A 125,000-nucleotide genomic window follows, 5' to 3' on the forward strand; every position below is an offset into this window, starting at 1 on the left:
CCATGCCTTTAAATGCAGTGTATAAATCCTGCAAAGACAATGGTTGCTCAAGCTGAACCTGAGCTTCTGCAGCCACCTTTGGGAGCCCATCAAAGAACTGCCGTGTCACTGTTTTATCCTCTTTGTACTCACACTTGTAGAGCTCAGCATAGAACTCTACTGCCCTCTTTCTAATTTCACTAGGGCTAGTGAGCTCTTGTCCAACAGCTGATTTGAGACAATGAATAATTTTTCTTTGTCCATTCTTTTTCTCTAAACCAAAGAAAAATTTGGATGAGGCATCCATTTCAGATATTCCCTGAAACTTACTTCTCACCAGTGCCCCCTGTGCTCTGATAGCCAGCAGGTCTGCCAATGCAGCTTTTCTCCTCTTGAGGGCCTGAGTATAGCCTCGATCTCCTGTGGTCTCAACCAACGTCATGAGTTTCAATCTCTAGGGCTTTCATTGATCTGGTGATATCCTTGGTGACATTCCTCGTGTATTGATTACAAAATTGTTGAATCTGGATTTCCCTATATCCCACCACTGTTGAAGGGATACAAAACTGGCCTTTTGAGACCTCCACCACTCCCAGAAAAAACTGAAACAGTTCCTGAAGTGAGCATCACTCAATAAAGTTATATTAAAATGCCAGTATGCGCTTTTGGGTTTTACATTGTTAATGAACACCACCTCTGTTATTAAACAATGTTCAGAAAATCCCACTGGGGTTATCACACTTGATTTACAGACCTGAGATTGATGCTCAAAAACATAAAACCTATCTAACCTGGCCATAGAGATGATATTCTCTCTCACATGCGCCCAGGTGTACTGCCTTGTTCCTCCATGTTGACTCTGCCAAATATCACACAGTTCATGTGTTACAATGAGGCGTTTAAAAAAAGTCCTTGAGGCTATATGAGGTTCTTGGTGATTTCTATCTAAATCGCTAACTGTGCAGTTAAAATCCCCAGCAATAAATAAATAATCTTCTTTGTTACACATAGAGCAAGGTATGAAAACATCACTATGTGTCTGATAAATGTATATGCCTCAGTGGTGACAGTTGAGAGGTTATGTTTTTTAGAGACATTATCAAATACCATTGAGTATTTGATAATATAACTCTCGCTCCAACACTTCATCTCTAACAAATGGTGGCACGTTAGAAAGCATAACTTTCTTCGCCGGATTCATAAGCGGAAATACCAGCGTCTATGTCTCCCGCAACACAACACCCCTCTCAACTATCTTATTCACCTTTTCAATTGAATCTAAGAATATCACTACAGCGCTATTCATCCTTGAGACTGATTTGATGCTATCATACCCAATGATAGCACCCACAGCCAAGCTACATTCTTCCAGTGAACACCCTGTCGCAGCAGGAATCTTTACTCCTTGCCTCCGACTAAGTTTTTCAAACTCTACACTTCTACGAGTGGCCATTATCAACCAGCCCCACCCGCAGGTTGTGCCCTCGCGAAAAACCAACCTCAAAAGATCCCACCATCCCTATACGTGCTTAGTGATAGTTAAACAAGATACCCTTAAAACAACTAAACTAATCAATATATATATATATATATACATACCAAAACCCGATAGAGTGAAAAGAAATTCCATTCACTCTCACAATCACTCCTGTTTGACGACTCACTCCCAGCATGCACTCCGACGAGAGCGAGAGAGAGAGAGAGAGAGAGAGAGAGAGAGAGAGAGAGAGAGAGAGAGAGAGAGAGAGAGAGAAAGAGAGAGAGAGAGAAAGAGAAAGAGAAAGAGAGCGCATGAGCGAGAGAGAGAAGAGAGAGAGCGAGCGAGAGAGAAGAGAGAGAGAGCGAGCGAGCGAGAGAGAGAGAGAGAGCGAGAGAGCGAGAGAGAGAGAGAGAGAGAGAGAGAGAGAGAGAGAGAGAGAGAGAGAGAGAGAGAGAGAGAGAGAGAGAGAGAGAGAGAGAGAGAGAGAGAGAGAGAGAGAGAGAGAGAGAGAGAGAGAGAGAGAGAGAGAGAGAGAGAGAGAGAGAGAGAGAGAGAGAGAGAGAGAGAGAGAGAGAGCGCAGGAGCGAGAGAAAGAGAGAGAGAGAGCGCATGAGAGCGAGTGAGAGAGAATGAGAGAGAGCGCATGAGCAAGAGAGAGAGAGAGAGCGCATGAGCGAGAGAGAGAGAGAGAGAGAGAGAGTGTGAGCAAGAGAGAGATAGAGAGAGTGATCAAGAGAGAGAGAGAGAGCGTGAGCGTGAGCATGAGCGTGAGCGTGAGCGTGAGCGTGAGAGAGAGAGAGAGAGAGAGAGAGAGAGAGAGAGAGAGAGCAACTCTTGGTAAACAAGAAAAAAAACAAATATTCTCTGATTACAGGAAAAAAGCAAATATTCTCTGATTCAGCCAATACACAAGTAAGAACAGATGAAACGACTGAAACGAGGACACACTTTTGCTTTAACATCATGGAGATGGATGAGACTTGCAGATGTGACCTGATGGCACAGTTCACCCTGCTATCATCAAGAAGGGAGCATTTCGCTACAAGCATTTCGCTACACTCGCATTAACATCTGCTAACCATGTGTATGTGACAAATCAAATTTGATTTACAGGTGCATCAAAGCTGGGAAGGAAGGACTGAACAACAGCTTCTTTCAAGGCCATCAGACTGTTAAATAGCCATCACTAGCCGGCTACCACCCAGTTACTCAACCCTGCACCTCAGAGGCTGCTGCCCAATAGACATACACGTGGAATCACTGGCCTCTTTTTCTTAGGGACAGGGGCAGTATTTTCACATCCGGATGAAAAGCGTGCCCAAAGTAAACTACCTGCCACTCAGGCTCGGAAGCTAGGATATGCATATTAATAGTACATTTGAATAGAAAACACTCTGAAGTTTCTTAAACTGTTTGAATAATATCTGTGAGTATAACATAACTGATTTGGCAGGCGAAACCCCGAGCACAATCCATCCTAGGATTTTTTTTTATAGGTCTTCCTGTTTCCATTAGGTTTCTATGGTAAGCCCTTTCTAATAGGAATATGCTTGCAGTTCCTATGACTTCCACTAGATGTCAACAGTCTTTAGAAATTGGCTGATGTTATTCTTTTGAGAAATGAAGAAGTAGCCCTGTTCTTTCCATGTGTCACTCCAGGTGGACTCAAGTCTTTTGGTGCGCGCGACCTGGAACTCGCTTCACTTTGTTTTCGTCTTGTATTGAACACAGTTTATCCAGTCTTAAATTTGATCGATTATTTACATTTTAGGATACCTAAGTTTGGAATAGGAAAGTTGTTTGTAATGTTTGGACCAAGTTTACAGGTAACTTATTAGATACTTTGTAGTCATGTTGGGCGAGTTGGAAAAAGGTATATTTTCTGAATCAAATGTGCCAAATAAATGGACATTTTGGGGATATAAAGGAGGAATTTATCGAACAAAAGGACAATTTGTGATGTTTCTGGAACATTTTGGAGTGCCAACAGAAGAAGATCTTCAAAAGTAAGGCATGAATTATATCGTTATTTCTGACTTTTGTGTGGCGCCTGGCTGGTTGAAATATGATTTTCATGTGTTTGTATGCGGGGTGCTGTCCTCAGATAATCGCATAGTCTGCTTTCTCCGTAAGGCCTTTTTGAAAGCTGTCACAGCGGCTGGATTAACAAGAAGTTAAGTTTTATGTTGATGTATTACACATGTATGTTTTGTTTATTTTTATTATGAGTATTTCTGTTTTTGAATTTGGCGCTGCAATTTCACTGGATGTTGTCATATCAATCCCGTTACCGGGATTCGAGCGGGAAGGAATCACTAAGTTAACAGTGGAACACTAGTCACTTTAATAATCTTTACATACTGCTTTACTCATCTCAAATGTACAGTTGAAGTCTGAAGTTTACATACACTTAGGTTGGAGTAATTAAAACTCATTTTTGAACCACTCCCCAAATTTCTTGTTAACATACTATAGTTTTGGTAAGTCGAATAGGACATCTACTTTGTGCATGACACAAGTAATTTTTCCAACAATTATTAACAGACAGATTATTTCAATTATAACTCACTGTATCACAATTCCAGTGGGTCAGAAGTTTACATACACACAAGTTGACTGTGCCTTTAAACAGCTTGGAAAATTACAGAAAATGATTTAGAAGCTTCTGATACACCAATTGACATCATTTGAGTCAATTTGAGGTGTACCTGTGGATGTATTTCAAGGCCTACCTTCAAACTCATTGCCTCTTTGCTGGAAAATCAAAAGAAATCGGCCAACATCTCAGAAAAGAAATGTAGAACACCACAAGTCTGGTTCATCCTTGGGAGCAATTTACAAACACTTGAAGGTACCACGTTCATGTGAACAAACAATAGTACGCAAGTATAAACACCATGGGACCACGCAGCTGTCATACCGCTCAGGAAGGAGACGCGTTCTGTCTCCTAGAGATGAACGTACTTTAATGCGAAAAGTCCAAATCAAACCCAGAACAACAGCAAAAGACCTTGTGAAAATGCTGGAGGAAAAAGGTACAAAGGTATCTATCTATATCCACAGTAAAACGAGTCCTATATCGACATAACCTGAAAGGCCACTCAGCAAGGAAGAAGCCACTGCTCTAAAACCACAATTAAAAAGCCAGACACGGTTTGCAACTGCACATGGGGACAAAGATCGTACTTTTTGGAGAAATGTCCTCTGGTACACAGAACTGTTTGACCACAATGACCATCGTTATGTTTGGAGGGAAAAAAGGGGAAGCTTGCAAGCCGACAAACACCATCCCAACCGTGAAGCCCGCAGGTGGCAGCATCATGTTGTGGGGGTGCTTTGCTGCAGGAGTGACAGGTGTACTTCACAAAATAGATGGCATCATGAGGCAGGAGAATTATGTGGATATATTGAAGCAACATCTCAAGACATCAGTCAGGAACTTAAAGCTTGATCACAAATGGGTCTTGTCTTCCAAATGGACAATGACCCCACGCATACTTCCAAAGTTGTGGCAAAATGGCTTAAGGACAACAAAGTCAGAGTATTGGAGTGGCCATCACAAAGCCCTGACCTAAATCCTATAGAAAATTTGTGGGCAGAACTCAAAAAGAGTGTGCGAGCAAGGAGGCCTACAAACCTGACTCAGTTACACCAGCTCTGTCAGGAGGAATGGGCCAAAATTCACCCAACTCATTGTGGGAAGCTTGTGGAAGGCTACCCAAAACGTTTGACCCAAGTTAAACAATTTAAAGGCAATGCTATCAAATACTAATTGAGTGTATGTAAACTTCTGACCCACTGGGAATGTGATGAAAGGAATGAAAGCTGAAATAAATAATTTTCTCTACTATTATTCTGACATTTCACATTCTTAAAATAAAGTGGTGATCCTAACTGACCTAAAACAGGGAATTTTAACTAGGATTAAATGTCAGGAATTGTGAGAGTTAAATGTATTTGGCTGAGGTGTATGTAAACCTCCGATTTCAACGGTATAAACTGTATTCTATTCTACTGTATTTAGTCAATGCCACGCCGACATTGCTCATCCTAATATTTGTATTTAATCTATTCTGATCCATTCTCTCTTCCCTCGCCAATCTAAATGGAGAAGGAAATGTTCACCACTGACTCTCATTGAGTTGTCTGTCTGACAATGATGACCTCACTGCACGTTTAAACTGATGAGGTAAGATGCTGATTGGCCAGGCTACCGGAGTTAATGTGCCAGATCATCAATGAACTACTTTATATGGTGTGGCCTTTCTTTAACCTCTTGTTTATTAATAACTTTTCATGTTCAAAACTGTGCACTCTCTTCAAACAATAGCATTGTATTCTTTCACTGTAATAGCTACTGTAAATTGGACAGTGCAGTTAGATTAACAAGAATGTTAGCTTTCTGCCAATATCAGATATGTCTAAGTCCTGAGAAATGTTATTGTTACTTACAACCTCTTGCTAACCGCATTAGCCGACGTTAGCTCAACCGTCCCTCAGGGGACCCACCAAACCTGAAGAAGCCTTAAGGAAGTCAATGAGACGCACACACAGACATCACACACACACACACACAGACACACACACACAGACATCAAAAACACACACAGACTAAGAGGACTGATAGGGTCTAGCTGTCAAGTGGCTGACATTGTCACGGTCAATGATGTGTGATTGAGCATTGGGTGCAATCATTGTCCTTTGTGATGGTGTCAATAGCCTCTCAGACAGATACAATCACCCTGTGGCTTCCATCAGGCAGCACACAGACACACACACACACACACACACAGAGACACACACACACACACACACACACACACACACACACACACACACACACACACACACACACACACACACACACACACACACACACACACACACACACACACACACACACACACAGTGGTTAAGATAAGAGCCTGAGGTCTATAGTAAACATGACGCAAGCAACTGACAATGTCAGTAGTTCACTTGAATCCTAACGGTCACTCTGTAAATACTGTAAATATATCTTAATTGTAACTTAACAATTACAGTAATTATATCCTGTCTCCATAAATCCTAACTCTACGAATACTGTAATTCTACATAAAATACCTGTATACAATGTGGCATTACAATTCAGGCTCCCGAATGGCAAGAGACATCACTACAGTCCCTGGTTTGAATCCAGGCTGTATCACAACCGGCTGTGATTGGGAGTCCCATAAGGCGGCGTACAATTGGCCCAGCATCCTCCGGGTTTGACTGGTGTAGTCCGTCATTGTAAATAAGAATTTGTTCGAAACTGACTTGCCTCGTTAAATAAAGGTGAAATAAAAAATAAATAAACAGCTTGAAGATATGTGTTGTCAGTTCAATCATAAAAGCAACTCAAATGTATAACTTTGTAGTTAGGAAATAAGTACTGCAGCAACACCTGGTCCCAGTCACAAGCTTTATTAACAGAGCAAAATAAAGGACAGAAAGTCCAATGTCCAAAATAGAATTTAGACAAATATACATCTCAACCAAAAAAGCTACAAAAATAATAACAGCTATAATAACTATCAAATAAATATTCACATCAACAACAACATATTTTGTCTTTCGTCGTTTGAATCAAACATTTCCCTGCGACATCCTTTAATGTCTTTAAACATATTATAAAATAAGATTTGTACAATCAAACTATAACAGCACATGCTAGGAGTAGGACTGCACCAATGTACCACACACTCGCTGCACTACACACTTGTTTCTATATCCAAGACCTGAGCCCCTGTATGAGTTTGGAACTTGCAATTATAAGGAAACTCGAGAAAAAATATTCTGAATCCAAATTCCGATCAACCCTTTTGAGGTAGAAGCAGAATCTGCACTTCCATTGACTGTGGAAATGTCTCCTTGTACGTTACGCCCTCCTTTACTCCCTATCTGTGCAACGAACCAACCATTCTGAGTCTGGATTGGTTTCCTGTGTTGAACTGTTGCTAGGCAATGCTGAGGATTTCCAGTGTGTGACCAAGGAACTAGAGCCTTTGTGCAAATCAAATCACAGACTGACTGACCACCATGGGGGTCGTCCACAGCTCACCACATAGGTTAACAAACACTGTCTCAGTCACACACATACACAAAAGGATTCAATTCAAGCTTTAATACCAAAATAAAGAGACACAAACCCCAAAATGAATCATGGAAAAACACCTTCTTTCTTTGGCCGGCCTGCATGTTTTTATTTTGTTACTAGTTCCTCTACCTCCCTAAATATTTCCAGATATTATATTTCCAGATATTATATTTCCATATATCCTAGCCCCTTTTCACACATTGATTGTTAAAAGTGTTCAAAGTTAGGAGGCTTCCACATAACGTGCCCCAATGGGAAAAGCTTGTATCGTGCCAACAGTGACTAGAGCCGAATGTTTAAAACCAGATTCTCTCAGTCTCATTTCTTTAATTCACTCGTCTCCCAACGATACTTCACAACTGATAGCATAGAATAAACTGACATCTTCAAATAGCATTATTCCTCTTCATACTCAAATTCCAAACTCTTTAGTGGCACAGCGAGAGATGTCATTGGTTACCTTACATACCAGTGGCTACTGACGAGACAGAAGAAGGGAAAGTGGAACCAGATCGGACGCCATCTTGATTCTATAATAATAAATATAATATAATATATGCCATTTAGCAGACGCTTTTATCCAGAAAGGATGGTTCAGTTTGTTTTGCCATACTGTATGTATATCCATGGAGTAGTGTGGTTGCAAATATAACACATAGACAAAATGCATAAGATATATGGAATAGTTGATCTTAGACAACCATGTGAAGAGAAGGTGACCAGGGCAGCTGGACACTGAAGCTGGAGGAGATGAAAGACACATGCAGAGGGACACATGGAGTTAATTACAGGGTCTAAAACACAGGCCACAGGAAGAGGAATGTATAGTATTTTTAGTATAGCTGGACACGCTAGAAACTGAGGAGACACATAGTCTGCTGATCTTAGATAATACACAAACAAAAGAATGCATTTAGTTAAGTGCAGGAACAAAGCAAGGGTCTTATCATTATCTGGCCGAAAGCAGATGTGGGCGTTACTGGGCTGAACAAGCAGGACGCACAGATTGGGATGTAACTGTATTTGCATTGGGGGATGAACTGATGATGTATGCATGGATATAAAGGGAAGAGCGAGAGCTCTGGAGGGGGTGGGTCCTGCGGGGCTCTCCGGCTTGTGATACTGCTGTATTAAAAGTCTATATTGATTTTCACAAAGTTCTTCATTGTGTCATATTTGAACCGATTGGCCACTACAGTAGCAGCAGGATATATTGGCCACTCGATCAGCTGACTTTGCATCACAATCACTTAAATCATTATTGCTTGATAGTTAACGCCGAGATAGATCAATGCTGTACTGCACACACACAATTATAACCAAGAAGCAAACTATTAAAGCTGAAAAAGGCTCCTAGTTTAGTGACACATTGGACTGGACTGCCCTCCATGATGCTGGGACTTGAGGTGTGACAGAACAACGAGAGAAAGGGACGGAAGAGTAGAAACATTTAGGAAGAGAGGAGACTAAAGGAAGTGGAGTGCTACATTGTTGAACATTAAATAAATCAACAGCCATATTTCCAGAAATCAGGATGAAACTTAGAGGTTATTATTGGAATGGTATAATGGAAACCGTATACTGTTTGATCATCGTTGATTATCAAAATACCAATACTGTGATGCTACACGCTCTTCTGTAGTAGGATTTATGTGAACTGGACATCACATTTCCCCAGTGGATTCAGACAAGTTTTTAAACAGCATCTTCTAGTTTCAAACAGACAGTCCTGTAAATAATCACCTCAAGGAATTGCAACACTGACCTGCCAACCATTACCAGATGTAACTTCACAGATCTCTTGACAGAGCTGCATTAAACTGTGTTGTGCCTATGGCCCCGATTAAAACAATATACCCCACTCCCTGGAAGTGTTTTTTTCTTCATCAAAGCACTCCTCATCAGACAATTCTCAGCTACAATCACATTGTTTTCTATCTCTGGAAGCTCCAGTACATTCACATTGTTTTCTATCTCTGGAAGCACCAGTACATTCACATTGTTTTCTATCTCTGGAAGCTCCAGTACATTCACATTGTTTTCTATCTCTGGAAGCACCAGTACATTCACATTGTTTTCTATCTCTGGAAGCTCCAGTACATTCACATTGTTTTCTATCTCTGGAAGCACCAGTACATTCACATTGTTTTCTATCTCTGGAAGCACCAGTACATTCACATTGTTTTCTATCTCTGGAAGCTCCAGTACATTCACATTGTTTTCTATCTCTGGAAGCACCAGTACATTCACATTGTTTTCTATCTCTGGAAGCACCAGTACATTCACATTGTTTTCTATCTCTGGAAGCACCAGTATATTCACATTGTTTTGTCACTTCCCTCTTTTCTTCTCCCAAAGCTCCAATATCCATCTGTTCTGTACTTTTCCTCTGTAACCTGGTACTCCACTGACTGAGAGCAGATGGCTCACACTGGTGTCTGTCTGTCTGTGTGTATATCTGTATGTCTGTCTGTCTGTCTGTCTGTCTGTGTATATCTGTCTGTCTGTCTGTCTGTCTGTCTGTCTGTCTGTCTGTCTGTCTGTCTGTCTGTCTGTCTGTCTGTCTGTCTGTCTGTCTGTCTGTCTGTCTGTCTGTCTGTCTGTCTGTCTGTCTGTCTGTCTGTCTGTCTGTCTGTCTGTCTGTCTGTCTGTCTGTCTGTCTGTCTGTCTGTCTGTCTGTCTGTCTGTCTGTCTGCCTGCATGTTCGTCTGCCTGCTTGCCTGCCTGTCTGCTTGTCCGTTCGTCCGCCTGCCTGCTTGTCTGTCTGTCTGACACCTTCCTGTTCACGCAATCAGCCCTTATCCTTCAAGGCCTCCTCTCCTCACGGCCGAGACAATGAGAAATGTAATGGCCCTCTGTTCACGCAATCAGCCCTTATCCGTCAAGTCCTCCTCTCCTCACGACCGAGACAATGAGAAATGTAATGGCCCTCTGTTCATGCTATGATCCCATCAAACACTCCTCTCTCCACGTCTCTCTCAAACAGTCAGCCCCCGTTGGGCCTTAATCAAGAAGATCACAAACACTGTTTGAGCACTGATTTGCTCATGTTGCTACACCTTATAGTTGACACTCTGTAATACAGAGGGGATACAATTTTCAGTAATGTCTGAGATATTATCATGCTCAATTTAGTTTTTTAAAATAGGTATTTAATTGTCTTGAGAGGCATTTTTACATCCCAATGTTAAAGCCTTGTCACACGTTGCACATTTCTCCAATTTGGACAAATCAACATGTTCCTAAATAGTAGTGATGTCACACCATCATGGTTGCATACCGTTACTGTAACAGGTGAGAAAAATGGTTCGCTGATGATCAAAAAGCCAAGTTACAGTAGTGAAAAAGATTAGATATGCACTGAAGAGTAGTTCAGGACAAGGTGTCCACCTGTTCTGAGTTTATTTGACTTTGGGGGCGGGGGCGGGGGGGGTCAGCATGGAGGAAGAGCCTTCTCATGTTAAAGCTATCGTGATGAAACCAACCACACCTTCCCCGAACCAAACAGTCAAGGGGTTCTGGGGAATCGGAGCAGCGTGTTGGAAGGGAGCGAAAGCCCCCTCTCCCCAGGTCTCCACTCACATGATGGCGCAGCTCTTGGTCTTCTCCTTCTTGAAGGTGGTGGAGAGCAGCTCGGAGCGGCTGGGGAGATGGAGGAGCCTCTTGGATAAGCGTTGAGTGGGGCTGGTCTTGGGGAGGAGCTGGAGCTTGTTGATGCAAGCCAGAGAGGCCGTACGGAACACACTGTGGATACTCTTCTCTGAGGTGAACGCTGAACACTCCAGGTAGGCCTCAGTACCAAGCTGCTTGGCCATGGAGGAACCCTGGGGAGGAAGGGGCAGAGGAGAGAGGCTGAGAGCTTATTCTGTTCCACACAATAGATTTCACCATACATCTCTATCTGAACAGGTGTGTGTGTGTGTGTGTGTGTGTGTGTGTGTGTGTGTGTGTGTGTGTGTGTGTGTGTGTGTGTGTGTGTGTGTGTGTGTGTGTGTGTGTGTGTGTGTGTGTGTGTGTGTGTGTGTGTGTGTGTGTGTGTGTGTGTGTGTCTGTCTGTCTGTCTGTCTGTCTGTCTGTCTGTCTGTCTGTCTGTCTGTCTGTCTGTCTGTCTGTCTGTCTGTCTGTCTGTCTGTCTGTCTGTCTGTCTGTCTGTCTGTCTGTCTGTCTGTCTGTCTGTCTGTCAAGGTCCCCATCAGGAAAATGTGGCACCGGACATTTGACCACCAACATTTTAATTTACCAGACATAAGAAATGTACCGGACCCATGTGCATTGGGTGTGTAATCTGATTAGTGCGTCCACCCACGCTGCTCATTGGGTGTGTAATCTGATTAGTGCGTCCACCCACGCTGCTCATTGGGTGTGTAATCTGATTAGTGCGTCCACCCACGCTGCTCATTGGGTGTGTAATCTGATTAGTGCGTCCACCCACGCTGCTCATTGGGTGTGTAATCTGATTAGTGCGTCCACCCACGCTGCTCAGCATGACAGAAATCACATTTAGAATACGGTAATTCATTCTTACAAATTCTGATGTTTTGAAGATGTTAGAATACCTGTCCACATTTAGTTTTCCTCAGACAACAAGACAAAATAACCAACAGCTAAATCACTAGCCTATGTCAATCTACTATAGTGGAAAGGTTTAGGCCACCTATTCCAAACAGACTCTGGGATAGTTGTGGGATGATAGACCCCAAAACCAGGCTACACACAAAATAAATGTCTGATGCAACAGATCAGAAGGTTAAGCTTAAAATGTTGAGAAACTACTATTTGTTCACATTATAAAGCAGTAGGCTACGCTCAAATGTGCGTTCCGTAATACTATTAGCAGGAAAACACCGTTGTGCCTCATAATAGCTATTAAAACATTCAGTATATGTTTTAAAAATGCATTTTCCCTCAAGCAATACTGCAAAGTGGTGTGTGATGCGCGAATGAAGCCTGCCTTCTGTTGCTGTTTAATGCCGCATTCAAGACAACTGGGAACTTAGAAATCTAAGTTTTCTGTCTTCAGTGCGTTCAAGACAACTGGGAAAGTAACTAGGTCTGACTGGGAAAAATCCAACTCTGAATTAAAACTCGGGACTTTCCGACCTGACGATCACTGACGCCATGATTTGACCTCGTATTTTTCAGAGTTCCCAGTTGTCTTGAAAGCACCACAAGATTCAGCAGCAGCAGCAGCTCTCGCGCTGTCTGACAGATTTTCCACTCAAAGGCTCTGTATCTGCATACTGTACACGTGTGCCAATTTAATTCCACAAAACTATGCACATGAACCTATAGACCCCAGTTAAATGTACAGTGGGGAGAACAAGTATTTGATACACTGCCGATTTTGCAGGTTTTCCTACTTACAAAGCATGTAGAGGTCTGTCATTTTTATCATAGGTACACTTCAACTGTGAGAGACCGAATCTAAAACAAAAATCCAGAAAATCACATTTTATGATTTTTAAGTAATTCATTTGCATTTTATTGCATGACATAAGTATTTGACCACCTACCAACCAGTAAGAATTTCGGCTCTCACAGACCTGTTTTAAGAAGCCCTCCTGTTCTCCACTCATTACCTGTATTAACTGCACCTGTTTGAACTTGTTACCTGTATAAAAGACACCTGTCCACACACTCAACCAAACAGACTCCAACCTCTCCACAATGGCCAAGACCAGAGAGCTGTGTAAGGACATCAGGGATAAAATTGTAGACCTGCACAAGGCTGGGATGGGCTACAGGACAATAGGCAAGCAGCTTGGTGAGAAATCAAATCACATTTTATTTGTCACATACACATGGTTAGCAGATGTTAATGCGAGTGTAGCGAAATGCTTGTAAAGAAGGCAACAACTGTTGGTGCAATTATTAGAAAATGGAAGAAGTTCAAGATGACGGTCAATCACCCTCGGTCTGGGGTTCCATGCAAGATCTCACCTTGTGGGGCATCAATGATCATGAGGAAGGTGAGGGATCAGCCCAGAACTACACGGCAGGACCTGGTCAATGACCTGAAGAGAGCTGGGACCACAGTCTCAAAGAAAACCATTAGTAACACAATATGCCGCCATGGATTAAAATCCTGCAGTGCACGCAAGGTCCCCCTGCTCAAGCCAGCGCATGTCCAGGCCCGTCTGAAGTTTGCCAATTGAACATCTGGATGATCCAGAGGAGGAATGGGAGATGGTCATGTGGTCTGATGAGACAAAAATAGAGCTTTTTGGTCGAAACTCCACTCGACGTGTTTGGAGGAAGAAGAAGGATGAGTACAACCCCAAGAACACCATCCCAACCGTGAAGCATGGAGGTGGAAACATCATTCTTTGGGGATGCTTTTCTGCAAAGGGGACAGGACGACTGCACCGTATTGAGGGGAGGATGGATGGGGCTATGTATCGCGAGATCCTGGCCAACAACCTCCTTCCCTCAGTAAGGGGGCCTAAAACAAGGACCCAAAACACACATCCAGGGCAACTAAGTAGTGGCTCCGTAAGAAGCATCTCAAGGTCCTGGAAAGCCCTAGTCAGTCTCCAGACCTGAACCCAATAGAACATCTTTGGAGGGAGCTAAAAGTCCGTATTGCCCAGCGACAGCCCCGAAACCTGAAGGATCTGGAGAAGGTCTGTGTGGAGGAGTGGGCCTCCCTGCTGCAGTGTGTGCAAACCTGGTCAAGAACTACAGGAAACACATATGATCTCTGTAATTTCAAACAAAGGTTTCTGTACCAAATATTAAGTTCTGTTTTTCTGATGTATCAAATACTTATGTCATGCAATAAAATGCAAATTAATTACTTTAAAATCATACAATGTGATTTTCTGGATTTTTGTTTTAGATTCCGTCTCTCACAGTTGAAGTGTACCTATGATAAAAATTACAGACCTCTACATGATTTGTAAGTAGGAAAACCTGCAAAATCAGCAGTGTATCAAATACTTGTTCTCCCCACTGTATTTCCATTGACTGGTTTATCCATCAATGAGCTTTAAAAGCAATGTTTTTTTTCTTCTTCTCCCAGACAATTGTTTTAATCTGCTTTTTTTTTAAGTGAACAAAAAGCCAGCTATTACCGGCTAACAAAAACCCTGGCCTATGTGTGTCCTCTCAGTCACACCTGCTCATGGGTGATGGGGACCTGTTTCTGATTGGACAGCTCCATCAGGGTGCAGACGTCTGTGCGCAGGTCGGTCTTACAGCCAATGAGAAGGATGCGTGTGCTGGGGCAGAAATCTAAGATCTCTGTCTTCCACTGGAGAGACAACAGAGCAGATATTTACCAACATGATAATGAACAAGTCATGATTTGGGGTAGTTAGCCAAATTACAAATGTCATTTCCCTCATGATTACCAAGATAAATAGTCTACAGACCTGGTGAATCACATAGCTATAAACTAAAACGCAGCAATACGTTGCCTGGTCTCTGTTTTGAATAGCAAGTTTTGAAAAGTCCAATAAAAGCCAGATGATTTGAGCCTGGTAGCTGGCTTGAAAACATCGCTGGGGACTTGCAGACAGTTAGGAATACTGTTTAGAGAGAACAGAAGAGAGAGAAAAGAGAGAGACAGAAAGATAACGTGAGAGATGGGAGCCATTACCTTCTTGAGCCCACAGTCGAAGGTGTCTGGGCGGCAGACGTCAAAACAGAGGAGAGGACAGAGGCCCTGTAACAGAGAGGCCTCACATTGTCATAGTAGGGAGAACCTAGAGGAGAGGACAGAGGCACTGTAACAGAGAGGCCTCACATTGTCATAGTAGGGAGAACCTAGAGGAGAGGACAGAGGCACTGTAACAGAGAGGCCTCACATTGTCATAGTAGGGAGAACCTAGAGGAGAGGACAGAGGCACTGTAACAGAGAGGCCTCACATTGTCATAGTAGGGAGAACCTAGAGGAGAGGACAGAGGCACTGTAACAGAGAGGCCTCACATTGTCATAGTAGGGAGAACCTAGAGGAGAGGACAGAGGCACTGTAACAGAGAGGCCTCACATTGTCATAGTAGGGAGAACCTAGAGGAGAGGACAGAGGCTTGTTACAGACGCCCAGAACAACATTCAGATGTAGTAAAGGGAAGAACATGTAGAAAAACAAAAATAGTTTGGTCTAACACCCGTACCAAATACTGTCCAAGGTCAATGATAGTAGACTCTTTTCTTTTAACAAGATAATGCAGAAAGGAGACATCATATCCAAGAAGAAACAACATTTAGTTGAGCGCAGTAGAGTCAGAGAGAGAGTGAGAGAATGGAACATAAAAATTTGACATACCAATTCGGATCTGGCTAAAAATACTTGAATCACTTATAGAACCCATTGCCCTTTATGGTTGTGAGGTCTGGGGTCCGCTCACCAACCAAGAATTCACAAAATGGGACAAATGCCAAATTGAGACTCTACATGCAGAATTCTGCAAAAATATCCTCCGTGTACAACGTAGAACACCAAATAATGAATGCAGAGTAGAATTAGGCCGATACCCAGTAATGATCAAAATCCAGAAACAAGACATTAAATTCTACAAACCACCTAAAAGGAAGTGTTTCCCAAACCTTCCATAACAAAGCCATCACCTACAGAGATGAACCTGGAGAAGAGTCCCCTAAGCAAGCTGGTCCTAGGGCTCTGTTCACAAATACAAACACACCCCACAGAGCCCCAGGACAGCAACACAATTAGACCCAACCAAATCATGAGAAAACAAAGACATAATTACTTGACACATTTGAAAGAATTAACAAAAAAACAGAGCAAACTACAATGCTACTTGGCCCTAAACAGAGAGTACACAGCAGCAGATTACCTGACCACTGTGACTGAACCAAACTTAAAGAAATCCTTGACTATGTAAAGACTCAGTGAGCATAGCCTTGCTGTTGAGAAAGGCCGCCATTGGCAGACATGGCTCTCAAGAGAAGACAGGCTATGTGCTCACTGTCCACAAAATGAGGTAGAAACTGCGCTGTTCTTCCTAACCTCCTGCCAAATGTATGACCATATTAGAGGCACATATTTCCCTGAGATTACACAGATCCACAAAGAATTTGAAAACAAATCAAATTTTGATAAAGTCCCATATCTATTGGGTGTCATACCAGTGTGACATCACAGCAGCAAGATTTGTGACCTCTTGCCACAAGAAAAGGGCAACCAGTGAAGAACAAACACCATTGTAAATACAACCCATTTTTATGTTTATTTATTTTCCCTTTTGTACTGTAACCATTTGTACATCATTACAACAGCATATATATAGATAATATGACATTTGTAATGTCTTTATTCTTTTGGAACTTCTGTGAGTGTAATGTTTAATGTTCATTTGTATTGTTTATTACACTTTAGTATATTATCTACTTCACATGCTTTGGCAATGTTAGCATATATTTCCCATGCCAATAAAGTCCCTTGAATTGAATTGAATTGAGTGAGATAGAGAGGGAGACAGAGACAAGGAGACATATAGCGAGAGACAGAAAGAGAGGACAGAGACCAGGGGTAATCTCTGAGGGGTATCACTTCTCATGCTGAGCTGTACTTTGCTGTCCCTTCCCCTCTCTCATTTCCCTCCTCTCCTATCCTCCTCATCTCCTATCCTCCTCCTCTCCTCCCCATCTCCTATCCTCCTCCTCTCCTCCTATCCTCCTCATCTCCTATCCTCCTCCTCTCCTCCCTCTCCTCCTCTATCCTCCTCATTTTCCTCCTCTCCTATCCTCCTCCTCATCTCCTATCCTCCTCCTCATCTCCTCCCTATTCTCCTCATCTCCTAGCTATCCTCCTCTCCTCTCCTCCTCCTCTCCTCCCCTCCTTCTCTTCTCTCCTCCCTTATCATCTCTCCTCCCTTAACCTCCTCTCCTCCCATCTCCTCTCCTCTCCTCCCTTATCCACCTCGCCGCTCCTCCCCATCCTCCTCTCCTCATTTATACTCCTCTCCTCCCATCTCCTCTCCTCTCCTCCCTTATCCACCTCGCCGCTCCTACCCATCCTCCTCTCCTCTCCTCTCCTCTTTATGCTCCTCTCCTCCCATCTCCTCTCCTCATTTATCCTCCTCTCATCTCCTCTCCTCCCATCTCCTCTCATCTCCTCTCCTCTCCTCTTTATGCTCCTCTCCTCCCATCTCCTCTCATCTCCTTTCCTCTCCTCGTTTATGCTCCTCTCATCTCCTCTCCTCCTTTATCCTCCTCTCCTCTCCCCTATTGGTGTTTCAGAGTGGGAGAAGATGACAATCAAGACACTAAATCCACATTGATATTTTTATCACTGGATTAAACAAGTGGAACAGAAGAGCGAGGCTGGCTGGCTGGCTGGCTGGCTGGCTGGCTGGCTGGCCTAGGAACAGTGGGTTAACTGCCTGTTCAGGGGCAGAACGACAGATTTGTACCTTGTCAGCTCGGGGGTTTGAACTTGCAACTAGTCCAACTCTCTAACCACTAGGCTACCCTGCCGCCCCATGGCACTTATCGTAAGAGTAGAGGTGTTAACCCCGGTGTCCTGGCTAAATTCCTAATCTGACCCTCAAAACCATCACGGTCACCTAATAATCCCCAGTTTACAATTGTCTCATTCATCCCCCTCCTCTCCCCTGTAATTATTCCCCAAGTCGTTGCTGCAAAATGAGAATGTGTTCTCAGTCAACTTACCTGGTAAAATAACAGATAATTATTTATTTTTTTAAGTTGTCTGGATGTCCTTTGGGTGATGGACCATTATTGATACACACGGGAAACTGTTGAGCATGAAAAACCCAACAGCATTGCAGTTCTTGACACAAACCGGTGCTCCTGACACCAACTACAATACCCCGTTCAAAGGCACATAAATATTTTGTCTTGCCAATTTACCCTCTGAATAACACACATACACAATCCATGTCTCAATTGTCTCAAGGCTTAAAAAACCTTCTTTAACTTGTCTCCCCACCTTCATCTACACCAGGTATTCCAAAACTGGTGTGCGCTATGCCGTCAGGGGTACGCTAAATAAATAAATAAATCACATTTTTAAACAGTCCATTTATATTTTCGAACGGGACTACATAAACTCAGCAAAAAAAGAAGTCCTCTCACTGTCAACTGCGTTTATTTTCTGCAAACTTAACGTGTAAATATTTGTATGAACATAAGATTCAACAACTGAGACATAAACTGTACAGGTTCCACAGACATATGACTAACATAAATGGGAAAATGTATCCCTGAACAAAGGGGGTCACAATCTAAAGTAACAGTCAGTATCTGGTGTGGCCACCAGCTGCATTAAGTACTGCAGTGCATCTCCTCCTCATGGACTGCACCAGATTTGCCAGTTCTTGCTGTGACATGTTACCCCACTCTTCCACCAAGACACCTGCAAATTCCTGGACATTTCTGGGGGGAATGGCCCTAGCCCTCACCCTCTCATCCAACAGGTCCCAGACGTGCTCAATGGGATTGAGATCCGGGCTCTTCCCTGGCCACGGCAGAACACTGACATTCCTGTCTTGCTGGAAATCACACACAGAACGAGCAGTACGGCTGGTGGCATTGTCACGCTGGAGGGTCATGTCAGGATGAGCCTACAGGAAGGGTACCACATGAGGGAGGAGGATGCCTTCCCTGTAACGCACAGCGTTGAGATTGCCTGCAATGACAACAAGCTCAGTCCGATGATGCTGTGACACACTGCCCCAGACTATGACGGACCCTCCACCTCCAAATCATCCCTCTCCAGAGTACAGGCCTCGGTGTAATGGTCATTCCTACGATGATAAATGCGAATATCGACCATCACCCCTGATGAGACAAAACCGCGACTCGTCAATGAAGAGCACTTTTTGCCAGTCCTGTCTATTCTAACGACGGTGGGTTTGTGCCCATAGGCGACGTTGTTGCTGGTGATGTCTGGTGAGGACCTGCCTTACAACAGGCCTACAAACCCTCAGTCCAGTCTCTCTCAGCCTATTGCGGACAGTCTGAGCACTGATGGAGGGATTGTGCGTTCCTGGTGTAACTCAGGCAGTTGTTGTTGCCATCCTGTACCTGTCCAGCAGGTGTGATGTTCGGATGTACAGATCCTGTGCAGGTGTTGTCACATGGGATCTGCCACTGCGAGGATGATCAGCTGTCTGTCCTGTCTCCCTGTAGCGCTTTCTTAGGCATCTCACAGTATGGACATTTATTTCCCTGGCCACATCTGCAGTCCTTATGCCTCCTTTCAGCATGCCTAAGGCACGTTTACGCAGATGACCAGGGACCCTGGGCATCTTTCTTTTGGTGTTTTTCAGAGTCAGTAGAAAGGCCTCTTTCATAACTGTGACCTTAATTGTCTACCGTCTGTAAGCTGTTAGTGTCTTAACGACCGTTCCACAGGTGCATGTTCATTAATTGTTTGTGGTTTATTGAACAAGCATGGGAAACGGTGTTTAAACCCTTTACAATGAAGATCTGTGAAGTTATTTGGATTTTTACGAATGATCTTTGAAACACAGGGTCCTGAAAATAGTTTATTTGGGTGAGTGTTTTCTCTCGCCTTGTTTCACTGCCAAAAATAAAATTAAACCATCTAGTGTTCAGCGAAATAACAACACAATGTCAAATACAGGTTGACTAGTCAAATAATTAACATCCAATCACATTAATCGTTACTCTCTCGCAGGAAATCCACTAACAGTCTGTATGTAGCCAAACGTACCTGCTGCTCATTCCGTTTGCTCGAAGATGGATAAATGGTTTTAAAAAAGTAAGGCCTGCTTCCATAGAGACACATACCTGCTCTACTGGTAATACTGCTACTACCAGCAGTACTACACCTGCACCTGTCGACAACACAAGTTTTTCTGCTTCCATAGAGACACATGCCTGCTCTACTGGTAATACTGCTACTACCAGCAGTACTACACCTGCACCTGTCGACAACACAAGTTGTTCTGCTTCCATAGAGACACATACCTGCTCTGCTGGTAATACTGTTACTACCAGCAGTACTACACCTGCATCTGTCCACGACACAATTTGTTCTGCGTCCATAGAGACACATACCTGCTCTACTGGTAATACTGTTACTACCAGCAGTACTACACCTGCACCTGTCGACAACACAAGTTGTTCTGCTTCCACGAACACATCCAATGCTAGCATCAGTAAATCTACATGTTGTTGTTAGCCCAGCTAGCATGGACACTGACATTTGTGAATCTGATGAAGCGGAAGAGCTACTGCCCCCTCACCCGGGAAAGCACCAAGCTACTGCCTCCTCACCCGGGAAAGCACCAAGCTACTGCCTCCTTACCCGGGAAAGCACCAAGCTACTGCCTCCTTACCCGGGAAAGCACCAAGCTACTGCCTCCTTACCTGGGAAAGCACCAAGCTACTGCCTCCTTACCTGGGAAAGCACCAAGCTACTGCCTCCTTACCCGGGAAAGCACCAAGCTACTGCCTCCTTACCCGGGAAAGCACCAAGCTACTGCCTCCTTACCCGGGAAAGCACCAAGCTACTGCCTCCTTACCCGGGAAAGCACCAAGCTACTGCCTCCTTACCCGGGAAAGCACCAAGCTACTGCCTCCTTACCCGGGAAAGCACCAAGCTACTGCCTCCTTACCCGGGAAAGCACCAAGCTACTGCCTCCTTACCCGGAAAGCACCAAGCTACTGCCTCCTTACCCGGGAAAGCACCAAGCTACTGCCTCCTTACCCGGGAAAGCACCAAGCTACTGCCTCCTTACCCGGGAAAGCACCAAGCTACTGCCTCCTTACCCGGGAAAGCACCAAACTACTGCCTCCTTACCCGGGAAAGCACCAAGCTACTGCCTCCTTACCCGGGAAAGCACCAAGCTACTGCCTCCTTACCCGGGAAAGCACCAAGCTACTGCCTCCTTACCCGGGAAAGCACCAAGCTACTGCCTCCTCACCCAGGAAAGCACCAAGCTACTGCCTCCTCACCCGGGAAAGCACCAAGCTACTGCCTCCTCACCCGGGAAAGCACCAAGCTACTGCCTCCTTACCCGGGAAAGCACCAAGCTACTGCCTCCTTACCCGGGAAAGCACCAAGCTACTGCCTCCTTACCCGGGAAAGCACCAAGCTACTGCCTCCTTACCCGGGAAAGCACCAAGCTACTGCCTCCTTCATCAAACAACATTGTTTCACAACGCATCAGTGACATGGCAGGAGATGTTTTGAAACAATTACTGCTTTGCATACAAGCCAGTGAATTCTATGCGTTACAGTTGGATGAGTCAACATACGTGGAGGGCCTGGCACAGCTCCTGGTATATGTGTGTTACAGCTGGATGAGTCAACAGACGTGGCGGGCCTGACACAGCTCCTGGTATATGTCTGTTACAGCTGGATGAGTCAACAGGCCTGACACAGCTCCTGGTATATGTCTGTTACAGCTGGATGAGTCAACAGACGTGGTGGGCCTGGCACAGCTCCTGGTATATATCTGTTACAGCTGGATGAGTCAACATACGTGGTGGGCCTGGCACAGCTCCTGGTATATGTCTGTTACAGCTGGATGAGTCAACAGACATGGTGGGCCTGAAACAGCTCCTGGTATATGTCTGTTACAGCTGGATGAGTCAACAGACGTGGTGGGCCTGGCACAGCTCCTGGTATATGTCTGTTACAGCTGGATGAGTCAACATACGTGGCGGGCCTGGCACAGCTCCTGGTATATGTCTGTTACAGCTGGATGAGTCAACATACGTGGCAGGCCTGGCACAGCTCCTGGTATATGTCTGTTACAGCTGGATGAGTCAACAGACGTGGCGGGCCTGGCACAGCTCCTGGTATATGTCTGTTACAGCTGGATGAGTCAACAGGCCTGGCACAGCTCCTGGTATATGTCTGTTACAGCTGGATGAGTCAACAGACATGGTGGGCCTGAAACAGCTCCTGGTATATGTCTGTTACAGCTGGATGAGCCAACAGACGTGGCGGGCCTGGCACAGCTCCTGGTATATGTCTGTTATAGCTGGATGAGTCAACAGACGTGGCACAGCTCCTGGTATATGTCTGTTACAGCTGGATGAGTCAACAGGCCTGGCACAGCTCCTGGTATATGTCTGTTACAGCTGGATGAGTCAACAGATGTTGCGGGCCTGACACAGCTCCTGGTATATGTCTGTTACAGCTGGATGAGTCAACAGACGTAGCGGGCCTGACACAGCTCCTGGTATATGTGTGTTACAGCTGGATGAGTCAACAGACATGGCGGGCCTGGCACAGCTCCTGGTATATGTCTGTTACAGCTGGATGAGTCAACAGGCCTGGCACAGCTCCTGGTATATGTCTGTTACAGCTGGATGAGTCAACAGGCCTGGCACAGCTCCTGGTATATGTCCGTTACATTTATGGGGGGGGGGTCAATTAAGGAAGACATCCTCTTCTGCAAACCATTGGAAACCAGGACAACAGGAGAGGATATTTTTAAAGTACTGGACAGCTTTGTGACATCAAATGGACTTTGGTGGTCAAGAGGGTAGTAAGTTTTAAGTTCCTCTGCGTACACATCACAGACAAACTGAATTGGTCCACCCACACAGACAGGAGGCTGAAGAAATTTGGCTTGTCACCAAAAGCACTCACAAACTTCTACAGATGCACAACCGAGAGCATCCTGTCGGGCTGTATCACCGCCCACAACCGTAAGGCTCTACATAGGGTAGTGAGCTCTTCACAACGCATCACCGGGGGCAAACTACCTGCCCTCCAGGACACCTACACCACCCGATGTCACAGGAAGGCCATAAAGATCATCAAGGACAACAACCACCCAAGCCACTGCCTGTTCACCCCGTTATCATCCAGAAGGTGAGGTCAGTACAGGTGCATCAAAGCAGGGACCGAGAGACTGAAAAACAGCTTCTATCTCAAGGCCATCAGACTGTTAAACAGCCACCGCTAACATTGAGTGGCTGCTGCCAACGTACTGACTCAACTCCAGCCACTTTAATAATGGGAATTGATGGAAATTGATGTAAAATATATCACTAGCCACTTTAAACAATGCTACTTAATATAATGTTTACATACCCTACATTACTCATCTCATATGTATATACGGTACTCTATATCATCTACTGCATCTTTATGTAATACATGTATCACTAGCCACTTCAAACTATGCCACTTTGTTTACATACCCTACATTACTCATCTCATGTATATACTGTACTCGATACCATCTACTGCATCTTGCCTATGCCGTTCTGTACCATCACTCATTCATATATCTTTATGTACATATTCTTTATCCCTTTACACTTGTGTTTATAAGGTAGTAGTTTTGGAATTGTTAGATTAGATTACTCGTTGGTTATTACTGCATTGTGGAAACTAGAATCACAAGCATTTCTCTACACTCGCATTAACATCTGCTAACCATGTGTATGTGACAAATACAATTTGATTTGATTTGAAGATGTTTTGATATTTGTACTGAGGGCGCAAAAGCAATGACAGGGAGACATAGTGGAGTGGTAATGCGCGTGCAAGCAGTTGCTCCCTACGCCACTTGGGTACACTGCAGCATCCACCGAGAGGCTCTTGCTGCCAAGGGAATGCCTGACAGATTGAAAGATGTTTTGGACACTACACTGAAAATGGTTACCTTTGTTAAAGCAAGGCCCCTGAATTCTCATGTATTTTCTGCACTAAGAAATGATATGGGCAGTGACCATGTAACACGTTTACAACATACAGAAGTGACCTGGTTATTAAGGGGCAAAGTATTGACTTTGTTTATTTATTGAGAGACGAGCAAAGTTTTCATTACTGACCATTTTCACTTGTCTGACTGCTTGCATGATGACGAGTTTCTCACAAGACTGGCCAATCTGGGTGATATTTTTTCTCGTCTGAATGATCTAAATCTAGGATTACAGGGACTCTCCGCAACTATATTCAATGTGCGGGACAAAATTGAGGCTATGATTAAGATATTGGAGCTCTTCTCTGTCTGCATTAACAAGGACAACACATAGGTCTTTCCATCATTGTATGAGTTTTTGTGTGCAAATGAACTCAAGCTTACAGACAATGTCAAATGTGATACAGAGAAGAACCTAAGTGAGTTTGGTGCGCAATTACACAGGTACTTTCCCGAAACGGATGACACAAACAACTGGATTCTTTCATGCCCTGCCTCCAGTCCACTTACCGATATCTGAACAAGAGAGCCTCATCAAAATTGCAACAAGCGGTTCTGTAAAAATGTAATTTAATCAGAAGCCACTGCCGGATTTCTGGATTGGGCTGCTTTCAGAGTATCCTGCCTTGGCCAATTGCACTGATGCAACCACATACCTACGTGAGAGGACATTCTCAGCCCTCACTAGCTTGAAAACTAAATACAGGCACAGACTGTGCGTGGAAAATGATTTAAGACTGAGACTCTCTCCAATACAACCCAACATTGCAGAGTTACAGTATGTGCATCCTTTCAAGCCCACCCTTCTCATTAACCTGTGGTGAGTTATTCACAATTTTAGATGAACAAATAAGGTTTTATATGTAAGATGGTTAAATAAAGAGCAACATTATTGATTACTATTATATTATTATTTGTCACTTCCCACAAACCGGGTTGTAACAAAAACTCACACTAATTCTTGTGTTTATTAAATGTATCATATAGTGTGTGTGTGTGTGTGGCAGGCTTACAAGGATGGCAAAAAACAATATTTGGAGAGTGAGCTGACCCTGGTGCTAGAGGGGGTACACAGCTGGAGGTTGAATGTTTGAAGCAGTACAGGACTATAAAAAGTTTGGGAACCACTGATCTACACTGACTGAAGTGGATTTAACAAGTGGCATCATTAAGGGATCATAGCTTTCATCTGGATTCACCTGTTCAGTCTATGTCATGGAAAGAGCAGATGTACTTAATGTTTTGTACACTCAGTGTATACCACACTAGCTGACAATGTCACCAGACATAACCAAGCTAATTTATTTACAATGTAATGTACAGAACAACACAGGAAAAAGTAGCCACCCTTTGCCTTGATGACAGCTTTGCACACTCTTGGCATTCTCTCAACCAGCTTCATGAGGTAGTCACCTGGAACGCATTTCAATTAACAGGTGTGCCTTGTTAAAAGTTTAATTGTGGAAATGTGTTCCTTAATGTGTTTGAGCCATTCAGTTGTGTTGTGACAAGGTGGGGGTGGTATACAGAAGATTGCCCTATTTGGTAAAAGACCAAGTCCATATTATGGCAAGAACAGCTAAAATAAGCAGAGAGAAAGGACAGTCCATCAATACTTTAACACATGAAAGTAGTGCTGGTGACAATGTCTGTGATTTATTTAGTTTTCAAGGCACACTTAACCTGCATGGCTAACAAGGCATTCTGCAGCATTACGCCATCCCATCTGGTTTGGGCTTAGTGAGACTATCGTTTGTTTTTCAACAGGACAATGACCCAACACATCTCCAGGCTGTGTAAGGGCTATTTGACCAAGAAGGAGAGTGATGGAGTGCTGCATCAGATGACCTGGCCTCCACAATCCCCAGACCTCGACCCAGTTGAGATGGTTTGGGACGAGTTTGGGATGAGTTTGGGACGAGTCGGACCGCAGAGTGACGGAAAAGCAGCCAACAAGTTTGTTGTTACAGCCTGAATTCAAAATGGAATTTCATGAAAGTGAAAATGTTTTTAGAAATTTTAGCAAATATATATTGAAAATTAAATGCATAAATATCTAATTGACTTTACTTAAGCATATGTGGGAACTCCTTCAAGACTGTTGGAAAAGCATTCCAGGTGAAGCTGGTTGAGAGAATGCAAAGAGTGTGTAAACCTGCCATCAAGGCAAACTGGCTGTTTGGAGAATCTCAAATATGAATCATGTTTTGATTTGTTTAACACTTTTTTGGTTACTACATGATTCCAAGTGTTCTTTCATAGTTTTGATGTCTTAACTATTATTCTACAAAGTAGAAAATATTTTTACAAAATAAAGAAAAACCCTTGAATGAGTAGGTGTTCTAAAACTTTTGACCAGTACTGTATATTCTGTTCTCAAAAGGAGGGCCCCTCAACAAGGTCTTACTCGGGGCTGTAAAAAGCTTGGTAAAATGTAGGCCACCGTAGCCAGTTCATATAGATCAGTGAATCTCAAAATGTTTCATGTACCACCAAATTCGTTTTACTCTGCCTGGAGTACCCCTGCACTAGTGATAGCGGATATAGGTTGATGATATAGGAGGAGAGGATGTAGTTACCTGACGTGTCCCACAGACTGAGCTCCACACGCTGCTCCTCAAGTTCCAGACACGCTGTGTAGTTCTCAAACACTGTGGGAACATACGTCTGAGGAGAGGAATGACATAGCAGTCTGTTAATATCATCCCTGCTACAAGTGATGGACTTCATTTTCACAATTCAGATCTACATTAAAGTGAAATACAGTCTTCTAATACGACAATCGTAAACATTTGAGTGTAAACGAATTAGCAGGCTAGCCCAATAAAAATGAATGGGGAAAAAATGATGCGTGATCATATGTCTTTTTCAATGTGGTGATGAAACCCATTTCAACGTGGTGATGATCAGAAGCCTACAGTAGAACATGTGATATAATCCGATGTGAAAACGGTGAATTATTGGACATGCCGTAGATACAGGCATCCTGGCCTGAAGCGGATGATGATGCTCTATCAGAAATGGATCCATCGTCAATGTATTCCCAACTTTTAAAAGAGCCGTTTATGAGGCTGATCAAATCCTCAGAAACATGTGCTCAATCAATATGGAATCTTTGCAGAACATATGTAATGTGTATCTTAAAATGATAGTATTGCAACAGGAGATCAAATATTCGCGTACCTCTGGATAACAATCCTTCGCGAGGACTTGCAACATCGCAGTTTTTCCGCATTGAACATCCCCAACAAGAACCAGTTTACATCTCACCACCAACGGCTGTGGATTTCTCCTTTCCTTCATTTTTGTAATAGTCAAGAACACAAGTCTTTATTAAAGAAAAATAGTAAAAACGCGAAAACCAAGAGAAAAACGTCCTTGTTAGCGGTAGAGTACCGTAGCCTATTCTGAAGTGTAGTCTAGTCCTAGAAGGACGCTTGCATTTGGTGTAATGAGAGTCGATACTGCGTCTCTTTATAGTGCGCTCCAACAGCCAATGTGCGCTCCAACAGCCAATGGGCGCGCGGTTTTCCTGACTCTCTTGTATTTCTTTCACAGCCGCAGAGTTCTATTGTCCCTGACCGCTGAAATTAAATGGGTTATATTGCCTTATGCCAGGTAGTTATAGAAATACAATTTTAAACCTAAATAATCCACATAAAAGTATTATGACTTTGTTTATGAGACAGTTTTTCTCTAGGGCTGCAAGTCAAGATGGTGGAAATCTGAAAGAAAAAAAACAAACTTTGTAACCATAAACCTCACTATTTCCAATGGCAGTTATTTTAGCCTACCTGTTCATTTGCATTTCATTACACTCAAATAATATATGCAGGCTACTGTATTAGTATGTTGGTCAGTCATTAAATCAAGTTGGCATATTATTCCTCAGGACATTGAGTATGGTCTGGTAGGTTGCTCTAGATCTAGGCTTTAAGGTCACCAATTCAATCATTATATTGACTTAACTCTGCAAGATCCATAGATCAAAGAACTCTTAGAAAAAAAAGTGCTATCAAGAACCTTAAAAGGGTTCTTTGGCATTCCCCATAGTAGAACCCTTTGAATAACCCTTTTTGGTTCCAGGTAGAACTATTTTGGGTTCCACGAAGAACCCTTTCCACAGAGGGTTCTAGTTGAAACCCAGAAGGGTTCTCCTATGAGGACAGAACCCATTTGGAACCCTTTTTTCTAGGCATCAGGGCTGAGGACAATATCCATCAGACGATTTCCACTGTTAGATAGTTAGTCTGCTGTCATCAGAACCACAGGCTCAAATCACTGGGCAGAGTTGTGGGATGGACTACATCTAGTTAGTCTGCTGTCATCAGAACCACAGGCTCAAATCACTGGGCAGAGTTGTGGGATGGACTACATCTAGTTAGTCTGCTGTCATCAGAACCACAGGCTCAAATCACTGGGCAGAGTTGTGGGATGGACTACATCCTAGTTAGTCTGCTGTCATCAGAACCACAGGCTCAAATCACTGGGCAGAGTTGTGGGATGGACTACATCTAGTTAGTCTGCTGTCATCAGAACCACAGGCTCAAATCACTGGGCAGAGTTGTGGGATGGACTACATCTAGTTAGTCTGCTGTCATCAGAACCACAGGCTCAAATCACTGGGCAGAGTTGTGGGATGGACTACATCTAGTTAGTCTGCTGTCATCAGAACCACAGGCTCAAATCACTGGGCAGAGTTGTGGGATGGACTACATCCTAGTTAGTCTGCTGTCATCAGAACCACAGGCTCAAATCACTGGGCAGAGTTGTGGGATGGACTACATCTAGTTAGTCTGCTGTCATCAGAACCACAGGCTCAAATCACTGGGCAGAGTTGTGGGATGGACTACATCTAGTTAGTCTGCTGTCATCAGAACCACAGGCTCAAATCACTGGGCAGAGTTGTGGGATGGACTACATCTAGTTAGTCTGCTGTCATCAGAACCACAGGCTCAAATCACTGGGCAGAGTTGTGGGATGGACTACATCTAGTTAGTCTGCTGTCATCAGAACCACAGGCTCAAATCACTGGGCAGACTTGTGGGATGGACTACATCTAGTTAGTCTGCTGTCATCAGAACCACAGGCTCAAATCACTGGGCAGAGTTGTGGGATGGACTACATCTAATTAGTCTGCTGTCATCAGAACCACAGGCTCAAATCACTGGGCAGAGTTGTGGGATGGACTACATCTAGTTAGTCTGCTGTCATCAGAACCACAGGCTCAAATCACTGGGCAGAGTTGTGGGATGGACTACATCTAGTTAGTCTGCTGTCATCAGAACCACAGGCTCAAATCACTGGGCAGAGTTGTGGGATGGACTACATCTAGTTAGTCTGCTGTCATCAGAACCACAGGCTCAAATCACTGGGCAGAGTTGTGGGATGGACTACATCTAGTTAGTCTGCTGTCATCAGAACCACAGGCTCAAATCACTGGGCAGAGTTGTGGGATGGACTACATCTAGTTAGTCTGCTGTCATCAGAACCACAGGCTCAAATCACTGGGCAGACTTGTGGGATGGACTACATCTAGTTAGTCTGCTGTCATCAGAACCACAGGCTCAAATCACTGGGCAGAGTTGTGGGATGGACTACATCTAATTAGTCTGCTGTCATCAGAACCACAGGCTCAAATCACTGGGCAGAGTTGTGGGATGGACTACATCTAGTTAGTCTGCTGTCATCAGAACCACAGGCTCAAATCACTGGGCAGAGTTGTGGGATGGACTACATCTAGTTAGTCTGCTGTCATCAGAACCACAGGCTCAAATCACTGGGCAGAGTTGTGGGATGGACTACATCTAGTTAGTCTGCTGTCATCAGAACCACAGGCTCAAATCACTGGGCAGAGTTGTGGGATGGACTACATCTAGTTAGTCTGCTGTCATCAGAACCACAGGCTCAAATCACTGGGCAGAGTTGTGGGATGGACTACATCTAGTTAGTCTGCTGTCATCAGAACCACAGGCTCAAATCACTGGGCAGAGTTGTGGGATGGACTACATCTAGTTAGTCTGCTGTCATCAGAACCACAGGCTCAAATCACTGGGCAGAGTTGTGGGATGGACTACATCTAATTAGTCTGCTGTCATCAGAACCACAGGCTCAAATCACTGGGCAGAGTTGTGGGATGGACTACATCTAATTAGTCTGCTGTCATCAGAACCACAGGCTCAAATCACTGGGCAGACTTGTGGGATGGACTACATCTAGTTAGTCTGCTGTCATCAGAACCACAGGCTCAAATCACTGGGCAGAGTTGTGGGATGGACTACATCTAATTAGTCTGCTGTCATCAGAACCACAGGCTCAAATCACTGGGCAGAGTTGTGGGATGGACTACATCTAGTTAGTCTGCTGTCATCAGAACCACAGGCTCAAATCACTGGGCAGAGTTGTGGGATGGACTACATCTAGTTAGTCTGCTGTCATCAGAACCACAGGCTCAAATCACTGGGCAGAGTTGTGGGATGGACTACATCTAGTTAGTCTGCTGTCATCAGAACCACAGGCTCAAATCACTGGGCAGAGTTGTGGGATGGACTACATCTAGTTAGTCTGCTGTCACCAGAACCACAGGCTCAAATCACTGGGCAGAGTTGTGGGATGGACTACATCTAGTTAGTCTGCTGTCATCAGAACCACAGGCTCAAATCACTGGGCAGAGTTGTGGGATGGACTACATCTAGTTAGTCTGCTGTCATCAGAACCACAGGCTCAAATCACTGGGCAGAGTTGTGGGATGGACTACTGCTGTCATCTAGTTAGTCTGCTGTCATCAGAACCACAGGCTCAAATCACTGGGCAGAGTTGTGGGATGGACTACATCTAGTTAGTCTGCTGTCATCAGAACCACAGGCTCAAATCACTGGGCAGAGTTGTGGGATGGACTACATCTAGTTAGTCTGCTGTCATCAGAACCACAGGCTCAAATCACTGGGCAGAGTTGTGGGATGGACTACATCTAATTAGTCTGCTGTCATCAGAACCACAGGCTCAAATCACTGGGCAGAGTTGTGGGATGGACTACATCTAATTAGTCTGCTGTCATCAGAACCACAGGCTCAAATCACTGGGCAGACTTGTGGGATGGACTACATCTAGTTAGTCTGCTGTCATCAGAACCACAGGCTCAAATCACTGGGCAGAGTTGTGGGATGGACTACATCTAATTATTCTGCTGTCATCAGAACCACAGGCTCAAATCACTGGGCAGAGTTGTGGGATGGACTACATCTAGTTAGTCTGCTGTCATCAGAACCACAGGCTCAAATCACTGGGCAGAGTTGTGGGATGGACTACATCTAGTTAGTCTGCTGTCATCAGAACCACAGGCTCAAATCACTGGGCAGAGTTGTGGGATGGACTACATCTAGTTAGTCTGCTGTCATCAGAACCACAGGCTCAAATCACTGGGCAGAGTTGTGGGATGGACTACATCTAGTTAGTCTGCTGTCATCAGAACCACAGGCTCAAATCACTGGGCAGAGTTGTGGGATGGACTACATCTAGTTAGTCTGCTGTCATCAGAACCACAGGCTCAAATCACTGGGCAGAGTTGTGGGATGGACTACATCTAGTTAGTCTGCTGTCATCAGAACCACAGGCTCAAATCATTGGGCAGAGTTGTGGGATGGACTACATCTAGTTAGTCTGCTGTCATCAGAACCACAGGCTCAAATCACTGGGGAGAGTTGTGGGATGGACTACATCTAGTTAGTCTGTTGTCATCAGAACCACAGGCTCAAATCACTGGGCAGAGTTGTGGGATGGACTACATCTAGTTAGTCTGCTGTCATCAGAACCACAGGCTCAAATCACTGGGCAGAGTTGTGGGATGGACTACATCTAGTTAGTCTGCTGTCATCAGAACCACAGGCTCAAATCACTGGGCAGAGTTGTGGGATGGACTACATCTAGTTAGTCTGCTGTCATCAGAACCACAGGCTCAAATCACTGGGCAGAGTTGTGGGATGGACTACATCTAGTTAGTCTGCTGTCATCAGAACCACAGGCTCAAATCACTGGGCAGAGTTGTGGGATGGACTACATCTAGTTAGTCTGCTGTCATCAGAACCACAGGCTCAAATCACTGGGCAGAGTGGTGGGATGGACTACATCTAGTTAGTCTGCTGTCATCAGAACCACAGGCTCAAATCACTGGGCAGAGTTGTGGGATGGACTACATCTAGTTAGTCTGCTGTCATCAGAACCACAGGCTCAAATCACTGGGCAGAGTTGTGGGATGGACTACATCTAGTTAGTCTGCTGTCATCAGAACCACAGGCTCAAATCACTGGGCAGAGTTGTGGGATGGACTACATCTAGTTAGTCTGCTGTCATCAGAACCACAGGCTCAAATCACTGGGCAGAGTTGTGGGATGGACTACATCTAGTTAGTCTGCTGTCATCAGAACCACAGGCTCAAATCACTGGGCAGAGTTGTGGGATGGACTACATCTAGTTAGTCTGCTGTCATCAGAACCACAGGCTCAAATCACTGGGCAGAGTTGTGGGATGGACTACATCTAGTTAGTCTGCTGTCATCAGAACCACAGGCTCAAATCACTGGGCAGAGTTGTGGGATGGACTACATCTAGTTAGTCTGCTGTCATCAGAACCACAGGCTCAAATCACTGGGCAGAGTTGTGGGATGGACTACATCTAGTTAGTCTGCTGTCATCAGAACCACAGGCTCAAATCACTGGGCAGAGTTGTGGGATGGACTACATCTAGTTAGTCTGCTGTCATCAGAACCACAGGCTCAAATCACTGGGCAGAGTTGTGGGATGGACTACACCTAGTTAGTCTGCTGTCATCAGAACCACAGGCTCAAATCACTGGGCAGAGTTGTGGGATGGACTACATCTAGTTAGTCTGCTGTCATCAGAACCACAGGCTCAAATCACTGGGCAGAGTTGTGGGATGGACTACATCTAGTTAGTCTGCTGTCATCAGAACCACAGGCTCAAATCACTGGGCAGAGTTGTGGGATGGACTACATCTAGTTAGTCTGCTGTCATCAGAACCACAGGCTCAAATCACTGGGCAGAGTTGTGGGATGGACTACATCTAGTTAGTCTGCTGTCATCAGAACCACAGGCTCAAATCACTGGGCAGAGTTGTGGGATGGACTACATCTAGTTAGTCTGCTGTCACCAGAACCACAGGCTCAAATCACTGGGCAGAGTTGTGGGATGGACTACATCTAGTTAGTCTGCTGTCATCAGAACCACATGCTCAAATCACTGGGCAGAGTTGTGGGATGAACTACATCTACTACATCTAGTTAGTCTGCTGTCACCAGAACCACAGGCTCAAATCACTGGGCAGAGTTGTGGGATGGACTACATCTAGTTAGTCTGCTGTCACCAGAACCACAGGCTCAAATCACTGGGCAGAGTTGTGGGATGGACTACATCTAGTTAGTCTGCTGTCATCAGAACCACAGGCTCAAATCATTGGGCAGAGTTGTGGGATGGACTACATCTAGTTAGTCTGCTGTCATCAGAACCACAGGCTCAAATCACTGGGCAGAGTTGTGGGATGGACTACATCTAGTTAGTCTGCTGTCACCAGAACCACAGGCTCAAATCACTGGGCAGAGTTGTGGGATGGACTACATCTAGTTAGTCTGCTGTCATCAGAACCACAGGCTCAAATCACTGGGCAGAGTTGTGGGATGGACTACATCTAGTTAGTCTGCTGTCATCAGAACCACAGGCTCAAATCACTGGGCAGAGTTGTGGGATGGACTACATCTAGTTAGTCTGCTGTCATCAGAACCACAGGCTCAAATCACTGGGCAGAGTTGTGGGATGGACTACATCTAGTTAGTCTGCTGTCACCAGAACCACAAGCTCAAATCACTGGGCAGAGTTGTGGGATGGACTACATCTAGTTAGTCTGCTGTCATCAGAACCACAGGCTCAAATCATTGGGCAGAGTTGTGGGATGGACTACATCTAGTTAGTCTGCTGTCATCAGAACCACAGGCTCAAATCACTGGGCAGAGTTGTGGGATGGACTACATCTAGTTAGTCTGCTGTCACCAGAACCACAGGCTCAAATCACTGGGCAGAGTTGTGGGATGGACTACATCTAGTTAGTCTGCTGTCATCAGAACCACAGGCTCAAATCATTGGGCAGAGTTGTGGGATGGACTACATCTAGTTAGTCTGCTGTCATCAGAACCACAGGCTCAAATCACTGGGCAGAGTTGTGGGATGGACTACATCTAGTTAGTCTGCTGTCACCAGAATCACAGGCTCAAATCACTGGGCAGAGTTGTGGGATGGACTACATCTAGTTAGTCTGCTGTCACCAGAACCACAGGCTCAAATCACTGGGCAGAGTTGTGGGATGGACTACATCTAGTTAGTCTGCTGTCACCAGAACCACAGGCTCAAATCACTGGGCAGAGTTGTGGGATGGACTACATCTAGTTAGTCTGCTGTCATCAGAACCACAGGCTCAAATCATTGGGCAGTGTTGTGGGATGGACTACATCTAGTTAGTCTGCTGTCATCAGAACCACAGGCTCAAATCACTAGGCAGAGTTGTGGGATGGACTACATCTAGTTAGTCTGCTGTCATCAGAACCACAGGCTCAAATCACTGGGCAGAGTTGTGGGATGGACTACATCTAGTTAGTCTGCTGTCATCAGAACCACAGGCTCAAATCACTGGGCAGAGTTGTGGGATGGACTACATCTAGTTAGTCTGTTGTCATCAGAACCACAGGCTCAAATCATTGGGCAGAGTTGTGGGATGGACTACATCTAGTTAGTCTGCTGTCATCAGAACCACAGGCTCAAATCACTGGGCAGAGTTGTGGGATGGACTACATCTAATTAGTCTGCAGAAATAATGACAGTGATTAAGTTTTCAAAGTAATCTAAACCATCACTTCCCAACCCTCTTCTCGGAGACCACCAGACATTTCACATCATTTTGTTGTTGCCCGGAACTGGCACAACTGATTCCATTAGTCAAGGGCTTGGTGATAGTTGCCTAATGGAATCAGGTATGCCAGTTTAGGGCTGGTGTTCCCAGAGAAGACGTTTGGGAATTAGTGAACCATCATCATATTTTTATAGATATTTTTTCAACGAGTAGTTTGAGCTCCAATCCTTGATTTGTCATCCATCTATTTAACTTTAATTGTCAACTTCACTAACCTAACATAAGAGAAACCAATGTTAGGTTAGTCATGAGGTTCTGTTGACTCTTCCCAATAGATTCCATTTGCATTGACTCTTTGTGATACGCATCGAAGCTCTGTGATCCAGGGGTTTGTGTATCATGGGGTTGTGATCTTAGTATTGTTTGTCTATCTGACAGCAAATTAAGTGGAATTTCACAAGTTTGATCTAATTGAGATCAACACCTAAAACCCTCCTGGCTTCATCTCAATAACTCACACCCACTGGGAATAAAGTAGTAGTTGAGATAGTGAGCTCGTGAGAGAAGCTATAGGAGCAATAACTCGCACCCACTGGGAATATAGTAGTAGTTGAGATAGGGAGCTCATGAGAGAAGCTATAGGAGCAATAACTCACACCCACTGGGAATATAGTAGTAGTTGAGATAGGGAGCTCGTGAGAGAAGCTATAGGAGCAATAACTCACACCCACTGGGAATATAGTAGTAGTTGAGATAATGAGCTCGTGAGAGAAGCTATAGGAGCAATAACTCACACCCACTGGGAATATAGTAGTAGTTGAGATAATGAGCTCGTGAGAGAAGCTATAGGAGCAATAACTCACACCCACTGGGAATATAGTAGTAGTTGAGATAGTGAGCTCGTGAGAGAAGCTATAGGAGCAATAACTCACACCCACTGGGAATATAGTAGTAGTTGAGATAGGGAGCTCGTGAGAGAAGCTATAGGAGCAATAACTCACACCCACTGGGAATATAATAGTAGTTGAGATAGTGAGCTATAGGAGCAATAACTCACACCCACTGGGAATATAATAGTAGTTGAGATAGTGAGCTATAGGAGCAATAACTCACACCCACTGGGAATATAGTAGTAGTTGAGATAGGGAGCTCGTGAGAGAAGCTATAGGAGCAATAACTCACACCCACTGGGAATATAGTAGTAGTTGAGATAGGGAGCTCGTGAGAGAAGCTATAGGAGCAATAACTCACACCCACTGGGAATATAGTAGTAGTTGAGATAGGGAGCTATAGGAGCAATAACTCACACGCACTGGGAATATAGTAGTAGTTGAGATAGGGAGCTCGTGAGAGAAGCTATAGGAGCAATAACTCACACCCACTGGGAATATAGTAGTAGAGATAGGGAGCTCGTGAGAGAAGCTATAGGAGCAATAACTCACACCCACTGGGAATATAGTAGTAGTTGAGATAGGGAGCTCGTGAGAGAAGCTATAGGAGCAATAACTCACACCCACTGGGAATATAGTAGTAGTTGAGATAGGGAGCTCGTGAGAGAAGCTATAGGAGCAATAACTCACACCCACTGGGAATATAGTAGTAGTTGAGATAGGGAGCTCGTGAGAGAAGCTATAGGAGCAATAACTCACACCCACTGGGAATATAGTAGTAGTTGAGATAGGGAGCTCGTGAGAGAAGCTATAGGAGCAATAACTCACACCCACTGGGAATATAGTAGTAGTTGAGATAGGGAGCTCGTGAGAGAAGCTATAGGAGCAATAACTCACACCCACTGGGAATATAGTAGTAGTTGAGATAGGGAGCTCGTGAGAGAAGCTATAGGAGCAATAACTCACACCCACTGGGAATATAGTAGTAGTTGAGATAGGGAGCTCGTGAGAGAAGCTATAGGAGCAATAACTCACACCCACTGGGAATATAGTAGTAGTTGAGATAGGGAGCTCATGAGAGAAGCTATAGGAGCAATAACTCGCACCCACTGGGAATATAGTAGTAGTTGAGATAGGGAGCTCGTGAGAGAAGCTATAGGAGCAATAACTCACACCCACTGGGAATATAGTAGTAGTTGAGATAGGGAGCTCGTGAGAGAAGCTATAGGAGCAATAACTCACACCCACTGGGAATATAGTAGTAGTTGAGATAGGGAGCTCGTGAGAGAAGCTATAGGAGCAATAACTCACACCCACTGGGAATATAGTAGTAGTTGAGATAGGGAGCTCGTGAGAGAAGCTATAGGAGCAATAACTCACACCCACTGGGAATATAGTAGTAGTTGAGATAGGGAGCTCGTGAGAGAAGCTATAGGAGCAATAACTCACACCCACTGGGAATATAGTAGTAGTTGAGATAGGGAGCTCGTGAGAGAAGCTATAGGAGCAATAACTCACACCCACTGGGAATATAGTAGTAGTTGAGATAGGGAGCTCGTGAGAGAAGCTATAGGAGCAATAACTCACACCCACTGGGAATATAGTAGTAGTTGAGATAGGGAGCTCGTGAGAGAAGCTATAGGAGCAATAACTCACACCCACTGGGAATATAGTAGTAGTTGAGATAGGGAGCTCGTGAGAGAAGCTATAGGAGCAATAACTCACACCCACTGGGAATATAGTAGTAGTTGAGATAGGGAGCTCGTGAGAGAAGCTATAGGAGCAATAACTCACACCCACTGGGAATATAGTAGTAGTTGAGATAGGGAGCTCGTGAGAGAAGCTATAGGAGCAATAACTCACACCCACTGGGAATATAGTAGTAGTTGAGATAGGGAGCTCGTGAGAGAAGCTATAGGAGCAATAACTCACACCCACTGGGAATATAGTAGTAGTTGAGATAGGGAGCTCGTGAGAGAAGCTATAGGAGCAATAACTCACACCCACTGGGAATATAGTAGTAGTTGAGATAGGGAGCTCATGAGAGAAGCTATAGGAGCAATAACTCACACCCACTGGGAATATAGTAGTAGTTGAGATAGGGAGCTCGTGAGAGAAGCTATAGGAGCAATAACTCGCACCCACTGGGAATATAGTAGTAGTTGAGATAGGGAGCTCGTGAGAGAAGCTATAGGAGCAATAACTCACACCCACTGGGAACGGGCCCTTAGTTTGTCACAGGTGAATCTTCCAAATCCATTGATGAAAAAAATACTTATTTGTTTTTTTTGCACCTAGTAATTGACTATAATCGCTAACAAATGACATTTTGAGCAAATAAAATACAACTCTAGAGATAGTGGGATAAGGAATGGCTTATAGGAGGGGCCAAGACAGAGGTGTATTTTATGCTATTTGTTTGGTTGAGCAGAGAAAGTTCGGGGGAGCCAAGACCCCTTGTAGGGGACCAGATGCTGCCAGGGGTCGAGTCAGAACTCAGAAGTAACACCTGATCATTCCAGAGACAGACGTTACATTTAACATCATAAAGGTTATCCACTTAAGACAACTTGCTGTAAATCAAAATACAAAGGTCAATTAACATGATAACCCTCCTCCCTAGTGACTAGGAAACTGGGTTCAAATCCATCTCCAGCCTGTCTCTGCTACAAGACTGTGTTAGCCCGTGGAGCTAAAACCTAGGTATTACATTAGCTTGGGGAGTTATCACAAGCCATTAGCCAGGTCTCAGGCAATGTTACTCATCGTATGAGTGTGGTTCACCGAACCCCCTCCGTCACAGCTAGCCAATTTACTTATCTGTCAACAATTCATTCCCCTCCTGGTTTTATGGTTCTGTTGGGCCAAGCCAATCTGCCTTTGTTCGTATGAGTCACACAGTATTCATCCTCCTATTGACATCAGACTTTTACAGCCCAACACATCTTGTTTCTATCACACTGCTCTGATTGTAGATGTACAGTTGGCATGTCTGTCTGGGGTGCTGCAACACAGTGATATCTGTCTAGGATGCTGCAACACAGTGATATCTGTCTGGGATGCTGCAACACAGTGATATCTGTTCTGGGATGCTGCAACACAGTGATATCTGTCTGGGATGCTGCAACACAGTGATATCTGTTCTGGGATGCTGCAACACAGTGATATCTGTCTGGGATGCTGCAACACAGTGATATCTGTCTGGGGTGCTGCAAAACACAGTGATATCTGTCTGGGATGCTCTGAGGATGAGGAGGAGACAAAGCAGACAGAGGGAGGAGGGGAGTGAGAGAGGATATCAGGCAGGCTTGCAGACAGTGTGCCAGGGCTGTCCTCTCCCCACAGCCTGGTCTAATTAAAGAGCTCAGTGGTGAGAGCTGGAGAGAACCCTACTGTAACACACCCTTCTGTGCTGTGTCCCCCTACCGGCATCAAACCTGCCAGCTGGGTGGTACTGACGCAGGAACAAGCTCTGAACTGTCACACTGACCCCAGTCATCTCCGACCTGTCTGATGACTGTGTGAATAGCTCAGCTCAGATAGATTATATAATTATTTATTTCATTTTTTATTTTACCTTTATTTAACTAGGTAAGTCAGTTAAGAACAAATTCTTATTTTCAATGATGGCCTAGGAACAGTGGGTTAACAGCCTGTTCGGGTTGCAGAACGGCAGATTTGTACCTTGTCGGGGATTCGAACTTGCAACCTTCCGGTTACGAGTCCAACGCTCTAACCACTAGGCTACCCAGTTATCTTGGTAACTGACACATTTTCACTGAGACTGCCATGGGGCCGATGTTTAGAGGTGTTGCTAAATGACTCAAATCACTTCTATTACAACAACACGGTCTCCCTGGTCTGAAATGAATTATTCCTCACACAGCCACAGTAATCTAATCAGTCTGCCTCTCAACAAACTGCTTGTCTGCTCATTGGAAGCTTGTCCACTGCATGGGACAATCTTTCACAAGGATCAGTCCATTGAGTTCACAGTAGCCTACTGTAGACTACTCTATTCTGGACAATGCACACATAACACACCAACAATATTACTCTACTCTGCAAATACTGTATACATATTTATCTTTCTGGCTTCATTTAAATGATTCTGTCCTCAGAAAGCACAGATGGATGACAACAGGGGATGAAAGTGCCTGGTGTTCTGCAGGAGATAAAGATGGGAGAGAACAGAGGAGAAGCGAGAGAGGAGACAGGACAGAGGGGTGAGGAGAGGACAGAGGAGAGGACAGAGAACAGAGGAGAAGGGAGAAGATAGGACAGAGGAGAGGACAGAGGACAGAGGAGAGGGGATAGAGGACAGAGGGGTGAGGAGAGGAGAGAGGACAGAGGGGTGAGGAGAGGACAGAGGAGAGGGGAGAGGACAGAGGGGTGGGGAGAGGACAGAGGAGAGGACAGAGAACAGAGGAGAAGGGAGAAGATAGGACAGAGGAGAGGGGAGAGGACAGAGGAGAGGGGATAGAGGACAGAGGGGTGAGGAGAGGGGTGAGGAGAGGAGAGAGGACAGAGGGGTGAGGAGAGGACAGAGAACAGAGGCACACCTGCAACCATCGTTACACCTACCTGCCACCATTGTTACGCACACCTGCCACCATCGTTACACCTACCTGCCACCATCGTTACACACACCTGCCACCATCGTTACGCTCACCTGCCACCATCGTTACACCTACCTGCCACCATCGTTACACACACCTGCCACCACCGTTACACACACCTGCCACCACCGTTACACCTACCTGCCACCATCGTTACACCTACCTGCCACCATCGTTACACCTACCTGCCACCATCGTTACACACACCTGCCACCATCGTTACGCTCACCTGCCACCATCGTTACACCTACCTGCCACCATCGTTACACACACCTGCCACCATCGTTACACACACCTGCCACCATCGTTACACACACCTGCCACCATCGTTACACACACCTGCCACCATCGTTACACACACCTGCCACCATCGTTACACACACCTGCCACCATCGTTACACACACCTGCCACCATCGTTACACCTACCTGCCACCATCATTACGCTCACCTGCCACCATCGTTACACCTACCTGCCACCACCGTTACACCTACCTGCCACCATCGTTACGCTCACCTGCCACCATCGTTACACACACCTGCCACCATCGTTACACACACCTGCCACCATCGTTACACACACCTGCCACCATCGTTACGCACACCTGCCACCATCGTTACGCTGACCTGCCACCATCGTTACACACACCTGCCACCATCGTTACACACACCTGCCACCATCGTTACACACACCTGCCACCATCGTTACACCTACCTGCCACCATCGTTACACCTACCTGCCACCATCGTTACACACACCTGCCACCATCGTTACACCTACCTGCCACCATCGTTACACACACCTGCCACCATCGTTACACCTACCTGCCACCATCGTTACACACACCTGCCACCATCGTTACACCTACCTGCCACCATCGTTACACCTACCTGCCACCATCGTTACACCTACCTGCCACCATCGTTACACCTACCTGCCACCATCGTTACACCTACCTGCCACCATCGTTACGCTCACCTGCCACCATCGTTACGCTCACCTGCCACCATCGTTACGCTCACCTGCCACCATCGTTACACCTACCTGCCACCATCGTTACACACACCTGCCACCATCGTTACACACACCTGCCACCATCGTTACACCTACCTGCCACCATCGTTACGCTCACCTGCCACCATCGTTACGCTCACCTGCCACCATCGTTACGCTCACCTGCCACCATCGTTACGCTCACCTGCCACCATCGTTACACACACCTGCCACCATCGTTACACACACCTGCCACCATCGTTACACACACCTGCCACCATCGTTACACCTACCTGCCACCATCGTTACGCTCACCTGCCACCATCGTTACACCTACCTGCCACCATCGTTACGCTCACCTGCCACCATCGTTACGCTCACCTGGACTCCATCACCTTCCTGATTACCTCCCCTATATCTGTCACTCCCCTTGGTTCTTTCCCCAGACGTTATTGATTCTGTTTCTGTGTTTATGTCTGTACGCTACTCGTGGTTCTTGTTTTGTTCCATTTATTATTACATTCACTCCCTGTACTTTCTTCCCGACTCCCAGCGTACACGTTACAAGCTGTCTACCACAGCATATGCATTTCACTAGCTGAAGGCAAAACTCCCCAAGAACAAGCAGGATGTCACACCCTGACCATAGAGAGCCTTTGGTTTTTCTATGGTATAGTAGGTCAGGGCGTAACTGGGGGGTTTTCTAGTTATTATTTTCTATGTGGGGTTCTAGTTTAGTTTTTCTATGTTGGTGTTTGGTATGATTCCCAATTAGAGGCAGCGGGCTATCGTTGTCTCTAATTGGGGATCATATTTAAGTAGCATTTTCCCGCCTGTGTTTTATGGGATATTGTTTTGAGTTAGTGCACGTAGCACCTCTGTCGTCATGGTTCGTTGTTTGTTTCGTTCCTTATTTGTTGTTTTGTGCGTTTTCAAATAAATATTATGTGGAAACCATATCACGCTGCAGTTTGGTCCGATAATTATTCCAGCGAACGTGACACAGGAACTGAAGACAGCTGTAGAAAAGGCAGAGCATCACCAGGGAAGAAACCCAACATCTGGTGATGTCTATGGGTTCCAGACTGCAGGCAGTTGTTGACTGCAAAGGATTGGCAACCAAGTATTAAAACTCACAATTTAATTTATGATTGTTAGTTTGTCCAATTACTTTTGAGCCCCTAAGTTTGGGGGGCCGTGTATAAAAATGGTTGTAATTCCTACACGGTTCAGACAATAACGTAGACACAACCCTTATATTAAAGTAGACACAACCCTTATATTAAAGTCTACACTTAAAGCACATCTTGATTGTATCCTTTCAAATCCATTGTGGCGCCAAAATGATACAAATTGTGTCGCTGTCCAAATACTTACGGACTTCACTGTATATGGGGCAGAGGTTACAGTAACTTTACCAGAAATCCTGGTTGGATTCCCGGTTTTCCTGCTTATTCATTCCTGTTTCTGGGAACCTTCCAACTGGGATTTCTGGAAAACCAGGGAATTCTGGGAAAGTTATTGGAATTGTGTAACCCTGAATGTGTGTGTGTGTGGGGGGGGTCTCTGTGTCAGTCTCATAATACAGATGCTAATGCCAAAGCTGCCCTGAGCCCCATAGAAAAACATGACTCATACAATACTCTCCATGGCAGATGCTGTGCTCTTCTCTGTCACTTTAGACTATGGAGACTGGGGAGTGGGGAGGCAATGTTGTATAGTGTTGTAGAGGGTTTGGTGCTGCTGAAGCTGCTTACCAAGCACGCTGCTGTTATTTTGCAGAGTATCGCCCTCTGGTGGGGAGTTGGAGAATGGCATGGAGGTGTGGATTCTGTCATAAGCAGGACGTTCTGTGCATTGAAACAAGTCAAATAGTCACATACACGTGTTTAGCCAATGTTATTGTAGCGAAATGTAGCAAAATGCTTGTGAAATAATTAACAGATTTGATTGACTGCTCAATAAACAGTCATATAATTGAGATGAATTAGTATCTACAGCACCTACCGAAAGTATTCAGACCTCTTGACTTTTTCCACGTTATTACGTTACAGCCTTAAAATGGATTAAAAATAAATACATCCTCAGCAATCTACCCGAAAACAGCTTTATCGACATTTTTGCAAATGTATTAAAAATACAAAACAGAAATACCTTATTTACATAAGTGTTCAGACCCTTTGCTATGAGACTGTAAATTGAGTCCATCCTGTTTCCATTGATCATCCTTGAGATGTTTCTACAACTTGGAGTCCACCTGTGGTAAATTAAATTGATTGGACATGATTTAGAAAGGCACACACCTGTCTATAAAAGGTCCCACAGTTGACAGTGCATGTCAGAGCAACAACCAAGCCACGAGATCAAAATCAATCAATCAATCAAATGTATTTATAAAGCCCTTCTTACATCAGCTGGTGCCACAAAGTGCTGTACAGAAACCCAGCCTGAAACCCCAAACAACAAGCAATGCAGATGTAGAAGCATGATGGCTACAAAAAAAACACCCTTTGAAAGGCAGGAACCTAGGAGGAAACCTAGAGAGGAACCAGGCTATGATGGGTGGCCAGTCCTCTTCCGGCTGTGCCGGGTGGATATCATAACAGAACATGGCCAAGATGTTCATAGATGACCAGCATGGTCAAATAATAATAATCACAGTGGTTGTAGAGGGTGCAACAAGTCAGCACCTTAGGAGTAAATGTCAGTTGGCTTTTCATAGCCGATCATTCAGTGTATCTCTACCGCACCTGCTGTTTCTAGAGAGTTGAAAACAGCAGGTCTGGGACAAGGTAGCACGTCTGGTGAACAGGTCAGGGTTCCATAGCCGCAGGCAGAACAGTTGAAACTGGAGCAGCAGCATGACCAGGTGGACTGGGGACAGTAAGGAGTCATCAGGCCAGGTAGTCCAGTGGCATGGTCCTAAGCCTCAGGTCCTCCGAGAGAATGAGAGAGACAAAGAGAATTAGAGAGAGATCACACTTAAATTCAAACAGGACACCGGACACCTAGCCCCCCCAACACATAAATTACGGCTTTCTATTCCGCAACAAAGCCTCCTTCACTCACGCCACCAAACTTACCCTAGTAAAACTGACTATCCTACCGATCCTCGACTTCGGCGATGTCATCTACAAAATTGCTTCCAACACTCTACTCAGTAAACTGGATGCAGTTTATCACAGTGCCATCCGTTTTGTCACTAAAGCACCTTATACCACCCATCACTGAGACCTGTATGCTCTAGTCGGCTGGCCCTCGCTACATATTCGTCGCCAGACCTACTGGCTCCAGGTCATCTACAAGTCCATGCTAGGTAAAGCTCCGCCTTATCTCAGTTCACTGGTCACGATGGCAACACCCATCCGTAGCACGCGCTCCAGCAGGTGTATCTCACTGATCATCCCTAAAGCCAACACCTCATTCGGCCGCCTTTCGTTCCAGTACTCTGCTGCCTGTGACAGTTATTTATTTATTTACTTTTCTGCTCTTTTGCACACCAATATCTCTACCTGTACATGACCATCTGATATATATATATATATTTTGATCATTTATCACTCCAGTGTTAATCTGCAAAATTGTAATTATTCGCCTACCTCCTCATGCCTTTTGCACACAATGTATATAGACTCCCCTTTTTTTCTACTGTGTTATTGACTTGTTAATTGTTTATTCCATGTGTAACTCTGTGTTGTCTGTTCACACTGCTATGCTTTATCTTGGCCAGGTCACAGTTGCAAATGAGAACTTGTTCTCAACTAGCCTACCTGGTTAAATAAAGGTGAAATAAAATTTACAAAATTAAAACTGCAGCATAAACACTGGAGGCTGAGGCAGGAGTGGTCTGGAGACACTGTGGCCCCGTCCGACGATACCCTCGGACAGGGCAAACGAGCAGGATATAACCTCACCCACTTGGCCAAAGCACAGCCCCCACACCACTAGAGGGATATCTTCAACCACCTAGTTACTATCCTGAGACAAGGCCGAGTATAGCCCACGAAGATCTCCCCCACAGCACAAATTATCCATAGAGCTCCGGATTGTGCAGAGGCACAGATCTGCAGAGGCACAGATCTGGGGAAGGGTATCTAAAAACGTTGGCAGCAGTAAAAGATCCCCAAGAACAGTGGCCTCCATCATTCCTAAATGGAAGTAGTTAGGAACCACCGACTCTTCCTAGAGCTGGCCCCCTGTTCAATCTGAACAAATGGGGGAGAAGGGCCTTGGTCAGGGAGGTGAACAAGAAACTGATGGTCATTCTGACAGAGCTCCAGACTTCCTCTGTGGAGAAGGGAGAACCTTCCAGAAGGACAACCATCTCTGCAGCACTCCACCAATCAGGCCTTTATGGTAGAGTGGCCAGATGGAAGCCACTCCTCAGTAAAAGGCACATGACAGCCCACTTGGAGTTTGCCAAAAGGCACCTAAAGACTTTCAGATGCTGAGAAACAAGATTCTCTGGTCTGATGAATCCAAGATTGAACTCTTTGGACTGAATGCCAAGTGTCACGTCTGGAGGAAGCCTGGCTCCATAGCTATGGTGAAGCATGGTGGTGGCAGCATCATGCTGTGGGGATGTTTTGCAGCGCCAGGGACTGGGAGACTCCTTAGGATCGAGGGAAAGATGAACAGGGCAAAGTACAGAGATCCTTGATGAAAACCTGCTCCAGAGCGCTTCGGACCTCAAACTGGGGCGAAGGTTCACCTTCCAACAGGACAACGACCCTAAGCACATAGCCAAGACAACACAGGAGTGGATGTCTCAATGTCCTTGAGTGTCCCAGCCAAAGCCCAGACTTGAACCCAATGGAACATCTCTGGAGAGACCTGAAAATAGCTGTGCAGCGACGCTCCCCATCCAACCTGACAGAGCTTGAGAGGATCTGCAGAGAAGAATGGGAGAAACTCCCCACATACTTGGTGTGCCAAGCTTGTAGCATCATACCCAAGACTGTAATCGCTGCCTCAAGTACTGAGCAAAGGGTCTTCTTTTCTTCTTTTCTTGAATATTTTTCTTAAAAAAACAGTTTTTGCTTTGTCATTATGGGGTATTGGGTGTAGATTAATGAGGGGAAAAAACTATTGAATCCATTTTAGAATATGGCTGTAACATAACAAAAATGTGGAAAAAGTCAAGGGGACTGAATACTTTCCAAATGCACTGTCATTCACCAGTTGCTCCTAGGCCGACTGCACTGCTACAACGAAACATAGTATATAACTTCAGCTGTACAACAGGGTGAAAAACATTCATAAATGTAGTATATTTACAGTGTGATTTTATTTATATAGTAATAAATAACACACAATGAATACCAAACAGAACAAAACATTTTTTTTATTCAAGTATTAAAATGTAAACCACATTATTTTTGAATATCAACACTCATAAAATACAAATCAACACAATTAGAAAAGCAAAACTTGAACTTTCATTTTAACAATCAATTTGCAATGTGCAACTCTTTTCAGTCTTTATTCATTCCCCTGTTACCCCAACACCCAGTTCACTGCATAGAAATACTGGAGCTTGATTTAAACTACTATGTCTCCCAAAGATATTTCAGTTGGTCCCTAAACGAAAAATGGTATATACACGTGCCAAATTGAACACTATTTCCTATGTAGTAGACTTGAGCACACTATTCTCTATATAGTCCACTATATTTGACCACCCCTCTAGTTGACCAGAGCCCTGTAGTACAATCTATAGGAAATAGGATGCCATTTGATACAGTTGAAGTCGGAAGTTTACATACACCTTAGCCGAATACATTTCAACTCAGTTTTTTCACAATTCCTGACATTTAATCCTAGTAAAAATTCCCTGTCTTAGGTCAGTTAGGATCACCACTTTATTTTAAGAATGTGAAATGTCAGAATAATAGTAGAGAGAATGATTTATTTCAGCTTTTATTTCTTTCATCACATTCCCAGTGGGTCAGAAATTTACATACACTCAATTTGTATTTGGTAGCATTGCCTTTAAATTGTTTAGCTTGGGTCAAACGTTTCAGGTAGCCTTCCACAAGCTTCCCACAATAAGTTGGGTGAATTTTGGCCCATTCCTCCTGACAGGGCTGGTGTAACTGAGTCAGGTTTGTAGGCCTCCTTGTTCGCACATGCTTTTTCAGTTCTACCCACAAATTGACCATTGGATTGAGGTCAGGGCTTTGTGATGGCCACTCCAATACCTTGACTTTGTTGTCCTTAAGCCATTTTGCCACAACTTTGGAAGTATGCTTGGGGTCATTGTCCAGTTGGAAGACCCATTTGTGACCATGCTTTAAGTTCCTGACTGATGTCTTGAGATGTTGCTTCAATATATCCACATAATTTTCCTCCCTCATGATGCCATCTATCTTGTGAAGTGCACCAGTCTCTCCTGCAGCAAAACACCCCCACAACATGATGCTGCCTCCCCCATGCTTCATGGTTGGCATGGTGTTCTTTGCCTTCCAAGCATCCCCCTCTTTCCTCCAAACATAACGATGGTCATTATGGCCAAAAAGTTCCATTTTTGTTTCATCAGACCAGAATACATTTATCCAAAAAGTAGGATCTTTGTCCCCATGTGTAGTTGCAATCGTAGTCTGGCTTTTTTGTGGCGGTTTTGGAGCAGTGGCTTCTTCCTTGCTGAGCAGCTTTTCAGGTTGTGTCATTATAGGACTCATTTTACTGTGGCTATAGATACTTCCGTGCCGGTTTCCTCCAGCATCTTCACAAGGTCCTTTGCTTTTGTTCTGGGATTGATTTGCACTTTTCGCACCAAGGTACATTCATCTCCAGGAGACAGAACACGTCTACTTCCTGAGCAGTATGATGGCTGCGTAGTCCCATGGTGTTTATACTTGCATACTAATGTTTGTACAGATGAACGTGGTACCTTCAGGCATTTGGAAATTGCTCCCAAGGATGAACCATTTTTTTCTTAGGTCTTGGCTGATTTTGAAGGCTGATTTTCAAGGCTGAGTTTGAAGGTAGGCCTTGAAATACATCCACAGGTACACCGCCAATTGACTCAAATGATGTCAATTAGCCCATCAGAAGCTTCTAAAGCCATGACATTATTTTCTGGAATTTTCCAAGCTGTTTAAAGGCACAGTCAACTTAGTGTAAACTTCTGACCCACTGGAATTGTGATACTGTGAATTATAAGTGAAATAATCTATCTGTAAACAATTTTTTGGAAAAATGACTTGTCATGCAAAGTAGACGTCCGAACCGACTTGCCAAAACTATAGTTCGTTAACACATTTGTGGAGTGGTTGAGAAAAATAAGAGTTTTAACTTCTTCAGTGTAGGGGGCATGATTTTCATTTTTGGCTAAAAAACATGCCCATTTGAAACTGCCTATTTATCAGGCCCAGAAACTAGAATATGCATATAATTGTCAGGTTACGATAGAAAACACTAACGTTTCCAAAACTGTCAAAATATTGTCTTTGAGTATAACAGAACTGATATTGCATGAGGAAAATCAAACCAGGAAGTGCTGTTTTTCCTGAAAGCTCTCTGTTCCATTGGATGCCTCCATTTAAAGGGATATTAACCAGATTCCTTTTCCTATGGCTTCCTCGAGGTGTCAACAGTCTTTAGACATAGTTTCAGGCTTTTATTTTGAAAAATGAATGAGAAAGATCACATCGCGTCATTGGATAGCTCGGTGTTCGCAGAGTTTTGCTTGTGCAACAGAGTGGGGCAGCCATTGTCTCTCCCATTGAAAAAGCGACAGACCCGGTTGATATATTATCGATTATATATTTTAAAAACAACCTGAGGATTGATTGTAAAAAACATTTGCCATGTTTCTGTGGACATTACGGATACTATTTGGAATTTTCCTCTGCGATGTCGTGATCGCTCGAGCCTGTGGATTTCTGAACATAACGCGCCAACCAAATGGAGGTATTTGGGATATAAAAATTATCTTTATGGAACAAAATGAACATTTATTGTGTAACTGGGAGTCTCGTGAATGCAAACATCCGAAGATCATCAACGGTAAGCGATGTAATCTATTGCTTTTCTGACTTTCGTGACCAATCTACTTGGCTGCTGGGTGTTTGTAATATTTTGTCTACTGAGAGAGATGTTCTTACATAAACGCTTGTTATGCTTTCGCCAAAAAGCTGTATTGAAATTTGACATGCCAGGTGGATTAACAACAAGCTAAACTGTGTTTTGCTATATTGCACTTGTGATTTCATGAAAATTAAATATTTTTAGTAATTTAATTTGGCGCACTGAAATTCAGCGGGTGTTGATGAAAATTACCCCGCTAACGGGATGGGTGCGTCAAGAAGTTAATAGACTCCAACCTAGGTTTATGTAAACTTTCAACTTCAACTGTATATAGCAAATGAAAGGGATATTTAATGAATGTATGGGCCTAGTAAACTCAGCAAAAAAGAAATGCCCCTTTTTCAGGACCCTGTCTTTCAACAATAATTCATAAAAATACAAATAATGTCAGATCTTCATTGTAAAGGGTTTAAACACTGTTTCCCATGCTTAACATGCACCTGTGGAATGGTAGTTAAGACACTAAGCTTACAGACAATTAAGGTCACAGTTCTGAAAACTTAGGACACTTAAAACAAAAAAAAAGAGGCCTTTCTACAGACTATGAAAAACGGCAAAAGAAAGATGCCCAGGGTTCCTGCTCAAGTGCGTGAAAGTGCCTTAGGCATACTGCAAGGAGGCTTGAGAACTGCAGATGTGGCCAGGGAAATAAACAGCTGATTGTCCTCGCAGTGGCAGGTCACATGTAACACCTGAACAGGATCGATACATCCGAACATCACAACTGCGGGACAGGTACAGGATGGCAACAACAACTGCCCGAGTTACACCAGAAACACACAATCCCTCCATCAGTGCTCAGACTGTCCGCAATAGGCTGAGAGAGGCTGGACTGAGGGCTTGTAGGCCTGTTGTAAGGCAGGTCTTCACCAGACATCACAGGGAACAACGTCGCCTATGGGCACAAACCCACCATCGCTAGACTAGACAGGACTGGCAAAAAGTGCTCTTCATTGACAAGTCGCGGTTTTGTCTCACCAGGGGTGATGGTTGGATTCGCATTCATCGTCAAAGGAATGGGCGTTACACCGAGGTGGAGGGTCCGTCATGGTCTGGGGAGGTGTGTCACAGCATCATCGGACTGAGCTTGTTGTCATTGCAGGCAATCTCAACGCTGTGCGTTACAGGGAAGGCATCCTCCTCCCTCATGTGGTACCCTTCCTGCAGGCTCATCCTGACATGACTCTCCAGCATGACAATGCCAACAGCCATACTGCTCATTCTGTGTGTGATTTCCAGCAAGACAGGAATGTCAGTGTTCTGCCGTGGCCAGGGAAGAGCCCGGAGGTCAATCCCATTGAGCACGTCTGGGACCTGTTGGATTGGAGGGTGAGGGCTAGGGCCATTCTCCCCAGAAATGTCTGGTAACTTGCAGGTGCCTTGGTGGAAGAGTGGGGATAACATCTCACAGCAACAACTGGCAAATCTGGTGCAGGTCATGAGGAGATTCACTGCAGTACTTAATGCAGCTGGTAGCCACACCAGATACAAACGTGTCCCTGTGTTCAGGGACGTTATTCAACTTCTGTTAGTCACATGTCTGTGGAACTTGTTCAGTTTATGTCTCAGTGGTTGAATCTTATGTTCATAGAAATATTTACATGTTTAGTTTACTGAAAATAAACGCAGTTGACAGTGAGGACGTTTCTTTTTTTGCTGAGTTTATATTCTTTTACATCATCTGACTGCAGACAAATGAATAGGAGAAGAAGGTAACAGACTAGAGTCACTGGACCAGGACTCTCAAACCCTGTTTCTGGAGAGCTACTGTTCTTTAGGTTCACGCCAACCCTAATCTAGCTACCGTTCTGTACGTTCACTCCAACCCTAATCTAGCACACTGGATTTTTTTAAATTGCTAGTTGATGAGCTGAATCAGGTTAGTTTCAACTGGAGTGTGAGTGAAACTCTCCTGTAGGTTCTCTCCAGGAACATGGTTGGAGTGAAAACCTGCAGGAGGGTATCTCTCCGGGAACATGGTTGGAGTGAAAACCTACAGGAGGGTATCTCTCCGGGAACATGGTTGGAGTGAAAACCTACAGGAGGGTATCTCTCCGGGAACATGGTTGGAGTGAAAACCTACAGGAGGGTATCTCTCCAGGAACATGGTTGGAGTGAAAACCTACAGGAGGGTATCTCTCCGGGAACATGGTTGGAGTGAAAACCTACAGGAGGGTATCTCTCCGGGAACATGGTTGGAGTGAAAACCTACAGGAGGGTATCTCTCCGGGAACATGGTTGGAGTGAAAACCTACAGGAGGGCATCTCTCCGGGAACATGGTTGGAGTGAAAACCTACAGGAGGGTATCTCTCCAGGAACATGGTTGGAGTGAAAACCTACAGGAGGGTATCTCTCCGGGAACATGGTTGGAGTGAAAACCTACAGGAGGGTATCTCTCCGGGAACATGGTTGGAGTGAAAACCTACAGGAGGGTATCTCTCCGGGAACATGGTTGGAGTGAAAACCTACAGGAGGGTATCTCTCCGGGAACATGGTTGGAGTGAAAACCTACAGGAGGGTATCTCTCCGGGAACATGGTTGGAGAGCACTGCACCATGTATAGGCATCCTTTTCTCATGCAAAATGACTCACACAGCTTGATCATTTGTGAGTGAGGCTACGTCGTTGGACTGCTTTCATCTGACATATCACAGAAAAACTCATGCAGATACACATCAGTATATATATATATAGATACACATCAGTATATATATATATATATATATATTCTCAAAAACGGTAGAAAGCCAGATAACGCTGCCAAGTCTCACCCTCCAAATAACAATTAAGACAGTCTACTAAAAGAACATGCTTATCATGAATTAATATCCACATGATCCACTGTCTTCAAACTTGACTAGAATATAGGCACGCTAACCGTTTGATAAATGTATCAAAACAAGGGAACTAAATACCTCACTGGCAATACCGCTGTAAGGGACTGCAGGATTTTCCTCAACACTTTCATATTACATGTACCTATGTTGTTAATCCTAGATTATTCCTGTAGAAGACAAATGTGAATTACAGCAGATAGATACCTCATTATTTATGAGACAATCGTCAAACAAACGTCTCCTGGACAGATAGGTCTTGCATCCAAAATGGCACACTATTCCCTACACTACTTTGGACCAGAGTCCTATATTTACATTTACATTTAAGTCATTTAGCAGACGCTCTTATATATATAGTGCCCTACATTTGACCAGAAGCCTATGGGCACTTTTACTCTGTATAGGGAATAGGGTGCCATTTCAGCCAGGGTCAGAGGTATTAAATATACAGCCTATTGTGCATTTGATTTGGTTTAAGTGGTTCGACATCACGCCCTCCTTATTTGACATCATCAAGTAAATCTGGTTATTACAAAATGAGGAGTGCTGACTGATTGGCTGGCTGACTGGAAATCAAACTGAACTCAGAACCTGGTCTCCTATTCATTAAGCTTGTCAGAGTAGGAGTGCTGATCTAGGATCAGGGTCCCTATTCATTCATTATGATTGAAAAGGCCACACTGATCCTACATCAGCCCTACTACTCTGAGACACTTTGTGAATACAGGGCCTGGTCCTGGGAGGGGTAACATCTTAGAGTAGAGAAACAACCGAGGAGAGAGAGAGAGCAAGGGACGGTCAGGAATGACAATGAATCTCACACTTAGTAGTCAGTCTATCTGGACATTCCTGGTTCATCCGCTAGAACAGAACGGTGCAGCAGAGAGACATCAAATAGAAAACATTCTTCCTATTTAAGTAAAAAGGAGAAGAAATCAAAGGAGAGGAAGATCAAAAGGGAAGTGAAGGGCTCCAAGAAAATTGACATCAACTTATAGCTACCAGGCTATTAGCTTCACGGCTGCTAACGACTAACGCCTGCCTGGCTTTGCTCAGAGCATTCTTCCATCTACCAGTTCCCTGAAGTGGAAGCAGAGAACCACAGAATTAGAATGATCATTCTAATTCAAAAGGATAATTCTTATTCTATGCAGAGAACAACTCCCCCTCCAACAGTGACTGAACTACTGACGGACTCCCTCCCTCCTTGACAAAGTGCCTTCGAGTGCAACTCCTTTCAGAGAAATTTAATTATTTCATTAGGAGCTTTCTATTGAAACAGACAGTAGTATTCTGCCTGCCACCAACTATCTCTAGTACTGTCTTAATACAGTGTAAATAACAGGTTATTATTAACATAATTACATAAAAAAATATATAATTATTCTAAGAGTGTACTGGACAGAGCACAAATCATGTGTTTTTAACAGGTAAATAAAGAATGTGCGTGGAAATAAACATAAATATAACAGACAAAATAGGACTCTGAACTTAGGTTTAAAAATAATATTTAAGTAGTATGTACCTTCACATTATGAATCCCTATATGATAAATACTTGGATGAGTGGAGCCAAAAACAGCTCACACAGAGATTGCACTGCACTCATTTGTATGTTTTCTTCAACACAAAGTGCTGCTGGGTTGAGCCGAACTCGGAAGATAGATAACGAGGATAGGAACATAAGGGTGAATCCTAAATTCCACTTTAGATAAATGTTCACTTCCACTTAAGTCAAATGGTCTCCAATTGACATCAATGCATGATTAGTGAAAATTCGACTGAAGTAGAAGGTAGGAGTCACCCCATCAAGTGGTCTTGTAGGGATATGTGGGCCTCCACTGGGCCGTACTCCTGTGGCTGCTGTGGGGCCCAGTCACATCTCGTATTCATCCGCTGCTCTGCTGGGTCTAGGTCCAGGAGACTGCAGCCTAGCAACCACCAGCAGCAGCAGGGCAGCCAGAGGTTCCTAAAATGTTCCTAGAATAATCATTCTAGAATCTGTACGGTCAGTCTGCAGCGATGCCTTTCTCTCGGAGTTCCTCGGTCACTCTCACCAGGTAAGTGGGGTCTGGGTATCCAAAGCTGTCAGGAGAAATGAACAGAAAACCCTCAGCAGGTCAGAGTTGTTGTAATCACAGGAACAGCTAGAGTTCCTTCTAGGAGCAAATGCACGACAATAATCACAATTTAACCCCCAACCACATGCTCAAAACATGGATAGCTTTCTATTGATATAAACTGAAAAATATATTTCTGTTACAGCTCATGAGAACAAACTAAAGCCATGTGATTCTATTTGACTTCCATGCAAGCAGTCATCAATAGCTTTTTTCACAAAAATGTAAACATGACATACATACTTTCTCACAAACATACTTAAATCTCCAATAGCCTTCAGTAAAGACATCTGTGTCCATACCAGTGTGGTCCGCCCCATAAGGAGGTCTTGTGGTGGATGTCGTTCCAGGTGATGACATTATGCATTCCTGTGGTCATGGAGGTCCCTATGGTGAAGATGAGGCGCTGTTCGAAGGCCCGGCGGAGCAGGCCCAGGACCCGGTTCCCCTCTGGGCTGTCTGGGAGGTAAGCCACGCGGTCCGTCCCAGGGTACCTCACCCCCGGGTTAGGGTGCTCTGGCTGCAGGATCCAGGCATAATTCAGAGGAATGTTAGAAAAGAACATGAACAATTATATCCACAGAAATGAAGTAAAGTGGTATAGACATTAAATAACATTACTTCAAGCATAGACTGTATTTTATTTAACTAGGCAAGTCAGTTGAGAACAAATCCTTATTTACAATGACGGCCTACACCGGACAACGCTGGGCCAATTGTGCGCCTATGGGACTCCCAATCACAGCCGGTTGTGATACAGCCTGGATACGAACCATTAAAAGATCCAAGCTGGGATTTGTAAACATTGCTGTGAACATGGCAAATAAAAATACTAAAAAGAAATGGTTAGCAATGTAAATGATGTATCAGATGTAGGAAAACCCCGAAAGGGTAATGGGCTAGACCAACAACCCTGAAAGGTTAATGGGCTAGCTAGACCAAAAAACCCAAAAGGGTAATGGGCTAGACCAAAAACCCCGAAAGGGTAATGGGCTAGACCAAAAACCCCGAAAGGGTAATGGGCTAGACCAAAAACCCCGAAAGGGTAATGGGCTAGACCAAAAACCCCGAAAGGGTAATGGGCTAGACCAAAAACCCCGAAAGGGTAATGGGCTAGACCAAAAACCCCGAAAGGGTAATGGGCTAGACCAAAAACCCCGAAAGGGTAATGGGCTAGACCAAAAACCCCGAAAGGGTAATGGGCTAGACCAAAAACCCCGAAAGGGTAATGGGCTAGACCAAAAACCCCGAAAGGGTAATGGGCTAGACCAAAAACCCCGAAAGGTAATGGGCTAGACCAACACTTCTTACTAGTTCCCATTTCTATACCCTTCCATGCGTCTTTAGTATACACACACACACACACACACTCACCGCCTGTAAACCAGGTGGGAAGCTGTAGATGATGCAGATACACCCATAACCCTCGTGTCCTGGCAACTCCAGATCTGGGTCCCGCTCCACCATCATACACCCGGTAGCCGGCTGGTTCCCTATGAGCTGGCCGTACACCTGACGACACACAGGACACGCTCTCTTCACCTTGAAGGCCTGGTCTAGACACAACCGACAGAATGCGTGGCCGCACCTGGGGGGGGGGGGTCAAAGAGGAAGAGAGAACACTTTTACTGACACATTTCTGGTTTGGAAAAACCTTGAGAATTACTGGATACAAAAGTTTAAAATGTAGCTATACCTCTCCAGCGTGGTCCTCTCCACCATGTCACCCATGCAGATGGAACATGAGGTGCAGTCGTCTGCCTCACTGTGGGATTGGTTATGAGAGGAGGCCATCATACTGCAGCTGACCTCCATGTTGTCCTTCTTCCTCTGTCCGGATTCGTTGTGGGACATGGAGTTGGAGAGGACCACACAGGCCTCTTCCTCCGCTGGCTTCTTATATCTCTGTTGCTGCCTCTGAGAGCGTCTGGGCTGGGGAGGCTGAGGTGGTAGCAGGCTCCCCTCTCCATCCCCCTCCAGGACCCCCACCCCAACGCAGGGCAGCAGGGACCTCTTCCGTTTAGGACCCCCATCCTGTTTGCTCATCTCTTTGCGGGCGCAGCGGCATAAGTCTATGAAGGCCTTGCGGGTCTCGTTGGAGATGGGACCTTCCTCCATCATCCCGGGTCGTCCCCCAGAACGGGATCCCTCTACGGGGCGAAGCCGCACTGCACAGCAGCCTCCCCGCTCACCTCGGCGGATGATGCCGGCGCTCAAGCCCTGCTTGTCCTGAAAGTCTATGAGCCAGGGCTGGCCAGCGGCAGCCAGGTAGTCCCACACCGCCTGGGACACCAGCACCTCGTCACTACCCTGCCCCCCGCGCACACTCATCTCATCCGATGAAACTGCATAGGGAAATACGAGAGAAACCATTAGACACATATTTAAGCCTAACATAAAAGGAAAATGTCATGCTAAACTTACTGCACCGGAGGAAAATGTACAGGAAACACACAATAGAGAGACTAACATTTCAAATAAAGCAGTGAACGTAATTGTTAACATTTGCATGATAAACAATGTTCGAGAATCCCCTGGCGAGTGTGCTGTGGGACTAAGTTCCAGCAAGCAGTGTTGCCATGTTCACTGCAAATTGTCCTACATTGAAAAAAATGCAGAGGGTGAAAATGTATTGTTCGCGGCTTGCGGGTTTTTGGGCTAAATTGCACCTCGGGCACCACGGCATTTCTCTTAAAAATAAATAAATACATTTTATATTTGAGGTTCTTCATACTAACCATCCTTTGCCTTGACAGAGTTTTGCACACTAGGCATTCTCTCAACCAGCTTCACCTGGAATACTTTTCCAACAGTGTTGAAGGACTTCCCACATATGCTGAGCACTTTTTTCGCTGCTTTTCCGTCACTCTGCGGTCCAACTCAACCCAAACCATCTCAATTGGGTTGAGGTCGGGTGACTGAAGGCCAGGTCATCGGACACAGCACTATCACTCTCCTGGAGGTATGTTGAGTAATTGTCCTGATGAAAAACAAATGACAAAATGACAGTCCCACTAAGCCCAAACCAGATGGGATGGCGTGTCGCTGCAGAATGCTGTGATAGTCATGCTGGTTAATTGTACCTTGAATTATCGGTGGGGAACCACACATGCAGAGATCTGTTCACCTACTCTGCGTCTCACAAAGACAACAGTTGGAACCAAAAATCTCACATTTGGACATAGACCAAAGGACAGATTTCCACCTGTCTAATGTTCATTGCACATGTTTCTTGGCCCAAGCAAGTCTCTTCTTATTGCAGTCCCTCCAGGATTCTGCGATACTGCAATCGCATAATTCAATGCAAAAATCAACCAATCAGTGCATATTATGCAAGAGCTCACAATTTTGACCACTCCCCGTACTTTTAGAGCATAAAAGAGTCCAATCAAAAGCGGGTTAGTAATTTTGACCAATTACTGCATGGTTACCGTGGAAAAAGGCCCAATTCAACCTCAAGTTTTTTCCCCCTGGCCTGTCAGCGTGCGAAGAAGATGGCTGATTGTTGATGGCTGACAGGCAGTACAATGACCAGAAATCAATCTCATTTGCCAACAAAAATAACAGTTAAAGACCAATTTCCAAATGTTTTACATGGAAGTGGGGGGAAATTGTTTTCCATTCCGTGCAACGTTGTGCTGGAACACAAGAGAAAGTCGACAATCAACAGTCACTTGGAATCAGCAAAGCGTATGGAAATGTCAGGACAGTTCCCACAGGAGTGGCATATCACCATGACTGACGTGATAGCAGGGAAGACTGCAGCAAGCACTGAAAGAATCAAGGCGAGTGGCATTTTACTCAAACTTTTACTCCTCTGACCTTGGCTTTAGTAGGGTGGTCGGCACTCTGCTCTCCCCAGTCTGTCTACGGAGAGCACGGCTCAAAGCACTGAGTGCAATTTGTCAGCTTTTCCATTTAAAACTCTAAAAATTAATACGGATTACGAAAATACAATCTAACTGTTTTTTATTTTATTTTTAGAAATGGTAATATTGTTTAAAAAGTACCTGGTAGCCATCCCTGGATACCACCACCTACAGGAAAAGTACTTGGGAGAGGTCTACCTGAGGGTGAAGGAAGAACTCAAGCAACATTTTGCAGGGAAGCCAGTGACAGTGATCATTGATGAAACTCCAGATGTTAAACATCGTCATCGCACCACTTGAAAAGGATACCTCAGGATAATTGTTGCCTACCTCGCAGAGACAGTGTTTCTGGAGCAGTGCAAACATTCAACAGTTTCCATGGCGGTGGGGAAATGTCTACAAGATTACAATATCTCCAACGAGGACGTCATTGTCTTTGACACAGACAATGCTGCGTGCATGAAGAAAGCCTACAAAGCTGCACTGCAGTCATTGTTCCCCTCCTCTCTGCACATAACACGCTTGGCTCACAACATTAATCTGATAGGGAGTGCTTTCTGCAAACCTTTTGATCAGCTGAACGCATTCATGCTAAGTTCACATATGTTTTACCAGTTAGGGGCATGTAAAACAAGTTCTCAGCAGTGCAGTTTGGCCTCTACAGTGGGTTCATAGAGATGGAAATACAGGTATGATTTAAATCTACATACCTTGTACATTTGTTTAAATCATTGTCATTTAGATCATTGTAATTATACAGAGAAAGGTGACCTATATTTTTTGTAAGACGTGATGTCATTTCACATTGAGTATAAGTAATATTTCTTATGTTCCTCTTTTTTATTCCTTGTCATTCACAGGTGTGTGGCCGAGGTGCCCCAACAGTCTGTAGAGAAACTCCATGAGATGCTACAAAACCAAGAGCTGGTTCAGTCACTGCAGATTCAACTGAACATCATGACAGACGAGTATAAAGTCATCCTTCAGCTTCTCAACATCTTTCAGAGCAGACATCCCGTGAAAACAAAGATCTTTCACTATTTAGAGGACTTGCAGATGAACATTGTGGCCAACAAATAACTACAGTATGAGGCTTGTTCACACTACTTTGATGCAGTTGACGACTTGCCCTTTGCTGTTGAGGCATACAGGAATGCAGAGGACAAAATGACGAAGTACATGTCAGATGGTCAGCCTGCCATGGAGTTCCCCCAAGAAGTTAGGGTGTTTGATCCACGTCACATTGTGTTTATGGATGATAGTGCCCAGCTACAAGGCTATTCCAGGCTTCAGTAAGGTACCGAGGGATGAACTGGGTGACTACTTGACCAATGTAGGACGAGCAGCACTGAGAGCCACAGTGAGTGGGGTGGTGGATTTGGATATCTTCTGGGATGCACTTCAGGAGAGACTTCCTGTGCTGAGCACCCTGGTCAAACGCTACAAGGATGCAGTCTCAAACTCAGCTGATGCTGAGCGAAGCAACAGTATCTACAAGCTTGAGTTGTCCAGCCGTAGGCAATCAACATCTTAACAACAACCTACGAGCCTTGGGTCTTCATGTACCACAATTAACGACTCCGCAGTGGAGCAATTGATATGGAGGAGGATAGGGAAGATGAAATGAATGATTACGTTGAGATATAGGCCTAGATGAGCTTGGCCCTTGGTCATCCCTCACCTCTCGTTATGTTCAGAAAAAAAACAGCCCAAAAGATCACTTTGTCTCTAATTATTTTCACGGAAGATGAACTTGAGATTTGTCTTCATTTCAGATTGGACCCTAGGTGTTTCTTTTATCCTAGTTTATGATTTTTTTAGTACCTCCAGATTATGGGGGCAATCCCCCATAAGACATTAAATCTCAAGTTCATGTCAAATTCAAGTTTTATGTTGGAACTCTAAGCTAGCTTCCACCCCTTTTTTCCTTCAGAAAAAATAGCTGTTTTTCATTATTTTGGGGCACAGAAATTACAAAACAATGTTGTGAAATCTTGGAGGGACTATTAGTGTCCTTTAGTAGTGGTTTCTTTGCAGTAATTCAATATGTGGGAACTCCTTCAACACTGGAAAAGCACTCCAGGTGAAGCTGGTTGAGAGAATGCCAATAGGGTGCAAAGCTGACATCAAGGGTGGCTACTTTGAAGAATCTAAAATATATTTAGCTTTGTTTCACACTTTATTTTGGTTACTACATGATTCCATGTGTTATTTCATAGTTTTGATGTCTTTACTATTATTCTACAATTTTTTGTTGTTGAAAATAGTAAAAATAAAGGAAAAACCTTGAATGAGTAGGTGTGTCCAAACATTTGACTGGTACTGTATGTATGTGGATATATATTTATTTCACTGTGACCTGCTGCTGACTACAAGGCAGTGAGCAGACTGAGTGAGTGGTGGAGAGCCAAAAGGAAGCGTGGAGAGCGTGCTGCAGCAGGGGCAGCTGAGTCAGAGACAGAGCAGCATGCACACACATAATGACAGCTTTCGGTTATTATGGAGACACTCTTTTTCCATAAAACATACTAACGCGACATAACTGATATAATGGTGACAAAGCATTGGAAAAGGACTTCAGGCGCACTAGAGCTCTATAGATTAAACCACCTCTGAGCGAATTTATGTAAACTGCATTCTAATGTTGACTTTCCTTATGGATAACCGCATCAAGCGAAGGGTTTTACTCATGCTCAGTTCTAGGGTCTCGAGTTTTACTCATGCTCAGTTCTAGGGTCTCGAGTTTTACTCATGCTCAGTTCTAGGGTCTGGAGTTTTACTCTTGCTCAGTTCTAGGGTCTCGAGTTTTACTCTTGCTCAGTTCTAGGGTCTCGAGTTTTACTCATGCTCAGTTCTAGGGTCTGGAGCGCTGCGAGGTGGAAATTTGAAATGGATGTTATGGAACTCCCTCGTGTGCTTGTGTTATGGGGGGGTAAAGGTCCACAATGAAAAATTACATTAACATGTGGAGAATGATGGGCTACATCTGCATCTGTTGGCCATCAATTAGACTATTCATTTCTAAATGTCATTGCAGGTTACTGTTGCCTACCATTTGATACAATAAATATGTTGAAATTACTATCACTGGAGTCATTGCAAATCAATTTGTGCCACTTGTGTAGCTGGCAAACAGATTGAATAAATAGCCTGTAACTCAGTTTGTTGTTGTAGCCTTGTGTTATTATGCATTTATTCATGGATATATTTTGTTAATTGTTCACAGCAAATGTATCATTCTTCACATTGTGGATTTTTCCATGAAATTAGATGTTGGCCTATCAGGGGCGAATAGGCCACCTGCATCTAGCTCAGTAAACCATGGCAAAGTTGAATTGGAATTATTAACCCAGATTTTAGTCAGAAGCCTGTGTCTATTGAAATAAGTCAATCTCACAAACATGCCATTTATAATGGTTTCTGGTCTCAAAATCTGGCACAATTGCCAGATAATAAACTAACATTCGCTTTTTGAAGTGCTTCTTGCACAGAGATTGAGATAATATAATAATAATATGTGCCATTTAGCAGACGCTTTTATCCAAAGCGACTTACAGTCATGTGTGCATACATTCTACGTATGGGTGGTCCCGGGGATCGAACCCACTACCCTGGCGTTACAAGCGCCATGCTCTACCAACTGAGCTACAGAAGGATCCTCTGTCCAAGTTGCATCACTCGAACTCGCTTGCAGGATTTATCTATAGTTATGCACATGCACAAAGAGGATTTATTTACAATTAAAAACTGGGTGGTTTGAGCCCTGAAAGCTGATTGGTTGAAAGCCATGGTATATCAGATGTGTACCAGGGAAAAGACAAAACGGTACTTTTTACTGTTCTAATTATGTTGGATAACAGTTTATAATAGCAATAAGGCACCTCAGGGGTTTGTGATATATGGCCAATATACCACAGCTGAGGGCCATGTTCCTTAGACGTGGTATGGCTCCTGTGGCGTTATGGCTTAATCATAGCAGTCAAAACAAGTTAAATAGACATCCATTGATGGAATGTTTTTATTTAAACTAGGCAAGTCAGTTAAGAACAAATTCTTATTTACAATGATGGCCTACCCTGGCCAAACCTGGACGACTTTGGGCCAATGGGACTCCCAATCACGGCCGGTTGTGATACAGCCTGGAATCGAACCATGGTCTAGCACTGAGATGCAGTGCCTTAGATTGCTGCGCCACTCAGGAGAGTTTAATAAGGGTGATTTATCTTCACACTTGCAACATTTTTAAACTCGCAATAATTATTATTTATGGAAAACCTCATTTTGATTCTTAGCCTACGTCATTAAAAATTATGTCGATATTCCTTCTTAATTCACTCGATAACATTATGGAAAAAAAGGTTTACTGGATAAATGTGGGTTTTCAGAAGTCATCGGGCTAGGAATTTTAGCTAGACCTGCCAGCATGTTGTTTACACTGAGTGTACAAAACATTAGGAACATGCTCTTTCCATGACAGACTGACCAGGTTAAAACGATTGATGTCACCTGTTAAATCCATTTCAATCGGTGTAGATGAAGGGGAGGAGACATGTTCTAGAAAGATTGTTAAGCCTTTAGACAATTGAGACATGGATTGTGTATGTGTGTTATTCTGAGGGTGAATGGGCAGCTCGGCTTTTCACGGTCAACAGTTCGTATCAAAAATGGACCAGCACCTGTGGAACGCTTTCGACACCTTGTAGAGTACTTGCTCGGACAAATTGAGGCTGTTGAGGGCAAAAGTTGTTCCTAGTGGAAGATGCTCATAGCTAACCCTGTACTGCTCAGACAGGACCACTGCACGCTCCTGCAAGGGCAGACATACATAGCTCTGAGCCTGACAGTGCATGGAATGTGTGTACACGAAGTTGTAGTTGTTGTTTAACTTGGCTTTGTTTGGTCTGATGAAACAAAAATACAACTGTTTGGCCATAATGAACATCGTTATGTTTGGAGGAAAAACGGGGAGGCTTGCAAGCTGAAGAACACCATCCCAACCGTGAAGTACAGAGGTGGCAACATCATGTTGTGGGGGTGTTTTGCTGCAGGAGGGACTGGTGCACTTCACAAAATACATGGCATCATGAGGAGGGGAAATTATGTGGATATGTTGTAGCAACATCTCAAGACATTAGTCAGGAAGTTAAAGCTTGGTGGCAAATGGGTCTTCCAAGTGGACAATGGACCCAAGCATACTTCCAAAGTTGTGGCAAAATGGCTTAAGGGCAACAATGTCAAGGTATTGGAGTGGCCATCACAAAGCCCTGACCTCAATCCTATAGAAAATTTGTAGGCAGAACTGAAAAAGCTTGTGCAAGCAAGGAGGCCTTACAATCCTGACTCAGTTACACCGGCTCGGTCAGGAGGAATGGGCCAAAATTCACCCAACTTATTGTGGGAAGCTTGTGGAAGGCTACCCAAAAGTTTGACCCAAGTTAAACAATTTAAAGGCAATGCTACCAAATACTAATTGACTATATTCAAACTTCTAAACCACTGGGAATGTGATAAAATAAAATAAATAAAAGCTGAAATAATTCACTCTACTATTATTCAGACATATCACATTCTTAAAATAAAGTGTTGATCCTAACTGACCTGACAGGGAATTTTTACTAGGATTAAATGTCAGGAATTCCAATTTGTAAGTCGCTCTGGATAAGAGCGTCTGCTAAATGACTTAAATGTGAAATGTGAATTGTGAAAAACTGAGTTTAACTGTATTTGGCTAAGGTGTATGTAAACTTATGACTTCAACTGTATGCATAGTAGATACAGTCCTTGTTATGAAGTATTTCTGTTTAACAGCTTACGGTTTATTGCTGCAGTGTATTATCACATACAGTCTTTCATATTGTGCTGTTGGGAATTCTAGGCCATGACATGATTCAAACTCATTCATGTCTTTTCACTATTCTGCTCCATCCATTGTAACCTGTATGTGAATATTCCTAATTCCTTTCAGAACCATCCCCATGTAAATCTTCTCCTATGTGTGAACACAAATTCCCTGGGTGTCAACTCACGGGCTGCTTTATTCTCCTCTAACTGGGGGCGGTGTCGGTGAGTCACAACCCAGTAAAATACGTAGAGCCGGGTTGCTCTCTTTCAAACAGTCTCATCTTCTCATTTCATCCAATCCCAATGTAATCTGTGACCTGTACTAGTGTGATGGAAAAGTGCACAGGAGACACGCGGAGGACAGAGAGACAGTTTCATACATCCCCCTCATAATCAACAGTGGCTTGTGTTTCATGGAAATACTGAACTTAATAGCCAACATCAGAACCATCATTAAATGGGATCAGTGAGTTTAGCGACTCTCATATTCTAAATGACTCCAACTTCAGTTCATTAAACTTTAAAATGGAAATCATATAAATGACTCCCCCCCCCCTACTCTCTACCCAAATCTCAGCCATAACAGTGCACCAGTGCAATGCAGTGTGAGTTTACTACCCTACCACAACAATCGTGACATGATGACAAAGTAAGGAGATCTGAGAACCCCACTCATAGCCTATATGCAGCTTCCAATCAGTGCTTGTATTTGGACTGTTAGAGCAAGAATTTAACATGCAGCCAGGTCAAAACGTTGAATTGTCCTCAGAACTGTTAAGTGATGTAATCACTTATTTCTGCTGGTACACTGCTGCTATTTCGGCCTATGCTGCGTGGAGAAGGGTAGATTTGCAACACGCAATTCGGGGAGTTCCTGCACGTGGGAATTCCTGCATCTGTAGGAAAACCCTCTTTAAACTTCTATTGGTCCATTTTTAAGCTAGGACAGAAAGGAGGTGGGGCGCTCCATTACAGTAGGTAACATAAAGTTGAATCACGACCGCCGAAAAACCCCACAGAAGAAGGGCCGAGGGCGACAACGGTAGACGGTGTCCTTCACCCCCGCTTGGCGGTCACTAAATAGCAAGCATGTTAGTTCACTGTGTAGCCACACCTCTTGCCTCGTGTGTACCGGTCAGAGTGGCTAGCAGGAGGCGGGGGTCTGTCCGGCACTGTTTTCCCGCACAACTGTTAATGAAGGTGAGTGCAGGTGTTCGGCAGGCGGGTGCGACGGTCACTGTCTACCAGTGTCGCCCCGCCTCCCGTTGGCTAGTAAGAGGTCCGGTACATAACAGCCTGAAGGTGGGTTGTGAAAAACTCAGATAATACCACAGACAGAAGGGGAAATCCAGACACATCACAGGGGGCAATAAAGCTGAAGCATCAGTTTAGAATGTGCTCACTACCAACACAGCGCACTAACTTATAAAGACTTGTTGCTTAAGTTTTTTAAATGGCATTGTTAGGAGTGCAAGGTCGAATTGAGTTTGGGAACATATGCACTTCAAAGGAGGCGTTCCCTAACGGAAATATGCAAATACATGCTACAATGCGCCAATAGGATCTCGAAAACTCCTGCTTAGCCTTGCCCACCTCCTTCCATGATCTGCCCACTATGCTTCATTGCTCCCACTATAAAAACGACACATTAACTATCTTGGATTAGTTATAAATATCTTTGATAATATTTTTATTTTCCTTTTGACACACTATTTGTTTTGCATGAGAAAATGAGAGCCAGCGGCAAATGATTCGCCAAAGCAAGGTTCATGCACTGCTAGACAACAGACCTGTTAAAATACCGCTAATCGCAAACCGTTACAAAGTAACAACTGTGTAGCTAACGTGTTCGTTTCCATATGGAGCGCGTGTGTTTAGTGTCAGTGGTCGCAGCACACCTCAAAGCTACAACAGGCTGGCAGACAGTAGTTATCGCGACACTGCTGAAAGGAACGTATCCGCTCTTCTGAAATGCAGACTGAGTAAACAAAGGAAACTGCGCCTACCTCAATCCGATCCTCTGTCCATCAACACGTTTAGCTGTTAGCAATATTTTACCTCTGACAGTCGTATGAAACAAGTGTAAATAAATATGGTTTATTAGATGGTTACCTTGCGATCCCATATATTCCCTTCAATCGAGAAAATATCCCCCTGTTGAACACAGAGAAAAACTGAAGTAGTAAACATTGACACACGTCAGATTACATTCCCTTACTTTAGAAATCAGCAGCGAGGAACCAAACGATTCTGTTCAAATTCCTAAGTGGCACGTCCATAATAATTTTACTAAAGAGAATGCGGCGTGGGGTAAATTGTCTCACCTTTTGCCGTAGCTGTCAGATGTTTTAGAGATTATGGAACTAGCTACACCATCTTCCATTGAACGAGGCCTGAAAATCGTGTACTGCGGTGGATATGTTGAGAAGTATTTTGTAGTCAAGACATACTTGATATCCACTCTAAGCTATCCGTAACGTTAGCTAACAATTCATCCGAGTCCCCTTCTCGCTCGCTACTGGAGTTTGTCCTGCTATTTCCACGTCCTTGAGACAGACTACTACAACATCAACCCCCACTTACACACTAGGCTACGATTCCACGTTAGCTGTTTCATTCGGCTTGTGACTGCTGCGTACTCAAGACAAATACTTACATAAATTGTTTGCACTTTCAACCATGTCTTAGCCTTTAAAGTCCATGGCCGTGTTTGAGAGCATCACGTCCATGATGCATTGTGGGTAAATGGTGAACGATTGACTGATCTACAAATAATAATGAGTAGTTTTTTTATGAAGCAAGGTTATTTGTAGACCAGTCAGTCGGTAGTCTTCTGCAATGTCGGTCCAGCTCAATGTCTGACAGTTTAATGACGAGACAATCATAAGCAGGAAGTTCGTCATAAGAACTCTCTGTGACGGGTAAAAAACATTTAGGCAAGGATGTGATCGGACTGAATCATTTTCTTGAGCAATTCAGGGAAATCCACAGAGACACTTCTAAGCACACATAATGTATCTGTAGCACATGTATTACCTGAGTGAAACGCCCTATTTAACAATGTAGGATTGGGCAAGTCCATGGAGTGGAATTCTCTCTCTCTCTCTCTCTCAATTCTCTCTCTCTCTCTCTCTCTCTCTCTCTCTCTCTCTCTCAAAGAATACACAACATTCTTAAAGAAAATAATGTGCTTTTTACTCCATACATTTTCCTTGACACCCAAAAGTACTCTTTACATTTTGAAAGCTTAGCAGGAGAGGAAAATGGTCCAATTCACACATGTATCAAGAGAACATCCCTGGTTATCCCCACTGCCACTGATCTGGCAGACTCAATAAACACAAATACTTCATTTGTAAATTATGTCTGAGTGTTGGAGTGTGCCCTTGGCTATCTGTAAATTTAAAAAACAAGTAAATTGTGCCGTTTGGTTTGCCTAATATAAGTAATTTTAAATTATTTATACTTTTAATTTTGATACTTAAGTACATTTTTGCAATTACATTTACTTTTGATACTTAAGTATATTTCAAACCAAATACTTTTAGACTTTTACTCAAGTAGTATTTTACTGGGGGACTTTCAATTTTACTTGAGTCAGGTAGGATAAAGGAGGTAAGGCAATAAATAGGCCAATAGTGGCGAAGTAAATACAATATAGCAATTAAACACTGGAATGGTAGATGTGCAGAAGATGAATCTGCAAGTACAAATACTGGGGTGCAAAGGGGCAAGATAAATAAATAAATACAGTATGGGGATGAGGTAGTTAGATGGGCTATTTACAGATGGGCTATGTACAGGTGCAGTGATCTGTGAGCTGCTCTGACAGCTAGTGAGGGAGATATGAGTCTCCAGCTTCAGTAATTTTTACAGTTTGTTCCAGTCATTGGCAGCAAAGAACAGGAAAGAAAGGCGGCCAAAGGAAGAATTGGCTTTGGGGGTGACTAGTCAAATCAAATCTATTTATATAGCCCTTCTTACATCAGCTGATATCTCAAAGTGCTGTACAGAAACACAGCCTAAAACCCCAAACAGCAAGCAATGCAGGTGTAGAAGCACGGTGGCTAGGAAAACTCCCTAGGAAGGCCAAAACCTAGGAAGAAACCCAGAGAGGAACCAAGCTATGAGGAGTTGCCAGTCCTCTTCTGGCTGTGCAGGGTGGAGATCATAACAGAACATGGCCAAGCTGTTCAAATGTTCATAAATGACCAGCATGGTCAAATAATAATAATCACAGTAGTTGTCGAGGGTGCAGCAATCAGCACCTCAGGAGTAAATGTCAGTTGGCTTTTCATAGCCGATTATTAAGAGTATCTCTACCGCCCCTGCTGTCTCTAGAGAGTTGAAAACAGCAGGTCTGGGCAGGTAGCACATCCGGTGAACAGGTCAGGGTTCCATAGCCGCAGGCAGAACAGTTGAAACTGGAGCAGCAGTACGGCCAGGTGGACTGGGGACAGCAAGGAGTCATCATGCCAGGTAGTCCTGAGGCATTGTCCTAGGGATCAGGTCCTCAGAGAGAAAGAAAGAAAGAGAGAATTAGAGAGAGCATACTTAAATTCACACAGGACACAGGATAAGACAGGAGACAGGAGAAGTACTCTAGATATAACAAACTGACCCTAGCCCCCCGACACATAAACTACTGCAGCATAGTGAGATATACAGTGAGAGGGGAAAGTATTTGGTCCCCTGCTGATTTTGTACGTTTGCCCACTGACAAAGAAATGACCAGTCGATAATTTTAATGGTAGGTTTATTTGAACAGTGAGAGACAGAATAACAACAAAAAAATCCAGAAAAACAAATGTCAAAAATGTTAGAAATTGATTTGCATTTTAATTAGAGAAATAAGTATTTGACCCCTCTGCAAAACATGACTAAGTACTTGGTGGCAAAACCCTTTTTGGCAAACACAGAGGTCAGACGTTTCTTGTAGTTGGCGACCAGGTTGGCACACATCTCAGGAGGGATTTTGTCCCACTACTCTTTGCAGATCCTCTCCAAGTCATTAAGGTTTCGAGGCTGATGTTTGGCAACTCGAACCTTCAGCTCCCTCCACAGATTTTCTATGGGATTAAGGTCTGGCAACTGGCTAGGCCACTCCAGGACCTTAATGCGCTTCTTTGTTTTGGGTCATGCTTGAATACTCATCCATGACCCATTTTCAATGCCCTGGCTGAAGGAAGGAGGTTCTCACCCAAGATTTGACGGTACATGGCCCCGTCCATCGTCCCTTTGATGTGGTGAAGTTGTCCTGGCCCCTTAGCAGAAAAACATCCCCAAAGCATAATGTTTCCAACTCCATGTTTGATGGTGGGGATGGTGTTCTTGGGGTCATAGGCAGCATTCCTACTCCTCCAAACACGGCGAGTTGAGTTGATGCCAAAGAGCTCCATTTTGGTCTCATCTGACCACAAAACTTTCACCCAGTTGTCCTATAAATCATTCAGATGTTCATTGGCAAACTTCAGACGGGCATGTATATGTGCTTTCTTGAGCAGGGGGACCTTGCGGGTGCTGCAGGATTTCAGTCCTTCACGAGGTAGTGTGTTACCAATTGTTTTCTTGGTGACTATGGTCCCAACTGACTTGAGATCATTGACAAGATCCTCCCGTGTAGTTCTGGGCTGATTCCTCACCGTTCTGTGATGACCCTCCCACTCTGTCTCCCGTATTCTCTCTTTATTATTTACTTATTATGATGCTGGTGGGCGGAGTTGGGAGGATCGTCAGCTACATGGGAAACACCTGGGCCCGGTGTCTCCCAGGATAAATACACCACTTCCCCATTCATGGAAGAGACTCTCTCCATGCAGACACCTTTAGAGATTTGGTTGTTTTTCTTGGTGGTTTTTTGGTTGTTTGCTTTAGCATCTTTCAACACCCTGCATTATCACATGCATGCATGCAAAACACTCACTTACACTACTGATTACAGACACCATTGTAATTATACTTAGTTACTTATTTAATAAATATATATTTTGTTACTCCTTATCTCCACGTTCTCTCCCTTTTGTTATGGGCTTTGAGCCGGTCCGTGACAAGTGGGGGCTCATCCGGGATTTGAACCCGGGACCTCTCGCACCCACTTGTCACGAACCGGCTCAAAGCCCGTAACAAAAGGGAGACAACGTGGAGATCTGATTGAGAGGGGGTCAAATACTTATTTCCCTCATAAAAATGCAAATAATGTATAACATTTTTGACATGCGTTTTTCTGGATTTTTGTTGTTGTTATTCTGTCTCTCACTGCTCAAATAAACTTGCCATTAAAATTATCGACTGATAATTTCTTTGTCAGTGGGCAAACGTACAGAATCAGCAGGGGATCAAATACTTTTTTCCCTCACTGTACCTGCTGGAGCGCATGCTACGGGTGGGTGCTGAGATAAGGTGGAGCTTTACCTAGCAGAGACTTGTAGATGACCTGGAGTCAGTGGGTTTGGCGACGAATATGAAGCGAGGGCCAGCCAACGAGAGCATACAGGTCACAGTGGTGGGTAGTATATGGAGCTTTGGTGACAAAACGGATGGCACTGTGATAGACTGCATCCAATTTGTTGAGTAGAGTAGAGAGTCAGAACCGTCCAAAGTAGTGATGCTGGACGGGTGGGCAGGTGCTGGCAGAGATCGGTTGAAGAGCATGCATTTAGTTTTACTTGCATTTAAGAGCAGGTGGAGGCCACGGAATGAGAGTTGTATGGCATCGAAGTTCGTCTGGAGGTTAGTTAACAGTGTCCAAAGAAGGGCCATAGGAATGCAGAATGGTGTCGTCTGAGTAGAGGTGGATCAGAGAATCACCAGCAGCAAGAGCAACATCATTGATGTATACAGAAAAGAGAGTCGGCTCGAGAATTAAACCCTGTGGCACACTCATAGAGACTGTCAGAGGTCCGGACAACAGTCCGTTGGTCAAGATTGTCCAGCCCGGCTGATTTGTAGGGGTCCAGATTTTGCAGCACTTTCGGAACATCAGCTATCTGGATTTGGGTAAAGGAGAAATGGGGGAGGCTTTGGCGGGTTGCTGTGGGGGTTGGGGGGCTGTTGATTGGGGAAGGGGTAGCCAGGTGGAAAGCATGGCCAACTGTAGAAAAATGCTTATTCAAATTCTCAATTATAATGGATGTATCAGTGGTGACAGTGTTTCCTAACCTCAGTGCAGTGGGCAGCTGGGAGGAGGTCCTCTTGTTCTCCATGGACTTTACAGTGTCCCAGAACTTTGAGTTTATGCTACAGGATGCAAATTTCTGCTTGAAAAAGCTAGCCTTAGCTTTCCTAACTGCCTGTGTATATTGGTTCCTAACTTCCCTGAAAAGTTGCATATCACGGGGGTTCTTCGATGCTATATTGGAATGGAAATGGCGCCACACCAAACTGGAAGTCTTCAGACTAGCTTGGAAAGACAGTACCGTGCTGTACTGAAGAGCCCTTACTGCTGCTCGATCATCCTATTGTTCTAACTTAATTGAGGAAAATAAGAACAATCCAAAATTCCTTTTTGATACTGTCGCAAAGCTAACTAAAAAGCAGCATTCCCCAAGAGAGGATGGCTTTCACTTCAGCAGTAATAAATTCATGAACTTCTTTGAGGAAAAGATTATGATTATTAGAAAGCAAATTACGGACTCCCCTTTAAATCTGCGTATTCCTTCAAAGCTCAGTTGTCCTGAGTCTGCAAAACTCTGCCAGGACCTAGGATCAAGAGAGACGCTCAAGTGTTTTAGTACTATATCTCTTGACACAATGATGAAAATAATCATGGCCTCTAAACCTTCAAGCTGCATACTGGACCCTATTCCAACTAAACTACTGAAAGAGCTGCTTCCTGTGCTTGGCCCTCCTATGTTGAACATAATAAACGGCTCTCTATCCACCGGATGTGTACCAAACTCACTAAAAGTGGCAGTAATAGAGCCTCTCTTGAAAAAGCCAAACGTTGACCCAGAAAATATAAAAAAAACTATCGGCCTATATCGAATCTTCCATTCCTCTCAACAATTTTAGAAAAGGCTGTTGCGCAGCAACTCACTGCCTTCCTGAAGACAAAAAATGTATACGAAATGCTTCAGTCTGGTTTTAGACCCCATCATAGCACTGAGACGGCACTTGTGAAGGTGGTAAATGACATTTTAATGGCATCGGACCGAGGCTCTGCATCTGTCCTCGTTTTCCTAGACCTTAGTGCTGCATTTGATACCATCGATCACCACATTCTTTTGGAGAGATTGGAAACCCAAATTGGTCTACACGGACAAGTTCTGGCCTGGTTTAGATCTTATCTGTCGGAAAGATATCAGTTTGTCTCTGTGAATGGTTTGTCCTCTGACAAATCAACTGTAAATTACGGTGTTCCTCAAGGTTCCGTTTTAGGACCACTATTGTTTTCACTATATATTTTACCTCTTGGGGATGTTATTTGAAAACATAATGTTAACTTTCACTGCTATGCGGATGACACACAGCTGTACATTTCAATGAAACATGGTGAAGCCCCAAAATTGCCCTAGCTAGAAGCATGTGTTTCAGACATAAGGAAGTGGATGGCTGCAAACTTTCTACTTTTAAACTCAGACAAAACAGAGATGCTTGTTCTAGGTCCCAAGAAACAAAGAGATCTTCTGTTGAATCTGACAATGAATCTTAATGGTCGTACAGTCGTCTCAAATAAAACTGTGAAGGACCTCGGCGTTACTCTGGACCCTGATCTCTCTTTTGAAGAACATATAAAGACCATTTCAAGGACAGCTTTTTTCCATCTACGTAACATTGCAAAAATCAGAAACTTTCTGTCCAAAAATGATGCAGAAAAATTAATCCATGCTTTTGTCACTTTTAGGTTAGACTACTGCAATGCTCTACTTTCCGGCTACCCGGATAAAGCACTAAATAAACTTCAGTTAGTGCTAAATACGGCTGCTAGAATCCTGACTAGAACCAAAAAATGTGATCATATTACTCCAGTGCTAGCCTCTCTACACTGGCTTCCTGTCAAAGCAAGGGCTGATTTCAAGGTTTTACTGCTAACCTACAAAGCATTACATGGGCTTGCTCCTACCTATCTCTCTGATTTGGTCCTGCCGTACATACCTACACAAGACGCAGGCCTCCTAATTGTCCCTAGAATTTCTAAGCAAACAGCTGGAGGCAGGGCTTTCTCCTATAGAGCTCCATTTTTATGGAACGGTCTGCCTACCCATGTCAGAGACGCAAACTCGGTCTCAACCTTTAAGTCTTTACTGAAGACTCATCTCTTCAGTGGGTCATATGATTGAGTGTAGTCTGGCCCAGGAGTGGGAAGGTGAACGGAAAGGCTCTGGAGCAACGAACCGCCCTTGCTGTCTCTGCCTGGCCAGTTCCCCTCTTTCCACTGGGATTCTCTGCCTCTAACCCTATTACAGGGGCTGAGTCACTGGCTTACTGGGGCTCTCTCATGCCGTCCCTGGAAGGGGTGCGTCACCTGAGTGGGTTGATTCACTGATGTGGTCATCCTGTCTGGGTCGGTGCCCCCCCCCCTTGGGTTGTGCCATGGTGGAGATCTTTGTGGGCTATACTCAGCCTTGTCTCAGGATGGTAAGTTGGTGGTTGAAGATATCCCTCTAGTGGTGTGGGAGCTGTGCTTTGGCAAAGTGGGTGGGGTTATATCCTTCCTGTTTGGCCCTGTCCGGGGGTATCCTCGGGTGGGGCCACAGTGTCTCCTGACCCCTCCTGTCTCAGCCTCCAGTATTTATGCTGCAGTAGTTTATGTGTCGGGGGGCTAGGGTCAGTTTGTTATATCTGGAGTACTTCTCCTGTCCTATTCGGTGTCCTGTGTGAATCTAAGTGTGCGTTCTCTAATTCTCTCCTTCTCTCTTTCTTTCTCTCTCTCGGAGGACCTGAGCCCTAGGACCATGCCCCAGGACTACATGACATGATGACTCCTTGCTGTCCCCAGTCCACCTGGCCGTGCTGCTGCTCCAGTTTCAACTGTTCTGCCTTATTATTATTCGACCATACTGGTCATTTATGAACATTTGAACATCTTGGCCATGTTCTGTTATAATCTCCACCCTCACAGCCAGAAGAGGACTGGCCACCCCACATATGCTCTCTCTAATTCTCTCTTTCTTTCTCTCTCTCGGAGTACCTGAGCCCTAGGACCATGCCCCAGGACTACCTGACATGATGACTCCTTGCTGTCCCCAGTCCACCTGACCATGCTGCTGCTCCAGTTTCAACTGTTCTGCCTTATTATTATTCGACCATGCTGGTCATTTATGAACATTTGAACATCTTGGCCATGTTCTGTTATAATCTCCACCCGGCACAGCCAGAAGAGGACTGGCCACCCCACATAGCCTGGTTCCTCTCTAGGTTTCTTCCTAGGTTTTGGCCTTTCTAGGGAGTTTTTCCTAGCCACCGTGCTTCTACACCTGCATTGCTTGCTGTTTGGGGCTTTAGGCTGGGTTTCTGTACAGCACTTTGAGATATCAGCTGATGTACGAAGGGCTATATAAATACATTTGATTTGATTTAATGTAGAACGCCACTGGATGTTTTTGTGCTGGTCAAGGGCAGTCAGTTCTGGAGAGAACCAAGGGCTATATCTGTTCCTGGTTCTACATTTTTTGAATGGGGCATGCTTATTTAAGATTACATTTACATTTACATTTAAGTCATTTAGCAGACGCTCTTATCCAGAGCGACTTACAAACAACAGATGTGTGGAATGGGTCACAAGGTGAGACTTCGTATGAATTTTTTAAATCATTCAAAGCAGACAGTATCTGCTGTAAAGACTATTCTCATTGTGTGAAAACCATGGTCTGACCCCCAAAACAAGGTTCCTCTCATAGTTATCCATACCTGAGCCAGCTTCACCCTGGTACCTCCGGCACACAAACTCCAACTCATTCTATGGAATGCGGGCTCCGAGAGAGGACAAGACCATCATAAATCAGTTGCTGGAGTTCAATCTCAGAAGCTCCTCAAGATGGTGAGGAAGGCACTTTTAAAGAATAACCAGGAATCCTCTACTGATGGGATGTGGTCAAAATCCTTCCAGGATACCCGGGCAAGGTCGATTACAAAGGCCTGCTCGCTGAAGTGTTTTAGGGAGCATATGACAGTGATGAGGGGTGGTCGTTTGACTGCAGACCCATTAAGGATGCAGGCAATGAGGCAGTGATCGCTGAGATCTTGGTTGAAAACAGCAGAGGTGGATTTGGAGGGAAAGTTGGTTAGGATGATATCTATGAGGGTGGCCGTGTTTATGGATTTGGGGTTGTACCTCGTGGGTTCATTGATAATTTGTGTGAGATTGAGGGCATCAAGCTTAGATTGTAGAATGGCTGGGGTTTTTAGCATGTTCCAGTTTAGGTCACCTAGCAGCACAAGCTCTGAAGATAGATGGGGGGCAATCAATTCACATATGGTGTCCAGGGCACAGCTTGGGGCAGAGGGTGGTCTATAGCAAGCGGCAACGGTGAGAGACTTGTTTCTGTAAAGGTGGATTTTTAAAAGTAGAAGCTCAAATTGTTTGGGTACAGACCTGGATAGTAAGACCGAACTCAGCAGGCTATCTCTGCAGTAGATTGCAATACCGCCCCCTTTGGCAGTTCTATCTTGTCGGAAAATGTTATAGTTAGAGATGGAAATTCGGGGGGTTTTGGTGTTCTTCCTAAGACAGGATTCAGACACGGCTAGGACATCCAGGTTGGCAGAGGTGCTAAAACAGTGAATAAAACAAACTTAGGGAGGAGGCTTCTAATGTTAACATGCATGAAACCAAGGCGTTTACGGTTACAAAAGTCAACAGATGAGAGCACCTGGGGAGTAGGAGTGGAGCTAGGCACGGCAGGGCCTGGATTAACCTCTACATCACCAGTGGAACAGAGGAGGAGTAGGATAAGGGTACGGCTAAAGGCTATCTGAACTGGTCGTCTAGTACGTTCGGAACAGAGAGTAAAAGGAGCAGGTTTCTGGGCGCGATAGAATAGATTCAAGGCATAATGTACAGACAAAGGTATAGTAGGATGTGAGTACATTGGAGGTAAACCTAAGCATTGAGTAATGATGGGAGAGATAGTCTCTAGAGACATTTAAACCAGGTGATGTCACCGCATATGTGGGAGGTGAAACTAAATGGTTGGTTAAGGCATATTGAGGAGGGCTAGAGGCTCTACAGTGAAATAAGACAATAATCACTAACCAGGACAGTAATGGACAAGGCATATTGACATTAGAGAGAGGCATGCATAGCCGAGTGATCATATGGGTCCAGTGAGCTGTTGGGCTGGCTGGAGACTCAGCGATTCAGACAGCTAGCAGGCCGGGGCTAACTAGCTAGCAGAAGGGCCTTAGAGGGACGTCTCGATGGAGGAATGACTGTTTTAGCCTGTTTTTGTCTGTTTTAGCTCATGACCTAAGGCACATGCACAATATGGAAGTATATGCATGCAATACATGCATACTAACCAGTCTTGCAGGCGTTTACATGGTTTTGCCTAATGTCAGGTGATTGAAATTTCAACGGCAGTCCCAGTGCTCTAAAAAAGTAGGGCCAATAATACTTAACTGTCTATTTATTCTCAAATTTCAACTAGCTAAAGGATCAAACGCTCAGACAACTGTTAAGAGTAAGTTAAAATGTAATTTTATTCAATATTTTGGCTTGTCGGGGACTTTCCAAGTTTTTGCAATGCTTTGTTTCAGACATGTATACCAAGAATTGGTATCACAGTCAGATTTAGGCAAGGTGGTAGCCAGCCATGGGGCCCAAAGTTTCCACCACCTGGTGCAGCAAGGGCTCATGCCCTTTTGGTTTTCTTTCAAGGGCCCACCTCGTAATGAATCTTACCAGACAAACGTTATTACAAAAACTTGAATCTAAAGTTAGTTTTAGGTTAATCTCTTATGGAAGAACTACCACACGAGGTTGGTGGCACCTTAATTGGTGAGGATGGGCTCGTGGTAATCGCTGGAGAGGAATCTGTGGAATTATATAAACTACATTAAACATGGTTTCAGCCATTATTATAAGCCGCCTCTCCTGCTGAAACTATGTAAACATAAATGGTACTGACCAATTACACAATACTTTAGTTCTGGGTTAAACTGATATTAGGGTAGTCGTTTGTGGGTGGGTATAATTTGTGTAACATTCTAACAGGAAACTGCTCCAAAAACTTAAAGTACAAGGTTGCCAACAAACAAAGCATACAAAGTAGCATGATCAATTTAACTAGCTGACGAATAGGCATCAACTCACCACGTAGCTTGTTCTTAATGTTTGTCCATGGGCTACCATAGTGAGGACAGACATTTTACAGAATAAAGTGGTAAGTGAAAAACTTAATGAAATAGCCCACTCCCTACCTGGTATCTTATTCTGCCGCTATACAACTTTATATGCGTTATTTGTTGACAACCTTGTTATTTACAACGTTTTTGGAACAGATTCCTATTGGAACGTTCCACAAACTATACCCACCCGTAGTTTGTCGCTGTATTCTAATTCCAAGAGGGTTATTTGCATAAATCCGGAAGTTGAGTCAGTTATTTGTTGCAGCCAGGCGTTCTGGTACTTGTAGTTCTTTTTTACACCCATCTTAGATCTACACTCCTTTCACAGTAAGTATTTCTCGTCACAATCTGTCCACATCTAACTTAGAATTGTGTGCCATTATATGTGTTAGTTATCGTAAATAGCTATTCTGAAGTTTGGTATTACTGAGGAATTCACATTTTATGGTTATCATCTCGTATGATTTCGCTAGCAAGCTAACTAACAGCGCCAGTCTCTTGTCTCGAAACCAACGTGAGCTAGCTGTGTTTCTTTTAGCTAGTTTCCAAATAACATTTGTACATAATACACTAAACATTCCATACGGTGTTAGATGGCCATCTACTTAAATGTGCAACAAGAGTGTGTGAATAAAGTGAGATAGCTAACTAGCAAACAAACAAGTCAACTTGTTAACAAGCCAGCCAGTTGGATAGCTAGCTAAATCAGTAGTTTGCCCCATACCTCGTATTGCATCATGTAATTCTAGGTTATATTCCAGGCAGTTCTAACAGTTTTAATTTGGAAGACCTCAAGTTACTGTACTGCAGTGTCATATCGTGTTCATGTACGACACAGTTACTTGTACTGTAGCTCAAGTTACACCGTTTAGTAGTTCCATATTTCAAAGCTTGTCATGTCTTGGCCCATCCAAACACATCTTAGCCAAACCTGTTATCCATTTCAATCACATTTAGATATTATTACACCCTTTACTCTGACCAGAGGTTTTGCTATTGAATGACATTTACATTACATTTAAGTCATTTAGCAGACGCTCTTATCCAGAGCGACTTACAAATTGGTGCATTCACCTTATGACATCCAGTGGAACAGTCACTTTACAATAGTGCATCTAAATCTTAAAGGGGGGGGATGAGGGGGATTACTTATCCTATCCTAGGTATTCCTTAAAGAGGTGGGGTTTCAGGTGTCTCCGGAAGGTGGTGAATGACTAACGTTACCTGCCTGGCTTTCCACATAGCTGTCTTTGCAAGACTAGCTAATAACCTCTAAATTGCTTATGTTTGTTTAAATTGACCAATAATTTTGTGTGGATGCTAGGTTTTTGTCTTGACTAGAAGGGTTGGTGGTGGTCGACCACACATTTTACAAGTAGGGGAATTGCTACTGTTGCTCATAAGACAGAATTGACTGATAATATTTCTGTTGATTCTTGTTTTTTTGTGAAACTACACAACCAAATTGACTCCAAATGTTGTTGTTGACAGACATGCCAGGTGAAACCACCACAGAGACAGTCCCAGCAATGGAGCTGCAACAGTCCCAGGCAGAGACCGGTTAGTATCTCATTTATATTTCTCAATGTGTCTGTACAGTCCTCGATGCTGTGTCTTGACCTGGCATGATATGTTTTTCCACATATGGGGTCCAGGAACTCAACAGCAAAATTACTAAACAATTGGTTTCTCTCTTCTCAATATGGCATTTCTTTACTCTGATCATACTGGACCAAACCTTGTGTGTGTAATCTCATGTAACCTCTAACATAGAATCCAACAGGGTTTGTTTTGGTTTCCTGGACTCTGAAACATTACTATACTTTGAGGTTTCTTTCTACTGTACTCACCTGCACTGTATGAGTTTTGTCTTGGGACTGGGGTGTAATGGACAAACTAATACGCCATGATACTTTTTCTTGTGGTGTCTTGCATGGAACATAATCTGTCTCCAAAAAACAGACTGCAAAATGTCTGGCGAATACCTATTCAAAAAGGCAATGAGAAAGCATAGTGATGTCCTCACGAATTACAGTTTTCAGAATCTGAGCTGTTAAATTAAATTTACCGGGAAGAAATATTTGCTAAATTACTGGATTCTTTTTTATTTTCAATGGACAATGTGCTATGTGCTTGGATTACCAGTGGTCATTATCCATTCACAATAGTGTAGGCCTAATGTTAAATATAATCTGTAATATTTATTGTAAAATGGCTTGTGAATCACCAATCTACTGGACCTGTTCATGCTAAATGAAAATGCTCAACTCAAAGGTTCCTCAACTGCTCTACATTCAGCTACATCTTTCATCAATCTTACTTTCCGTACATTTTCTGGCTGATCTAGCTGAAATAGTACACAAGGTAAAGCATGTTTGTTTAATTTCCTCCTTCACTTTCTTCCCTTATGATGAGTAGTTATCACATCTTTTGAACGATAAGCCTAATTGACCCTGTATTTAGTGCTTGTTTCTTCAGTCTGTGTACTGAAAGGTGATGGGTCACAAGGTGTTTCACTTGAATGCGGGGCACTGCATGATAAGACTGGTAGGGGAATACAAATATTCATTATCTCTGTCTCAAACACTCTCACAAAGACTCATGGTTTATACTGTCACCGATTAGACTCACATTTGGGCTCATCATGCACAACTTGGTGGTCTACATTTGGCCCTTCTTCTGTGTGTAGAAACAGTACATGTATTGTGGTTCCATTAGTACATGTTTTAGGAGTTGTTGTTTCTCAACAGGAGTATTGGTTTCTCCAATTTCTTGTTAAGATGAATTTGGACTAAATTCAGCCCCAGTTTTGATTCGCATATGGTTATTTTTAAGGAGAGAGACTCTCACTCCATCGTTTGGAACAGTATCCCGCTTTACATAAAAATACAAATAAATTCCCAACAAGGGTTGCAGCTTTTAATGTCGCTGTGACTCCCCCCTACTCTTTCTACTTCCCCTTTCTACTCCTACTCTTTTCCTGGATTCCCAGTGTTGAGATTCGATGGGAGTTGTATCGACAAACCAGTTTCACTACTTGAGGTTACCAAGGAAATGGCTGTTCCAAACCCCACTGTAGCTGCCAAAGCAGTTCAAGATTACACTGAGAAGGTTAAGGACAAGCTGAATGAAGAAGAGATTGTAAACCCTGTTAAAGAAGAACCAACAACCCAAGACCAACCTACTGCTGTGCCAGAGGAAGACCGAGGGACCGCTGAGGAAGATGTGCCAAAGGTTGCTGTTGAAGAACAAGTTAGGCAAGTAGTGCCAGTTCCTGAAGCCACCACGGAAGAGCAAGAAACTGCTTCAGAATATCTGACGCCACCTGAAGTGGTTGAAGCCCCTGAGGTTGTGAGCGTTGCAGTCCAACAAAATGAAAAGGCCAGTCAGAGCGAGGAACCCAAGGTGAAGGTCCAGACTAATGATGTTAATGGTCATTCCAGGTCATTTGCTATTCATTCAGGTGGGTTATATTTATTACAACTTAATGAAAACTGTCCCTCTACGTGCTTTTCTTTTGCCAATTTGGTTGGTTAAAATGTATAAGTGGTATTTCCCCTTTAGCACTAAGGAATCAGCAATGTTCTTTCTGAAAGGGTCACCTTTTTTTGGTCTAAACTTGGGACTCAATGATCACCAACTACACAATTTCTAAATGTATTGAATGACACCGTCCCCCTTTGTAAATCACCTGAACCATCAGTCAGGTTTTTGACAGGGTAGTTTTGACTACTGTACTGTGGCTGCCGTGGGTCTGTCTTTTAGGAAATGTATAACAATTTTTAGAAGCTGGTTGTCCTTGCTAGTAGTTTGCTGAGTAGTTTGCGTTGCACAACAATCTGTATGTACCTCCATGTTTTTTGCCTGTGCTTTTTTTTTTACTGTTGTGAGTTAAGTGCATCTAATATGCATTGCCACAGAAACCACTCCCTTTGTCACTCCTACCCCAAAAGCCTTTTGTGAACTAACACTCACACTTAACCCCCCCCCCTTACTAGCTCTGACTCTACATCTACTAAATGTGAATATTGTAGTTCTTGAGATTGAACATTCTCTTATGATGTTGTCAATCGCTGTATAGTGTGACAATGTTTTTGCACCGACTAGTCGGATTTTGTCCTTGACATTTGTATTGATTATGGATCCCTGTTAGTCTACTAGGGCGAACATTCAACATTCTCTTATGACATTGTCACTGTCGTCCAAATCCAACTGACATCCTGTCTTCCCTTTACTCTGCTTCCAAGGTGCTCTATTCCTTTACCCTGTGCTCTTCTAACAGACCCCCTAGCCCAGACATGGGCAAACTACGGCCCGCGGGCCACATACGGCCCGTTAGGCTTTTTAATCCGGCCCGCCGAACTTGTCCAAATTATAGTAAAAACCTCCTTTTTTCCCCTTTCCCTGCAATGCCCACGTTTCCCCAATAGATGGCGCACTCAAAACACATTGACCGTTGTTGGAGTGGCGCGTATTTCTCTTTATTTCACTTTAATTTTTACTTAGTTTCACGTCACCATTAAGCCCTTCTGTGAAAATGAGCGGACCAAAGAGAAGGAAAGTGGACAGCGAATGCCGAGTGTTTAATAAGGAGTGGACAACAAAATACTTCTTCACTGAAGTCCGATCAACGGCTGTATGTCTGATATGCCAAGAAGCTGTTGCGGTTTTCAAAGAGTACAATATCAGCCGCCAATTTGCCACGAAGCATGCAAACTATGCTAGCAAGCAGTCAACACAAGAACGGGCGGCTACTGCTCAGAGGTTGGCAGCTAATTTACAGAGTCAACAGAACTTTTTTCACCAACAAACTGCAATTCAAGAGTCAAGTACCAAGGCAAGTTATTTGCTGGCATTCAAATTAGCAAAGGCTAGCAAGCCTTTCTCCGAAGGCGAGTTTTTGAAAGAGTGCATGGTAGAGACAGCAGGTCTCTTGTGTCCGGAGAGCAAAGCCAAGTTTGAAAAAATCAGTTTAGCACGCAGGACAGTGACTCGCCGCGTGGAACTGATTGACGAAGATATAGTCAGCGAGTTAAACAAAAAGGCGGAGTCCTTTAAGTTATATTCACTAGGACTGGATGAAAGTAACGACATAAAAGACACTGCTCAGCTCCTAATTTTTATCCGAGGGATTAACGACAGTTTTGAGATAACGGAGGAGCTTTTGAGCATGGAATCACTGAAAGGGAAAACGCGAGGAGAGGACTTATATGAACAGGTGTCTGCTGTCATCGAGAGAATGAAGCTACCTTGGAGTAAACTTGCCAATGTCACCACGGATGGATCGCCAAATTTAACTGGAAAAAACATCGGGCTGCTGAAAAGAATCCAGGATAAAGTGAAAGAAGAAAACCCTGACCAGGATGTTATTTTACCTCACTGCATCATTCATCAGGAGTCTCTGTGTAAGTCTGTATTGCAGCTTAATCACGTCGTGGATCCAGTTGTAAAACTTGTTAACTTCATACGAGCAAGGGGACTTAATCATCGTCAGTTCATTACGTTCCTGGAAGAAACTAATGCGGATCACCAGGACCTACTTTAGCACTCTCGCGTCCGCTGGTTAAGTTTGGGGAAAGTGTTTCAAGAGTCTGGGAGCTCAAAGACGAGATTCGCTCATTTTTTAATTTAATGGGGAAATCCGAAGAATTCCCCGAGCTGAGCGACACAAACTGGCTTTGTGACTTTGCGTTTGCTGTGGACATATTTTCACACATGAATGAGCTGAACGTGAAGTTGCAGGGGAAAGATCAGTTTGCGCACGACATGTACACAAATGTGAGAGCCTTCAAATCCAAGCTGGTTTTATTCTCCAGGCAAATGTCAAACAAATCTTTCGCACATTTCCCCACACTAGCCGTGCAGAAAGAGGCCGCCCGAAATGCGAAGAAATACTGCAAATCACTGGACAATCTGCACAGAGAATTTTGCCGTCGGTTCTGTGATTTTGAAAAAATTGACAAGTCACTTCAACTGGTGTCCTGTCCCCTGTCACAAGACCCCGAATCAAAAAAGGGAGACCAACAACACTGTTCCCACTGAAATGGTGAGTTTTTCTGCTGTGTTATGAAAAAAATACATATGGCAAGTTTGGAAGTGCGTCTTTTAATTAAGAGCAATGCGCATTTACGCACAGCAGCGGTACAGTAGCTTAATTAACACGCCGCACATCGCTCTTAATTTAAATTGACATTTTCAGCTGCAGGTAGGATATTTAATACAGCCTATGTCTGTGTGCTTGGCAACGATACACGTGTACTGTTTGCGCGTGAAGGCGAGGGCGTCCGTGGCGAGTTTGTAGAGCGCGCGGTCAGGACAATCCATCCATGATTTTGCGGAGTTTAACACAAGTAGATATTATTGAGCTTGAGTATTTCGTTGTGTAATAATATGTTTTGAATGTTGAAAGTGATTCCATTTTTCAATAAATGTTGATTTCTTTAACTTTGCACCTTCGATTGAAACTTATTAAAAACAGACGCAATCTTGATAAATCACAGTGCGTATGTTATTTTAATCTATTTACATTTCCTCCTCCCAATATCTGTGAAATAGTATGTAAATGCCATATCTTGCATATTCCTTGAGACAAATTTATTAACTGATAAGGGCTATTTTTCACATTTGAAAGACAGTTAATAAATTGGGTTGTAGTGTTCTTACTGTGCTATGAGGTTTGCACACACTACATTTAATGCTTTAGTATATCCGGCCCAAACACTCCCTCCAAATGCTCCTGGCCCGGCCCCTCTGTCAAATTTTAGAACCCATTGTGGCTCGCGAGTCAAAAAGTTTGCCCACCTCTGCCCTAGCCCCCTAAACTGACAAGACTTTAAGTGGGACCACGCCTCCTCTCCTCTTCTCCCAAAGCTGTGCCTTCTTTCGACACCAAGTGCCCATCTCCAACCAACCCTACCTCCCCTCCTAAGTCCCTCGCCACTCTTCACTGCTCCTCCACTACCCCCTCTTCACCCTTTGCTTCGCCCCCTGTCGGCTCTCATTTTGGTGGTAAGGACCAGGCCACCCCACAACCCACGGTAATAAAATCTGGGGAGCCAGGGAATACTGAGAGGTTTACTAGGTCTAATGTTCTTCTAAACCTGTCCCTCTGGCTGACGCTGCCAACTGAATCTAACAATATTGCGCTGTTACCTGAAGCTCTACTACCAGCCAACTCTAACCCCACTGCCCCAGTTAATGCCAGACCATTGCCTCCCACCATGTCTGAGAGGGCCCCAGACACCACTGGTGCAGCTTCACACATTCACAAACCCCCTGCTATTCCTATCCTCACCGGAACTATCCTCTGCCTCGTACGTTCAGCAAGTGGATGTCACTGCCGCCACCCTCCTAACTGAAGACGCTGTCCTCTTTTCCCCAGCACCTCCTGCCATAGCTGTAGTAGCCTCCAAGTCTGTTGTCCATCCAGAGAATTCCAAAACTACAACCTACTGCCTTTCCAGTTCAGGTCTCATTGTCAGAAGTGACTGCTGTTCCATTGGCTACGTCACCTATTAAAGCCCTTTCTCTTTTTAAAGTGTTTTGTGAACATGCGGCTATTGCACCTATGTCATTCTCCACTGCTTTGCCCCCTCTGAGAGCTACGAAAGGTCAAGCAAAGCACGAGCTGCATAAGGCTACAGCTGTATCTGCTGAGGCTTCTGTTGTGAATAATTAACTGCTCTGTGAGTCTGCAGCAGTTGACTACAGAGCTGAAGAGGTGTCCGTAGACGTGGCTGCTGAAGAACCAGCTGAGAAGCAGATTGATATGCTTGCTGAGAAGCAGGTTGATATGCCTGCTGCTGCCTCTGTTGCCTCTCTCCAAGCTTCTGCTACTGAGCCTTCTGCTGTTAAATACTCCCACCACTCTACACCAGTTTTCTCCATTTGATAAGGAAACTCCTTACTACACCTCCGCTGGTGTGGAGGTATTTGTCTCTCCTAAACCACCAGCACCTCGAGTTTCTTTTCCCAGGCCATGTCACCCCTCTGATTCTACTAGACGAACCTGACGGCGGCTCACCCGTATTCCCCTGTTGACCCACACCAGTGGAGTCTCCCCCTCCCGTCACCTCCATCTTTATCACTGAACCCTGGGGCTGGGCGGTATACTGTATTTTATGCTCTACTTACCTTCTATACCGGTATTTGAATGTTTTTGTTTGTTTAATGTGATACGCCATGTGTAATGTCAATTTTTATAGTTTTAGAGTCATCTCTCCACTCTTTCTCTCCGTGCCACTTTCCACATAGACCTAGCCACACCCCTGTCACTCAAGGGGCACATTTGATGTTCCTCAACCACGGGACACTTTAGTCTGCATGGTCAATGCAGCACATGCAACAATGCTGTTTTATTTATTTTTTTATAAATACGGTGATATATTATTTTGGCCATATCGCCCAGCCTTACTGATTTCCCCCACCAGAGCCCATTGTGGTAAAGTCAGTGGTCAACAACAAGAAGGGTATGATGAATCCACATTGGCCTGCTTCGCATGGCAATTTTAAAATGACACTAACAATATTAGTATGCATAATTTAGGGTCTGGTCATTTCTAAAGGTGAAGTTTCTTCATTGAATTACATTGGGGTCAAATGTAAGACTTTGTTCAGTCACTGACATTGTACTAACAATTCTTTTTTTACATCGGGTAAAATATAGACAATTCTAACTTTGTTAGTCTCTTATGCTGAATTATTATGATTTTATTTATTTATATTAAACTTTTTTTTTCTTCCTCAGACCACACTTTCTGTCGCAGTGGGATGTATTAATGCTTATGTGAATGGTTGTCTTAACTACCTTTATACCTATAGTCTATGTTTGGTTCATCCTCACTCTAGAAAATCCACCCTTTGCTTGGCTTCTGTAGTAGCAACCATTTTTAGTGCTGACCAAAACCTGACCAATGGCAATGTGTATTTGACTTGTTCCTCTACACCCAGGGGCCACCAGGGGGTGGTGTTCTCCTACACCCAGGGGCCACCAGGGGGTGGTGTTCTCCTACACCCAGGGGCCAACCTCAAACTTTTTTTTTGGTCCAGCAACCCCATTTTTATATAATTTCATTTTATTGTGGCTATGACCGTTTTATTACAAATCAGTCTGATTTTAGAATTATTGACAGTATTTGAAGGAAGTTCGGTTTGAAGTGAAATGCATCAGAAAGGAATTAGGAAGGTATGTATGATTGGTGTAGAAAATGTCATTGATGGTCCCCCCCAGTCTGAATAAGTGCCTGGTCTTGTCCACTCTGTTCTGTGTCCTGCCGCTTTTGGGCATTGTAGAAGGAAACAGAAGACATGTCCGGGTTCCTGAGAGTCTTCTTTCATTCATGGGGTGGTGTAACTGTGTCAGGATTGTTGGCCTCCTTGCTCACACATGCTTTTTCTATAGGATTGAGGTCAGGGCTTTTTGATGGCCACTCCAATAGTATTTTGTAGCTTAAACCGTTCAAAACAGAGCCATATTTTTCTGAAGAAAGCAAAAAACGCTCTGTTTATTACAACCATGTCTAGTGGCTATCGGCGGTTACTAACGTAACCGTGGTTCTATGAACCAAGCGTAATGTATTTTATTTCAGTTTCTCTCACGATCTCATTTTCAAATCAGTGAGACTTCTGTATTTGTGCAGATTTTCCCGAACTAATCTCCTGCAACTGTCCCAGGGAAGTGTATGAATGTATTTTGATGTGTTTGTAACCAAGTTGACTCCATATATTACCACATAATTATGTTCCCTTATTCTTTTCTGCTTACTTAATAGTTTTGTTTATGTTATACTAAAGAACTGATTCTGTGATATGTTGTGACGTGTTCCATGTTCTAATGGAATGTATCTGGTGGTGTCTAGGGTCTGGCACAGATTCTGACAGTGATGACTCCGTACCAGACTTGGAGGAGCAGGACTCAACACAGACACAGCAGGCACAGGTACAGTATGGCCATTGGCCACCAGAGGGGAATCCCTCTTGTAAATAAATATATTGTTTATCCACTTTTTATTAACTTGATTTTGACCATAATATACTTAACGCAACCACCATCCTCCTGTTGAGTAAAAATGACCTGTCTTAGGTCATTTAGGATCACTACATTATTTTACGACTGTGAAATGTCAGAATAATAGTAGAGAACAATTTATTTCAGCTTTTATTTCTTTCATCACATTCCCAGTGGGTCAGAAGTTTACATACACTCAATTAAGTATTTGGTAGCATTGCCTTTAAATTGTTTGACTTGGGTCAAACGTTTTGGGTAGCCTTCCCCAAGCTTCCCACAATAAGTTGGGTGAACATAGGCCCATTCCTCCTGACAGAGCTGGTGTAACTGTGTCAGGATTGTTGGCCTCCTTGCTCACACATGCTTTTTCTATAGGATTGAGGTCAGGGCTTTTTGATGGCCACTCCAATACCTTGACTTTGTCCTTAAGCCATTTTGCCACAACTTTGGAAGTATGCTTGGGGTCATTGTCAATGAAGACCCGGACATGTCTTCTTCAGGCAACCAAGCTTTAACTTCCTGACTGATGTCTTGAGATGTTGCTTCAATATTCATAATTGTCTTGCCATCTATTTTGTGAAGTGCACGAGTTCCCTCCTGCAGCAAAGCAACCCCACAACATGATGTTGCCACCCCCGTGCTTCACGGTTGGGATGGTGTTCTTCGGCTTGCAAGCCTCCCCCTTTTCCTCCAAACATAACGATGGTCATTATGACCAAACAGTTCTAATTTTGTTTCATCAGACCAGTGGACATTTCTCCAAGAAGTACGATCTTTGTCCCCATGTGCAGTTGCACACCGTAGCCTGGCTCTTTTTATGGCGGTTTTGGGACAATGGCTTCCTTGCTGAGCGGCCTTTCAGGTTATGTCGATATAGGACTTGTTTTACTGTGGATATAGATACTTTTGTACCTGTTTCCTCCAGCATTTTCACAAGGTCCTTTGCTGTTCTGGGATTGCACTTTTCGCACCAAAGTACGTTCATCTCTAGGAGACAGAACGCATCTTCTTCCTGAACTGAATTTTTTTATATATATATTTGTTTAACCTTTATTTAACTAGGCAAGTCAGTTGTGAACAATTTCTTACTTTCAATGATGGCCTAAGAACGGTGGGTTAACTGCCTTGTTCAGGGGCAGAACGACAGATTTGTACCTTGTCAGCTCGGGGATTCGATCGTGTAACCTTTCGGTTACTAGTCCAATGCTCTAACCACTAGGCGACCCTGCCGCCCCAGGCTGTGTGGTCCCATGGTGTATATATTTGCATACTATTGTTTGTACAGATGAACGTGGTACCTTCAGGTGTTTGGAAATTGCTCCCAAGGATGAACCAGCCTTGTGGAGGTCTACAATATTCCATGCTTTTTAAAGGCACAGTCAACTTGGTGTATGTGAACTTCTGACCCACTGGAATTGTGAAACAGTGATCTATAAGTCAAATAATCTGTCTGTAAACAATTGTTGGAAAAATTACTTGTCATGCACAAAGTAGATGTCCTAACCAACTTGCCAAAACTATCGTTTTGTGAAGAAATTTGTGAAGTGGTTGACAAACAAGTTTTAATGACTCCAACTTAAGTGTATATTAACTTCCGACTTCAACTGTATGTGAACAACAGCTGGTGCGCGATGTATAAGGAAGTCTTGAGGTTTTGCTCGCCTGAGGTAGAGTATCTCAGGATGAGCTGTAGACCACACTATCTACCTAGAGTTTCTGTATTTTTCATAGCTGTCTACATACCACCACACACCGACGCTGGCACTGAAAAGATCTGAAAAGATGGGTACTCAGATCCTCAAAAGGTTTTCTAGCTGCACCATTGGACATCCTGATGGGTTGCATCACTGCTTGTTATGGCAACTGCTTGGCCTCTGACCCCAAGGTACTACAGAGGGCAGTGTGTACGGCCCAGTACATCACCTGGGCTAAGCTTCCTGCCATCCAGGACCTCTATACCAGGCTGTGTCAGAGGAATACAAAAATGTATTTGACTCCAGCCACCCTAGTCATAGACTGTTCTCTATGCTACCAAATGGCAATCGGTACTGGAGTGCCAAGTCTTGGTCCAAGAGGCTCCTTTATTGCTTCTATCCCCAAGCCAGAAGACTCCTGAACAGCTAATCAAATGGCTTCCCAGACTATTTGCATTGCCCCCCCAGAACACTGCTGCTTCTCTCTGTTGTTATGTATGCATCGTCACTTTAATAACTCTACCTACATGTACATATGACCTTGACGCCAGTGCCCCTGCCCCCCATCGACTCTGTACCGGTACCCCCTGTAAACAGCCTGGCTATTGTTATTTTACTGCTGCTCTTTAATTATTTGTTATTCTTAACTCGTATTTTTGTTTAAAAAAAATGTTTGCTTAACTGTATTGTTGGTTAAGGGCTTGTAAGTAAGCAAGCATTTCACTGTAAGGTCTACACCACCTGTGGGGTATGTGACAAATAACAACGTTTGATTTGAACTGAGCAATTTCCGCTAGATAATCCAGCTTCAAAGTCAAAATTGGTCCCCTGTAAAAGTAATGTTTTTTTTGCTTTTTGGTCTTAATTTAGGGTTAGGCATTAGGGTTTAGTGTGGTTAAGGTTAGGTTTAAAATCAGGTTTTATGACTTTGTGGTTGTGCCAGCTAGTGACCGCTCTGCAGAGGTGCCTCTAGTATAGTCATGACTATAAATGACAACCTACTGATAAATGTGTCCAACTTACAGAATAAGTGATTTTTACAAACCTGTTGTTCTCTCCTCAGCTTGCTGCAGCAGCTGAGATCGACGAGGAGCCAGTCAGCAAAGCCAAACAAAGTAGAAGTGAAAAGAAAGCCAGAAAGGTCAGTTAAGTTCATTCACATGTTCCTAGAGTACATTGTTTTGAAATAGCATCATAATGAAAGCATCATTCCCCAAACAAAGTTATTAGGTCATTATTTCTGAAGTCTATGGGATATTATTTTTTTACCCAGTGTAAAAACAGATTTTTTTTTTTAGTTTTAACTTTCAGTTCAGTTTCCTTTGGACAGTGTTTCCTACAGACCAATATGTTGATTAGCTACTATAGTTTTCTGTGGACAAAAATGTAGTAATCTTCTCTGTCAACACCAGGCCATGTCCAAGCTGGGCCTCCGTCAGGTGATGGGCGTAACCAGGGTTACCATCAGGAAGTCCAAGAACATCCTGTTTGTCATCCCCAAGCCAGACGTCTACAAGAGCTCCGCCTCCGACACATACATTGTTTTCGGAGAGGCTAAGGTTGGAATCTATGCCTTTTTATATCAGACATGTGCATTGTCTTTGGGGAATCCGAGGCACGTGATGCTATTTTAAGTGGTAACCAGAAATGCTAGAAGAATCATTCATCAATTTAATCTTGGTTGGCTCTGACAGTGCAGCTTTTCATTTGATGGGACCTGCTATACTTTCTAATAGTTTATAAATGCCTTTTTAAAGCTGTTGTAAGCCATTTATTTCACAAGTATGTTAAGTTCTCTATGAATTACACCAAGATATGCTTGAAATATTCTTGCAGCTCTGTTTTCTGAAAGTTAATTTCCTTTTGTTCCAGATTGAGGACCTGTCCCAACAAGCTCAACTGGCAGCAGCAGAGAAGTTCAAGGTCCAGGGAGAAGACAGAATGTCTAGCATCCAGGAGAACACACAGACACCCACAGTACTGGAGGAGAGTGAAGAGGAAGAGGTGAGGGTCAAGGAAAGCATTTTTTTTCAATGACTGATGTGTGATTATCTCACCTAGCTACTTAGCCAAATCCACATACTTGTGTGTATGTATCTATTTCTCCCATTCACTTCGGTGTTCCATCATGCTTTGCAGGTTGATGAGACTGGCGTGGAGGTGAAGGACATTGAGCTGGTGATGTCACAAGCCAACGTATCTCGAGTGAAGGCTATACGAGCGCTCAAGAACAACAACAACGACATTGTTAATGCCATCATGGTAAGTATATTTAATTGCTCGTCACTTGTGTTATGAATGTAATATCAGGTGTAATTGACATTTCACCGTTGCTTGCTATGTTCTGAGGTGATGACCGGCACATTTCCATCTGTACAATAAAGTTGTAGATTCTATTCAATGTTGACACCTCCTAAAATACGAACAACTTTTTATTTTTTTGCAGGAGCTTACCATGTAGATGCCCAAGAACCATGAGGACCCGGGTCCAGTCCATCATTAAACACGAGTAGATGTGGTCTATTCAATTAATTCCAAGGAAAAAATAAAAGTTGTGGATTAAAGGGGATGGAATATTTCTTCTTCAAGTTACTGTTGTGTATTTATGTTTTCCCATTTGTTGGTAAATAAAATGTTTTCCTCACATTATTTCTGTTTGTAAGATTGTGCTTCACTAATAAGCAGCGATGGGTGTAGTACCATTATAGGTAAGGAAACACAAAATAAAAATGTAATCGACGTTATCATTTCCTCAATCAAAGTTTGTATCAACAGATGTAGCCTGTGGAATACATCATTCTAGACAATATAATTCTATGTCGTTATAAATATGCATAATGCGTCCTCCAATTGAATGCCTCATCCTTGAATATAAAATGGATCCTCCCTCTGCCTCTATACCCACACGTATTTTCTCAATGTTATTTATTTTTAATAGCTTCATTCACAAAGTTAGACATACTTAATTACAAAATAGGCCATCATCACTGTCAATCTTGAATGATCATTATTTGTTATACCAGTGAAATGTCCAAACTGCCTCTGCATGCCAATCATCTGACTGATCTAAACATTTTTTATTTATTTAACCAGGCAAGTCAGTTAAGAACAAATTCTTATTTAAAATGACTGCCTACCAAACCCCTACCCTAACACAGACAACGCTGGGACAATTGTGCGCTTCCCTATGGGACTCGCAATCATTGGCCAGTTGTGATACATCCCGGAATCGAGCCAGGGTCTGTAGTGATGCCTCTAGCACTGAGATGCGGTGCCTTAGACAGCTGCGCCGCTCTTGAGTTTCATGGGAATATGAATTTAATGTCCTTTAATTACTGTTCTGTGAGAACTACAGCAGATGATGTTAAACTATTAGCCTTGTATTTTGTTTCAATTAAAGTTTATATCCAGCCCTGGTGCATGAGAAGGGAAAAAAAGAAGCTACAAATCTGGCTCAACTAACCATCTTAAAATCTCCTGAATTAGGTGTTTTTGGTGTAATAGTAAAGTTCTAGGCCTACTGTGCTATGCGCTTGTGTTTTATCTAAAAATGAAAATGATTAGTTATGTGATCTTGCATGACATTGATTCAGCTTGGTTGTAACTTTAGTAAACGAGCACAATTGTGAGAATTTTCTATTTGTAGTAAGAAATGATGAGTGGGATTATCATACAGATATTCAAGTGTTTTAAGCGATTGGAGCCCCCTTCGTGGTGCTGAAAGGACAGTGTCGTGCAATGGTGTTAAAAGCTGAACCAGCTTGTGGCACTGAAGGATAGCGCCAGTGTCGTGCAATGGTGTTAAAAGCTGAACCAGCTTGTGGCGCTGAAGGATAGCGCCAGTGTCGTGCAATGATGTTAAAAGCTGAACCAGCTTGTGGTGCTTTTCGGCCATTTCAGGAACAAACAATAATTTGCATTAATAGTACTACGACTACGTGGTATATAGCTATTTCTAGGCTGTAGCCTAATGTAAATACAAATACATATAGTTTATCATTGCACGAGGAGAGCTTTAGAAGCGAGTAGGCATTTAATTGTAGCTTACACTACGGTGTATCATTCAACTTCCATTTGATGAGCTTGAACACATGGTTACAATAAAGCCTATTACAGAATAAAAGAAAACGAGCGGTGAACTATCAATTCATATTTATTTGCATACAAACTCAGCAAAAAAAGAAACGTCCTCTCACTGTCAACTATGTTTATTTTCAGAAAATTGAACATGTGAAAATATTTGTATGAGCATAAGATTCAACAACTGAGACATAAACTGAACAAGTTCCACAGACGTGACTAACAGAAATGGAATAATGTGCCCCTGAACAAAGGGGTGGTCAAAATCACAAGTAACAGTCAGTACCTGGTCTACACTGGAGTGGCTTACCAAGAAGACAGTGAATATTCCTGAGTGGCTGACTTACAGTTTTGACTGAAATCTACTTAAACATATATGGCAAGATCTGAACATGGTTGTCTAGCAATGATCAACAACCAATTTGACAGAGATTGAAGAATTAAAAAAATAATAATGAGCAAACGTTCCAGGTGTGGAAAACTCTTAAAGACTTACCCAGAAAGACTCACAGTAATAGCTGTCAAAGGTGCCTCTACAAAGTTTTGACTCAGGGGACATGAATACCTATGAAAATGAGACATTTCTGTATTTAATTTTCAATAGATTTGTCATTATGGGGTACTGTGTGTACAGTCGTGGCCAAAAGTTTTGAGAATGACACAAATATACAATTTCACAAAGTCTGCTGCCTCAGTTTGGATGATGGCAATTTGCATATACTCCAGAATGTTATGAAGAGTGATCAGATGAATTGCAATTAATTGAAAAGTCCCTCTTTGCCATGCAAATGAACTGAATCGCAAAAAAACATTTGCACTGCATTTCAGCCCTGCCAGAAAAGGACCAGCTGACATGTCAGTGATTCTCTCGTTAACACAGGTGTGAGTGTTGACGAGGACAAGGCTGGAAATCACTCTGTCAGGCTGATTGAGTTAGAATAACAGATTGGAAGCTTCAAAAGGAGGGTGATGCTTGGAATCATTGTTCTTCCTCGGTCAACCATGGTTACCTGCCAGGAAACATGTGCCATCATCATTGCTTTACACAAAAAGGGCTTCACAGGCAAGGATATTGCTGCCAGCACAATTGCACAAATCAACTATTTATCGGATCATCAAGAACTTTAAGGAGAGCGGTTCAATTGTTGTGAAGAAGGCTTCAGGGTGCCCAATAAATTCCAGCAAGCACCAGGACCGTCTCCTAAAGTTGATTCAGCTGCGGGATCTGGGCACCACCAGTACAGAGCTTGCTCAGGAATGGCAGCAGGCAGGTGTGAGTGCATCTGCACGCACAGTGAGGAGAAGGCTTTTGGAGGATGGCCTGGTGTCAAGAAGGGCAGCAAAGAAGCCACTTCTCCAGGAAAAACATCAGGGACAGACTGATATTCTGCAAAAGGTACAGGGATTGGACGGCTGAGGACTGGGGTAAAGTAATTTTCTCTGATGAATCACCTTTCCAATTTTTGGGAGAATCCGGAAAAAGCTGGTCCGGAGAAGACAAGGTGAGCGCTACCATCAGTCCTGTGTCATGCCAACAGTAAAGCATCCTGAGACCATTCATGTGTGGGGTTGCTTCTCAACCAAGGGAGTGGGCTCACTCACAATTTTGCCTAAGAACACAGCCTTGAATAAAGAATGGTACCAACACATCCTCAGAGAACAACTTCTCCCAACCATCCAGCAACAGTTTGGTGACGAACAATGCCTTTTCCAGCATGATTGAGCACCTTGCCAAAAGACAAAAGTGAAATATAGATATTTTGGGTCCATGGCCAGGAAACTCCCCAGACCTTAATCCCATTGAGAACTTGTGGTCAATCCTCAAGAGGCGGGTGGACAAACAAAAACCCACAAATTCTGACAAACTCCAAGCATTGATTATGCAAGAATGGGCTGCCATCAGACAGGATGTGGCCCAGAAGTTAATTGACAGCAGGGTGGATTGCAGAGGTCTTGAAAAAAGAAGAGTCAACACTGCAAATATTGACTCTTTGCATCAACCTCATGTAATTGTCAATAAAAGCATTTGACACTTATGAAATGCTTGTAATTATACTTCAGTATTCCATAGTAACATCTGACAAAAAAAATATCTAAAAACACTGAAGCAGCAAACTTTGTGGAAATTAATATTTGTGTCATTCTCAAAACTTTTGGCCACGACTGTAGATGGGTGAGCTTTTTTTAATTGTATTTCATCCATTTTGAATTCAGGCTGTAACACAACAACGTGTGGAATAAATCAAGCGGTATGAATACTTTCTGAAGGCACTGTACCTCTAGGCTGCTATACATACTTATTTGGTTTGTCATTCTATCGTTTTTCATGGGATTTTAGTGGTAATTACATTTATTTAGAATTATTTATCAGAATTAATTTTCCAGAAATAGTTTTACCAGCTCAGTGTATTCTTAGATTGAAAAAAAGTAAGGGTGCGCCACTCCTTGCGCTCCAGCAGCACTACAACCCTGCCAGTAACGCCTGTTCATACTGGTGTTATACAGGGGAAATAGTTGACATTATGTGATAGAGATCAACTCTTTTTTTATTATTATACAGATCAACTCTCTCTGTGTGTGGTGTGTGTGTGTGATGCCACCGTAACAGCGTAGCTTACTTCAGGTAAAGCGCGTGCAAGAGACTTGTCCCTGCACGAGCGAAAGATCCAGAAACTTCTTTCGGACTGCGCGAGCGAGGCCACGGTGACTTGATTCTAGATGCGTCATTGCGCACAACGAGGAAAAGCAGTTACTGGTCTAGGATTGATATTTACATTTTGCCCTGTTGTTTTTCGCTACAGAAGAGAATTTCCAACAACACATCGTGGTTAATACTGCGGTCTGGAGTGGGAAGAAATAGATAGCAAGAGATGTACGTGTGGAACGGGGGTAGGAGGGAGCTAACGTTAGCGTGCAATGCATGGGATGCATATTCTTGGAAATGCGGGGTAGCTTGCTAGCTAGCTTCAAGCTTAATCAGCGTTTAACTAGGGCTGGCTGTGTCTGGCATGCCCACACCTTTTATACGTGTATAGCAACGCTGCAATGATAGTTTCCATATTGTCCATGGGACACAGAAATGCAACGTTAATGTTCTAGCTTGCTAGCGGGTGCCAAATGTAGCTAACTAACTCGCTAGGCCTGCTCTATGTTCCATATGTATGGGGACGATGTGGGAATGAATGGCGCGCTTGTGAGTTTACACTAGTCGAAATGTCGGCTTTACACTCGCGCAATGATACTCGTCCATATCATCACGAGCCATAGTGATACTTTAGTAATAATACCAGGCGGAGTCTTGGCTTCATAGCTAGCTAGTTATTCAAGTTATTCCTTAATCACGTGGACTAGCTAGTTTTAGCTAGAGCCATATAAATTGGTATTAGCGAGCCATTTCCTTGCGAATTGGCTCTTAGCTACTGGCTTGTTAGTTGGAGTTTCATGACATTCCATGTGGCCTGCTAGCTAGCTCATGAATTGATATATGGAAGGGTGTCGGAGCTGGTTAGCCAATAATACCAATTAGACTTGGCCATCAAATCACTGAATTCAAGGAAGCCTTATCCCTTGAGACCAGTGACAGTGAGCCACCTGACAAGTATGACCTTGGATTAAATAAAGTTGATGGGTGGAGCTACACTCCAGCTAATAAATTAATGTTCCTGATGTATAGTGTCTGAATGAACCAAACAATATTACCGTAGCTAGCTAATCAATGCTTAAAGCAAATGTGTATGCTTTCTGTTTCACCATGCATGTAGCAGATGAGTAGACAGCTTTCTAAGTGGCACATTATTCAGTTTTGCATCTATAATGAATGGCTGGAACCAGAGTGATATATAGATGGAACAAGCCCCCTATCCTTCCCACATTTGATCCCTTCATAAATGTATCCCCTATTCCCTAATGATGGTAGTCTTGGTAACTCTGTTAAACTATCATTCTCCTCGCCACTCCCTGTCATGCTAAACATTTGGCATAATGACACAGAGTACATAGAGTGGACTGTTGGCTAAACAATCTGGTACCCAGGCTATAATGATGGGGTGCAGTTTCCCAAATATGGATGGATGGATTTCATAATCAAAAACTAGAAGACATTGATCACTGCTTTGTATCGGACTAATCAGTTTTCTCTAACGTCCTATAGGCAGCCAGCAACAGCGAAGTGGTACGACAGAAGGGACTCTGTCTTTATTGAGTTCCTGGTAGAAGACAGCAAAGATCTACAAGTGAAGTTTGAAAAATCAAAACTTGATTTCCGGTAAGCTACTTCACCCGGTACACACTGTAGTTTAAGTGAGACTGATTTTAGGCTAAATTGTGAGCTGTCTATAAATTAGGCCTACTGCAGAGGCACTTGGGGTGGGGGGGGGGGGCAGTTTCCTGGACACAGATTAAAACCTAATCCTGGAATAAAAACCATCATCTTCCTTTTAGCCCATGAATAAGATCAATCTTATTGGCCCTTACTGTCTTATTGACCCTATTTTACTTTGTCTTTTCAGTTGTGTTGGTGGGATTGAAACCCTCAAACACCATAATGAATTGGACCTTTTCGACTCAATTGATCCCAATGTAAGTATGTTTTTCATTTAGCTGCAGAATCACTATCTGCAATGACCCAGAAAAACCGCTGCAATGACCTGGATGTTAAATCGGCTTGTAATATACCGATTATCTCTCTTCCTCTCGTTACAGGCATCGAAGCACAAACGTACAGACAGATCAGTGTTGTGTTGTCTGAAGAAAGCAGAGGCAGGAAGAGCATGGCCACGGTTAACAAAAGACAAGGCAAAAGTAGGAACTGTTTCAATGTGCAATACTACGTATTCTACCTTACTTTTTCTGCCCTGTATTTCTGGGCCTCCCATCCATGTATCTTATTCCTAAAAGGCCAAACTGATTAGCACCCCTACCCTGAGACGCTTTGGATAGGCTCAGATCACATAAGAAGGGCATTTTGTCTTTAATGTTGGTTAAAGTAATTTTGATTTGGGATGTCTTGTTTTCTTTCTCACAGTTTCAATGGCTGGGTGTCGACTTCAACAACTGGAAAGACTGGGAAGATGATTCTGATGAGGATCTGTCCAGTTTCGACAAGTTCTCAGAGGCAAGCATGTCACGTTGCACAAAGTGTGTAATGTTTTAAATGTGTTAAATTATATATATTTTTATGTTGAAACAATGATTGTTGCTTATTTTCAGATGATGAATACGATGGGAGGAGAAGACGGCATGCCAGATCTGGGCATGGGTGGTATGGAAGGTCTCGAAGAGGTCTGTGTTTATTTTCTGTCATCTAAATTCATTTTACAGCAAATATATCAAGGCAAATGCAAACATTTACCAGTGTACTATATACGGTGGCTGCAAGAGAAACTACTTGCTTTCTTGCTCTGTTGAGTTTTCCAGTTTTGACACTGAATCTCAAATTGTTTTTATTTCCAGCACGACAGCGATGATGAAAGTAAGTTGTGATATCATTTTAGCACATGGTTAAACGCAAGCAGCCAATTTCTATAGCATTTTCATGGTGCATTTCATTGGAAAGTTGTTCATAAGTCTCATACCATCCACACATGAGCCATGTTGTAGACTTTGTAGATTAGCTTTTTACCTTTTTTAATCTTTATTACATTTTAATATTTGTAATTTTTTCAGAGATGCCAGACCTGGAGTAATGGTGCATATAAAGTCTGTAACCGATGACAAGAAATGAAAGCCTCAAAGGTCGGTTGAAGAGAGAGACGAGTTGAGTTGGTAGCCATATTTGAAAAAGGAGGAAATATCAGCAGTTTTCCAAACACGTCAGAGGAACCTCACTGAGGAGAGACTATCTGTCGTCATGGCATCGCAGCAGAGCATTCTCCAACCAATGTCTTAGTGCTGTGCTTTGCTGTTCTAATTCTGCATGGACAATTCAGTTGTTTCCATGATGTGCTGTGGGGTTCAGTTATACCGTGCTTTAACTTAACAACCAGGGGTGACTTCAGCAAGGAACAGTGTTATGGAACTTTCAGATAGAATTACGTCATGTAGAACTAAGGTGCCACTGACATGTAGAATGAAGGAATCGTGTCGGCTCATCGTATTTCAATCTGTAACGTTTAACAATGTTTTCCTACTGAATGTGGCCCTGCTCTGATGGGATAGTCTGAAAGTTACTCTCCACCTTTTTATTTAATAACGTCAGTGAGGTTACGTATTGAATATCAACATAATTGTAAATTCTAACCGAAGAAAAAACATGTTTTAAAACAACTGCCTATTTTCAATAAAGTTGTTTCTTTTTTTTAGTGAGAAATGTCCCATTTTGTTCGTACTGTACATTTTGTTTTATTTTTCTTAATGTATTGAAACAAGTTTTTAGCTCGGAACAAATATTTTCTCAATGTACGTTAACATCTGGAAAGGTATGAGAAATGAATGAATGAAATATGCATGTTAAACTTATTTTACAGTAGAGCATAAATTGTAAGTTATAATTGAAAAACCTTTCAATCACATTTTGCAAGGATGCTTTTGCTTTAGTTAACATCGTACATACAGAACATTTTAAAAGTATATACCGTTGGTTAACTCTGTATTTGTTGCATGCTGTTTTGTATAAAACAAGCAGCAAATGATTTATTTCTTCTACATTCAAAGGGGTGCAGAAACGCAACAAAAAGAACTTGTCATTAAATTACCAAGTTTAATTTAAACTCGCAGTACAAAAAAAATACATGCACGCGTTAAAACAGATGCACTACTAGGTTTCGCCAACCTATATCGTAGATCATGTTGATGAAATATCAGTTTAAATGCGGTGAGAATTTCTCCACATATTTCTAATAAACTGTCTCTGACTAAGTTGTTGTTGTTCGGTTTAAAAAGTATCTTGGCACGTAGTGAGAATAATATATCTTTGACCTAAACAGATTAAAGGGATATAAAGGGCAAGACAACATGAACAAGGGTCATCTGTTATTACAGCATGTGAGAATGTCTGTTGAATGCTAGTACATGCTATGACCACCAGGTGGTGTTGATGGTCTATATACCATGGCTTCATACCCAGATATAACCATTGATACATCATTGGATATTACACAGGAGCATCTATACAGATTAGAAACCAACATAGCAATATGTTCTGCCAGAGAATGTACCTTTTGGACAGTCCCACTTGAAGTTTTAATTTCCTCTAAACAAAATGATTGTTGGTTCAGTTTAGGAGCATGCTAAATGTCGGCACTGCTCACCATTCACGGACTAAAATGAGTAAACACTCGATTCTGCTGATTGGGGCTTTTGTGTTGTAATATTCTCCTTTTCAAATAATTATGCACAAACCATTAATTCCACATATTTTTTGAATTTGTTAATATACATAAATGTAATTTCCCTGTCCATGGAGTTCTATCACATTTATATTTGGGTTAAATTTGACAAACAATTGGATAAGAAATAATGTATATTATGCAGATGCAAGGAAAATATGTTGTGACTGAATGGCACACCTGTCACCCCATTGGTAATAATGAACCTAAAACTGTTCCAGTGTTCTTTTCTACAGTTCAATCTAGAAGAAAACAGACAAAGACAGAAAAATCTGAATTTTAGGATGTTTTTAGCATAAAAATTATAAATCCAGGATTCTCTGATTATTAAAGTAAAAATATGTTATTGATAGGATCTAAGCGTATGGTTATTACATATTTTCCCCATACCTTTCATAACTAAATGGTCAAAGAGGAGAAATTGTATAGCTTTTAAATTATATTGTCTATCTATCCAGTTTCAACAATCATGGTAAAAAAAAAAATGTACACTGTAAATCACAAAGCTTTTCAATGGAATACAAGCATCATTATTTTAATTTAAAAAAGTAAGGAAACCTATTATATCCATCGCTGGGGGAATCAAGCAGAATAAAAGTGAATGTAAAAAGGAGAATCAGTTTACATGTCTGGTTCAGTTTACTTCTCTACCAAACATTGGAAACGGAAAGGGGGTGTAACAGCACAATGAGCTGGTTCAACGATGCAGGACCCCTCCCTCCATCCCATCAACTGTCCTGTCATCATTAGATCAGAACACAAAATGTCCGCCTTGTAAACAGAGGGAGGAGGAAGGGGGGTAAAGCAGGAATGGAGGGAAGAGGGGGACCAAGGAATCGGGGGGGGGGGGGGGCATACTAGTGCACGTTGAGTTTACCTCACATCCTCACCCAGACAGTAACACAAAGTTAAAGCATTTAGTCGCCTCAGTTAACACGATCCTCTCTCTTTTTTGCCTCTGTTTTTACCCACCAGGTATAAGAACCATAGCCTGGTTTCAGATCTATTTGTGATGTCTTGCTAAATTAATGGCAACATAACACAAACAGATCAGCAACCAGGTTATAAGAACCTGAGTTTGGAGGGAAAAACAGACCTTAAACCGACCCCCCTCCCCCTAGAGACAGGTGAGAACCACTTCTCCTAGAAAGAGAAGAGAATCTCTCCTCCTCGAGAGAGAAACTCTCCTAGAGAGAGAAGAGAAACTCTCCACCTAGTGAGAGAAGAGAACCTCTCCTCCTAGAGAGAGAAGAGAAACTCTCCACCTAGTGAGAGAAGAGAACCTCTCCTCCTAGAGAGAGATGAGAACCTCTCCTCCTAGAGAGACGGGAATCTCTCCTCCTAGAGAGACGAGAACCTCTCCTCCTAGAGAGATACGAGAACCTCTACCCCTAGAGATACGAGAACCTCTCCCCCTAGAGATACGAGAACCTCTCCTCCAAGAGAGAAGAGAACCTCTCCACCTAGAGAGAGAAGAGAACCTCTCCTCCTAGAGAGATACGAGAACCTCTCCCCCTAGAGAGACGAGAACCTCTCCCCCTAGAGAGATACGAGGATCTCTCCCCCTAGAGATACGAGAACCTCTCCTCCAAGAGAGAAGAGAACCTCTCCACCTAGAGAGAGAAGAGAACCTCTCCTCCTAGAGAGAGAAGAGAACCTCTCCTCCTCCGAGAGAAGAGAACCTCTCCTCCTAGAGAGAGAAGAGAACCTCTCCTCCTAGAGAGAGAAGAGAACCTCTCCTCCTCCGAGAGAAGAGAACCTCTCCTCCTAGAGAGAGAAGAGAACCTCTCCTCCTAGAGAGAGAAGAGAACCTCTCCTCCTAGAGAGAGAAGAGAACCTCTCCTCATAGAGAGAGAAGAGAACCTCTCCTAGAGAGAGAAGAGAACCTCTCCTAGAGAGAGAAGAGAACCTCTCCCCGGCCTAGACAGAAGAGAGATTGAAAGGATATGTATAAGAAATAATCTACAATCAACTAATAAAATAAGCTTGATCCACACGACAAAGCCAGTCAGGGTTTGAGTAAAATGACACAAAATAAAAGCCAATCCAGCTATCACACGCCTGTACATGAAACCGCTGTAACAGCAAAACCTTTAATGAAAAACCCCCAGCATTCCAGAAACAGAGTAAAACATAACAGTCTGGCACAGATAATACTGGTACTGAACTGCATACAGTAGAAACCCTTTTATGTCTTCAGGCACTTATCATGGCTGTAAAAAGTCAAAGTTGAGAGACATCAGGTCAAAGAAGTGGAATTTTGTAATACTAAATGAAAAATAATATACAATTTCAAGATAATGTGTTTAAATAGAAATGGAGATTGAGTTTTTGTGTGTGTTAATTTTCATATAAATCTGACTGTTTGTGCTCCCCTAGAAGAGACAGTCTACAATTAGACAGAACAATTTTTAAAAAGACAGCTAAAAATTGAAGGGGTTTTGAACAAAAGGGGAGCACTCTAAATATGTTGCTAGTAATGAATCAGAACTTTCATTGAGGAAGAGGGGGACAAAAGATGCTTCTTTCCCTTAGAATAGGCTGCAGTCTAACAAGGTACAAATCTGTTGTTGTGTCACTGAACAGTCAACCCACTGTTCCCCCGTAGGTTGTCATTGTAAATAAGTGACTTGCCTAGTTAAATAAAGGTAAACTACGTACTGTAAAACAGCATGATGACGAACAAAGGAATTGTTAATGAAAAAAAATTATAATAATAACAATGGTCTCCTAAAACACGCACAAACAACACAACGCATGACTTGAAAATATAACTAGAGTTGAAAAAAAATCCCTAGAAATTCTTCAAGGGCATAATAATAACATACACATCAGGTACCAGAAGTTTCATTAAAAAATAGAAATAGCATGAAGTTCACTGCTCTACTGTAGCTACACTCCTAGCAGACTACAAAATATAGATAGAAAAGAAGAGAGAGAGAGATGCCCCTGTCCTGAGCAGTTACAGCCACCTGGTCAGCCAGGACAGACCCACTCCCTACACAACAGGCCGCACAGGGTGCTTTCTTCAGTGGCCACTAAGTCCTCTTCTTACCCTCCATCTTTGTCCTGCTGTCCAAGGAGGGGAGGGGGTCATAGTTCACAGGTCGGAGGAGGGTTAGAGCTTTGGCTGCCCAGTAATTCAGCATGTACTGTTTCTGGATCAGCAGAGTAAGGATGAGGAGGGTGAGAAAGGTGGAGTTGTCGTGGTGGTCTTTGTGTACTATGTGGGTGTGTGGGTTAGAGAGGAAGAGAAATGTGTGTGTATGTGTGTTGGGTAGGGTTGAGGGTTCGGACGAGGTTTGTGTATATATGCCATTTGTACAGAATAGGGGAATAGTGTACAGAATAGGGGAATATGGAGTTCAGAAAGCCAACCCTTTTCACCAGGCTTATAGGGCCTGAGTCTTGAGCTCGATGGGCTCTCCTCTGGCGTCTTGCTGGCTCTCAGCCTCTGGGGGCCTGGTACCCTTCAGGATGGCCATCCTCTCAGAGAGACTGCGCATGCGGGGGAACAGCATGAAATCATAGATAATAGCTCCCATAGCACCGCCAATCATCGGACCCACCCAGTACACCTGCCACAGAACCAGAACAAATAGAGGGAAGAGAGGAAGACAGAGACACACACACAGAGAGTGAGTGAGATAGGGAGGGAGAGAGAGAGAGGGGGAGAGAGAGGGAGATGTGTTGATTAATTCATCTAGCGATATGTCACATTACACAGTTCTAAACTTCAAACAACACATTGTAACTTGTTTTTAACTTGCCGTAAATGTTGTGGCTTCATAAGGTGTGAACAAAAGGTCTTACCCAGTGGTTGACAAATTTTCTGACCAGCACAGCGGGGGCGAAGGACCTGGCAGGGTTCATTCCAGTACCGGTATAGTACATCTACAGGAAGGACAGTGGATCAGGGTTATGTTTAGGTTGCAGTGTGTAGAATATGCAGTGGTCAACATCATAATTGCCCTCTCTCGTGTCCTGACCAACCACATCAAAACAGTGGATTAATCAGGGATGGATTAATCAGGTTTTACTGCTTCTGTCATCGTCATCTAATCATTCATCATTTAAATTGACCGAAACCTAAATCGGCAGCTTTTGTCTATTATATATGCTGTTGTGATCATATTGTTGAGTCATAATGGCCTCTCTCTCCAAGACTATGTCTCTTACCCCACCTTCATCCCAGTTGACCCTGTGTCTAAGCTCGTTTTCACCCCGATACAATTCCCTATATAATCCATGGTCTATAAATATATATTTGATATATTTGTGATATGTCTTACCCCCAACAGATGTCCTATGAGAACAGAGAAGCCGATGGCCAGGGCGGCAGAGCCCAGGCGTCCGTTACGCCTCTCGTCGGTCACAGCGAAGATGCAGACAACCAGCTGCAGGGTGAGGAACACCTCCACGGTTGTGGCCATGCCCAGGCTGATACCTGGCTGCAGCTGGTCAAGGGGTCAGAGATCAAACACGGCTTAGTGAATGGTTCCAGTTCACTTTTGGAAGTCATATCGGCTCCACTGGCGGATGTGAATAACTTCAGCAGTCAATCAATCAATCAATCAATCAATCAATCAATCAATCAATCAATCAATCAATCAATCAATCAATCAATCAATCAATCAATCAGCAGGTTGAACATTCAACACATCAAAATGGCTCACGGAGAAAAGATCATTAGCAAATCTGACATTGTCCATGCATTCTAAAGAGTGGTGTTTTTGTATAATTACCTATTCATAACGTCTAACATTGTAAAAGAAATACAGTATCCACAACCCTGGCCATGTTTTATTAAAGACTGTTGGACTGTTATATAACCAACACATCTGCCACAGACCTTCTATTAGGACCTTTAAACTGAGTTGCTATATTGTCTGATTCTCACAATGTTAGAAAGACTGAATTGGAAATTCTAATAGACCACCTAATTGTGGTTACACACACAGATGTTCTTTATCCCCTGTCAAGTTCATTTAATTCATTCAAATGGCAGATGAAAATGGAACTCTGAAATGTGTGATAAATACTTTCCTATCAGGGTTGGGATCAATTCCATTTCAATTGAACTGAATTCACCTGTCATGGGTCAAGTAGTCCAAAGATTGTCTATTATATTGACAAGATAGTCAACTGACAGCTCTAACAATGGAAATACTGTCCTCAAAGATGGGAGGAGGCGAGATAAGGTGGGACAATTCTAGCCAATGAGAGAGCAGATACACGTGTGAACAACATGCCATAAAGATAGAGGACTCATCTTTGCATCTCTGCCATCATAGCGTCAGCATGGGCTCATCTCCATTTTAAAGTACTCTATTTTCTTCTTCTTTGACTGATTGCTCCCAACTCATAGGAATCCCCACCCAGTTGACTACTTTAAAATGGTGGAATCCCTTAATGGAAAAGCCCTCTATCTGTCTCTATGACAACAGACACTACTCTGATAGTCATAAAAAATAAAATTGCCTCATGCCTCATGCGTCCATGTATATATCAGTGCATTCGTAACAACCTAACCATTACTACTGTCACGTAGCAAATTAGCAATACATTTTTGTGTTGACCAAATTCGACACTCTCATTTACCTCACTTCGTGGGCTTATTTTCGTGGATACATTTTGGGCAGAGTAAAACTTCTCGCTTTGCCTCTTTCTCTCTGGCTAATCTTACCATGTTGAGTGCCAGGTTGCCCCTCATGTTGTTGGGGGTGACCGAGTAGAGCACAGCGGCCCCAGCCAGCGCCCCCAGACACTGGGCCACGATGTAGAAGACAGCGCGGAACAGGGACATCTGGGAGCCAATCAAGTAGGCAAAGGTGACAGCCGGGTTGATGTGTCCACCACTGATGTGACCGATGGACTGGATGAGGGTGGCAGCGGCCAGGCCGAAGCAGAAAGCCACGTGGAGAACGTTGTGGGACCCGGTGGTCCAGCGCAGAGCCGCCCCCAGACCAAAGAACACAAAGAACATGGTGCCATAGAACTCAGCGAACACCGCCCGCCAGAACGACATGGACCGGAACTCCCACATGGTGGCCAAAAAGTCAAGAGGCTAGCCCAAATGGCTACCCCAAATGTGTATTCTCCTTTAGAGTGAGCTAGCTCTGATCACCGTATCAATAATGACTTATCTCAGTGATGCCTTCAAGGTAAGATAAAAAAAAAAGAGAGCAAACTTCAAAGCAAAATTGGCCCCTAAACCTAAAGATGCTTCCGCACGTAAACAACAGTTCCACATGCAACTCTCTAGGAGTCACTAACTTTACTGACTTCCAATGATTTGCAATGTTGTTTTCTGTAAGCTGTTTTCAGTTCAGTTATAGAGAACCGCGTCCTGTCTGTGTGGAGCGGAGTGTGGGTCTCTGTGCGTCTATATGCCAACCCTGCTCGTCCTGTCTGTGTGGAGCGGAGTGTGGGTCTCTGTGCGTCTATATGCCAACCCTGCTCGTCCTGTCTGTGTGGAGCGGAGTGTGGGTCTCTGTGCGTCTATATGCCAACCCTGCTCGTCCTGTCTGTGTGGAGCGGAGTGTGGGTCTCTGTGCGTCTATATGCCAACCCTGCTCGTCGTGTCTTTGTGGAGCGAAGTGTGGGTCTCTGTGTGTATATATGGTAACCCTGCTCGTCCTGTCTGTGTGGAGCGGAGTGTTGGTATGCCAACCCTGCTGGTGGTTAGTAGAGAAAAGGATGTCCTGCAGACATTCAGCCTCTCTGTCAGAGCAGGGAGAGCCCATGGGACTATTTATAACAGCCCAGGGCCACGGGCCCCCGGGGAAAGGGGCTGGGAGGGTTCACCGTACAACACAACAGATCAACACAACAAAAATACTTAACCCTTCTCTCACCCTGACCTCTCGCTGCCCAGTGCCCATGCCAGGGATCATCATCCTAACCCTAAACCTGAACTCCGAGGTTCATATAGTTCATATAGTCCAGGACACAGATAAAAGGTTGAAGGAGGAGATCTTTGAAAGGCTATAGGTTTGAATAGACATATTTTACTTTGATCATGTGTAAACTCAGGAAAATCCTATTGAACAGGTACCAGTAGTTTGGGTGGTATTCCTAACTGTTAATATTGGTAATGTTAGACGTTGAGGTCGGTAAGGTCAGATACTTGACATTCTACTACTACCAGTAGTGGATCGCTTTAGACAAATAGCAAATCACATTTTATTCGTCACATGCTTCGAAAACAAGTGAAATGCTTACTTACGGGTCCTTTTCCAACAAGAAAAAAATATATACACACATATATATAAATATGTATATATATATATACATATGTATATATACGTATATATATATATGAATAGTGAATAAATACACAGTCAAAAACAATAACGAGTAAAAATCACTTGCCTATATACAGGGAGTACCAGTACTGAGTGGATATATATAAGACCTACGGTCTGGTGGTTCCCAGTTAGCCTTTCCAGAGTCCTATTGGGCCCATCTCATCTCTCCAGTGGGGTAAAAAGGTTCTGTCCTCCTCTCTCAACATGCTTCAAGTGCTGACAGACACCAGAGGACAATCCCAGTATTCATAACACCATAGAGCAAGGGAGGCCCCATAACAGAAACCAACCTGAACTCACAACCTGTTGCCAACAGAAAGACTGAAGTAATGTGTGGTTATGCATGTAGTATTCTCATCTCACTATGACCTGAAAGACAAGATGAGTTCAGGAGATTGATTGACTTACTGTCTGTCATGACAACATCAATGTAACTCTGACAATATTATTTGATTATTGAGGGTTTATAATATGTGTTGCTTTATATCAATGCAAATCAGTGATATGAACTATATCCATATTAAAAAGCCGGTTTGCCTCTACAATGGTGTTCTCAACTGTTAGTATTTTCCAAAGTTGATCTCTAACACTGCCTTGAATATGTAACTGGGTTTTAAACCTTCAACCTTTTCCTCAACCTTTAACCCCCTCAGTTGGCAACACTGCATCCAGAGGGGTGCCTCATTATCAACCGGTCTTTCTCAATAGTCTTCTGATTGTCTCCACACGCTAAGCTATTCTCATTCTCACACATCCACTCTATGAAACCCTTCAATGGAAACTCCTAGTGAACGATCATTACATTGATTGCAATACATGTATTGCTTTATTCTCCATAGGTAGCTCTCTCCCTAGTATTCTGGATGGGTGCAATGCAATTCAAGTTGGTTCTGCTCAGCCCCATATTTGATTAGGCAGACTTTTACATTGTATGTGGCGGCTGAGCGGAGAGGCTCGGGCTCAGGACAGATAAAGCAACAGAGGAGGAGGAGGGGGGGGAGGTGAGCGGACTACAGGGGGTTTGTACGGGAGCGTCTAGCATCGCGCTGATCAGGCTAGCCCGCTAGAGAGGACAGACGGATGAAAGGATAGTGCTGTGCTCAGGGACATTTTCCTCCCTTCCTTTCATACGCTAGAAACAAAAGGCTCCCAGTCACAGATTCTGTTGCTTTCTATGATCTGTTTGTCTTGCTGTCGAATGTATAAGAGCTGCCCTTATCCGTGGTGGAGCAGTAGCTACTCATATAGCTGCCCTTATCCGTGGTGGAGCAGTAGCTACTCATATAGCTGCCCTTATCCATGGTGGAGCAGTAGCTACTCATATAGCTGCCCTTATCCGTGGTGGAGCAGTAGCTACTCATATAGCTGCCCTTATCAGTGGTGGAGCAGTAGCTACTCATATAGCTGCCCTTATCCATGGTGGAGCAGTAGCTACTCATATAGCTGCCCTTATCCATGGTGGAGCAGTAGCTACTCATATAGCTGCCCTTATCCGTGGTGGAGCAGTAGCTACTCATATAGCTGCCCTTATCCATGGTGGAGCAGTAGCTACTCATATAGCTGCCCTTATCCGTGGTGGAGCAGTAGCTACTCATATAGCTGCCCTTATCCATGGTGGAGCAGTAGCTACTCATATAGCTGCCCTTATCCGTGGTGGAGCAGTAGCTACTCATATAGCTGCCCTTATCCGTGGTGGAGCAGTAGCTACTCATATAGCTGCCCTTATCCATGGTGGAGCAGTAGCTACTCATATAGCTGCCCTTATCCATGGTGGAGCAGTAGCTACTCATACAGCTGCCCTTATCCATGGTGGAGCAGTAGCTACTCATACAGCTGCCCTTATCCGTGGTGGAGCAGTAGCTACTCATACAGCTGCCCTTATCCATGGTGGAGCAGTAGCTACTCATACAGCTGCCTTTATCCGTGGTGGAGCAGTAGCTACTCATACAGCTGCCCTTATCCATGGTGGAGCAGTAGCTACTCATACAGCTGCCCTTATCCATGGTGGAGCAGTAGCTACTCATACAGCTGCCCTTATCCATGGTGGAGCAGTAGCTACTCATATAGCTGCCTTTATCCATGGTGGAGCAGTAGCTACTTATACAGCTGCCCTTATCCATGGTGGAGCAGTAGCTACTCATATAGCTGCCCTTATCCGTGGTGGAGCAGTAGCTACTCATACAGCTGCCCTTATCCATGGTGGAGCAGTAGCTACTTATATAGCTGCCCTTATCCGTGGTGGAGCAGTAGCTACTCATATAGCTGCCCTTATCCATGGTGGAGCAGTAGCTACTCATATAGCTGCCCTTATCAGTGGTGGAGCAGTAGCTACTCATATAGCTGCCCTTATCAGTGGTGGAGCAGTAGCTACTCATATAGCTGCCCTTATCCGTGGTGGAGCAGTAGCTACTCATATAGCTGCCCTTATCCGTGGTGGAGCAGTAGCTACTCATATAGCTGCCCTTATCCATGGTGGAGCAGTAGCTACTCATATAGCTGCCCTTATCCGTGGTGGAGCAGTAGCTACTCATATAGCTGCCCTTATCAGTGGTGGAGCAGTAGCTACTCATATAGCTGCCCTTATCCATGGTGGAGCAGTAGCTACTCATATAGCTGCCCTTATCCATGGTGGAGCAGTAGCTACTCATATAGCTGCCCTTATCCATGGTGGAGCAATAGCTACTCATATAGCTGCCCTTATCCATGGTGGAGCAGTAGCTACTCAGATAGCTGCCCTTATCCATGGTGGAGCAGTAGCTACTCAGATAGCCTACTCTTTCCACCCCATATCTATATGCACTCACTGTGTAGCATACCCTTTACCAGAGTGCTTACACTGTAGTACCGTGGGACAGAAATTCCATAAGAATACATTGATTTTGGGGTGAGCCATGTCTGTTAACAATCACATTCATTTAAATCAATCAAATGTATTTATAAAGCCCTTTTTACATCAGCAGATGTCACAAAGTTCTTATACAGATAACCATCCTAAAACCCCAAAGAGCAAGCAATACAGATGTAGAAGCACCATGGCTAGGAAAAATTCCCTTTGAAAGGCTGGAACCTAGGAAGAAACGTGGAGAAGAACCTAGGCTGGAACCTAGGAGGAAACCTAGAGGAACATAGGCTGGAACCTAGAGGAAACCTAGAGGAACCTAGGCTGGAACCTAGGAGGAAACCTAGAGGAACCTAAGCTGGAACCTAGAAGAAACCTAGAGGAACCTAGGCTGGAACCTAGAAGAAACCTAGAGGAACCTAGGCTGGAACCTAGAGGAAACCTAGAGGAACCTAGGCTGGAACCTAGAGGAAACCTAGAGGAACCTAGGCTGGAACCTAGAAGAAACCTAGAGGAACCTAGGCTGGAACCTAGGAGGAAACCTAGAGGAACCTAGGCTGGAACCTAGAGGAAACCAGGCTCTGTGACGTGGCTAGCCCTATTCTGGCTGTGCCGGGTGGAGTTTAGAGAGTACATGGCCAATAAGGCCAGATCATTCTTCAAGATGTTCAAACGTTCATAGATGACCAGCAGGGTCAAATAATAATCACAGTGGTTGTAGAGGGTGCAACAGGTCAGCACATCAGGAGTAAATGTCAGTAGGCTTTTCATAGCGGATCATTCAGGTGTCAAGACAGCATGTGCATGGGAGGGGGTGGGGTGGGGTGGGGGAACAGCTGGTCTGGGACAAGGTAGCACGACCAGTGAACAGATCAGAGTTTTATACCCACAGACAGGATACCAGAAACTGGATCAGCAGCACGGCCAGGAGTCATAAGGCCAGGTTGTCCTGAGGCCCGGAGTCATCAGGCCAGGTTGTCCTGAGGCCAGGAATAATTTGGCCAGGTTGTCCTGAGACCAGGAGTCATCAGGCCAGGTTGTCCTTAGGGTGGGAGTCATCAGGCCAGGTTGTCCTGAGACCAGGAACATCAGGCCAGGTTCTCCTGAGGGTGGGAGTCATCAGGCCAGGTTGTCCTGAGGGTGGGAGTCATCAGGCCAGGTTCTCCTGAGGGTGGGAGTCATCAGGCCAGGTTCTCCTGAGGGTGGGAGTCATCAGGCCAGGTTGTCCTGAGGGTGTGAGTCATCAGGCCAGGTTGTCCTGAAACCAGGAGTCATCAGGCCAGGTTGTCCTGAAACCAGGAGTCATCAGGCCAGGTTGTCCTGAAACCAGGAGTCATCGGGCCAGGTTATCCTGAGGCCAGGTCCTCCAGGATGGTAGAGAGAGCAAGAGAGATGGCAGAATTATAGGGAGCATACCTAAGATCACACAAGACACCATTTATTAACGACTGACCCCAGGACGCAGACTGTTCTAAATGATCATGTGTAATAAAATGAAAGAGATGTTTAATTTTTACGATAAAGATCAGCGTAACTTTAAGCTATTGTCTCATACCAGTCAGCTGCACACTTCAATGTAATTTCCAAGCCCACTCTTACATGGGGAAATGGAGGAAATTGAGCTGTGCATGTTGATGTTATCACCAACAATTTTAGTAAGTTGACAAACAACTGAAATAACCGAAGAACACAAAGTTCTGTATTATCTCAAAGTCTGAGTCGACCAAATGTGTAAAAATCAAGCTTTGCCTTTATGGCTGTAGGCCTTAATAAGGAAGAGGCAGGGCAAGCTCAGAATGAACTCGTTGGGTGGTGGGTTGTTGTATTTCTATTGTGGTCTGTGCGTTCTGCCCCCCCCCCTGACCAGTCCTGCATCGGTAAGCCCTCTATTGTGGGTGTAAGCCTGTTTTACAGGGATGGGGTTAAAACCTGCTAGCGTGGGGAATTTATTTTCTATCACCTGCCTCTCTGCTTCAGACTGCTGACTCCAACACAACCAATCACTCCACAGCCCCTCTTTCTACCATCCAAGCCATATAGCTCGCTACCATCTATCTAATACTGTTTTGCCTGGCTATTTTAAGATTAATGCACTAGCTGTGGGTCGCTCTGTATGTGTGCGTCTGCTGAATGGCTGAATTGTAATGGAATTGTAATCTAGTGCTGTGTATATCATGTTATGTTGTTTCCTGTCTGGACTCCAGGAAGAGTAGCCATTTCCTTGGCAACAGCTAATTGGGGATCCTAATAAGTACTAAATCCACCCCAGCCCTGCTACTGTGTGGTAGAATCACACACTACAGCATACAGAAGCCTAGACCATCTCCTTCTCTCCTCAATAGCAGCTCCGAGCTAACTCACAGGCACTGCACAGTGGTAGAAACACTCATTACAACAAGGGTTGCAAAATTCCAGGAACTTTCCAGAAATCCTGGTTGGAGGATTCCGGATTTTCTGCCTATCATGTCTTGATTTCGGGAATCCCCCAACGTCATTGTTGGATCTATGAATTTGAATTCAGTACTTAGGGCTCCTGAGTGGCGCAGCGGTCTAAGGCACTGCATCTCAGTGCTAGAGGTGTCACTACAGACCCTGGTTTCATCCCGGGCTGTATCACAACCGGCCGTGATCGGGGGTCCCATAGAGCAGTGCACAGTTGGCCCAGCACCGTCCGGGCTAGGGGAGGGTTTGGCAGGGGTAGGCCCTCATTGGAAAATAAGAATTTGTTCTTAACTGACTGGCCTAGTTAAATAAAACATTTAAAATACATGACGTGTAGAACCTAAAGGTTTGTATATTTGCTGTGTCAGAAATTTTCCTCATAGTTGATTTTTTTGGTTTCGTGTATGAACGACGAAATAATGAACGATGTGGTGTGGAAGGTGTGTTCCATGGCATGTTAGCAGGGTGGACCTGACCTTCCACGGAGTTGCATTATTTTACTAGTCCAACGCTCTAACCACTAGGCTGGCAGACTTACTCTCGGAGGGAGCCACATATGCGATGATGATGCCTACTATCTCAGAGTCACTGAAGCACAGTAGGAAGGTTCTGTTGAGGACAGTCCTTTAGGATCAATATCAACCTAGAGGAAGGAAGACACCAGTACACACCCTTATCTGTGTGTGTGTGTGTGTGTGTGTGTGTGTGTGTGTGTGTGTGTGTGTGTGTGTGTGTGTGTGTGTGTGTGTGTGTGTGTGTGTGTGTGTGTGTGTGTGTGTGTGTGTGTGTGTGTGTGTGTGTGTGTGTGTGTGTGTGTGTGTGTGTGTGTGTGTGTGTGTGTGTGTGTGTGTGTGTGTGTGTGTGTGTGTGTCTCTACTGTGACTCTACATATTAACTCTTTCAAATACTTTAGCTGTGCTCGATTGAGCTTGTCTGGCGCGATGGAACCAATGGAATAGTCCCAAAGGTATAAACCCTGTCCGTCTGACACTCAAAACTTTCAAACACTATTTGAACCCAGGTCTGCTCTGTGTCTGATTGGTAGACAGTTCATTTGGGCACACCGAAGCAAAAAATAAATTCACGAAAACTAAAACAAGCGTAGTCCTTCCCTGTTCCAGTCTGTTTTCTTCCGGGTGGTTCCAGGTGAACACAACCAAGCTCTGATTGTGACTGTCAGACATGACTCACCAGTCACTCCAATAGCTCTTTAGTTACCTCTTGGTCAGACTGGAGGAAATGACAGAACAAGATAGATGACTTTATGAAGACTATAGATAGGAGGAAATGACAGAACAAGATAGATGACTTTATGAAGACTATAGACAGGAGGAAATGACAGAACAAGATAGATGACTTTATGAAGACTATAGACAGGAGGAAATGACAGAACAAGATAGATGACTTTATGAAGACTATAGACAGGAGGAAATGACAGAACAAGATAGATGACTTTATGAAGACTATAGACAGGAGGAAATGACAGAACAAGATAGATGACTTTATGAAGACTATTGACAGAACAAGATAGATGACTTTATTATAGACAGGAGGAAATGACAGAACAAGATAGATGACTTTATGAAGACTATAGACAGGAGGAAATGACAGAATAAGATAGATGACTTTATGAAGACTATAGACAGGAGGAAATGACAGAACAAGATAGATGACTTTATGAAGACTATAGACAGGAGGAAATGACAGAACAAGATAGATGACTTTATGAAGACTGGGGTGGGTGATAGGAAGGGTGGGAGAGAGGGAATGTTTTTTATCAAGTTCACTTGCTTTTGCAATGTTAACATATGTTTTCCATGCCAATAAAGCCCTTAAATTGAAATATAATTGATAGAGAGAAAGAGAGAGAGAGAGAGAGAGAGAGATGGGTGGGGGGTCTGGGTGTGAGAGAGAGGGAGGAGAGGGAGAGAGCTGGGTGATGGGGAGGGGGAGAGAGGGTGGGTGAGAGAGAGAGGGAGGGGGAGAGAGAGAAGGTGGGTGAGAGAGATGGGGAAGGGAGAGTGGGTGGAGAAGAGACAGGAATAAGAGGAGGGCATGGGGGAGGGAGGAGAGAGAGAGGGTGGGTGGGATGGGGGAGGGAGGAGAGAGAAACATGGGGGAGGGAGAAGAGAGGGTGGGATGGGGGAAGGAGGGAGAGAGAAGGTGGGTGAGAGAGAGGGAGGGCGGGATGGGGGAGGGAGGAGAGACTGGGTGGGTGGGATGGGGGAGGGAGGAGATGGGTGGGATGGGGGAGGGAGGAGTAGAGAGGGTGGGATGGGGAGGGAGGAGAGAGGTGGGTGAGAGAGAGGGAGGCGGGATGGGGGAGGGAGGAGAGAGAGAGGGTGGGTGGGATGGGGGAGGGAGGAGAGAGAGAGGGTGGGTGGGATGGGGGAGGGAGGAGAGAGAGAGGGTGGGTGAGAGAGGTTGGGAGGGGGAGAGAGGGTGGGTAAATGGGGGGAGAGAGAGATTGGGATGGGGGAGGGAGGAGAGAGAGGGTGGGTGGGATGGGGGAGGGAGGAGAGAGAGAGGGTGGGTGGGATGGGGGAGGGAGGAGAGAGAGAGGGTGGGTGGGATGGGGGAGGGAGGAGAGAGAGGGTGGGTGGGATGGGGTAGGGAGGAGAGAGAGGGTGGGTGGGATGGGGGAGGGAGGAGAGAGAGAGGGTGGGTGGGATGGGGGAGGGAGGAGAGAGAGGGTGGGTGGGATGGGGTTGGGTGGGATGGGGGAGGGAGGATGGGTGGGAGAGAAAGATGATTGGGATGTGTTTGTGCGTCCACTTTTCAGTTTTCCAGTTTTATTTGTGCAAATTCACATTGTATGTGCTTGCTTGGGTGCGTGCCTACATGTATTCTTGCATGCTCGTGTGTCTCCTACCATCTCTGGTCTTTGATCCAGTTGGCCAGGTAGCACCTCAAGGGGAAGGAGGGGGATAGAGATGGTTGAGGGTCTGTGTGGCCAGATAAGCGATCAGCTGTTTCATCTGTATCCACTGTGCCATGGTGAAGCAGTGCTGGAAGAGACAGGAATAAAGGACATCTGATGAAGAACTAAACACGCCGACCTAAATGGCACCGTATTCCCTACATAGAGTACTGCTTCTGGCTAAATGGCACCGTATTCCCTACATAGAGTACTGCTTCTGGCTAAATGGCACCGTATTCCCTACATAGAGTACTGCTTCTGGCTAAATGGCACCGTATTCCCTACATAGAGTACTGCTTCTGGCTAAATGGCACCGTATTCCCTACATAGAGTACTGCTTCTGGCTAAATGGCACCGTATTCCCTACATAGAGTACTGCTTCTGGCTAAATGGCACCGTATTCCCTACATAGAGTACTGCTTCTGGCTAAATTCAATCAAAGACACATTGCTGAATTAGGAAATCACAGTTGGTTTTGGTTACTGTAAAAGCCTTCTGTTGCCAGTTAGGGTGATGTTCATCTACCTCTCAGGCAGATGTTTTCAATTAATGTGTCAGCTATGTTGCTTTGATTTAGTTCCAGCCGAAGCCAAAGGGGCCCGAATAAGGAATACTTGAGATAAATCTGTGAATATAAATCCCTTATAAAGAGGTTATTTGTAAGAGCAGATTATCAGGAGGTCAATGTTAGTTCCTTGCATCACACAGAAACAAACACCAGAGGTCTATACCACAAAGGAGGGTCAAGGAGCTAGTCAGCTAACTTGAATACATTTTCTGGTATAACTTTTTATTTTTTAGAAAGATAAGCTTGAAATGGGCATGGTCTCATTGACTCAACTAACTAAAACACATGTCTAAGTTTAGCTTTAAAAAAAATGAAGCAGAATAGCAATAGTTATTTCTGGTTGCTTATTAAAGTTAGCTGGCTAAATCCTTGATCCTACTTTGAAGTACACCCCTCAGAACAGTCATTAGGCCACTGTGTTACAATCACTTCCGGTCATGTAAATGAACACCCTGACTCAGTAATGAGAATAAGATAAAAGATGTCCTCAACAGGAGAGTGGAGGGACTTAGACAAACAAAAAGGTTATCATTTGCTACCTTGTTGTTGTCATGTTGTGTTGCTACCATGCTGTGTTGTCATGTGTTGCTGTCATGCTGTGTTGCTGTCTTAGGTCTCTCTTTATGTAGTGTTGTAATATCTCTCTTGTCGTGATGTGTGTTTTGTCCTAAAAATATATTTTTTATCCTAGCTCCCGTCCCCGCAGGAGGCCTTTTGCCTCTTGGTAGGCTGTCATTGTAAATAAGAATTTGTTCTTAATTGACTTGCCTAGTTAAATAAAAATACAATTAAATCATTCTCCATCTATTGTTATGTTAGTAACGCAATGCCATCATCCCTAAACAAATTAAAGCAACAACATAAAACAGCATTCAAAAACATTGTTATGAGAACTATGGGAGAAATACTGTGCAAATGCCAGACATGCAGAAAACAAATGACAATTTTTCAAGTAAAGAATATGTTATAGAGCCAAGAACAAGACAGAACTGTTAAGACAATCTACACTACCTACATCTACAAAAGTATGTGGACACCCCTTCAAATGAGTGGATTTGGCTATTTCAGCCACACCCATTGCTGACAGGTGTGTACAATCGAGCACACAGCCATGCGATCTCCATAGACAAACATTGGCAGTAGAATGGCTTTACTGAAGAGCTCAGTGACTTTCAATGTGGCACCGTCATAGGATGCCACCTTTCCAACAAATCAGTTTGTCAAATTTCTGCCCTACTAGAGCTGCCCCGGTCAACTGTAAGTGCTGTTATTGTGAAGTTGAAATGTTTAGGAGCAACAACGGCTCAGCCGCAAAGTGACAGGCCACACAAGCTCACAGAACAGAAGTGCAGAAGCACGGAACTATTCGAAGGGACCTTCATGAAATGGGTTTCCATGTCCAATTAGCCGCACACAAGCCTAAGGTCACCTGGTGCAATGCCAAGAGTCGGCTGGAGTGGTATAAAGCTCGCCGCAATTAGACTCTGGAGCAGTGGAAACACGTTCTCTGGAGTGATGAATCACTCTTCACCATCTGGCAGTCCTACGGACAAATCTGGTTTTGGCGGATGCCAGGGGGAAACGCTACCTGCCCCAATGTATAGTGCCAACTGCAATGTTTGGTGGAGGAGGAATAATGGTCTGGGATGTTTTTCATGGTTTGGCTAGGTTCCAGTGAAGGGAAATCTTAATGCTACAGCATACAATGACATTCTATTCGATTCTCTGCTTCCAACTTTGTGGCAACAGTTTGGGGAAGGCCCTTTCCTGTTTCAGTATGACAATGCCCCCGTGCACAAAGCGAGGTCCATACAGAAATGGTTTGTCGAGATTGGTGTGGAATAACTTGACTGGCCTGCACAGAACTCTGACCTCAACCTCATCGAACACCTTTGAGATTAATTTGAACACCGACTGCGAGCCAGGCTTAATCGCCCAACATCAGTGCCCCACCTCACTAATGCTCTTGTGGCTGAACTGAAGCAAGTCCCTGAAGTCATGTTCCAACATCTAGTGGAAAGCCTTCATAGAGGAGTGGAGGCTGTTATAGCAGCAAACGGGGGACCAACTCCATATTAATGCCCATGATTTTGGAATGAGCTTGTTGGCAAGCAGGTATCCACATACTTTTGGTCATGTAGTGTGTACACCTAGCCTATAGCTTAATACACCTAGTTAATAGCTTAATAAACCTCGTTTATAGCTTAATACACCTAGCATATAGCTTAATACACCTAGCTTATAAGCTTAATACACCTAGCCTATAGCTTAATACACCTAGCCTATAGTTTAATACACCTAGTTTATAGCTTAATACACCTATCATATAGCTTAATACACCTAGCTTATAGCTTACTACACCTAGCTTATAGCTTAATACACCTAGCATATAGCTTAATACACCTAGCCTATAGCTTAATACACCTAGCCTATAGCTTAATACACCTAGCTTACAGCTTAATACAGCATGGAACATTTCAGAAAATGATGTCTTGGCTTCAGAAGCTTCTGATAGGCTAATTGACATCATTTGAGTCAATTGGAGGTGTACCTGTGGAGGTATTTCAAGGCCTAACTTCAAACTCAGTGTCTCTTTGTTTGACAACATAGAAAAATCAAATAAATCAGCCAAGACCTCAGAATTTATTTTTTTTAGACCTCCACAAGTCTTGTTCATCCTTTGGAGCAATTTCCAAACCCCTGAAGGTACCACGTTCATCTGTACAAACAATAGTGTGCAACTATAAACACCATGGTACCACGCAACCGTCACACCGCTCAGGAAGGAGATGCGTTCTGTCTCCTAGAGATGAATGTACTTTGGTGCAAAAAGTGCAAATCAATCCCAGAACAACAGCAAAGGACCTTTTGAAGATGCTGGAGGAAACAGGTACAAAAGTATCTATATCCACAGTAAAACAAGTCCTATATCGACATAACCTGAAAGGCCACTCAGCAAGGAAAAAGACACGGCTCTCTCCCTATCTGCACAAAATGTTGATTCAGGCCAATGAGGATGGAGCTCTCCCTTCTACTTTGGACGAAGCGTTCATTACAGTTATACATAAGAAGGGTAAAGATCCAGAAGAGGTAGGATCATACAGACCAATATCTCTCCTTAATACAGACCAAAAGATTTTAGCAAAAACTCTGGCTAACAGGCTTAGCACTTTAATTGGCAAATTGGTCCATTTGGATCAGACCGGCTTTATCCCTAACAGAAACTCATTCTTCAATCTCAGGCGCCTCTTTAATATTATGTATTCTCAGAGGTTACCCAACGTGGACCTTGCCGTCATATCTCTTGACGCCGAAAAGGCCTTTGACCAAGTTGAGTGGCCCTATCTATTCAAGGTCCTACAGAAATGTAATATTGGAGATAGGCTCATGAATTGGATCCAGCTTTTATATAGGAACCCCTGTGCCAGAATACTCACTAACCAATCATTGTCGCCCCGATTTAACCTCAACGGGGGACAAGGCAGGGTTGTGCGCTGTCGCCTATGCTCTTCGCCCTTATTATTGAACCGCTCGCTCAGACGATTAGATCTCATGCAGCAATACACGGCTATAATACTAAAGATACTCTAAATAAGATCACCCTATACGCAGATGACATCCTCCTCTATGTAACAGAACCCCAGGCTAGTATCCCAGCTATTCTTGATGTGATCAATTTGTTTGGTACCTTCTCGGGATACAGAATAAATTGGAACGAGAGTGAATTAATGCCCATACGGTCGCAAAATACCTCCTGGCTCGAACATCTCCCATTTAAGTTATCTTCAGAAAAATTTACCTACCTAGGAATTGTAGTTACCAAACAATACTCCTTACTATTTAAAGATAATTTCCCCTCTCTGATACAAAAACTCAAAGCAAACATACTATTTTGGAGAACTCTCCCAATTTCTCTGCTCGGAAGAATTAATGCCATTAAAATGGTCTTCCTCCTACAACTGCTCTACCTATATCAGAACATCCCAGTATTCATACCTAAATCCTTTCATAAACAACTGGACTCAATTATCAATCCTTTCATCTGGGATTATAAAACACACAGGATAGGTCAAAAACACCTCTGTAAATCCAAGATGGAAGGAGGATTGTCTCTCCCAAATGTTATATTTTATTACTGGGCCGCTAACCTCCGCATTGTTACGTTACTGTTGGATGACGTACTCCCGGCACCCAGCTGGCTTAGTATGGAGCGTGAGGAGTGTCACCCCTTCTCTATTGGCGCTGTGATTTTGTCGCCTGTAAATCTGGAGATGTCACTTTATTGTAACAATCCTATTATACATATCACAGTCCGAATCTGGAAGCAAATTAAAGTCCACTTTGAGCTTAGACCAATGTCATTCATGCTCCCTGTCGCCAGGAATCCCTCCTTTGCCCCTTCTAACCTTGATAACACCTTTGAGCGATGGGGAGAGTTGGGGATGAGTACCATAGGGGATTTATATATAGAAGGGACCTTTGCTTCCTTTGAGTTGCTGAGGGAAACGTATAATCTTCCCAGAAGTAATTTTTTCAGATACCTACAAATTAGAGACTACGTTAGAAAACACCTCCCAAACTTTGGGAATGCTAAACCTTCCATGTTTGACGGATGCATAAAAATATGCCCCACCTCAGATAAACTGATATCGCGTCTATATGATGCTTTTCAATCTGTTAGCACACCTTCTACTGATGCCATCAAGGCAAAATGGGAGGAAGAACTAGGGACTGACATCTCGGTGGGCAGACTGGGAAGAGAGCTTGGAGTATCTCCACACATGCTCCATTAATTCCAGACATCGTCTCATACAATTCAAGGTATTACACAGATTACACTATTCCAAAACTAAACTCCATAGAATATTTCCTGACACATCCCCTACATGTGATAAATGTCAGGCTATGCAGGGTACACTACTCCACTGCTTTGTCCTATGCTCTAGCTTGCATGGTTATTGGTGTGGAATTTTTAGGATCCTCTCTGAAGTTTTGGAGACTTCAATAGATCCAGACCCGCTTCTGATAATCCTGGGAGTGTCTGAGTCCCTAAACGGATTAACCAACCCCCAAAAACAACTAATCTCGTATGGTCTCATCTCGGCAAAAAACAAATCTTGTTGTTTTGGAAAAGGAGGGAAGCGCCCTCTACTAAATTATGTCTCAGTGAATTGGCGAACGGTGTACACTTAGAAAGAATTAGATATATTCTGAACAATAAATGATCAACATTTGATAAAATCTGGCAGCCTTTCCTCTCCTACTTGGACGAGTCGGTGCTGTGAATTTGTACTTATTAACGCACTCTCAATTGTAATATTTTAATCTACCTTTGGGCAGCGTGTGCTGGCCCTGCCACCCGAGCAGTTGGGAGGTGGGGGGATAGGGGATGGGGGGGGGGGGTAGGGGGGACATCTTCCCTCTTTCTTTCTACGTGTCCTTGTTTTGTATGTCGTGTTTTGTATTATTTGTTCTGCACCCAGAACTCTGGGGTCTTGTTGTTCCTGTATGCTCTTTTATGTTTAGATAAGAATTGTATACCTGTCATGTATACCTATACACCATTCTTGTGTGTGTTTAATAAAAATATTTGAAACAAAAATCCAGACTACGGTTTGCAACTGCACATGGGGACAAAGATCATACTTTTTGGAGAAATGTCCTCTGGTCTGATGAAACAAAAATAGAACTGTTTGGCCATAATGACCTTGTTATGTTTGGAGGAAAAAGGGGGAGGCTTGCAAGCCGAAAAATACCATCCCAACTGTGAAACACGGGGGTGGCAGCATCATGTTGTGGGGGTGCTTTGCTGCAGGAGGGACTGGTGCACTTCACAAATTAGATGGCATCATGAGAAAGGAAAATTATGTGGACATATTGAAGCAACATCTTAAGGCATCAGTCAGGAAGTTAAAGCTTGGTCGCAAATGGGTCTTCCAAATGGACAAATATCTCAAGAATAATATATATAATAATATATATATAATAAGAATACTTCCAAAGTTGTGGCAAAATGGCTTAAGGACAACAATGTCAAAGTATTGGAGTGGCCATCACAAAGCCCTGACCTCAATCCCATAGAACATTTGTTGGCAGAACTGAAAAGGCGTATGTGAGCAAGGAGGCCTACAAACCTGACTCAGTTACACCAGCTCTGTCAGGAGGAATGGGCCGAAATTCACCCAACTTATTGTGGGAATCTTGTGGAAGGCTACCCGAAACGTTTGACCGAAGTTAAACAATTTAAAGGCAATGCTACCAAATACTAATTGAGTCTATGTGAACTGCTGACCCATTGGAAATGTAATGAAGAATAAAAATCTGAAATAACTCCTTCTCTCTTCCATTATTCTGACATTTAACATTGTTAAAATAAAGTGGTGATCCTAACTGACCTAATTTTAACTTGGATTAAATGTCAGGAATTGTGAAATAATTGAGTTTAAATGTAGTTGGCTAAGGTGTATGTAAACTTCCGACTTCAACGGTAGCCTTCAATTCTACCATTGCACTTGCCTACAGTTGTTACCTTCACAAAAAAAGGCAACACATATTGACAGGTAGGATCTTAACCCAATCATTGTTTTGTTTAGTATTAAAGAAATGTTGTGGAAATACAAGAACAACCAACTGTTGATGAAGGACTGGTCATTTTGACCCTTCAGTAAGCCCCGCCCCCCTTGGGTATTGTTGCAACCTCAGACCAAATTTGACAGGTGTGGTGATACTGATCATTTGTTGCCACTGATCAAATCAAATTTTATTGGTCACATACACATATTTAGCAGATGTTATTGCGGGTGTAGTGAAATGCTTGTGTCCTAGCTCCAACGGTGCAGTAGTATGTAACAGTGCAGTTGTATCTATAAACAATCACAGCAATACACACATCTAAAAGTAAAAGAAAGGAATTAAGAAATATATAAATATTAGATCAAGCAATGTCAGAGTGGCATTGACTAAAATACAGTAGATTAGAATACAATATGTCATGAGTAAAGCAGTTTGTATACATTATTTAAACATGATTAAAGTTACTTTAGTGTTCCATTATTAAAGTGGCCGATGATGTATATAGTCTATGTATATAGGGCAGCAGCCACTAAGGTGCAGGGTTGCGTAACCGAGTGGAAGCCGGCTAGTGATGGCTATTTAACAGTCTGATGGCCTTGAGAAAGAAGCAGTCTCTTGGTCCCAGCTTTGATGCACCTGTACTGACCTCGCCTTCTGGATGATAGCTGCGTGAACAGGCCGTGGCTCAGTTGGCTGATATCCTTGATGATCTTTTTGGACTTCCTGTGACATCGGATGCTGTAGGTGTCCTGGAGAGCAGGTAGTTTGCCCCCGGTGATGCATTGGGCCGACCGCACCACCCTCTGGAGAGCCCTGCGGTTGTGGGTGGTGCAGTTGCCGTACCAGGCGGTGATACAGCCCGACATGATGCTGTCAATGGTTTGATTACATAGCAGGTTAGGATAATTAACGCAGCAGGTTAGGTGAATTAACGTAGCAGGTTAGGAGAAAGGAAAAGGATTAGCTGGTGTCCCTGAGACGACCACTAGAAGGCGCTGTAGGCCTCTGTCCTAGACACAATTCTAGAAATGTAAACAAGCCATCTGCAGTGCTGACAAGTGCAATTAAATCAACATATATATGTACAATATGTGTCTCACTAGTGGAGGCAGTGGAGATGCCTTGGATATAAGGCATAAAACATTGTCATTCGTTTATTGGGTTGAAAAGCTGTGAGGTTGTGCATCCCACTGCTACTGTTCTAGATGACTGTTGGGAATATACTAGTAGACAAGGCAGTGGTTTTGGTTGGACAGTTGGAAAGCTTGCTGATGAGAGTGGTTTGAGGGAGTTGGAGGTTGGCCCTTCTGTGGTGATCGGGGATGTTCCTCCGTGGTTTCTCCCAGATCCTGTTGATCTAACCCTGGTAGAGAAAGGGAAAGATTGGTCAGAAGTCAGTGATTAAGGGAAACTGGTTGACATTTACATTGGTAGAAGTTTTTATGCTTTTTCTACCGCTTTTCACAGATGGATCCAATGACCCAGATAGTGGAGCACAGAAGCAGGTGTTTACCTTCCTGAATTTGATGTGCAGATATGTAGAAAACAGATGAACTGTTGGTGATAGTAGTTGCCCTCCAGTG

The 125,000-nt window shown here is 43.7% G+C and overlaps 5 protein-coding genes across 9 annotated transcripts; 2 read left to right on the forward strand and 3 right to left on the reverse strand.

The window, feature by feature from the left end:
• Window positions 1-10,241: 10,241 nt before the first annotated feature.
• Window positions 10,242-27,622, reverse strand: LOC124023173 (rho-related GTP-binding protein Rho6-like). Its single transcript, XM_046337707.1, has 3 exons — window positions 27,387-27,622; window positions 26,783-26,870; window positions 10,242-11,401 (listed from the first exon to the last, which is right to left on the reverse strand). The coding sequence occupies exons 1-3, from the start codon at window positions 27,443-27,445 to the stop codon at window positions 11,156-11,158; spliced, it is 393 nt and encodes a 130-aa protein (XP_046193663.1). The 5' UTR covers window positions 27,446-27,622; the 3' UTR covers window positions 10,242-11,155.
• A 26,154-nt stretch (window positions 27,623-53,776) lies between these two features.
• LOC124032310 (probable E3 ubiquitin-protein ligase DTX3) lies at window positions 53,777-67,225 on the reverse strand. 4 transcript variants are annotated; one of them, XM_046344616.1, is made up of 6 exons: window positions 67,030-67,225; window positions 66,486-66,527; window positions 56,360-57,008; window positions 56,038-56,251; window positions 54,966-55,183; window positions 53,777-54,628 (listed from the first exon to the last, which is right to left on the reverse strand). In XM_046344616.1, exons 2-6 carry the CDS (start codon window positions 66,496-66,498, stop codon window positions 54,553-54,555), a joined length of 1,170 nt encoding a protein of 389 aa, XP_046200572.1. In that variant the 5' UTR covers window positions 66,499-66,527; window positions 67,030-67,225; the 3' UTR covers window positions 53,777-54,552. The 4 variants fall into 4 exon arrangements, with proteins under 4 accessions (XP_046200572.1, XP_046200570.1, XP_046200569.1 ...); XM_046344614.1 differs by having other exon boundaries at window positions 66,698-67,225; XM_046344613.1 differs by lacking the exon at window positions 66,486-66,527.
• A 10,678-nt stretch (window positions 67,226-77,903) lies between these two features.
• LOC124032311 (nascent polypeptide-associated complex subunit alpha-like) lies at window positions 77,904-92,009 on the forward strand. Of its 2 annotated transcripts, XM_046344618.1 has the most exons (9): window positions 77,936-77,987; window positions 79,152-79,220; window positions 80,653-81,123; window positions 87,518-87,597; window positions 90,424-90,501; window positions 90,773-90,919; window positions 91,233-91,364; window positions 91,500-91,622; window positions 91,807-92,009. In XM_046344618.1, exons 2-9 carry the CDS (start codon window positions 79,154-79,156, stop codon window positions 91,819-91,821), a joined length of 1,113 nt encoding a protein of 370 aa, XP_046200574.1. In that variant the 5' UTR covers window positions 77,936-77,987; window positions 79,152-79,153; the 3' UTR covers window positions 91,822-92,009. The 2 variants fall into 2 exon arrangements, with proteins under 2 accessions (XP_046200575.1, XP_046200574.1); XM_046344619.1 differs by lacking the exon at window positions 80,653-81,123 and having other exon boundaries at window positions 77,904-77,987.
• Window positions 92,010-96,038: 4,029 nt separating this feature from the next.
• On the forward strand, window positions 96,039-99,754 carry LOC124032312 (prostaglandin E synthase 3-like). The gene is made up of 8 exons (XM_046344620.1): window positions 96,039-96,312; window positions 97,591-97,704; window positions 97,949-98,018; window positions 98,142-98,240; window positions 98,464-98,553; window positions 98,649-98,720; window positions 98,892-98,910; window positions 99,105-99,754. Coding segments are annotated over exons 1-8 (486 nt in total). The 5' UTR covers window positions 96,039-96,310; the 3' UTR covers window positions 99,125-99,754.
• Window positions 99,755-102,829: 3,075 nt separating this feature from the next.
• LOC124032313 (lens fiber major intrinsic protein-like) lies at window positions 102,830-107,497 on the reverse strand. The gene is made up of 4 exons (XM_046344621.1): window positions 106,452-107,497; window positions 105,058-105,222; window positions 104,579-104,659; window positions 102,830-104,343 (listed from the first exon to the last, which is right to left on the reverse strand). The coding sequence occupies exons 1-4, from the start codon at window positions 106,809-106,811 to the stop codon at window positions 104,158-104,160; spliced, it is 792 nt and encodes a 263-aa protein (XP_046200577.1). The 5' UTR covers window positions 106,812-107,497; the 3' UTR covers window positions 102,830-104,157.
• Between the last annotated feature and the right edge of the window lie 17,503 nt (window positions 107,498-125,000).

The sequence above is a fragment of the Oncorhynchus gorbuscha genome, linkage group LG03 (genome assembly GCF_021184085.1).
Source record: "Oncorhynchus gorbuscha isolate QuinsamMale2020 ecotype Even-year linkage group LG03, OgorEven_v1.0, whole genome shotgun sequence".
Lineage (NCBI taxonomy): Eukaryota > Metazoa > Chordata > Actinopteri > Salmoniformes > Salmonidae > Oncorhynchus > Oncorhynchus gorbuscha.

What these genes read in the sequence shown, in the direction of transcription:
- LOC124032310 (XM_046344613.1), bottom strand. Translation starts at nt 67,054, where the DNA reads ATGGTTGAAAGTGCAAACAATTTAT. An exon ending in TCCCACCTGGTTTACAGGCG is followed by an intron (nt 55,184 to 56,037) that starts GTGAGTGTGTGT and finishes TGGATCCTGCAG; the next exon opens with CCAGAGCACCCTAACCCGGG. An exon ending in TTATGGGGCGGACCACACTG is followed by an intron (nt 54,629 to 54,965) that starts GTATGGACACAG and finishes TTCTCCTGACAG; the next exon opens with CTTTGGATACCCAGACCCCA.
- LOC124032311 (XM_046344618.1), top strand. Translation starts at nt 79,154, where the DNA reads ATGCCAGGTGAAACCACCACAGAGACAGTCCCAGCAATGGAGCTGCAA. An exon ending in CACAGACACAGCAGGCACAG is followed by an intron (nt 87,598 to 90,423) that starts GTACAGTATGGC and finishes TTCTCTCCTCAG; the next exon opens with CTTGCTGCAGCAGCTGAGAT. An exon ending in GTGAAAAGAAAGCCAGAAAG is followed by an intron (nt 90,502 to 90,772) that starts GTCAGTTAAGTT and finishes TGTCAACACCAG; the next exon opens with GCCATGTCCAAGCTGGGCCT.
- LOC124023173 (XM_046337707.1), bottom strand. Translation starts at nt 27,445, where the DNA reads ATGTTCAATGCGGAAAAACTGCGATGTTGCAAGTCCTCGCGAAGGATT. An exon ending in CGAAGGATTGTTATCCAGAG is followed by an intron (nt 26,871 to 27,386) that starts GTACGCGAATAT and finishes TCCTCTCCTCAG; the next exon opens with ACGTATGTTCCCACAGTGTT. An exon ending in CAGTCTGTGGGACACGTCAG is followed by an intron (nt 11,402 to 26,782) that starts GTAACTACATCC and finishes CTTCCTCCCCAG; the next exon opens with GGTTCCTCCATGGCCAAGCA.
- LOC124032312 (XM_046344620.1), top strand. An exon ending in TCGACTCAATTGATCCCAAT is followed by an intron (nt 98,019 to 98,141) that starts GTAAGTATGTTT and finishes CTCTCGTTACAG; the next exon opens with GCATCGAAGCACAAACGTAC. An exon ending in TAACAAAAGACAAGGCAAAA is followed by an intron (nt 98,241 to 98,463) that starts GTAGGAACTGTT and finishes TCTTTCTCACAG; the next exon opens with TTTCAATGGCTGGGTGTCGA.
- LOC124032313 (XM_046344621.1), bottom strand. Translation starts at nt 106,811, where the DNA reads ATGTGGGAGTTCCGGTCCATGTCGTTCTGGCGGGCGGTGTTCGCTGAG. An exon ending in GCAACCTGGCACTCAACATG is followed by an intron (nt 105,223 to 106,451) that starts GTAAGATTAGCC and finishes CCCCTTGACCAG; the next exon opens with CTGCAGCCAGGTATCAGCCT. An exon ending in GAAAATTTGTCAACCACTGG is followed by an intron (nt 104,344 to 104,578) that starts GTAAGACCTTTT and finishes GTTCTGTGGCAG; the next exon opens with GTGTACTGGGTGGGTCCGAT.